Source organism: Anabas testudineus, chromosome 13 (genome assembly GCF_900324465.2).
Source record: "Anabas testudineus chromosome 13, fAnaTes1.2, whole genome shotgun sequence".
In the NCBI taxonomy this organism is placed as follows: Eukaryota; Metazoa; Chordata; class Actinopteri; order Anabantiformes; family Anabantidae; genus Anabas; species Anabas testudineus.
The window spans coordinates 21,652,659-21,791,173 of record NC_046622.1 but is presented as its reverse complement, the minus strand read 5'-3'; the positions used below and the strand labels follow the sequence as shown (position 1 = coordinate 21,791,173).

The 138,515-nt window shown below is 41.6% G+C and overlaps 7 protein-coding genes and 1 long non-coding RNA gene across 12 annotated transcripts; 5 read left to right on the top strand and 3 right to left on the bottom strand.

Annotated features, from left to right (window-relative positions):
• Positions 1 to 46,302: 46,302 nt before the first annotated feature.
• On the bottom strand, positions 46,303 to 57,673 carry hic1 (hypermethylated in cancer 1). Of its 3 annotated transcripts, none has more exons than XM_026369404.1 (2): positions 57,367 to 57,673; positions 46,303 to 51,234 (listed from the first exon to the last, which is right to left on the bottom strand). In XM_026369404.1, exon 2 carries the CDS (start codon positions 51,215 to 51,217, stop codon positions 49,040 to 49,042), a length of 2,178 nt encoding a protein of 725 aa, XP_026225189.1. In that variant the 5' UTR covers positions 51,218 to 51,234; positions 57,367 to 57,673; the 3' UTR covers positions 46,303 to 49,039. The 3 variants fall into 3 exon arrangements, with proteins under 3 accessions (XP_026225189.1, XP_026225173.1, XP_026225182.1); XM_026369388.1 differs by lacking the exon at positions 57,367 to 57,673 and adding an exon at positions 55,656 to 55,800; XM_026369397.1 differs by lacking the exon at positions 57,367 to 57,673 and adding an exon at positions 55,656 to 55,784 and having other exon boundaries at positions 46,303 to 51,250.
• A 43-nt stretch (positions 57,674 to 57,716) lies between these two features.
• On the top strand, positions 57,717 to 65,632 carry LOC113168380. The gene is made up of 4 exons (XR_003299395.1): positions 57,717 to 57,778; positions 60,977 to 61,080; positions 61,883 to 61,977; positions 65,433 to 65,632. It is a non-coding gene; the product is annotated as an uncharacterized LOC113168380 (long non-coding RNA).
• Positions 65,633 to 66,701: 1,069 nt separating this feature from the next.
• On the bottom strand, positions 66,702 to 74,478 carry tsr1 (TSR1 ribosome maturation factor). Its single transcript, XM_026340736.1, has 15 exons — positions 74,335 to 74,478; positions 73,357 to 73,460; positions 73,044 to 73,272; positions 72,565 to 72,699; positions 71,990 to 72,444; positions 71,521 to 71,665; positions 71,130 to 71,332; positions 69,392 to 69,600; positions 68,935 to 69,094; positions 68,735 to 68,845; positions 68,510 to 68,642; positions 67,996 to 68,112; positions 67,679 to 67,819; positions 67,515 to 67,589; positions 66,702 to 67,413 (listed from the first exon to the last, which is right to left on the bottom strand). The coding sequence occupies exons 1-15, from the start codon at positions 74,459 to 74,461 to the stop codon at positions 67,235 to 67,237; spliced, it is 2,523 nt and encodes an 840-aa protein (XP_026196521.1). The 5' UTR covers positions 74,462 to 74,478; the 3' UTR covers positions 66,702 to 67,234.
• Positions 74,479 to 78,335: 3,857 nt separating this feature from the next.
• On the top strand, positions 78,336 to 94,264 carry taok1a (TAO kinase 1a). The gene is made up of 23 exons (XM_026367558.1): positions 78,336 to 78,829; positions 81,204 to 81,458; positions 82,583 to 82,654; positions 82,766 to 82,867; positions 82,962 to 83,007; positions 83,260 to 83,356; positions 83,464 to 83,577; positions 83,668 to 83,759; positions 83,943 to 84,036; positions 84,146 to 84,227; positions 84,371 to 84,538; positions 84,695 to 84,895; positions 85,014 to 85,142; positions 85,378 to 85,614; positions 85,712 to 85,840; positions 85,986 to 86,189; positions 86,310 to 86,549; positions 86,753 to 86,965; positions 87,123 to 87,305; positions 87,641 to 91,624; positions 92,764 to 92,900; positions 93,390 to 93,434; positions 93,523 to 94,264. Exons 2-20 carry the CDS (start codon positions 81,327 to 81,329, stop codon positions 88,148 to 88,150), a joined length of 3,045 nt encoding a protein of 1,014 aa, XP_026223343.1. The 5' UTR covers positions 78,336 to 78,829; positions 81,204 to 81,326; the 3' UTR covers positions 88,151 to 91,624; positions 92,764 to 92,900; positions 93,390 to 93,434; positions 93,523 to 94,264.
• A 771-nt stretch (positions 94,265 to 95,035) lies between these two features.
• paf1 (PAF1 homolog, Paf1/RNA polymerase II complex component) lies at positions 95,036 to 100,234 on the top strand. The gene is made up of 14 exons (XM_026377927.1): positions 95,036 to 95,186; positions 95,981 to 96,013; positions 96,497 to 96,589; positions 96,669 to 96,790; positions 96,900 to 96,966; positions 97,051 to 97,152; positions 97,233 to 97,338; positions 97,532 to 97,600; positions 97,716 to 97,819; positions 97,903 to 98,019; positions 98,146 to 98,274; positions 98,913 to 99,018; positions 99,276 to 99,360; positions 99,481 to 100,234. Exons 1-14 carry the CDS (start codon positions 95,140 to 95,142, stop codon positions 99,909 to 99,911), a joined length of 1,611 nt encoding a protein of 536 aa, XP_026233712.1. The 5' UTR covers positions 95,036 to 95,139; the 3' UTR covers positions 99,912 to 100,234.
• A 126-nt stretch (positions 100,235 to 100,360) lies between these two features.
• Positions 100,361 to 102,649, bottom strand: gmfg (glia maturation factor, gamma). Its single transcript, XM_026377939.1, has 7 exons — positions 102,543 to 102,649; positions 102,045 to 102,141; positions 101,879 to 101,928; positions 101,744 to 101,793; positions 100,962 to 101,044; positions 100,699 to 100,772; positions 100,361 to 100,550 (listed from the first exon to the last, which is right to left on the bottom strand). The coding sequence occupies exons 1-7, from the start codon at positions 102,543 to 102,545 to the stop codon at positions 100,479 to 100,481; spliced, it is 429 nt and encodes a 142-aa protein (XP_026233724.1). The 5' UTR covers positions 102,546 to 102,649; the 3' UTR covers positions 100,361 to 100,478.
• A 1,362-nt stretch (positions 102,650 to 104,011) lies between these two features.
• Positions 104,012 to 114,896, top strand: LOC113166679 (protein Smaug homolog 2). 2 transcript variants are annotated; one of them, XM_026366794.1, is made up of 13 exons: positions 104,012 to 104,166; positions 105,515 to 106,049; positions 106,189 to 106,659; positions 106,767 to 107,009; positions 107,143 to 107,252; positions 107,571 to 107,657; positions 108,026 to 108,299; positions 108,469 to 108,554; positions 108,819 to 108,934; positions 109,146 to 109,344; positions 110,096 to 110,222; positions 111,411 to 111,494; positions 113,012 to 114,896. In XM_026366794.1, the coding sequence occupies exons 2-13, from the start codon at positions 105,854 to 105,856 to the stop codon at positions 113,038 to 113,040; spliced, it is 2,022 nt and encodes a 673-aa protein (XP_026222579.1). In that variant the 5' UTR covers positions 104,012 to 104,166; positions 105,515 to 105,853; the 3' UTR covers positions 113,041 to 114,896. The 2 variants fall into 2 exon arrangements, with proteins under 2 accessions (XP_026222579.1, XP_026222571.1); XM_026366786.1 differs by having other exon boundaries at positions 104,012 to 104,339.
• Positions 114,897 to 116,011: 1,115 nt separating this feature from the next.
• Positions 116,012 to 120,450, top strand: socs9 (suppressor of cytokine signaling 9). 2 transcript variants are annotated; one of them, XM_026366804.1, is made up of 2 exons: positions 116,012 to 116,155; positions 117,328 to 120,450. In XM_026366804.1, the coding sequence occupies exon 2, from the start codon at positions 117,488 to 117,490 to the stop codon at positions 119,120 to 119,122; it is 1,635 nt and encodes a 544-aa protein (XP_026222589.1). In that variant the 5' UTR covers positions 116,012 to 116,155; positions 117,328 to 117,487; the 3' UTR covers positions 119,123 to 120,450. The 2 variants fall into 2 exon arrangements, with proteins under 2 accessions (XP_026222589.1, XP_026222595.1); XM_026366810.1 differs by lacking the exon at positions 116,012 to 116,155 and adding an exon at positions 116,172 to 117,078.
• Positions 120,451 to 138,515: the final 18,065 nt, after the last annotated feature.

The window sequence follows — 138,515 nt, the reverse complement described above, 5'->3', positions numbered from 1 at the left end:
GCTTGCATGCAAGTGCGCATGTATGTGTATACTGGGGGATATATGAGGTACAGTTTACATGGAGATAAGAGCAGCCAAACTGGCCTCAGGAGTATTGCATGGATCTCAGCAGGGGAAGCGAGAGGAAATGGGTCCAGAGGCCAGACTCAGCTGTGTATATATTCTGCGGGGATCTGAAAGTGGCCGTGTACCCATCCTCCCCTTCCTCCCACCACTGACTCCCTCGTTCCCTCCCTCTTTCGCTGTGTTGGCCGGCACTGCTCCGTGCGTCTCAGGGCAGATTTCTCCCACAGTGGGGAGTGCTGGGTTGTGTGGCGGCCTGTTTATACTGGAGCGTGGACTTCCTAGTGGCAGCCTGCACCTATCTAAACATCCCCCCGGCCGCTGCTCTTTGTTCCCGGCCTCGCACAGCAGCCCCCCCACCACCACCACCACACAGACAACTCCTCCACCTTCACCCACTCCATCCCCACCCGGCTCACTCTGCTCTTTCTCCCACCCTCCTTCTGCTTTATCACTCCTTCACTGTGGGTCACCCCTAGTCACTGTCCATCTTTCCCATTTCTCTCTGACCCTCTCTTTCCCTTCCTCATTTCTCCTACATTGTCTTGCTTCTTCTCCCTCCCTCCATCTTTCTTGTCTAGTTCTTTCCTCTATTGCTGCTTGTTCTCATGATTCAGTTTCTCTTGCACTTTCACCCTTGAGTTTTTCTTGCTGTTTAAGAGCACAAATACAGGACAGATTGGGTAAAAAAGGAATTTTTCAATGCACACTTCCTGTATTATTGAAGACTTCATGTTATGTTTTTACCCATTTTTCTTTGGTTGCTAGTTTGTTTATCATTTTTATTTCTAGTAAGTGTTACTTTTATTCCTAATTGACTGTTTTGTTCTTACTCCTAATAAATGCAGAGTAATAAAAACATGACTTGACTGAACTGAACAGGTAGTTAACACATACAGTAATGTGTCACAACACGGCTGCACTGTACAGATACTGTACTGACCTTAAATCTGTAGCAATACACAATATGAAATTCTGATGATTGCACAGTAGAAGATAATGAATCAAGAATGTCACGATTCATCCTAAAAAGGACATGAATGTCTGCTCCAAATCTCATGGCAATCCAGCCAGTATTTGCAAATGATAATCAGGATCACAATTCTGGTTTGGATTCATCTTCTGTGGACTACGAATGTTTTTCCAAAGTTTCTAATATTTGTTGAGATAAGTAACCAAGGCTACATTTGCATTTACACAGTGAAACAATCCACATCTCTTCTTTTTGCCTCCATGTGATTCAATAGGAGCTGTTTCATATTCGATCTCGGGCAACGCAGCTGCTGTCAGGACAGTCCAATGAGAATTGTTATGTGTTTTTAAACGTATCACTTCTGTGCGCATGCGCATATTGGCTGTCATTATCAGCCAGTGTCAGGACCTCACAGTCTGGTAAAAATAAACACAGAGGAGAGCAACAACAGTGAGACAGTAGTGGATGAAGAGATGAGGAAGTTTGAGATTTGATTCTGGACATTTATGGAGAAACGTCTGTTTAAGCCAAACTGGAAGGATCAGTAGTATCATGTAGTTTTAGGAAACTGCGTGATTTGACTGTCTCACAAATGTTTTCTCACATTTCCGTTAAACATGTGCACGCAGGGAGTTGGACATATCACTATGTAACTTACATGAATGTAAACCATCAACATTAAAAGTTCAAATCTGACTACAGGATCAGAATTGAGCATTAAGGCGTGTAATGTGAATGTAGCCTAACATTTCCAGGCCCAGAGCCTAAAAATAGTGCTTTTATTTTGTGACATTGTCTGTTGTGTTGATATATCATGATATCAAGAAAACCACAGCTCTGCAGTTTCTTTGCACCATGCTAGTGTTATTCCATAATGTAGCATCAGTTGCTTACAAGTTTGTCTCTGTGATCCACACACCCACGCAGACAAATGCACATGTCATACATATAAGGCACCTCCCCTGTGTTTGTTTATTTGTATGATTATCAGCTCCTGTCCAAAAGAGCAGCAGCAGGATATCTGGTGTAGCACAATAGCAGGGTCCGTTCCCTGGGGAGCACAGCACATGCCTTGAGGCAAGCTGAGAAAGCTGCATCATAGGGTGTTTATGTGTGCAGACAACTGGTTCCATTTCCACCCTCCGCTCCATCTTCTGCACTGGGGAGTCCTTATCTTAGTCATGGTCTTACACTGTTAAAGAATGAGCTCTCTCAGGGGATCCCGTCAGCCCATTTTGGGCTGTTTGGTTGATGCGAGCAGTGGTGATTGAATGATTTGTTCTGGCTCACTCAGTCCGAGGTGAAGTATGTTGAACGCAATGACTGTGAAGTCTCCAGGGACAGGCGTGCATGTTCATGTTCTCTCCGGGTGAAGAATGCGTGTGTATAGTGTGGGTGAAGTCGGGAGTGTGAAGTATGGAGGTCCAGCGAAAGCAGGGCCAGAGAAAGCTCCAGTGAAAGTGCACCCTTGCTGACAGATGAATTGCTCTAATTAGAAATCCATAACATCCTGCCACATGGCTGCCTTATCCCCAGCACACTTCCTGCTCTGGGCCAGGCTGACGACAGCCAGCCCTGCTCCTTCCGTCACTCCAAGTGAGGGAGCGAATCGGCGGACGAGTCTGGGTGTCTCCTCTAGCACATGCCCCAGGCACAAGTCTTATCTGTCAGTCCCCCCTTTTCTTGGATTATAAGTGAACATGTGTTAGTGTGTGTGTGTGTGTGTGTGTGTGTGTGTGTGTGTGTGTGTGTGTGTGTGTGTGTGTGTGTGTATGTGTGTGTGTGTTTTATGCATTGTATGCATGTGTGTGTGTCATCCCAGCCCTTTGTGTCTCGGGTCTCGCTCAGCTGGCTGACTCTCTGTCTCTATCACTTCCTCTGTTTCTGCCACTCTCAATCACACTGCTGCTTCATCCGTCTGCCTCCACTGTCTCCCCCTCCGTGCCTCTCCTCCTCATCCTCCTCCTCCTCCTCCCAGGTGTCTGGATGAGGGGCATGAGTTGAGGGAATCCAGAGGCCAGTCCTGGGAATACAGATGATAACAGAGTTTGCAGGCCTGGTTTGTCTGCGACGAGGGTTCTTTCTCTGGCAAGGAGCAGCAGTGCCAGCTCACTGGATACACAACAGACCAGGAGGCAATCTGCTGTGCACATTAAGCAAGATATAACAAAGATCCATGACCCATCATAAACATTATGCAAAGCTTAATGGCCCTGCTGAACACTCTGCACTTTCTCTGGTCCATTATGAGATGAATTGCTCAGGAGTAAGTCTAATGGTCGTGTAGCTGTTAATCTCTCAGATGATGAGTTTTCACAGCAAGTGTTTCTCATAAAAGCGTTTTAATAGGTAAGCTCTTACAGGTAACTGCTAGGGCTAAGAAAACAACAATATAAGGTGTTTTAATGGGGTGTCTAACTGCTGCAATCTGCCAAAACAGCTTCATTGCACACTGGGGAAATTTTTACACGTGTCTACAACACCTTAAGGGGCGTGCAACGTTACCCTTCCACTTCAAATGCAATGTTTCATAAGTGCTGTATGAAAATGTCTTTTCATGTGCAGCTCCTGAGTCTTGACACCTTGACAGTGGGTTGTATGGCCAAAACCGCTGGTGTCATCATTAACTCTCAAGCTGCGTTGGGCAGCGTTCCCTTTTTACCTTTACGTGCAGCTACCAGAAAGTTACTATGATACCATTACTTGTGCACAAGAAACCTGTTGAAATTGGTCAGATAAAATGTAAAACTGTGTGTTTCCAATACATTTTTACACATTTAAGAGGACAGGTACATGAAACAGTTAATGAAGCACTAGCAAACTCTGACACATCAGGATTATTGTACTGTACATTCCTGTTTTCCAACATTATGCAGAATTATACTTGTGCGAAGATGCATGTAAATGCCTATATGTGCAGAAGGAGGGGCTGTAGGGGCTCGACCCCTGATTGTCACCACCACACCCAACATCTGAAATACTGTGAGCCATTCCAAATTGATTGGCAGGGGGACACGTCGGGTTAATAACCACAGTAAATATACCTGAACAATAATCGTGCACACTTGCTTACATGCTAACAAAGAGGCATGTTGCTGCTTTAGGATGAGCTCGAACCCGAGACAGTTTGGTTACACACTGCACATCCCTGACATCAGCCTTTATTGCATATTTTTTCAGGGGATGTTTTCTGGTTGAGCAAGTGGCAGCTCGACATAAATGCTTTGTCAATAGTGAATGAGGCTGAATCACAGCCTACAGTACTGCAAAGCTGGATATGTTTCAGAAATCTGTTTTGCTTTTTCACATCTCTTTTAACATCTTTTCTTATCAACATGCCAACTTTTCTGCTGCAGCAAACATTAAAACCTATCTGGCATTTCTAATGCTCTTCGCACACAAAAACAAGTGGCTGGAAATGTACCTAATTACATCAGCGTACTTGCTCGCTTTAGATGCTAAGGAGCAGGCTCCGGTGTTGGGTTTACATTGTTTTCAAGCTCATCAAATTGTTCGGTTGCCTCCTGTACCTTGTGGTTACAGACTCTGTCATCTTGGTGAAAAAAAAGTTTCCAAAGGATGGAAGTAATCACTGAGAAAGGTATTGTGTTTGTTGGCATTTACTGTGCCCTCTGAGGGGAAGATTAGACCAAAACCAGAGCAAGAAAATTCCCCCCACCTGCTTTCAATATACTCATTATCCTTCACTTTACACTGGCACTTTCTGTATTGCAGGGTACAGGCAGGAATGGGTCGATTTAAAATAAAATGTCATGACACACAAACAGTGGAGCTAAGAATCTTTTACAGCTCCATTACTTTTTTTTTTTCTGTTGATCGAACTGATGGAATTTCAAAAGACACAAACACATACTCACTAATGTAAACTACAGCAGCACCAGACGTGCACATTCACAGAGATGTTCAGGCTCACACACACACGAAAGGCCACAGTGTACAACATGCTGTGGTCTAAACAGACTGGATTGCTACTATTGTTTTCATCTCTTTTTTTTATTTTCCAGTGACCCCCGCTTACACACAATCATACTCACAAACATAGGCCAGCACATACATGCAAGCACATGAGCTTACTGACAAACACCACCCTGGTGCGTACGCCCACACGCATGCACAAAAACACACATACCAGCGTACATATAGTTCTGGCCTCATGTATAAGGTATGCGGTGTGTGTGTGTGTGTGTGTGTGTGTGTGTGTGTGTGTGTCAAGAAAAGTAACAAGAGGGGCGAAACAGGCAATGGAGAAGGGAAAAGTGGGACAAGAGAGAGTCAGAAAAGAGGGAGAGAGAGTTGAGCCACAGAACAACGCTGCTGCGAGCAGCTGTGGCACTCCCAGATTTCCCCCTGATTGCTTTCAGCTGGTACTTGAACCCTGGGCCTTTTGGGTTTTGGAGGCCAGCCCAGACCCCACAATCCCCCCAGCGCCCCATCCAGCTGCCTGACCCCTCCCTGACCCCGCACCGAGGATAGGAAAATACGAGCCGTGCCAAGCCAGAGAGACTCTTTTATTTTGCCTGCTGGCATACTGCCGGTGACCAGGGCTTACATAATGGGAAACATAGCAAGACCCAGGAGAAAGCAGCCCCCACCCCCCTTTCTTTTTCCTTACCAATCGATCCTCCCCTTTCTCCCCCATCTCCTTTCTCCTCTTCTTCATTTCTTTTCCCACTCTGCTCCCCTCTCACCCCCACTTTCTCCATCCTCTTCCTTCCCCTGTGCACTCTTCCTCCCCTCCTGTTTGTGATATATCTTTTTGGGCCCACTCGCCCGGGCACATTTATTACAGACAGCCTCGACACAATCCTGAAGCGGAGCCACCAGCAACACAACGGCATGGCGCACACACGCACAGACACACTCAAACACAGGCCGCACACGCACACACACACACGGGTGGGCGTGTGTTTGCATACTCTGAAGCATTTACAGCTTGTGTTGTGCGTCCTTGTGCAGATAACTTTAATGGAAGAGTTTAGATGTGGTTATAAAATGTGACTTCCACATAAGGACACAGCAAATAGCAATATATTATTGCATATAATAGCATTTCTATGTTTTTACCACTTGTTTTATGTCTTCAGTGTGGTTATGAGATGTCTTGAGGTTTGTGTTTTGCTGTATTTTAGCTCACTAAAGCAAATTCTTACCAACCAAGCTGAAATGGCAATTAAGCACTGAATCATGAATGAGTCCATTTTCTTTAAGTAGAGAAGAAACATGATGCTATGATTGGCACTAGTGTATTGTTTCTAATTCAAAATAAGCATCCTGTGTAAAAAAGATGTCAAATAGCTATAGATGAATACCTGTTGATGTTTTCCTTCACCTTTGCATTAATGTTGTTTGCATAATTTGGCATCACATCCCCTGTCTGTACTCATTTACGGGATTTCATTTTATGGCCGTCAAGAATGGGAATTGATTTTGGAAATACAAAGCAGCACCAGTAAAAACAAGTACTTGCTATATTAGCGCTTCGTTTTCTGTCTGAACCTCATATGGAGAAGCAAGGCAACGTGTCAAACCTCTGAACTGCCAAACATCCATTTCACTCATCTGAGCCCCTCGGTTTGATAAAGTCCACTGGGAGCCAATTTGGAGGTGATCACAAACCAATTAGTTGTATTGTGTTTTTTTGGATGACATCACCAGACCACAGTGCTTCGGTTTTGTGAAGTCTAGACCGGCTCACCACAGACACCACAGAAATAGGTGGCCTGTGTCTGCTTTCTATAACCCCAAAACAAAAGCATAGCAACTGTTAGGTCTATTTTTTTTATCATTCACGTTTGATTGGGAGCTGTTATTGTACAACTAGCTGAAACTATGCAACAGTAAATGCACGTGATTGACGCAGACACACTAACTTTAGTTTCTAAATGTAAAAGGCTTTAAAACTCTTTTGCATTTATGTTAGCTTGACTAAAAACATGTTTGTTTTTTTCTATGTGGTCCCATACGTTTCAATGTTAGTGTGACTCACAACAACTTGCACACAGTCTTTCTAAATGCACGACACACCAAGCTGACACTTTGCAGTGTGTCCCGTCAGTGAGAGAGAGCACTGTGATTGGCAGTTCAGCTTAGCGAATCACTGCATAAGAACAGAAATGGACTGGAGTGCCTTTACACTTTCTCAGATGATGAACTGTCTGTAGTGAGCCAGAGTGGTGTGAAAATAGAAATCAAATGCTGCAAAGTGCTGCTTTGTTTAAAGTTTGTAGATACATTTCATTACTACCATTACTTAGTCTATTTGCTGTTCTAGGTCTTCTTCTGTTTTCCTTTTGTTGAATGACGATTACAAATGATCCCCACCTGCTGGTATAGAAAGTTAGTTCATAGCGCCTCTTATTAGACAGTCAGTCTAGGCGACCTCAAGTTTCTTGATGTCAGCTTGGTGTGTCATCGCCCTAACCTCTATATGATCGGCTGATTCCTTGTGTTCATGTGAAAACGTTTTCAGCAACTATAAAATAGACCTGGTAATTTAGGATCAATCTCTCACTTCTAATAAACCACATGTATGCTTTAAGGTGAGGTTCAGTAACTGTCAGTCCACAGGCAGTACCTTCTTATTAACCTCTTTTCTCCATCATCTCCCTCTCACTGTTCATCTTTTTCTTTCCTTGTGTCTACAACAAATCCTCATTCCTGGGAAGGTCTCAATAGAGCGGAATAAGATTAAGTCATGGACGGGTGTTGAGGGAAAACGCTGACCTCTTCTCCTCCCTTTTGGTCTGTCTTTCATTTTTCAGTCTCTCTTTCTTGGCTCTTTTCTCCCCTCAGTGCTTCGTTACTCTCACTCTCCCGTGTACCCCCAGTCTCCAGGATTGTAATAATAGTAATAATGATAATAATAGTGATGGGCCTTGTGACGGTGATGTAAAGAAACATAATATTAGAATAACAAACACACTCTCTAACCAATGGCCATCATTTGACCTCTGGATGTGAGTGTATACATACATGTGTGCACACACAGATAGGGAAAGACAGTGAGGGAGAGGGAGTTTGCTGGCATGCTGTATATACGGTCACTTCCTCTCCAGTTTAAACAGAGCAGGCTGTGCTGGCAACCTCCGCTCCCCACTCCAAATGGTTTGCATCATGTATAAATCCCCCCCCACCCCTCCCTCAGTTGCGCTTTTTCTTTCTCTCTCTCTTCCTTTCTCTATAAATCATCAAAATCTCAAACTTTATGTGTTTGAAAAAAAAAAAAAAAACGACAACCCTTTGCTTTCTCCCTGTAGAAGGGCATAAGAAAAAGCTATAAAATGGTTCTGGATCTCTTTCCACTTCAAACACCCCCCTCCTTCTCTTCCTCTTGCTCCTCTTACCTCGCTCCATCGCTCCAGCTTTGAGCTGGCCTCTCGTCACCCCTCTGTCCTGGTCGTGGAGCTCTCCTATCTAGCTAGGTGGACTAACCAGAACCTAAAGTGGCTCCAGAAAACACCACATAAGTGAGGGTGGTGGCATCTAGAGGTAGATTGTTTAGTATAACGCCCGGTTTAAATCTTGTAAGTCCACTAACTCACTAAAAGCTTGTGTAGGCCATCAATGGCCCAGTTTTTGAACTCTGATATTACCTGACAGATGAAAAATTCAACTAGTCATCAGCAGTCAGCTGAAAATGAGGTGCCCTTTGCAGGCTGAAGTCATAAGCTGTCAGCAAACAGTATACAAACATATGTAAGGCGGCCCTACCAACTTTAAACAAGTGAAGTTTGCATGTCCTGATGAACGACTTTTAACAACTGTGAGTATGTAAGCTGAAAGTAGTAGAGTTAGACCTGAACTACCCAGTACCCAGAGGCTCTGTATGTGAGAATGCAGTTGGACCAGACATTACATAGACTTCACCCAGCCAGCTCTAACCCATCTAACATCTGACTGAGCCCGTGTGTGAATAGACCGGGCAAATGTCCAGGCTGGTACTGCTTTGATGTACTAAAAAAAAAAAAAAAACACTGAGATTTGCGCAGTGTACTTTTTGTGTCATGTTGTGCCTACTGCATGCTCTGCAGGCACCACCCACTGCGTAAATCAAATGGAATATTTCCAGCAAGTGAGAACATATCTCACACAGACAATCTTCTGTTGTGTCTACATGTGTTAAAAAGGGAACTCCGGACAATGCCCGCACATAATTCTCCAGAGTTCAAATGAGAAAACGTCTTTAGTTATACCGCCACATCAGCCGTCAGCTGCAGTTGTCCACGAGCGTCTCCTCTGGATCTGAGCTTTTCAGTCCCAGCTCAATCCACACTTACAGTATCTGTCATTGTGGCATCAGGTTCAGCAAGTTACTCCAGATATTTCAATCCTCAGAAATTCCCAAGCCAGAGTACATATGTAATCTCTCTAGCATATTCTGACTCCTCCCTGGGGCCACCTACCAGTTGGACATCCCCAGAAAACCTCCAGTGGAGAGCACTCAGGAAGAATCCCGATGAGATGCCTGAACCTCATGTACAGCTCCTTTAGACACAAAGGAGCAGTGGCCATACACTGTGCTTCCTCGAGATGTCCCAACTTCATACCTCCATATCTCCAAGGCTCCAGGACCAGCCACCCAATGGGGGAAACTCATTTTGTGTATGTGTGACCTTATTGTTGTTTTTTTGTTTGCTTGTTTTATTTTTCAGTTACTCAGTGTTTATGATCAGATGTGAGGTTTGGAATATAGACCAAATACCAACCAAACTAAATATCACTAAATTGAAAGCCTTTCTTTGCAGCTCCCCTCTTCACCTAAATAGGCCGGAACAATGTCCGCACCACTGCTGTTGCTGCACTGGTCCATCTGTCAACCTCATGCTTCGTTTTACCCTCATGCATTAATTCACAATAGTGTAGTTAAATCTGAAGAAAATAGTTGTGCATTCAAGTTGCAGTTATGAGTGTATCACACCAGTAAGACACAGTTCATAATAATTCAACTGTTTTATAGAATAAAATGCAAGCTTGTCTGTTACTTCAGAGGCACGTAAAACAGGAACACAGAAAAACACGGCTGATGTTGGCAGGAGGTTGCATCCAACTTTGTCACTGGACTGCTAACAGTTAACTTTGTCCTTTTTTTGTTTTTTTTACTCCGAGTGATTTTGTTTTTCTTAACATTACGCAAGCAGTCTGGATGCCTAATCTTAACTATATCTTAAAGAGAATTCTAATGTCTGGCTGAAAAGTGCCGTCAACAGCGGTCTGCACCTCGATGCACATGCACTCTCAGAAGCAGGAGTTAGATGAGATTTTTAATGTAAGAAGTGAGTATCATAACCAGAGTTAGGGCAGCCAGAATTTGTGGTTGACTGCGTGTGGTTTTGTGCGCCAAAAGGATAAAATGTTCCTTAGTGAAACAAATCAACTTCTACTTATCTATTCATTTAGCATTCAGATGGTTGATGTGTGACTTTGCTTTGATTTCTTTCTTTGTGTGTTTACATTAAGTCTGTAGATATGACCGGTACTTTGTTGTGTGCTCGACTGTGTGCGCCTACGTTACATGCATACCTGCGCACGTGTGTGTGCTTGAGTAGGCACCGGTGAAGTCATTAAGCTTGGCTGTCCTTGCACAGACCCCTCGCTCTCTTTTAGTCATCAAGGAGATCTCTCCAAAGGCCTGAGGAGCCTCTATAAATCAGCAAAGATATTTTGAGTATCTGCCGGCTGGCACACATACACACACATGAATGCGCATAACAAACTGATATATTCGCAATGACAAAGCACCCTAACACAGGGAGAGTTGACTACATGGGTGGGCACACAGTACTGTCAGCTCCATTCGTGGAGCTGATAAAACAGGCTCTCAGCGCTGGAGGTGAAGGGAAAGAGAGGCAATGTGGGGACAACCACTATTAAGGTAATACACACACACACACACACACATGCACACACGCCTTGGGCTTTGGCTCACTGCACTGTCTGAGCCGATCATATTTCAACATCTCACCTCTAGATAAGGCTGTTTATCAAAGGCCTTAAGTTCTTCTGTTCAGCCCGGGTTTACACTCAAACTTCACTTTCTGCAGCTCCTCACATGGCTCCGATCCATTAAAGATGGCATCCTTCCGCAAATAAAAGAAATAATCTATTCATTTGGAATCCATTCACACCAATAAATTAAGAGGGGAATTACCATTATGAGTCGTGGTGGTAGCGAGAAGAGGAAGACGCAGCACTTATTTCCATTTCAAACAAGCTGCATTTCCCTGCAGCAGTAACTTCACTGACTGAACATGTTCCTCATTCTTTGATTAACAAGTGATGAACACTTTGGTCCCCTAAGCTATTAGGGACCAAAGAAACCGCAAACCAAAGGTTAAAGCCAGGTGTGGGAGCAAAAGGGGGTACCACGTTTATGTGTAACTGTGCAACTGTGTAGGCTGCTGTAGTGAATAGAAACTGAAGCAAGAAAAGTGAAATGTAGGTAAAGGTCAGTAAGTGAGAGTAACATACAAGTGTTTTTTATATCAACTAAACACAGATGTAAACTTTCCTCAGATGTGATCACAGAGGGAGGGGGACTCTATGAATTACAAATGTCACGTGATCAGTGAAGACGGCCAAAGGCATAAATGAGTTTTATTGCCCTTTGTCTACTTGTACTAAATGTCTCTACAGCAAAGGGAAACCAGTAAATCTAATCATGCTGCTGCATTTCTTAATTGTTCCACCTCTATTTGGTTGTGATGTTGATTTCATTGTAATCAATCAAATGAGTCAAGGAAATGAATTTAAGACTTGGACAGTAGCAAGCCAGTATCCCTCCCTTCATAAATATTCATGCAAACGCAATTTCTAATCAGATTGTTCTAAACATCTGGCAGTAAAAATGCAAGACAATGGAGCGGGGGCAGCTCAGTGCTGTTGTAATGGGAAACAAAAATGTTTAATTCAGACACTGTAACATACAGCAGCAATGTCGAACAGCAGCAGCAGTATTTTAAAAATGACATGTAATACACAATTAGACAGCAAATGCAAATAACTGAATATATAACATGTAATTGCATGTTTTGTAAATGTAAGGATGATATGTTGTTAATTCACATAAACGGTTGATTTTATTTAATATTACCAGGCAACGTACAACGTCTAGTTTTAGTAATGATGGTGTTATTGAATGTTGGCTCTCATATAATTTGGTTGAGGTTAGGGAAACATTATGGTCTGGCTTCACACACAATGTGTTTATTTACCTAAACCAACTTTAACTAATTCAAATTCTTCCCTAACCTTAATCAAAATGCTTCTTGCCTAAACCTGGCATGGCACTTCAGCACTATATATTTAAGCTAATTGGGATAATAACACACATTACAGATGCTAGCTACAGTGTTAATCAGACTCCCCCATCAGTCATGTGACCCTTACTTTATTACTCCCAATCCTCTTCCTTAGCCCAACGGTTTTGTGCTCCACCTATTGAAGGTTTTGATGATAATTCAAGAAATAAAACATTTGCACTTAAAGAACAGTTTGTAACGTTTTTGTTTTTGTTTTTTTTTAATAGAGCGTAATCTCTTAATTAACTCTCTTTATTTCACCATGTTGTCAGGAATAGCAGAAGTGATGGTGAATGGTGCTAGTGTGGATTTCAAGCTGCCAGAGTTAAGTTACGTTTGACGACATTCAATTCCACTTTTTTTCTACCCAGTCTACATGCAGGTGTTCAAAAAGACACTAGTAGACCATCAACCTAGCACCTTGGACTTTGACTGCTGAATGTCTGTGGTGGTACTTGGTGGCATGAGATGCACTTAAGTGCTTGATTAAATTGTGGTCAGCGGTTTGTGAGGGCCAGTCAGTGGCATCCTGCAGCAGCAGGGATACCTGTGGCTATATGCAGGTCTGTGTGATCTCCAAGGATACGCTCCCCGGACCAGCAAAACACAAAGCTTGAGAAGACTCTGTCAGGAAAGATGAGGAGAGACCATGTCTGTGAGCACCACATTTAAAACAATTTTTTGGTGGTTGTCTTATTTATTTAGTTTTTTCAGAGATATTTAACTGTTCTTGAGTGAGTTCTTATGCTTGACTAGTATGTTTTGGAGCATTCTTGTTTATTTTTGTTGTTTGACAATGACTATCTGAAGAGCTGGTCAGATTTGGAGCCTCATGCTTGTGCTAAATTAAGTTCCATATTGTAGCTTCAATCAAACAACATATCAGGCCATATTAAACACTACTCAGTGATACACGGTCTGTGTTTTCCCTGTTGCTCTACCATAACATGTAACATATGTTATACTGTATGCCCTCTAGTGAAAACAATCCTTTGTATTACGGCAAACATAATTATAACGCATAACGTGTTGATTCTCTTTGTAATCCTTTACCACAGTTTTCCTGTTTGCTCTTCTCTTGCTTTCATGTGCTGTCATTCATGCTTTTCCTCATTCTTCATGACAGTTGTGGTTAACAGGATGGCGCAGTCTGCTATATTTAGATGAGTGACTTTTGCTCACACAGAGAAACTGGTGGCATGTGGGAGCACATCCAAAACAAACTGTGACTAAAATAACTGTATTTTGAATAAGAACATGAAAAATGACACACACAACATGCGCTAACAGACACACACCTCTGCCTTCTTGGCAGCTGAGTCATAATGCACTGTGTGCTAAGGTCAGTGCCTGTTTTGTGTATCGTCTGTGTTACGGCTGTGGTGACATGATTCCTGTGACAATTGTGCTGTTGCAGCTTTTGACAGTGCTGCTCTAATTAGACGTATTAAACTGCAGTTTGTGTTCACTTTGCTCGTGACTGCTTACTTATAATTAAAGGCAATATATCCTGAAACCACATAAATAACATTACTGCATGGTAGATAAAAATAATAGTAGCATGTGTCATTATTTCACCGTGACACGCTAAAGTGGTTTTCATGGATGTGGAGACCACAGCCGTAACTGGGTCAAGGGGTTAATTGTGGGTGTGTGTGTGTGTGTGTGTGTATGTGTGTTCAGACACAAACATACACAACTACTCATCCGAGGCGTTTCAGAGCAAAAGGCCATCAACAGCATCAGTACTTGTACATAAACTTGGTGACTTGGCCAGGGTTAAAAGGCTTTCTGTCCTCACAAAGTCAACCCCTTCAGGTAATAGAAAGCAGCTGACCTCAAACCTTAGAGAAAGGCAGGTTATAGCCTTGTGCACTATCTAATGCCCCTTTGTTTTTATAGCAATCTGAGTGGCTGGTGGTTACATGTGGCCTCAATACACCCACACAATCAGATGAAAGGAATCTCACCTTCCATTTCTAAGCAAGTGCCGTGAACCCTGGAGCTCATTAAATAAGACATAGGCTGTCCTCAGTCATTTTAAGATGATACATCATGTACAGTCACTGGCATTTTAGAAGCAACATCCTTGGCAGATGTTTGACTTGTGATATAAATATACTTACGAAACACAGTGTAAGATTCTGTGTAAGCCGATTTACTTTATTGCCCAACTTCAGCATCTACCACTTAAGAGGAACTGTTATCATTTCATCACTTCCTCGCTCTTTCTATCTCTTATATTTCACTTGGTGGTTACTGATGCAGCTTGTACAACTTGAAGTGAATGTTCTACAGCTGATTTATCAGTCAAACCGAGCATGGTTTTCAGTTTGATCTCATCTTTGATCTCATGTGCTGAAAGGTTTGCCAAAATGTCAGTGCTTTTACGAGTTGCCATGTTGCCATGACAGTAGCAAAAACAAAAATTTAGAAACATTTAGAAGTTGTTCGGTAGATAAGCCAAGGTGTTAGGCAAATGGGGAATCAGGGGATCACCAAAGTTCATAAGAAAACTGTACTGTTGTTGAGAAAATTTCACTCAATAAATAAACCTAAATCAAAATAAGACAATAAATAACTGCTGGTTGATCAGCCGAGAATATTTCATCTGGGGACATTCCTTTGTGCCAGTTTGTTTGATAAATGTTGAGATATTGCACTGGACAGGTTAACATTTTCACCCACTAGTTGACCAACTGCCCAACCAACAGACATCCATTGAACCAGAACGTTAATGTGGCCAGCTACATGACAAGACGTCCTCGTGAACGTACCTGTGTTGTGTCCCACTAGGCCGAAGCTGCAGCTTCTTGCAGCCTTCATCTGGCCCCTCTGTGGCTACAGGTGCTTCACATTAGGGCTCGTAAAACTCAGCGAAAGGGAAAAATTACTGCCACAATTTGTTGGAAAGGGAGGGGGGGATAGCATTAGGGAGAGGAGGGGGGTACTGGCATAGAAGTGTATGTGGATGCAGTATTGACATAAATGACTGTGTTGTGTCTGCTGAATGCTTCAGCATTCCAGTCCTGTGCCAGGAAAGGCCATATTGTTTTTGAATTGAACTCAAGTATCACTTTCTGAGAAATGATTTATTGGTGTGTTTGTGTGTGTGTCACACGCCAGCTGGCACGCTCCTTGGCTGATGGTGTGTATGCCATACATACTAGGAGGAAGGTTCTAAGGTCACAGGGACGCGGGGTCGCTGGGAGTGCACTGTGGAGAGAGGAAACAGGCCTAATCTCAGATAGGCTGGCAGCTTCCTGTTCTGAGTGGAGGGTACACAGAGGACACTGTCTTAGCTCTGGATACCCAGCTAGTAAATTTGCTATGTAATTCAATCAGGACTAGTCCAGTCATTCACACCCTCTAATAATAGTGAAAGACCAGACCGAGCTCAAATTCAGCTTGGTTCACACTTGATTCTTTCTTGACCTCGCAACATGTCGCTCTTTCTCATATGTAGTTTCTTTTAGCAAATTGGTATTAGAATGAACACAACACTGTTTACAGTGTTTTAAAGACCTGTCAGAAGTAGAGATCATGTAGGACGGCTGCAACCATGCACAAATAGTTAAGAAAATAAAGATCATGTAAAGGTAACAGACTAAATTTTGTTTTTTTTTTACCCATTTTCAATTTACTCAACACATTTGGGAAGTGTTTTACACTACACTAGATCCCTGTATGGCAAATGAGCTGCTGATTATTCTCAATAAAGTATATATAGTAACAGTCAAAAGAGTGAATTACGAGGGAATGAGTTACACCTGTATCTCATTTTTAAAGGTCAGGTTAAATTTTTCATATTACTCTATATCTGAAAAATATTGCAATATATATATTAGCACATAACTGACAGTGATGTTATCTGGCATATCTGAAATGTCTTCACCTACAGTGTTCACGTCGCTTAACACAGGTTTTGTAACTACATTGTTTTTGCATAGCAGGTGGTTCAAATTGATAACATTAGATAAATCATTAGTTGATAAAATCATGTGTAATCATGTTGTGCGTAACTGAGGACATGCAGGACATGGACCTCGGTTCAAGGCTAAGGGGTCACGGCTGAGATCAGGGCCATAGGTGAAGTCCGGTGAGACAGCCTGTCACAGGATGTGGCAATATCAACTGAACTGTTTTAACTAAACAGGGAGGAGGATGATTCAACAGAAAGAGAAGAGAGGAAGACTAGTCAGAGAGACAACCACACTGTTACAGTCCAGAGGGACAGCACAGAATGTAGGTTTAAATCATGACCTGGAGGTATGTGGGGTTGACTGCTTCGTCATTCTGTAGGCAATAATGAGGGGGTGCTGAGGAGAATTTATAGATGTTGGAGCTGGACAATACAAAATCTCTTGCAGAGTCCCACAGAGTGAATTATACCCAATCACCAATCACATAAGATAGTTTTGCAGTTACATTCAGCAACAGCCTTTCTCTGATTATACATTCAGCTAAGTTAAGGGAGTAGGTGGCAGCTAAGGGTGAGTGCATTGATACCAATCTAACAGAAAAAATCTAATTAGCCACCTTTATGCCAGAGCCATAACATACTAGAAGGTACTGTAAAACCTTTAGTACAACCAGAACTCACCAAATGTTAAACTTAAATAATTCAAATTTGCATTACAAATGAGTCCTAGTTATTCATCAATAATTTAATAGTTTCAAAAAAATAATAAAAGTAAGTGAAAGCAATGTCGCAATAAAGTGTTTCAGTGTTTCCTGAAACCTAATTTCAACAAACAATGACATTATCTGTCTGATATGACGTGTATATATGTCATACTTCAGTGTTGCTTATGTTGTCTGTGGAAGTTGTTCATATACAATTACAGCAAGTTTTTTACTCAGCATTCCTTACAAAGTGTTTCTAAATGTTGAACCCATGAATTCAATAACAAAATAGGAATGTCTATTTTAGCTAATGAACTGATAATGAATGAGTGACTGACACATTAAAGTTCTTGTAACTGTAATACAAAGAAACTTTGATGTATAGTTGTGTGAAGCCTGAATGTACAAAGAGATATGAAGGCATAGCTACACTGACAGATATGAAATTGCTAAATATCTATTTTGACAAATCATCTCATCATATCAGCCAAACCCACTGACCATGTCATCTTCGATGGCATGTTTGTTATCAGTAAGGGAGCCGTGACTACTCAAAGTGTCACAGCTGTTGATTCCTCGCACCTCTGTTTTGCCTCTATCAGCATGGATATGTCACGTGAGAAGTCCTATCTAGCTAACCATAATAGCCATTATCAGATCACAGAGCCATAACCTTTTGACAATCATTTTTTCCTCTCACCATCAAATTCATATGTGGTTGACATTTATCTGCAGTTAATCACCTAGTTGCAAAGAAAATAAAGTGGCAGTTTCCAGGAGTTTTCTTTGTTGATTTGCTACTCAGAATTTACGTTTTAGTGCCAAATGATATCATTCAACGCTAAAGTGTGTTATTACTGAATGATGTTTTACAAAAACCACTCTTGCTTTTGAGCACTGTCTGCAAGGAACAGTAAGTGTCTGTGTTTCCTCCAAACTTGCAACTTAAACAGATCTGAGCACAGAGGTGAACCGGCAGTCAGATTACAGCTAAATCAGTTTTTTTTTTTTCAGGGCAGTGCTTGTACCCAGTTCATGGTAGAGAAGTCCTAATGTCTAATAACACATCTTTACTTGTCTTTTTATTGGCCAGTACAGCTGGTTTAGAGCTTTGGCAGTATAGCGTGTAGTTCAAGTTCTCTGCAGATGATTACTGGGCCTGCATAAAAGCTTGTTGAACCGGGAAATGGGTACCGAATTACCATTATGCAATCTGGGTGGATTACCGTAGCACTACGTTCATATAAAACAGAACTGATCTAACATGAGAGCTTCACGGCCATTGTTTAGGTTCACCTCCATGTCTGACTACATCCAATACTCAGCAGTGACAGAACAGCAGAGCCTCAATCACTGAAAAAACACTGCAGCATTAAAAAGCCCAGGGGCAAACAAGTGGGGAAAAATCTCTTTACACTGAGTAACAAGTTTTACAGGCTGGTGCGTGTACGAGCACTCACTGCCACAGACGTTGCAGAGTGCTACAGCAGGGCAGCACTTTGGGTCATGTAATTACAGCATTAGCACATAATGAGAGTCATTTGTACTAATCACAGGGGCCATATTGACTTTGGGAAGAACCTAAAGAAGCAAGAGGTCCCACTGGGAGAGGGTGGTGAATAGAGACCTGCAGGTGCAGCATTACAAAAAAAAAAAACATTTTTACTTCAGCATACCTATGACAAACATGTTCCTTCTGCCACTCGTGTCTTTAATCTATTTTCTCTGTTTCTATTTCAGACAATGTTCACATTAAGCTGGTTCCATCTTAAAACAATATTCACAGCAGTGTTTGTTAAGATCTTCACCCACATTGAAATTTTGTATATTGTTGCTAATACAATTGGGATGTAAGCCTGTGCAAAAAAAGTACCAACTACGGACTTTTTGGTCAGATATTAATTATTTCCTTGAGATGAGGTTACTGAGTGAACCCAGGTTTCTCAGGCAATCAGGAAACATGCACTTAAAAAAACGGGTTACTGGAAATCTGCGTATACATTTTGGAAACATGGCTCTTACAGATCTTAACTTTGCAGACAGAAGACACTGCTTCCTATTTATTTATTTATTTATTTATTCCTTTATTGGCTGAAAGCGCTGTTTGAGAAAGACAGTCTTCCTTTAACAAAGCAAATTGTCTGAATTAAAGAAAGGCAAATAATAAAGGGACATCTTATTTGGACATCTATGGGGCACTTTGTGTGGGTTTAGGTTTTAGTCATTTTGGAAGCACTACTCTACTACTAGTAGCAGATAAGTTAGTGTCTCCAGTCTTTGATCTGCACATGCACTCCTATATACACTCTTCTCCAAAAGTAATGGAACGATGAGGCCAGTTCCTATATTTTTGCTGTAGACTGAAAACATTTGGGTTTGACATCAGAAGATGAATATAAGACAAAAGATCAACATTTCAGCTTTTATTTCCAGATGTGTACGTCTGGATCAGATATATAACTTAAAAGATAGCACCCCTACCCATTATTCATGCAACAGTATTGTGACTGACAGGTGAGTTTTGTTGCCCAGGTGTACCCTATTACACCGATTATTCAAACTATACATAGGACTGAATGTCTACGCTCTGTTTCATATTTGGGTTTTACCCGTTCAGACTGCATTTATAGTTAAAACCAGAAAGCTGTCTATAAGAAAAACAAGTAATTGTGAAACTGCGAGAAGATGGAAAATCAATCAGAGCCATTGCACAAACATTGGCCATAGCCAGTGCAACCATCTGGAATGTCCTGGAGAAGAAAGAAATCACTGGTGTACTAAGTAACAGACGTTGAACTAAGACAAAGAAAGACAACAGCAGTTGATGACAGAAACATACACAACAGAGCTGTAAATAAAGACCCTAAAATAACTGTAAATAAACAGGAGTGAAGGTTTCACTATCTCCTATTGGCAGAAGACTTCATGAACAAAAGTACAGACGACACCAGAAGATGCAAATCACCCATTAGCAAGAAGAACAAGAAGTCCAGGCTGGAGTTTGGCAAAAAGTACAGAAATGAGCCACAAAAATTCTAGGATAAGTTTTATGGACTAATGAGACAAAGATTAACCTCTACAGGCTCAAAAGTCTTCATTGATGATGTAACACACGATGGCAGCAGCAACATTAACATAGAAGTCTACAGAAACGTTTTGTTTGCAACTTAAAAAAGATGCAGCCAAACTTGCTTCATCATGCAAGCAAGAGAATAACCCAAAACAACAAGGGAGTTCATCAGGGGCAAGACGTGGAAGGTTTTAGACTGGACAAGTCAGTCTACAGAGCATGAATTTCACCTGCTAAAGAGCAGACTTAAGGGAGTAACCACCCAAAACAAACAACAACTAAAAGAGGCTGCAGTGAAAGCCTGGAAATGCATCACAGAAGAAGAATGTAAAAGTGTGGTGATGTCAGTGGGTCAAAGGCTTTATGTAGTTACTGCATTCAAGGGATTTACAACTAAGGATTAAGTCTTATTCACTCTAGTCTATTTTTGGTCTACATGTTCCAATACTTTTGCTCACGTGAAAAATGGGTGGGTTCAAGCAAATGCTGCTGTCCTCTAAGTTGTGTGTCAGATCCAGACCTAAACAAACAAACAAATAAAAGCTGAAATGTTGATCTTTTGTCTCAAATTCATCTTTTTAAAACCCAAAATGTGTTCAGTCTAAAGCAAAAAATAAAGGATCTTGCCTCACTGTTCCAATACTTTTGGAGTGTATACGTATACATGGCAGAGAAATCAATTTTGAAGGAAACACCTGTCTGTAGAATTCAGGGGTCTCTAATCTCCTATTAGATTATAGTAACCAGGTTTCCCTTTTATATGTCAGTTAAGAAATCAGCTTAGTCGAGAAAGCCAACTGTACCCTGGTTACTTGAGAGCGTGTAAACGCACTGATTGTGTTCAGTGTGTGAGCGGGAGAGCACCGCAGCCAGAATGAAGCGTGAATGGGCGGAAACGACCGCTCATTTATCCCCATTGTTTGTCTCTGCCAACTACTTCTCCTTTGTTTTTGTGCAGCATAAAGTAAAATTCACCTTGACTAGTTGGGTTTAATTCTATTTCCTCAAAGTGCACACTTTAGTAGAGTGAATCATTGTGTTATGTCCTTTTCTTCCTAAGGACAATATGTTTGAGTTGAGAAATAAACTTTCACATTTTTCATTAATCTATTCAGATTCCATAATAACCATAAGTAGGCACATGGTGCCATTTCTTTATAATATTAAAATCTCAGTGTCCACAATATTCATAAAGTGAGCTCATATTGATATTATTCAAGTAGTAGCTATATTTTACATGTAACTGTATCACTGTTGTGATAACTTGACTCACAAAATCGTCTCCTCCCTCCGGCCATCTGCGGCTCCATGTTGTTCTTTTTTACCATTGTGTTCCTTTCGTTGCAGAATCACAAAATGCACAGCCACATTTTTCTCTTTCCATTAACGCTGACGACATAACCACCTTGTCTGAATTAACTTCATTGGAACTGACACTGTACAAACCAGAGCAGCGGCTCCGTGTTGATGTTCAGTGTGAGCTGCTCACTGCAGCCAATTCACTGACCCGCACTCCACAGTGTGAGCTGAGAAGCCAGAGATTGTGGGTAGGAGGGTCGATTAAGATATGTAGTGTGAACAAATTGCACAGTGTCTGCCTGGCTTTAGAGATCCTCCACACCTGTCATTGTTTTCTAAAATCTTAAATTTCCTTTTTCACATTCAACTATGGAGCCAGCATTATTGAGAAGAATGGAGAGTGTTTCTTGTTTGACACGCTGCATCCTCACACTCCTCACTTATTTTTCTTATCCCTTCTCATGCACTTATTCCATCTCTTTCCTTTTTACCCCAGGCTTGAGCCAGAGGAGTAGCTTGGAGTGGGTGGGCAGCAGCAGGGCTGAAGTGTTTCCTGTAGGGCCTGTGGACAGGAGGAATCACTGCTGGCCCTCGGCCTTCACGGGTGGAAAGTATGTGTCGTAGGCTGTGCTCCCATCTCCCACCTCCCAGCCTGGGAACGGAAGCTGGGAGCCGCCAGGGAAAACAAGCAGACAATCAGGTAGGGCTTGAGCCGAGAGAGAGAAAGAGAGGATAGGGCAGGCGGAGCAGCAAGATACGTCAAGTCCTAAAAGACTCAACTGAAGCTCTAGGAAAAGCATACAGATGTAATGGGCTTTGGGATGGAGGTTTTGTTTATATGTTTGTGGAGCATTTCCTCATCCATCAAAGAAAAGTGAAAGGATGTGTGTGTTTTCAGAACGGCCAGCACACAGAGCGTGCACGTGTGTGTGTGTGTGTGTGTGTGTGTGTGTGTGTGTGTGTCTCTGCTAGTCGCACGCGCATCACTGAAATGTAATCCATTATTAAAGTTCAGAGAGCGTTTGCACACACCGTGTGGGTTAGTGTGAATGTGAGAGGAAGCCACGTACTGTGTATGTGCACGCATGTGCTGCGCTTGCTTGTGTTCGGTTAGAGACAGTGGCCAGCAGGGGACAGGGTGGGTTCAGGGCAGGGGAGAGGGGATGCCTAAAGGGAGAAGGGTTGTGGTCTTCAGTTTCTAGTAGGGGGGTCCTGTCGGCCTGCACGTAACACAGTGTGTGTGTGTCTGAGTGGGGGCATGGACTTTCTCTAGCCCCCTTTTCTCTCTCTCTCTCTCCCTCTTTAACAACAAGTGAATGAAAGAACTGTGCAGCTCCGTGTAAATCAGCAGGGGAATGAATGAGGGAAATTTCCCTTCAAATTATATTTTTGAGTGGCTTTTGAAGTGAATGAGAGGCAGGAACGGTCAAGAGTGGAACTGTTTTTATTGGCCAGTTCCTGAACACATTGAAGTTATTGTAATAAAAGGTCGGGTCAATCATTTATAGCGTATGAAAAGTACAAAAAGGAAGGCTTCAGTCTTGTCTTTGGTTGACCTACATTCACATTTGGTTTTGTATCACAGTTTTTTAAATGTAGGATCTATTACAATAGTCGTTAAGTTTATACTGAATTACTGTTATTAAGATCTATTGTGTGTATCATTGCTTGCTACGTCACGTCGTGGAATTGTGGATGGTTCATTTTTGACAACTTTCTTTTTGAGCTTGAAAACAGCAGTTTCATTTTTCCTGATTTGTTTAATTGTTACCAAATTTGTAATGACCTGTGGGCTGAGCTTTGAAATATGTGATGTCTCTGAAATCAGTTTATTATCTAGGAAATTATACACAGACGTTGCAGAGATTCTCCCAGATTAAGACCAGGCCCTGATCTGTATCTGTGACTTTGTTTTTGAGGACAATCAACTATTCTTTAGAGGGCACAGGCGGAACATTTTTCGCTTGGAGGGCGCTTAACATACATTAGATGAATGTCTTAAGGTCAAACGCCAGCCCCGAGGGCGCAGCAGCATATATACTCCACGCTAATGAGTTTATAAGACCTGTCAGCTTTAATAACTCCCCGCTCTGAGCGCCCACACTGAGCAGTATACACACACTATATGGAAACGGCACATGTAAACCCTAGATGTTGCATTTGAATTGTACAGAAAGAGACAAATGCTGTCCTACCTTCTCCTCTGCAACAGGAACTCACTGCCATTTCATTACTGAGGTGGCCCAGAGAGGTAGAACATGCTCCAGGGCTTTTTATGGTCACACTTGCCAATAAATCTCTCATTTACTTCCTCCCAGCGGTGATACTGTTTTGTATTGAATTCTGTTCATGTTCCATGTCTTGTGATCTCGGCCAGAAATCGGAGTTTTTAATGAAGGGCTTCTAAGGTAATCAGTGTTTTATGAGCCAAAATGGTGTTATTGTAAGTGGTGATAACTGATATACGCAGACACACACACACACACAGCCTCGTTTTTCCCACCTGGGTTCACTTGCTCTACACCTGCTCTTGTGAGCAATCATAATCAAATCAGCGGTCATGACTGGTTTACATCATTGGTGCACTTTGAAGAGCACAGTTCTCAGAGCAAATGGTGGTGAGGTCACTGGATCTGGTGCAATGCTCCGAGTCATGTTACAGTGTTTGCTAACCGTTCTCCACAGGATCGGGTCATTTCCCCCCTTTTTTTTCCCCCTCCTCTTCTTATAAACTGTGTGGAAACAAGTGAATTACATAAAGAAATAAACAAATTTTACTGTGGTACAGGATCACACAGTGTGTTATGTTGTATTTATTAGTATTTCATTTACTTGCTTCGCTTATGTTATATAATGTCAATGATTTATATTTACGGTGTATTAAAGCTGGATACTGTATTTGTTTGCGAGCACTCTCTCCACCGTGCGTCTGCATGCTTGCCTTTCTGTCTGAATTTGGTACGTGCTCCATTGACTGTCCCAGGTCACAGTGGGACTCCAGTGATTGAAGCCAAGTTGAGAGAGGGGCAAGAGGGGACAGACGGAGAGCACAGGAGGGTGTGGACGTGACATCCCCAGCTGGTCTGTGACATCACTCCAGCAGGGGACAGGAAGTAGGGGAGTTGGGAGGGTAGGGTATAGCTGGTGACATCAGGGATCTGTCTGGGTCTCTTCCAGCTGGGTAAACTAGACAGAGGGAGACCCCCCGCGATCCCACCCCGATCCAGCCACTTCCATATTTGTCTCCAGTCCACCACCATCCTTTCTTCAGGCCTCTCCTGTCTGTCATTCATGTTCACAGACATGACCTACCTTCTCAACATACAATGCCATGTGTTTCCTCATGCAGTCTCCCCTTTATCTCATGCTCGCTTTTAAGTGTGCGTGTGTGTGTTTATGTTTGTGTGTGTGTGTCTGCTCCTCATCCGCTCACTCTGAATGTGACCCCCCGCTGACTAGACGCACACATACACATGTGCCCTTTTTCTTCCCAAGGCCAGTGTCAGATCAAGTGCACCTGGTTGGGGCCACACAGCCACCACAGGGCCCCCAGAGAAATTGTGAATTTCTCATCATTTTTACATTTAGAGAAGCAAAATTGTGCTCAAAATTTTTTAAAATAAATCTAACTAGTTCACTATATTAGCTTTTGGAGGAAGTTACCAACAAAGAAACTCATGAAGCAAGAACTTGTTGCTGTTTATAAACTGTTACTTACTGAACTTGGTTGGGATGTAATAAAGTGGCAAGAAAAACTAAGGGCAACAGTGTCTTACTAACTGGTTGAACAACGTCCATTGGCAATTTTGGACCATTCTTCCTCAAAGAGCTGCTTAGATATCTTCTTAAGACGTCTGGTGTAAATGTCTCTCTTGAGGTCATTTCACAGCATCTCTGTTGGGTTGAGGTCTGGACTCTTTTTGGACCTCTGAAGGGATTCTGTTGTAGATTCACACATTGTTCTTCATCACCAGCTTCTTTAGAGCTTCAGCCGATGGACAACGACAATCTCCTGTTAGATACTTTGATAAACTTGGGAATACATTTTCCCCTCTATGATTGCTGTCCGGGTCAGCTAATCCGCCACAAATGATGATGCTTCACTGTAATTCACCACTGCGATAATTATTCATGTGGGTTTGCAGTTATCTGTCCGCCTGGCTTTTAGACTTTACTGTTCTGATGTTTCGGTCTCCAGTCACAATTAACTTGAAAACCAGTGAGTTTCCACTTTAGCACTACTTGAGAAACTAATTTGCATACTTGACAAGTGCCTCCTTCTCCATTCAATTCTACCTTTATTTCTTATCTCTGTGAAGGCCTACACACTTTGAAAATAAAATGGGACTTCCTTCAAAATCTTTGAAGTCAGTCAAACAAATATTGAATTTAGATCCAAAGTCATGGCAAATTTTCATCATTGTACCTAGGTGGCATCAACAAGCTGTTTCTCTTTCTTTGGAAGAGGTGTATGAAACTTGGTCTTATGAAGAGCTCAAACATGAAGACCTCAATCTTAGTCATCGCACACTCACAAAGGCATGATGCAGTCCTTTAAGTTCATTTCTGTTGCTCCGTGCAGAGAGGGAGCTCGAGTGTGAGAAAACAGGCTGCCAGTCACAGTGAGTGGTTGGCCGTTGGTTTGCACATCTCTGCCTTGAATGTGAAACACATGTCAATGTGTGGGTGGGAGTCAGGAGAATAGAGGAGAGGGTATCCATGTCTCAATATGAAAACGCCCTGTCTGTCCATCTGCAAGAACATTTAGTAAGACTTGTACACCAGCAGACCTTTTTTCCATCCTCTCTCTCTTCCTTCATCACTCCAACTTTGTGCTCTCCTTATCTTTGATCTCCAAGCTCAGATTCTTTTCTATGCAAATTTAGTTTGCTGGAAACTGAAGGAAAAAAAACATGTGTTTCAGGGCAGTTGTGAATGTTTGTGCCTGTGTAAGGTTTTACTTTTCACCACGCTTTCGGTGTTTGCTTAGGTGTGTAAATGTTTGCACTGTGAACTCTACTATCTGTTATGTGGTATAAGATTCCTCCAGTGTGTGTGTGTGTGTGTGTGTGAACTACATTTGTTCCACCATGAGTGTTTGTTCGAGAGATGTGTTATAGTGGGGCTGAATGTGCAAGAGTGCATGGCAGCCCCCTGCCTGCCCCCCTTAGTGTTCTGGTGTGTGTCTCAGGGCTCTGCAGTGGGTTTATGATGTCTGGCAGAGAGTGTGGAGAGTGCAGATGGCAGGAACGAAAAAGAAAAGGAGGGCGGGAGGGAGGGAGAGGTGTGTGGTTGCATTAATATGGTCTGCAATTCTCGTTAGTGCTAATCAGGGGCTTCCTGTACTGAGAGGAGCATGAGTTCACCTCGCAAGTACCCCAGCACCACACACATTTACACACAAAGGCATGTATGCACACTTTCAGGAAACATAATACACACCAGTAGGGTGCTCACACACACATTCACCTGCACTCTCCACAGTCCTGGTGGACCCCTCCCATATCTCACTTCCTACTCACTCTCCCTGAATACTGTAGGTCCATCGATGCGTCTCTGTTTCGGCCCCCTCACTCTGACCATCTATCCCTCTCTGTTTGTTTGGCTCCTCTTGCTCTGAAACTGGCCATAAAATGAGTTGGAAGGAATTGCAACTGAAAGTGGATTTTTTTTTTTCCACTCCTTGGGTGATTTTCCATATGCTTAGAGTCACGTGAGACCGCAGCAAAAAGTTCACACTCCCTCAGAAAGGCCTTTGTCCCAACTTGAACTCTGAGGGGGTCATGAACTTCAGTTGGACTGCAGAGGAACTGGCACTCAGGGTGGAGATGCACAAAGATCGGCTAGTTGGCATAAAGGTAGCGCAGATGACATCCTGGAATGTGGAACACAATGACGCACTCATGAACAGTGAATCACTTGCTGACATTGGCATATTGCAGTGCAAAAAAATCACCTAAGTCTGACAGAAATCAAGAAATCTGCATGTGCACAGAGTATGTAATACCATCTGTGACCGTTTAGCAGCTCGGAGCTTGTGTGGCCATGATGGCATGTGGAATCTTTGGGCAATATGTTGACCACAGAAACAATAGAAATAAGATTCCACAATGAAAATGTCATAAGTACCCTCACCCCTTTTCCTCTCTCTTCTCCAGTCATTTCTTCTACTTTCTCCCAACTTTAAAAGAGCCCCAGGGTAAGATAAATTAATGTATTTAAGATGTGGAAATCAGATATTGAAATCTTTGCCCTCACCATCCTCCCCCTGCTTCCCCTGCTTCTCCCTAAACCCCCAGTCTCCCTTACACCCCTGCTCCCTGCACTGCTGATCTCTTTAATAGAGTTTAATAGTGCACGGGGAGACAGTGTGATAGATAGACTGAGAGAAACTGAAGAGATTTGGTTCAAACCTTTTTTCACTGTGCACATTTTGTGTCAAATCTTTTTTTTTTTTTTTTTTTTTTTTTACTGTGCCCTGGGCTTTGCAATTGATAGCCTCCCTCTACTCCTTCTTTCCTCTATTCCCTCCACACCTTCCCACCCCACTGAACCCTGGCCAGCCACAGCTGCCTGACCAGATGTGAAGGAGAGAGAAAGGGAGGAGAAGGAGAGATGGAGGACAGGGTGAGACCACCTCCTGCAGGGAACAAGGCCCGAAATGTGGAGTGGAAAAGAGAAATGGAGAAAGGGAAAATCACAAATGAACTATATATATTATGGAAGATGCAGCAGCATAGCTGGGAATCTAACGTGAGAACATCATTTATAAAAACAAACATAAGTTACTTCTCTTTAGACAGTACCTGGTTCAGTCATTAGAGACCACCTACACACAACACACTGGGCCACACTGTGGTCAATCAGATACAGCCAATCTCATTATTCCTGCCGCTTCATGCTTCTTTTCACACTTCTAATCGTTACTGGAGACCAAAATAAGTATGACAAACTTCAAAAAAGTGTCCAGATCAGAATAGTCGTAGCTCGGTCAGCAGGTTAGTGGACCCCATATGTATCCAGACTCCTCCATGGGCAGAGCTGATTTATGTAGCAGCTCAGCTCTCTAAGCCCACAGTCCGCACTCACACTGTACTCCTGGGGGCTGTCTGATTAGAGATGGGGGAGCGAAACCATGCACTCACACACTCCACCATTTGGTTCTCATTACACACATGTACAAGCACACCCAGAACACACACTCACACATGCATATGCGAGCACGCATACACAAAGATGCAGATGCAGGCTTGTGCAATCTCCAACATGCAGTGCCATTCCTAATTTACCTATGTATTGTGAAACTGGGCATTGGCAGCTGCAGCGCTGGGTAAATGGAGCAAGGCCACGGTGTAAAATGAAGCAGAGGAGAGGCAAAAAAATATATTTGACGCTAAGAAGAATCGCAACACATTCTCGTACATTATTTATGATGCATATTTGAAAAGAGTCCTTTTATGACAGCACGGATATAGTTCTCTTCCTTCTTCTTGGTTCCACATGATCAAATTCACTCTGAACTTATTTTTTACAGCACTGTTCTGTCCAATGAAAGCAATAAATGAAATGGCCTCTCTCCTTATGAAAAATCTAACTCCGTGTGAACAAATTTAGGTCTTACACGCCGCGCCTCGGATGGGTTGTTAGTCTGGAAGGTGCCATGAAGCTGGTGTTGTCAGCACAGAGGCCAAATTAGTGCATTTTCAAAAGCAAACCCAGTACAGGATGCCACCCCATGCTGTTTAACACAAGTGTTAATATGAGCGGACTGTAAACACTCGGCTGTAATCACAGACCACAGCATGTGGTCGCTTTGACCACAATGAGAGGAGGAGATGCACATGTTAGAGGTAGAAATGAGTGAGCCTGAGGGGGCACACCGCTAACTTACAAGACAGAATGTTGATTTTAACAGCTGACCGGCAAATGACAGCACAGACGGGGTCTATGTGATCCACTGGAATCTATGTTGTGTTCTGCTTCATCTGTCATTTGCAGCATGTCATTAAAAACACCCCTACCCTTTAGTGTACACACATACACTACCTCCTCCAGGACGACCTGTGAATGCACTCAGTCCTGAATCTGGTTGTGAAGTCAACCTCCCGAGGGTTCTCACTTCACTGCCACCGTCTCAGACAGACCTCCCAGACTCATCAGTTCTTCGCTGAGACCCCGACACCTTACCCGGACTGACATCACACCCCAGCAATGGACGGAAACACGTTACACACGTAGCTTCACCACGCTGTGCCCCTCACAAGGTCAAGGATATGACACTGGAGTTTTAATGGGTAAACCAGATGCATGCATAGACAAACACGCCCATACGTTGCACGCATACATTATGCACATAGAGTAAGGATAATGTACTGCAGCCACAGTCCACCCTCTTCTTCACAGACAGGAGAACATCATTTTCCAAAAATTGAATAAAGTTCTAATAATAATAATAGTAACAATAAATAATTTAACGTAATCTAGTTAAAGAAGCCCTCATATAGTATATTTTACGTAGTCAAGTTTTTCGGACTGGCAAAAACTGTGTCATATCGAGCAGATCACCACTGATGTGACATCAATCTTACGGAGAAGTGCTGTCAACACCTCCCATGAAGTCAGACTGACAGAGGAGCCTGGCAGCATTGCAAACATACTAGCTTCTAAACATTTAACCAAACTGAAACTTCAACTATTTCTGTTTGTTTGGAAAGTTTTACAGCAGTGTTATTTATTGTAATATGATAATGACTAAAGCCTGAAGGACTGCTCAGAAAGAGACAACGCACGGTAGCAGAAGGAGGGATCGGGAGAGCTCCGTGGAACGAGTGGATTGATTTAGAATCTAATGCTAAAGTATTTAAGAAATTAAGTTTTGTCACATAAATGTATATTATATGTATATATAATTGTATCTTTGTCTATTTGTACCTGTATTTATGTCATTTTTTTGCATCCATGCAGACAACAACCACAGCCAGCAGCATTATTTTTTCAGGTGGTTCCTCCATACGTACGTCCCATTCCCTTAAACACAATACGTCAGAACGCCTCGAAGGGATTTCATCAAATTTGGCATAAAAACATCCACTTGGGCACAAGAATGAACTGATTCGATTTTGCTGGTCAAAGGTCAAAGTCATGTCACATCTGTATGATTCTCATCTACACAATGTCCCAGGAACACCTGGAAGGAATTTCTTTCCATCTGGCACACATGTCCACTTGAACCCATGGATGAAGAGATTAGGAGACGATTCTGGACAGACAGGCGTGTAAACTACAATTTGACAGGTTGGCAGAGGTATACAGCCGCTAAACTCTAGTTATGTCATATAAAATGTTATAAAATGGGGGGGGGGGGTGTTGGTGAACCTGGGAGAACTCTAGTGGGTGACAAACACTACATGTACTTCTTCAAATTCTGACAGTCACAAACCATTTGAATAATAAACATTACATGGAGAAGGTTTGAAGAAGCAGGTTGAGTTTGAATGGATCTGCCAGAGCTGGTACGTTTCAGCCTGAAATGCGCAGACTTTTGTTCAGTGATTCGAGAACAGCCGAGGTCTGTGTGCGTTACTGTGACAAAGAATGTGTGTTTACTATGTAACAAAGCACCTGTTTTGGGAGCTGCCATCCTTTCCGTCGCAGTCCCTGGTGATCATGTTCAAGTGTAAATAGAACAATGAGTTGGACAGAAGAGGATGAGAGGATTCTGTAGGGGACGTAGTGGAGACACATCGCACTCGCTCTCCAAGGGGGTGTCGCTGTCTGAAAGGAAGTATAGGTCAACACCGGCCGTGTGTGTGTGTGTGTGTGTCTGTGTCTGTGCATGCGCACGAGCTTATGTGTGTGTGTGTGTGCAGTCTGCCTGTGTGTCCAGGTCCGCACCAGCAGGTCAGGGCTGTACAGCCAACAGGAAATGACCCCTGAGCATGCACATGAAGATTTAACCCCATGTGTACCGTGTCATCTTCTCATCTGTGGATGATAGTTGTCATGCATCTTATTACGTTTAGAGGTTTCAGCTTAGCAGGAAACAAGTGCTTGTAACTAAGTAAGTAGTGAAGTACTTTTTCTAATAGGTATACTGGTTGTATCTGTCTGTAGAGGGTGACTGTACCAGGAGGAATCTCTTCAGATCAATTCTGCTGCTCTGATAGCGTTATGATGTAATTCTTGGAAATGGATGAAGTAACAATCTGTATACGTGAGCATCCAGATACACCTAAGAATATTTGGAATACTTCAGCAGAGGTGATCTAAATATAGCAGCCCCTTGACGTTCCCTCGCCCCCTCCTAACACTTCTGCCTTCCAGTCCGAAACAATGGACCCTCCCCCCCCCCCCCCATCCTCCCCCACCCAATGCGCGCACACACACTCACACACACTTACACACACACTTACACACACACACACACTTACACACACACACACACGCTTTTTGTGCCATTATTGAATGTCTGCCTCTCCCTGTTTAGGTGTACGTATGTGTGTGTGCTCTGAGTCCATCTGGCCTCTGGAGCCCCATAAGGAAGAACAGAATGTTTAACTCACTTTGCAATGTCGTTTCCGTGGCGATAGGGACACTCTGCCTCGGCGGACAGGAAGTAACTCTTGGGGGGCGAAGCAATTCTCAGACAGCAGGCTCCGTCTGATGTTACGGGGGCAAAAACACACTATAAGAACCGAGCGTGGGCCTTTTTTGGACCGGATATCTCTGCCTGTCAGCAAACACGTTTACATCGGTCTCGGCCAACTCTGATTGACCCATTTACTCATCGGGTTACATAAGCAGCACTCTGAAAATCAAAAGGCACTACGCGTCAGCTTGATGTGCCTATCTGTGTGTCATCCTGCTGCCACGCTGTAAGGGCATGGTTGCCTACAGTAGCACACACAGGAGTTGACGGGGTGAGCCGAGGTTCATCCTGTTTTGGTGTGCAACTGCAACCTTGAAGCATGTCATTTTCCTGGAGTCTCTGGGTAAAAACAGACGGCCGTTATCATTAGTGTTTGTGAGGAAGCCTCGCTGGCAGCTCATTAGGTCGTCCTCTCTTCCCTTCTTTCTCCACGCCTCCCAGCTGACACTACTACCACTTAACAGTACAGCCCCCCCCCCCTCAGTTTCGTCTTTAATGATTACTTAGGCATCTTAACGAAACACACTTTATTTCCAAATGATTCTCGTGTGTGTTCAGCAAATATGAAGCTAGAGTCAGCAGCTTGTTATATTACCACAGCAAGAAGACTGAGAAACAGCCAGCCACATGTACCAACATTTGCCTACCAACCTATGTTAAGCTCACTAATTAAAAGACGATGTCTTGCTTGTTTAATGCACACGAAAATGAACTGTGTGTAAATGACAGTTCCCTGTTTTACAGCGAGTTGATGCGTATCTCTTGGCCATGATCAGTAACTTGTTAGTCTCCGCTGATTGCCTGACATCAGATCCTTGCCAACAAATATTTCAGCATGACCCCACGAATTGATGTATTCACACTCTGGTGCTTTTCCAGCTCGAACAAACAGGCTGTATCGGTGAGCTTCACAGTAGGCACTGGTAGATGGATGTTCTTACTTTTGGACAGAGCTGGGCCAGCTTGTGCCAGGTACACTTGGTACAGTGCAGGGTTGATGCCAGTGTTAATCTTTTAATCTAACTCTCAGAAAGTGAATAAGCATGCAGCATTTCCCTCAATGTTTAACTACTGCTTTTAAGGCTGTCAGGCTTTTTGCTCCATGATAATTGTACTTTTCAGCCAAAGTAGTTTAGACTTAAAGAGTTCTTCTCTAGGATTTAAAAAATGTTTGGACAGCACTCGTTTGGAAAGACTTCCCTCACAACAAGCCACTGTTTGTTAAGGATGCCCTCTTCTGTAACCATCCAGCTCTTCCGTCTCTCGTTCCCTCTCGTGTGCATGTGTCCAAGGCATGTGTGTCAGTGTCCATCTCTCCATGGCAGCATTCCAGTGAAACTGAGCCAGTGAGAGGTCTGTGTCTCACATCCCTCTTCAATCAAACACAAACACACACGTCCGGCCAGCCTGGCCCACGCTATCTTTCCCTGCCTCCTAGTGCCAGATGCACACACCCTGCTCTCCCTCTGCTGCTCTCTCCTCCTCCTCTTCCAACATTCTTCCTCTGCCTCCTCTCCCTCCTCTTGCTTGCTTTTCCTTCCCTCCCTCTCCTCCCCCTCCCCAGTTCAGCACCCCTGTGCATCACATTGTCTCCCGGCTCTTCATCTTTCTCCACTTCCTGTGTCCTGCTCCTTGTGCCCCCTACACCCCCCTCCTCCTTCCTACCCCGCTTCTCTGGGCTCCTCTCTCTCCTCGCGACGTGACTTTTAGCACAGACAGCGGGGCCGCTGCCAGTAAACTGGGGGCAGAGCTGGCTGAAGATGTGCACTCACTCGCCTTGGTGTCCATGTTCGAGTGTGACTGTGACGTGCTGCTAACAAATGGACACCTCAAACAGAGATGAATCCTATTTGCTGCCTTTGCCCTCAACATCCCATGGAAAAAAAAAGACATATTTGCTACCAACACTGCTAATTACTGTCCTTTAGAATATAAAGATAGGTTATGCATTATGTTAACTTAGCATAAAGACTGGGAATAAAAATCCGAAGGCAACAAAATCAGCCCACCAGCACCTCTAACGCTGACTAATTAACGTGGTATGCCTTGTTTGTTTAGCTGAAGTACTGTATATAAATGGAAATTTCCAGCCAAGAAATACTCCGATACTTACCCCCCCGTAAAACCTCAAATTGTTGTTTTTACACTTGGTTTTTGTACAGATTAAACAAATGAGACATAACATGTTAATTAGTGAACTCTGAATGTGCTGGAAGGCAGATTTGCTTTTCTCTACTCTTTACTTTACAAAGTCAAGCTAGTTGTTTTCTGTTTCCCCTCTTTGCTCTGACCAGCTGCTGGCTGGAGCCGAGAGTGGCACTGCGCACCTCATTTCACAGCCATGAAGCAAAAAGAATCTTCACCACAGCTATTGAATGGACATAAAGATTGCAGAAAATCTAATGCGACACCAATAGATAGCAACATATAAAACAACACTAACACACTATAACAGTAAGGGGAATAGCGGATATCTTCTGCAACAGTGTTTAATCCCTGGTGTTGAGCTGCTGAAACACGTAGGACTGTTTCTATAAATTTACTGTATGCAGTGAAGCTGTCCTCGTGCTTGGAGTGTCATAGCACCTCATGATCCTAATTTGAGCATCACTGGACGACTGCATGCATCCATTATTTCATGATGTGCATTTACTGGATTTGTCTTACATAGAATCCAGCTGCTTCTTCATTTTCTCCACTTAATACCACTGATAATATTTATAGCTGATAAGGGACTTTGCTCATGACTCAGCTGAGAAACACTTTTTTTTTTAAGTGATCGTGGGAATGAAAAAAGAGCCCGATCCGCCTGACGAGAGAAGGAAAGGAGAACGGGAGACGAGCAACAGCTGGTACAGGAAGTGAGCGCGCTGCCAACGGAGGGCATGAGAGCAACCAACGGAGCGTTCCCACAGCACACAGCACACACACACTTAACATAGTGTCCAGATTACCGTGTGTGTGTGTGTGTGTGTGTTTTTCAAGTGTTATCAGGAGGTTGAAGATGGAGACATAAGACTTCAGACCATCCCTCTCTCTGTGTTTACACTGAGTCTAAACAGCAGACCAGCCACTGAGGCTAATGGGGTTCTAATCTACAGCTGGATGACACACACATGTCTTCTTCTGAGCTTGGGAAAACAGGCATGTATCCTCGCTGTGCCACAAGTACGTTTACAGTGCGACTTGCATGGAAAGCAGTGCTGCAACTGACATCTGCACGTAGAGGATCAGATGTACACAGACAGACAGAGACGGAGAGATGACACCATCCTACAAGCATACAAGAAAACAGCACCTTTGTTTTCTTCTCACCTTTACTATTCTTGTATCAACACTTTTTCACGGTGCACAAATACACACACATACAAGTGAAAGTGATGAAGCACTTTGTAATTTATTCCCCCTGTCAAGCTGAACAGAGTACTGACGGACTGCTTTTAAGTGTGTAACTCCAGCGCTGAGAGGGTAATACACACCGTGTTCTCAACAGTTCAGTGACTTTCTCTGTTCTGACAAAATGAAACACACACACTTTTTTTGTGCCCAGGCTGAGTGTTTTGCACATCAGCAAACACAATCGCATCAAAGTTTGAGCAACAGATCCGGTAGTCTCACCTTCACACTTGCATGTCACACACAGAACACATATAGCAGCCAAGACTTTCACATGAAGTCACCGTTCATTAAATGAAAGGTCACCCAACATCTATATGCCGAACACCCAGACACCATATTGAATGTGTCTCCTACAGTAACACACACTTATTAGATCACTTTCTGAACTCCACTTCCCCCTCCAGGCCTGCAGCATAAAGGCTCCCTCTACCTTTCCCCTGATAGATAAAGATCTCATTATTACATCTAATGTTTGGGCTGCCTGTATTTATAGGTGTGTGTGTGTGTGTGTGTGTGTGTGTGTGTATCACCCAGTCAGGCTGGCCATCAGCCTCTCTCCCCCAAGGCCAGGCAACTTTGTCTGGGCTTGTTTGGCCGCTGCACTCGACAGTGCTGAATGTGCAAAATTCATGATGTAAAGTCCCTGTTTGGTTTACATGTGTGCTTCTCCCTGTTGCTTCCAGCATCTGTGAATGACTAATTTATGAACTTCTTATACCAGTTTCTCTTATCACCATGTGGGCTGGTTACTGGAAAATTGAGCTCATAGATAATGTCAGCTCATGATATCGTGATCCGCAAAAGGCTACACGGTTTTCACACTGTATGTATGTTTCTTTAATGTTTTTACTCGCTCGGTTTTGGCTCGTACAGTGTGTGTGGCGGCTAAAAGGGTAAATGCATTGTGCGAGCTCAGAGAAACAGGATGGGTGGGTTTGTCAGGACAGGTGCCCACATGTTAGTCAATCTGCAGGCAGGAAATTGCACTGGCATAGACGCACAAACGCACACGTTGCCCACAACATACACCCAATTTGTCACCCGGGCCCTCTCGGCAGCTGATGCAATACTTCCTTCTCGTACTTCTCTTGGCCTTGCTCTATTTCACACATTGTCTTACAGCTGATTTCATCTCTGTGACACAACCAAAGCCTCCGCCACCATCGCTATCTACCAAAGCACACGTTTAAGCTCAGAATTTCACTCCTCTGATGTCTAACCTATTGACTTCCAGATAAGGTAGGCTTGACTCACCCCAAGGTTACAAACCATCACATTTTATATTCCTGTGGCTTTTATTCCTGTATCACTTAAGATAAAGTTGAGGCTTTCAACCTCAAGTCACCTTGAAGTGAGACTATGTACATGTTGTGGCTACTGTCATCATAGGCATTGACCGGATGATGACACACTAATTCCTTCCCAAAGATTCTAATGACTCATTTGTTTTTGACTGAAATGTTGTGTTACAGTAGCACAGTATCGAGAAGTCGTAACTCTGACTGAGTAGCATTTATAAAGCGGCAGCGTCTTTCAAAGGTTTCTAAAGTTGGAATGCTAACAGATCCACTAGTTGTTAAAAGACAGGGCAAAGCTGTAGAAGTGAGGCCGACTGAGGGTAAGGATACGTTTAGTTGGTAATGAATTCAATAAGGTGACTCACTGTCAGTGAATGAACCACATATAAACCTAAAGCTTAGAGCTTAGAGCTGGCCAGAAGGTCCTCAGTTCAATCCTGGCAGGATAAAATCAGGGTGGAACAAGTGAAAAACTCCCTCCTGCAACATCACTGTGGTGCCCTTGAGCAAGGCCCATAAGCCCTTTGTGTTTTAATGGAGCTGTTCAGCAGCCGTTAGTTAAACTGTGGTTGAACTGGGCAGCTTCCAGGTGTGATATGTGTGCAACAGTGTAAATGTGATCAGGGCGTTCCTCAGGAAACCTTTCCTGAATCAATACATTTGTGTTTGTGTTTGTAATTGCATCAGACTGAATTGTTCTGGAAGGGGCTGCTGCTCCATATGAATTAAGATGATAAGAGTTTTTCATCCTGGTCTGCGGTGTGCCTTTTGTCACGGGAACTTTTCTGTCCTCATCTTTCTGAGAGATGATGTTCACAAGTGGTAGTTTAACAGAAGAACTGAAACATGCGACATGCAGGATTGTGTGTTGTGTTGTTGTACAGTGCTGGTTCCTGTGAATAATTAGACCTTAGCATTCTTCATAAATCCAAACACCGTTTTTATGATTGTCTTCACACCAGGAACTCGTCAACAACAGCAGGTGAACTAAGTCGTGGGTATCAGGGCAAAGTAATAACTTTGACTCATTACTTAACTATACACATATTTGGCCATGCAGCTCAGCTGCATTATATCTCAGCGGTTTTCAACTTGTCAAGAGCAGAACCAGCCATAACACCAGAGGATCACCAGGGAGTAGGGTTGGGAAACGAATTCACAGAAAGGAAGAGAGGGAGAGAGTACCATATGTGGGTGAGAAACATGTTCTCATACAAGCTGTTTTTCTTTTGTTTCAGCTGCGCGGCCCCACCTTAAATGAGGACAGGGAGCAAGGGAGCGTGCTGGACAGAGGAGGAGAGGGGAGAGGTAGATGGGAATTCATTGAAGAATTGGGCATAATGTGTTCTGGGCAGTCCCCGACCCAGCTGTTTTCCATTCAGTGGGAGTCCAAGCAGTGAAATGTAGCTGGGGTGGGATAGACAGGCAAAGAGAGAAGTGGAGAAGGGGAGGAGAAGGAGGGAGACAGTAAAACACGAAACACGACATGTAAAGGTCATAATCATGGCCACGTACTCTGACTTGTGTGCGTCTCCCTTTTCTGTGTCTATACCATATATAACAATGAACTAGTTGCACTCCTTACAGCACAAAACTGTTGTTTGAGTTGAATCTTGAATCTGTGTTTGCTTTTATTGAGAACTTGCTGTTCTTTGTATATATTTGACAGCTCCCAGTGAAAAGGATGCACACCACTTTCATGCGAACTTGTGTTTTGTCCCATTAACCTCTGGCACCCTTTTATCTCACTAATACATGAAACACATTATCAAAATATACAGTCCTGTGTACATGGCCACATGCATCTAAGAGTCAAACTGGAAACTTTGGATACAGAATAAAGAAATAATAACTATTCTATTAATCATATTTTAAAAAAAAACAAATTAAAAAAAGACATGCAGGCTGAGCTGAAATCACTTCCCACAATTCCCACATGTATTAATCCATATTAGTTCAAAAAGTGAATTACACTTCTCACTGTCAGATTGATTTTTGCTACACAGCCATACTTCAATGTCTTGTTACAAGCCAAAAGCACAATACAAACCTTGTAAAAGCAAGTATAGATCAAGTACAGAAAATGTAGATTATCATACACTATCAATGCCGGATCTGCTGAAGGAGCGAAGTGATAAAGTTAGGAAATATGGAGGAGGATGTCATTCTAAAACAATAATAGTGTAAAATCCAGTTGTACATGCTTATTTTATTGTCTGCCGCTGAACACCGTTGCTTTGGTTTCCTTTCTTGACTGAGGTGTGGCTGACAGAACAGAGGAAGTGTCTTAATGCGACTTTTTTAGCTATGACTGAAAAACTGACTTGAGAGAGGAAAAACACAGATACTAGACAAGCAGGAAACTGAGATGCCTCATCCTATCTCACCTCATTCGTTTCAGTGGTCACTGCTAAATACGTCCAAGTGCAACAAATAAATGTACAAAAACAAAAACAAAGCAAACGCAGCAACGGATGCTAATGGTGGTGGCCTTTTGACGGCTCTCAAGCAACTTAACAAAACGTGAATTGTCACTTTATTTGAACTGTGATGTCGTGCTATTTAAAGCTGCTGCAGAAAACTCTGCAGATCTTTCTATGCTTCCTAAAGTTCAAGAGAAGTTCAAGTGTACAAAATGGGCACACACACTGAATTATGCTGGAATGGGCTATTGTGGTCCAGCTGGCAGGGCGGGCGTCTACGAACCCCGGGACTGGCTGTTTAAGTCCTGGTTCCTTCTGGACACATGTTCCTGGACAAGATACTGAACCCTGAAACCTTGGCACATGAAGTGCAGCTGCTCCCCAAAGGGATTAATAAAGTATCATTTCTTATTCCTGTTTCACCCAAACATGTGACGACACAGTCTCTAATCACTTCACATCGTGCTGACAGCACGAGTCCCTGCAGTGTTTCTGTGTGTGCACGCAGCAGAGTCTGCCAGTCTGAGTTTAAATGACTCAGCAGTCGACACCTTTGCCCTTCTCATGTCCCATTTAATCCACGTGTGAAAGAACGGGTTGCGCTTACATCCAGCCCCCTGGAAAGCCACTGGTTATCAATCTCATCTGTTTGTGTTTTACCTGATCAGTCCTGCACAGGATGAAAACGGTCTGCAGCCTCTCCCAGCATACTTTGCACACGAGCAGCATCCTGAACTGTCCATACCTGAGCTAACACAAATAACATATAAACTCAAAGTCACTTCGTTTCTGCAGCCATTTTAACCTGACTTGCATGTATCTGCACAAACACAGGACACAGGACATGAATGCTGAGAGAGAGGATAGTGAAGCCCTGGCCCCCAGGCTGTGGCAGCCCTTTGACATTACCAGGCTGAATCAGGGCACTCAGTGCCCGACACCAGACACCTCAGACCTTTGCCATTTAAAATGTGATGCCAGAGGGCCAAAGGGGCAGAGTGGAGGGAGGCCTGCTGCCCCACGTGTGCTGGTTTTACCAGAGGCACTGTGGTGTCAAACAACTGCTCCTAAATTGAAGACATTAATCCAAAGCTGTCACACCTCGAGTCTTAATTTCTTCATTTAGACATCGTGCACTGGCTATGAAAACAGTGCTTGGAGCACAGCTACTTCTCTACCAGGAAAAGATCAGACAAAGAGTAAAATTACTGCAGTGAACATCACAGTTGAAATGTTGGTATTCTGCTTCAGCGTTGGCCCACTGGTCTTTTTGGACTCCTTCACACATGAAGTTTTCTTGTCCAGAAAGGCATTATAAATTATTTTGATCTCATACATTTTTAAAATGCATTCATTTATAACTCAAACTGGACAAATCAGTCTGTACGTTTCAGACAATCAAAATGTCATAAAATGCCTCCCGGAGATCTACACCACTCGTTGTCTTTGTCCAGTGTGCAACATCCTGCACATTACCTGTTTCAACTGCTGCCCTCAGGAAGGAGATATACTGTAAGTCCATCCGTGCAAGAACCACCAGACTTGCCAACAGTTTCTTCCCACAGGCAGTAAGGCTGCTCAGAAACCATCCACCACTCTACCCCTGCCCCTGCCCCTGCCCCCATCCATCATCACATACCACACTCCACCATTACAGTAATTGTGAATCTGGACCTTGCACTGCTGCAGCACATTCATACATTCATACACCTCTGTTCTGTTCTGTGTTCCCCCCATACACTAACTCATAATAATTTACCGTAGACATTGCATTGCTGCATTTCTGGCTGTGCGCCTTTGTCTTTTAATGTCTATGATGCACTTTATTACTCCATTCAGACTGTAAAGATTGATGCTTTGTATATAAATCTCATTGTTATTCATACTGAGATTTATAACAATGACAATAAATAAAAGTAAAAGTAAAAAGTTAATTAATTGAGCGTTCGTACACTCATACGTTCATTTCTTGTGGAGTACTTGTCTTTTTTGCACTTTTTAGAACATGCATTTAATACTTACTTAAACTATTCTACTTGTAGTGAAGTACCTTTCTCAGGGAAACACTTTTACTTGAATATTGAGTGTGTACTTCTACCACCTCTCTGCATAGACGGAAAACACTGACTGACTTGTAAGTTCTGGAAAAAGCAAGCCTAGGACTTTGAGGAACAATACTTTTTGGCACATTTACATTATATGATTGCCACAACTATGAAAATAATATCCACATTGTATGAAACCATATTTTTCCTTCAACACAGAAAAACTGTGCCGTCGTTCCAGCTTAGTAAAGTTAACGGGACGAACGCAGATGTGATGAACGTCTTGCTGCTCCCTTTGTTTCCACCTACTGTGCATGAAGCGGATGGTGCCTTTCATTGCACCAGGTGAATAGGATCTCTCAGGAAGCACCTTTTAGTTCATGAGAGTTGATGATTTACAGCACCTGGGAGAAGAAATGCTAATTTGTTTAATGTCAAGAGGTAATTTGTGTGAAGCTGCTTGATTCATATCAAACATCTGGAAGGCACTTCTTATTTCTTCTGCGCTGGTGATAATAAGGTGATTTTCACACCAGGGAAAAGGATGTGAGTGTGAGTGCCTGCCTGGCTGGTTTTGCTCCTGCTGACAGAGTAATGGATCTGTTCATTGTTGCATGTGGACTGTGTGTGATGTATGAGATTCATTTGAAATTCTCTGTCTTAAATGAGGCACCCCCGTCTCCGTGAACGGGGAGAATATGGACTCGAAGGCGAATGTATTACAGGAAAATGAACAGAAGTTGCTTGTTTTTGCGGTCATGATTGCTGTGAAATGGTCTTGATCGTGGTCTTTTGTCTCGTATTTTTCTGTCGATATGAAACCCATGTCATGCGCAATAAATGTGTCAAACGTGTAAATGATTGCAGCGCTGGTCTAATACTTAAAAGTTTTAGTGTGGAAGATTTGGAAATGAGCTAAATCTAGAAACTGAAGTGAGGAAAATGTTAATTTAATCACAACTGGTTTAAGTGTTATGTAAAAGTAAGCTATATTTATCTACTGCTATCTGTAACCATTTGAATTTGACTTGGACATGCAGAAGAAATGATAAATAATGTGACACATTTCCTCATGAATCCATTATGCAATTCACTTTATTGCCAAGTTGATTCTGAATATAGTAACAAACAAAAGAACATGACATTTTTTCACATTGGCTTTTAAAAAAATAAAAGCCTTATCAACATGATTGTATCAAGACACCATCATTAAATGAAATTATTATAAAAACCCACAATTGAAATTTACACAAAAATTAACTATAAAACATTTAGACATGCAATAAATACATTCATTTCACTAAAGCAAAGTAAGATCAATATTGACATTGAAATGCAGAATCTGCAAAAATACTGTATGGTTTAATGTATTGCTTTTAATAGGTTTTTTTTTGTTGTTGTTTGTTTTTTCATGTAATAAACTGTTGTAAAACCCTAAAATGAAACACTGGACGTTACTAATCCTGCACTGAAAAATCTTATTTCCATTGTAAATTTGTGAGGCGTGTGTTCTGTCGTGTATTTTTTCCAACTATGTGCAGCTTCTATTGTCTGCGTGGCAGTCGGTCGGTGTTACTGCTGAACTTTCTCCCTAAACCACAACCAGTTAAGTACAACCACCTCAAAACATCGCAGCCATCTTCATTAGATCATAATTCATCATTTCCCACACGTAACCCCTTTCCAAAACCAAAATAGATGTGTGTGCGTGTGTGTGTGTGTGTGCGTGTGTGTGTGTGTGTGTGTGTGTGTGTGTGTGAAGACCCTGAGGCTCAGTAACATTCTGGCGCAGGTTTTTGGTGCGTATTGGCTGAAAAGGCGTCAGTGGAATCGCCTTTTCTTTCATAATGGCTTTTTATACAAGAAGCGACACTCCAAACGGAGTGGGGCAACTTAATTAAATCTGACCTAATCTAAAGCAACAGTCTGCCATCCAGCTGTGTGTGTGTGTGTGTGTGTGTATGTGTGTGTGTGTGATACACAGATGTCCAAAATCCCCCTGACCAACTTTCACTCCTCCAAATTCCTGCTTGTTTTGTCCTTGCCCTTTGTTTGTCTTTGAATTAAAACTTCTGGAGCAGAAGTTGTACGCTGTAAATGTGTGCGAAAAGAAGAGAGAGAGGAAGAATAAAAAAACAAGACTCGAGTGAAACACATGCAGGAGGAGCGCCCTTTTCTATTCAACTGCAGAGACCCTACCATGTGCTGGGTCATGTGCTGATAATTGCCACGTCTGGAAAGAGGATGCTACCTCAGAGGGCATGCTGACGTGAACATTAACGTTAAATATATATTATAACAATGACCTGCAGCAATAAACTGTTTACAAAAGCAGGGAAATGAAGCAGTGGAAATCAGGTGTGAACAGGTTGTACGTGTTTTATTTACTATGTGACTATCAAGCTCAAGCAATGTTTTCTCTCTGTTTCTGGTTCTTTTCCTTTCCACCCTCCTCCCTTACTCGTTCTCTCCATCTCAGCTCATGACTTGGCTGGTGCAGCCGAGTCCCGGCTCAATTGTGCAATTTCATACATGTTTACTTTACTGACATCTTTCTGAGCATATTTTCCCCTGAACATTTCCCCTCGCATTATTCTGCATTTCCTCTACAACGATATGCTGTCTTTAATCTCCCCTTTGTAAGCCGTTTCTTGGCTTGAGGATCAGAATACAATAACTATGTCAGATTTTTTTTTTTTTTTTCATCATCTGCTGTATTTTAACACATGCCACAAAGTTCATTTTGGAAATTGATCAGGGCTTAAAGAAAAAGAAAGTAGCTCTTCACATAAACATTTAGACAACTGTCTTCTACAGCATGAAAAACAGCTGGAAGTAAGTGGATCATGGGAGAGGAGGGAGGCAGCGGGCGCTGCGGGTCAGTGGTTTGTGTTGAGTGTAAGGAGAGGGAAGGGACAGAGCGAGGTGGGGGTGGGAGGGCTCGTCTTTGAGGTAACGAAGGCAGCGAACGAGTGAGGGCCAAAGCACTGCGCTGGCGGGAGGAAGAGGAGGAAAGCGAAGGACGCAAAGTGCCAGAGGAAAGGCAATTGCAGGACTTCTAGGGGATCATAAGAGTAATAAAATATCACAATACAATGATTTTTCCAGAAAAGTCCAGTTTGGGGAAATAAATCTAAAGCAGCTGCTTGTAATAAAGACTCCTGAAAGTGTCAAATCACTCGCTTGTACTTCGCCCTGCTACACTGTGGGAAAGCCGTTCAGACATGTAGATGGACAGGTGCACTATGGACACATCGGAAGACCTTCACACGCACACACATATACTTATAGATTGCATAATCAATGAAGGCTTGTTATACTTAAGGCACCTTTGTGTGAGACAGTGTGTGGTTTTAAGGCCACAAAATAAAGGCTTGATTAGTGATGATATTTGGCTCTAGCTTGAACTGAAACATAAGTCATCGTGATAAGTAAGCATGCACACTGCACATTAAAGGCATGTCTGCACCGTGCTCTCGAGATTCACCCCGAAAATAACAAGACATAACTGGTCAGAAGCTTAGTGCAACCCACGGAAACTACAAAAACTGTCGTTTTGTTTTGAGCATCTGCAACGTCTGCTAAGTGCTTCAGTCCTTTTGGCACACATCGGGAAACACCATAAATGTCAAACAGCGTTATGATTTCAGATCAGCGCTGTTCAGCCTGTCGGAGCTGCATAGGTGACATTGGCCTGCCGCCGCTGGTAGAAAGCTTAAAGGCATGCTTAACATTTTTGAAACATTAAGCCGAACCCCTTTTTGGTCTACACGGGGCCACTGGAAGTCATCCAGACTGTTTTTATTTCTATATATGTTTTTACTTTTATATATTGTTTATTCTATATGCGAGAATTAAAAGAAATGAAAGTTCCTAAAAACGGTATCAAAATTAAAAGATCAACTGTGTGTCATGATTGGTGGTTTGTCTTACTCCACATATACATTTGCATTCACTCATTATATTAATTAATACAACTAATAAATTCCTAATTTTATGACAAAACATCTTCATCTTAACGACTCTGGTGGCAACGAGAGATTTTCTGGGTTGATTGTTTGGTATAAATAACATTAACAAAGGCATATGGTATAAAACCCCATGGGGCGAGTGGCTTCACCAGTAAATTGAAACAAGATGCTTCTAATTTTACTAATTGAATCAACCACAGAGCAAAAGAAATACTGCCAGTTTTTTAATTATGATTTACATTAGCCTTTGCCTGGCTCTTCATACATCTCCTATTTTATAAAGAATGCGTACAATGTGGATATGATATTGGGCAAAAATTGTAATAAATTCCCGTGACCAAAACTATGTCAGAAGATTTAATCCACAACATCCTCAAACTGTAACAAAATGTCTGAATGGCTTCCTCACCGTGCAGCCCTTGAAAGGCCCCAATGTCGTATCACTGTGTTATTGAACAGACGTTTATTCCCAAAGAGCAAAAAGGGGAAGGAAAAGAGAAGATACAGTCTGGTTGTTTTCTGAATGGAGAAGTTTTAGAAGTACGAACAGGCTTTCATACTGAGACAATGGCTCGTGTCCACCCTGCTGCGCTCTCCCTGCTCCTCTCCCTCCCCATTCTCCGTCTCTCTCTATCTGCCTCTGAGCAGAAACACACGGCACATCCTGCTTAGCACAACACATCAGCCAAAAGTTCACTTCCTGCTCCTCAGCTCTTCTCCTTCACCCCAACCCTATTCCCAGGACATGCATTAACAGCCCTTCGTGCGCTCAAGTAGCACAGGGACACACAAACGGACAAGCGAACCATTCCCCCTTTCTTTAGATACACAGATTTGCCCCTCCTCTGTCTGCCGTATGCATTAATGCAATTAAGCCAATTTCAAACAGCACACATTCTAGCGAAGTGGTCAAGCATTATCTCGCTCTTTCCCCCTGCACAGATTTGAAGTGACAGTGGAAACACTTTGTGTTATTTTAACTGTGTAAGGCAGGGTAAAGGAGGGGACAGATTTCATTTAAACTCGTGAATGAGAGGGAGTGAGGGGACTAAAATTCCCACGACTGACATCCGCCTGTGCCTAGGTTTTTAAAATGCGTACACATTTGTGAACCGTGCTCCTACTACCAATATTCCATTACCCTAATCTTCCGTTTTTTTGTTACAGAGCTTAACAACAGTGGCCCCAAACGTTTCAGCCTAAAAGCGAGAAGCATAAACCAAAACAAGCTGGCTTCCTGTGTGTTTGTGTGCATGTATGACCTCAGTCTGACTCTCGTCCAGAGAGTTCAATAACCACGGGAGAAAGGGGTCAAACTATATGACCAAACAAGATGACAAGGACTGATAGCACACATCATGTCTTGCAGGCAAATCACTAGACTTGTCACTTCGAGTGTGGTTCAGAAAATTTGTAATACTACAAAAATGACTCGTAACAATGGAATTGGTCAGACCGACACAAGCCTCTTTGAGAGCGACACAATAGAAAATGTACACCACATAGTAAAAATAAAAACCAGGAAAAAAAAAAATCATATCACGTTATCTCTCCACCAACAAATTATAACAACAAATATATAAACACAGAAATAACCACAGGTTTAACACAGGACAACAGCCCTGTTAATAAGAAAAAAAAAAAAGAGTGTGTGTGTGTGTGTGTGTGTGTGTGTGTGTGTGTGTGTGTGTGTGTGTGTGTGTGTGTGTGTGTGTGTGTGTGTGTTGTTCAAAGGTTTACTAAAGCTTAGCATCCCCATGCTGGGTTCAGTCCTGAGGTAAGCACCAGTTTCACGTGCGCCGCTTTCAGTTCAAATCAAAAAGACGTAAGGAAGAGGGCGTGAGAGGAAACAACATGTTTGATATGATCATATGCTACAGAAAAGAAGCCCTTAAATTATTTTTACATTAGAAAAACAATCCCATAAGTCAGGCACATTGTCTATGTTTTTTTTTTTTTAAGCCTTTAAGATTCACTACGTGTATCACAGTGTATTTATGGCTTTTAGTCTTCACATTCACCCACTGAGGTTGGCATTGGCACTATAGTGGTCAGACATGTCTAATATGAATGAAAGACCAGTTAAAGTGGAAGAAGGAAAAAGAGAACACAAGGGAAAGACCAGCATGTTCTTTGGAATAAACATTTAAAGACAAGAATGCGCCTTCAACCCACAACCTTTAAGTGCTCTTTTGTTTTTTAGCTGGAGGAACCGCTGGTCAGCCAACACAGAAATATGTCATTCTTTGTTTCCGCATTTGATACCAGCGGGAAAAAGGGAGGCAAGGCCGCGAGACATTTGCTACACTGGGATGTGATCTTAATAAGTGGATCAGTCGAGTAAGATGGCAGGCATGAAATGGGACATCGCGCTGGCAAAAGAGTGCGAACTGTCCAGGAGAAAGTGAGATTTCACAGGGATTACTGAAGCACAGCAGCTGGGGTGTGCTGTTCACCCGCTGGCTTACAGAGAAAGACCCGCAAACTCCTGCTTGTGTTCATATCACTGACAGATTAGCAGCTCGATAAGTGTGTGTGTGTTTGTGTGGAGGGGGGGGGGGGGGCGCGTATGTGTGTGGCGTATCGTGCGCTTTTAAGGCAAAGGGCTGAGTACAGCACTCACTTTGGCCTGTCAACAGTAGCAGGGCTCTGAGACAACAGGCTAGATGGGAGGGAGGTTAAATGAGAGGTCAGACAGTGGAGTGGAGCGGCGTCCAACACGGCATCTGCCGCCACATGATTAATCATCAGGCTGCTGTGAATGGAGCAATCGCTCCTGACAGTAAATGACAGATTTCTGTGTCATTAGGTCTGACCTGGTCCCTGCCTCTCTTTCAGGTTGTAGCCATAAATGTAAATATTACACGCAAAGTCAGAGGCAACACCCGTGCTTCATCTACACCATGAGATGAAGCTACACTCATCATGAACAAGGATTAGTGTGTCATCAGTTGGGTATGTGCAATCATGTCCCAGTTATGAGATCACAGGGCTGTGCTTGCTGCATCTCAATAACAACTGAAAGCTAAAGGGTGACAAATGCAGAGGAAGTTTTAGCTCAAGAAGGGTTACACGCTGAGCGTTGGCCGGACTAAGCTACCATTACTGTCACTTAGTAGGATCCATAATCCACGACAAATATGCGTGGGAGTGGGTTATTTAGAAAAGCAACCCAGCAGAGACTTTACCGAAATGATGAAGCAATTGCTCTTATCGCTTAGTCATTCCCTTGGAAACTTAAGAAGTGGGAACATGATGGGAAGGATTTGGAGGGTGAGATACATAAATTGTCCAGTACCCCAAAAACGTAAAATAAAAAAAAAAAAAAAAAAGAAAATACATCTCTTCCCATTACTTTAAAGTCCAGAAGAGTTTTTCATTTGGTAAAAGTTCCACTCAGGCCTGGACACAAACCCTGAATCTTGTCCTTATGTGCTTTAACATTTTTTTTTTTTTTTTGTACACAGGTGATACTCAATAGTACACAGGTTTAGGGTCAGATTGCAACACTTCCTTGCAACAGTTTCTCTTTGGGTTTCACCATAATACAAAAATAAATACAACAATTTTTGGTTTTCAATTCGTCACTTTGGCTCAATGGCTGGAATTTGTTTAGAACCGTTTCTTTGCATACACTGTACATAAATACTGCACTTCTTAGAGCGAGTGTCTCTTGGTCACGGGATAGCACAGACCTCCTTTGTGAAGGAGGATTTTAGGATACATTAGATGTATAGGAAGGCACTTAGAGTTCACACATTTCTGTGTGCATTAGCAGACCATTTCCTTTTGGTCTGAGTCTGAGGTGCAGAGGAAATACTGAGTTGAGGTGAATGGCTTTAGAATACTGCAAGTTGTGTGTGCACACAGACCTATTTATGATGCCATTTGTACAGCTCATATGTCTTAGCTGGGTGAGTAGCGGTCAATGGTGCGGCCGTCAGAAAGGGCCTGTGGAGGAGGCGGCAGGGTTTGGCCCAGGACATCCATCTTGTCATGGGAGATGCCCAGGTGGTCCGAGGCCAGTTTGGACAGTGGGTACAGGCTCTCTATGACCTTGGCATCAGCTACCAGTTGCTGCTGGGCCTGGATGAGAAGGTCATTGGCCTTCTCCTGCTTTAGCCCAAGATGCTCTGCTGTGTATTTAGTCAGAGGATAGATGCCCTCTGCAAAGTCCAGCTTCAGTTTCCCATCTGTGGTCAGGCCCCCTGCAGTCCCTCCACTGCTGTGCATCTTCATGTGGCTGATGAGGTTGCGCTGCTGGGCAAATTTTCCCCCACACACCTGACATTCATAGGGCTTTTCTCCGGAATGGATGCGCATGTGCTCGGTGAGGCGATACTGGCGGGTGAAGCGCATGCCACACGAGTCACAGGCAAAGGGTTTAAGGCCCAGGTGGCTACGCATGTGGCGCGTCATGGTACCACGCTGCGTGAACTTCTTGCCACAGATGCTGCAGGGGTAAGGTCGTGTCAGCCAGTGGGTCTTCTCATGTTGGCGCAAAGTGGCTGGATCTTTGTAGGACTTCTCACAGGTAGAGCAGCGATAGGGTCGGATCATCTCCCCGATGCCTCCTGCGCCCAGCCCGTGGCTCGACTTGGTCTCCAGATGGGACAGGCTGTTCAAGCTGTTGCTGTTCAGGCTCCCATAACCATTTGTATTGCTGCTGATGTTTTTGCTGTTGCTGTTATTGCCGTTTCCCATCTCCCCGCCAGAGTTTCCGTACAGCTCCTCTTCCGTGTGTGTCTCAACATGTGCATTCAGCTGCTCTGAGCTCGGGAAGCCTTTATCACAGGGAATGCAAACATACAGATTGTCCCCAAAGCTCTCTGGCTCGTATGGCATGTGGAACCTCCCCATTGCTCCAGGAGGGGACGGGCGGCCTTCACTGCTGCCTGTCTCCTCTGTGCCTGACCCACTCTTTTCATCTCCTCCTTCACTCTCCTCCCCAGCCTTGTGATGGTTGTGATGCTGGTCTCCATTTTCACCCCCCTCCTCCTCCTCCTCATCCTCATCTTCATCTTCAGCTGTGTATGACATGGGCTCGTGTTTCACCCAGCGATAGATGTTGCCTGCATCTCCACCATCTGTAGGGGTGTCTGGGCTGGTGGGGCACGGGTAGCGATCTGTGCCCTGGGAGCCTGAGCGATGCAGGTGGGGGAGGTGGGGGCCAAGAGGCTGGTTGAGGTGTGGGAAAGGTGGAGGAGTTAGGGAGCTCCCTTGATCGGTTGACTCCATTTTTTCTGAGGGGAAGGACCTTCCATTGGTCCCTTGCATGGGACTTGTGCGGCCGCTCAGCGTCTCGTCCCGCTCCTCATCATTGTGAGTGTTTGCCAAGTGGGACTGGGAAGGTGTGAGCTGAGAATGGGAGTTGGGGCTTTTCTTGGAGAGATCAAGACCATAGTTTGGGGAGCAGTTCCTCTCAGGGTGGGCTGAGCGACCAAGCTGGGCAGGCAGACCCGATGCCAGGGACGGAAACACCTGGGAGCCCTGGGTGGAGGTGGGAGCATAGAGCTCCCCAGCATGGATGGCTATTCGATGGGGAACTAGCTCCTCTAGTGGTGCCCGGGGTGCAAGGTTATTAATAATTCCTCCTGGAGGGCAGGGTTGAATGACAGGGGTAGAAACCCTATATCTGCCCATACTATTGGGCCCCATCTTTGGGTAGGGCAGAAATGCGGGACCTGTGCGGGGAGGATATTTGCCATTTCTTTTCAGCTTCTTTTTGCACAAAGCCACTAAGTCAAGCAGTTGAAGGTAGCTGGCTGCTGCCAAGACGGCAGCTAGATTTGGTTCAGTGGGAGAGGTGGGGTCTCCATCGCTAAGGCGGCCGGTGTAGATGTAGTCCAGAATGACCCTGAAGACCCCTGGACTGACCATCTCATGGTCGAGGTTGATGAGATTGTCATGGACCACCAAAGACTTCAAGTAGAGGCTGCTGGCAGCCAGAATGTTCTTGTGAGCTCTAAAGAGGGCGTTCTGAACCACAATGATAACATCACACAGAAAGCCCTTGGTGCGCTGGCTGTTGAGCTGCAGGAGGAGATCCCTAGCATGACTTGGAACTTCCATGGCATCCAGCATCGTCTTCAATCTGCCACCTGCAACAACAGATATCTGTAAAAAGTCATGCAGCAGTCAGCATTTCAAGCCTCAAAAACACAATCATTGTGCAACTGTCTACACCACAGTAATTACTGTTTGTGCATTTTCTAAACTGAATCTGTGAAAAGTTACGATTTGTACGTCAGACTATATCAGAATTTATTTGAGAGGTTTGAGTGCCAGAATGATTGTTTGCCAAATCAAACAATAAAACATTCTAAAGAATAATAGTCTTTGCTACCATTTAAATGGATATATACGTCTGAGCAATAATATAGACAAATTCATTAAAACACATCATTTAAGTTATCAGCATTTTAGTCAAAAGGATATTTTCAGTTTTATCAGTGACTGGTTTCATAAATATCTACATAATAATGTTCAATTCATAGATTCTATTCAGTGGAACATATGCAGAATTTCTGTGTGGGAAGTGCACACGAAGGTCACTCAGTAAAAGTGAACTTTTGCTTAAGGTGAGCGGCTGCGATGGTTTTCTCATTATCAGCAATTCAAGTCTACGCATTCACTTCCTCTGCAGCGAGCAAAAAGAGAGAAAGAGGTAAAGTCAGAGAACCACAGATAGATATTTTATAACTGCTGGCTTCCTGATAAAGTCTTCCAAAAGTGGTGTGCAGATTTTTAAACAAAGCATGGGATGAATGTTTCACAAGCATGATGAACAGCAGGTATAAACCTGTGGGGGGAAGGACCAATCCAAAAAAAGATAGGTCTTTCGGCTCCCCTTTCTGCCCAGTCATATAAGGAACGCTGAGCGCGCGGCATGTAAATCAACATTAGATGGTTCAATATTTTACGTTCAAATGATGCTCCAGAGTTCTAATGCAAGCACACACGCACGCACGTACACAGACACACACTCAAACATCAACACTAATTGTTCCATCAAGCCTAAAATAAACTATATCAGCTGCATACATAAAACACCATGTATTGTTCAATCAGTGGCATCTGAGGATAGTTTACTTATGAGATTAAACGTCTCAAACTGTCCCTGAGGGTTTAGTCTCACTGATGGGAAACAAGCAACTAAATAAATATCATGTCATCCGTCTGATCACAGTCTTCCTGACACTAGCTCATTCACTTCTTGTTTATTTCATGCAGTGTACACGCTCAGCACGAGAATGGAGAAGTAGGAATTAAAAAAAAAAAGACCTAGCGAACGCAGTATTCCAGAGAATCCTGAGCTAAATCTCATAGACCTATTGTTCTCCAAGAGTCTGCTGCTAAAAACGACATATTTCCCAAACGCTGGGTCCCTCCGTGGCACAGTTTTAGTGGTGTATTTCTGTAAATGCATGTTCAGCGTCAGGCCTGTAAGAGGGAAATATCATGATTGATGAAATGGAAAATGAAAAGTCAGTACGTTCAGTCATCAGTAGAAAGAAAAATATATCTGTTGAATACAGTATTATTTTTATTTTATTTTGAAAGGTCCTGTCCTCAGGTATGATTTACGTGCTAATTATTACTTACAGTATTATCTGGTCATAAATATCTAAAATAAAAAAAATAAAAAAAAGCCTATGAATAAAAAAGGCAGGTATGGGAGGTTTACGCTGCGTTTACACTCCATCATGTCCCCAGTTGTCATCTAAAGTGTTTCCACTTCTGGTTTCTGTCTGGCTTTGATTACTCAACGGTCATATTTTACTATAAATTTCACCGTCGGTCAGATCAAACATGTTTAGAAACGAGTGCGATATGAGGAATAGGCCAAGTATTTTCCATAACTCGCTGAACTTTTGCAGAGCTGTTGCATTAATGGGTGTTCGGCTTACTGTGGCTGGTTACTGTGGGGCGCAGGGTGACACGTTGTGTGCTCACACACACACACACAATCAGTGTTCAGTCTCATCCATATGTGATCTACAGTTTAGTATTATAGACAGTTTCAGAATACTATGCCTTCTTCAAATCCAGATTTTTGACAGACATTATTTTAATTTCAGACCCTTTAAGACATTTAAATTTCCATTTAATACATCCTTACACATTTTATAAAATCTTCTCTGATGGGCTAGTAGAAGAAAAAGCCACAAAGCAATATTTCTATGCACCTGCAACGTGCTGCATGTACAACAAATTCAATTTGGTAACAACTTGTGGTAACAACTGTCAAGCAAGCTGTGAGTTTTCCGCCAAGACAATAAGAATCCCTTTCCCGTCGCGGTTATCAAAGTGAGTATTTTAGGGGTCGAGTTTGTTAGAGTGACAACACCATGGTGTCCTATAAGGTGCTGGGGTTGGAGGGCACATGTAATGTGACTGCACCCTGTTCAGACACCAGCTATGATTGCAGCTATATTTCCTCAGAGAGCACATCTCAAAGCAAGCCTGCTACATGTAATCTCCTCCTGAACGTATTCAAACTCTGCACTCCTAAATTAGGAATCCCTCTGAGATGCACAGGGGACCCCCCCCCCCCCCTCCCCTCCTCTCCTCCTCCCCCTCAACATGCTCAGGAAACTTTGATGGTGCTGATGGCATTCGGTTCTTTGCATTAGATTAATATTCAGCGTCTCTCTGTTGTGTCTGTTTTGTCATGTTTGTGGTTTGGGGTGAAGTGGGAGACTAAACGTCCCACCTCGACATTCAGCCTCAGTCACATAAACACTCCAGACATCTGCTTAAAACCTTGTGTTGACGTTTTATTTTCTTTTATTTCAGTTTGCTGCCCATATTCATTTAGCCTTGTTTATTTTAGAACCCATTTGACCATTTTCAGATATGGCTTATGTTCAATTTATAAGGCAGCACTGCAGCACAGACTCAGTGTAAATTAGCAGGAAGACACTTACTGTACTCTTATATTACTTTTATCCAACGAATTAATTGTATTTGTCATTTTTTGTGACTCTTGAGAGGCAAACACAGGCTTCACGTGCAGGAAATAACAGACTGCGAGTTTACATTGAAGACAGAAAAAAAAACTGCAGGATGAAGCGCAGATCGAGCAGATGAACATGCACTAGGTGAACAAGTTGGGTTTTACTCAGGTCAGCAAACATCATGGCGAGTTGAAGAGTTAGTTTCCTGTTTGAATTGCTGAACTTGCGCATCTAAATGTCATCGCACAGGCATAAAACAGCAGCGGAGAAACGCAGAGCTTCTCCATCTTAAATTATGGTTTCATTCAAATCATATTAATATATTAAAATACTGAACACGCATTGTTTTCATTTTTACATGCACATAAACAGGACGCAATCTGGTAAAGCGCTGCAATTCGAGCAGGATTTAAATTCAGTGATAATATATTTAATTCGCATGGGTTCTTTCTCTTCTCCTGACCACGGATGACTAGAAACTTACTAGAAAATCCAACTCATTTGATCATATATGAATTTTGCAGCTGGCGAACTTGACGCGTTCTGCAAGCTGTGTGCAGACTTGGTGCGTCGCCGAAAGGACGCGTCCTCTCCGCGTCTCCGGTCCGTCCTGCTCGGTTTCACCGCGCCCGTCGCTTGTTTTGGAGTAAACCGACTGACGAGCGGCTCCGGGGCGCACAGCCTCGGCTCTCAGCCCCCTGCTCTTAGAGATGGATCAGACAGCTGTTTTCTTCTAGCTGCGTCTCCAGACCTGTCAGCAGCTCGGAGAAGCATCTCTCTCAAGCAGCTTTTTAAAATCATGCAGCTTTTTTTTTTTTTTTTTTTTAATAAAGTAACACACACTAAAAATCTCAAGTCCCTAAATATTCCCATAATATTCTTCACAGACTCTTTGTGCACAGCAGTAACATTAAGACAGGCCTGTTTTATAGCCTAACGTCCATGAGGGACTCTATGATTTTTGCTGTTAACTTCCTGCTTCTATTTATTATAGGGAAATTATCACAGAATAAGCTGAAGTGTCCGTTTAACAGTTCCATTGAAGGTTTACATTAAATATGGGTTTTAAAAAGATAGAAGTCAACATTTAAAAAATTAAACAGCCTAAAACAATCATTTAAAGTCGACGGGGAGATGTAGGAAAATAAATCTTGTTTAAATCAAATCGCAGGATTTTTTTTTAGCCTGGCTGATTTTTTTAAAAACACGATATGAATTCATCCAAGTAAGTGATGGAGGAGAGGTCCCAAAAATGAACACATGGTTCTGTGCATGCTTAAATGTTCGGAAATAAATAACAGCAGGTTTGCTGCTTTAACCCTGCTCCCAACAAACAGTGAGGGGGGGGGGAAAGATCCGCAGAGCATCTCTGGTCGACATCTAAATCCTAGTCGCTGCTGGAATTAAAAACGAAACACCAGGCTGCACGATCTAAAACACTAATAATTTCCACGATTCAGTAAAAACAAAGTGACAGCGCGCAGTTTGACGGATAAAAACCTGAGCGTGCCTCTGTTCGTGTTCCTGTCCGGGTGCCTGAGCGCGGCGTGTCGGCTCCTTACCTGCATGCCCGAAGTCTTCTGCCATCCGATCTAAGTCTCCCTTAATGATCATCTCGGCAGACTCTAGGAGTCATATCTGACGTTTCAGCTTTGAACTGCCAGCCTCCAAAAAACCATGCCAGTTTTCCGAACGCGTCTGCCAGCTCTTTTTTTTTTTTTACGATTATTAATTGATATGAATTTCTTGTCGCTCCTTCGGTCCGTCCTCCCACCCACTTTCCTCCCTCCCTCTCGTTTTTTTTTTTCTGAGTCTCTCTGCCCCTCCTCTGCCCTCTTTCTCATCTCTTCTTATAAAAAAAAAAATACGTGCTTTGACCAGCACCAGTTTCCTCCTGTTTTTTTTTTTTTTCTACTAATTTCCTTAGCTATTTTGGAGTCGGGGCAATAACGCGCACAGGGATGATAATGGAGCCTCTATGCGCCTTAAGTGTTTTAGCGCCCCGTGTGATGTCAGTCTATAATAAAACTAAAAGGTAAAATCGGGGGCAGGAACTTCAAGTGACCCCGACTTGAACTTCTCAGCACATCGTCTTAAAGAGACAGGAGACTATTGTATACATAGGTATATACTGCTCCATATTTATGATCACTTCATGTGTGCAGTGGAGTTTCAGAGGAGGTGTTGGAATTAAACTGCCCCCTGAACGCAACCGTATTTCATTTTATTGCTATGGGCAAAATTAAATTCATAATTTCTGTCTGCTTCTTTTTTGTTTTTTTTTTTTTTGGTTTTTTTAAAAAAAAGCAACTCACAATTGAGTGTTTGTTTGTTTTGTTTTTTGATTCATGAAGTAATAAGAATAAAGGTGTTGAATGACGGTGTCGTTCACCTTCCCTGCAGACCACCTCACCCCCCACACCCCCCCCCGACAAGACGTGGAGCCTTACAGGAGGCCCCCTGGCTTCACTTAAAGAGAACAATTAGCTAAGTGGAAACTAAAAGGAGACTTGATAAACCACTTTAAACACTTTAAACACTTTCAAACGCCCCTCTTCCCTCCACTCACCCCCCTCTCTCCCTCCCTGCCTCTCCCTATCTCCCTCTCTCTCTCTCCCAGGAGGTAAAACACCTGCTGGGGAGTTAAAAGTCCTCCTCCATCACCTGGACGAGGTGAAACATTACTGACTGTAAATTTAAGTTGCTGTGAAAACAAAGGCCTTTTTCTGGCTACATTAAAATAATGCAGCAGCCTGGTAAAAAAAAAAAAAAATAACATAGTTCTTCCCCTGAACTCATTTAAGCCCCAATGTCCCATTATTCCTATGATCAGCTGAAAACTGAGTCAAACACTGAGTGCGCGATGGAGACAAGACTGTCAAACTGCTGCTTTCCCCTTTTCAGTATTAAAATACACGTTTAATGTTTAGTTATATTAATTGTGAGCTTATTTCTGCCTGTCAGCCGAACCTTTACTGTGTTAAGCTGAAACTCGTCTGGCCTAATTGAAATGTTAGGACGTCAAGATTGAAATTAGAAAAATCAATCGGTCTCACACAGGGGAAGGTGCTGCACGTCAGACTGAGGCTTTACAGGCCCAGTGTGATTCAGATGCTCCATCATTACAACGGCTCAAAACGAAAGGGCATAGGAAGCGTGTTTATAGCTGCAAATACGCATCACTAGTTCACTACAAGCGCTGTTTTCAGACAGCGTGTGACCACACGCCACCGTGGATCACATCCCTGCCTCTCCGCCGTATCGTAATCTTACCTCGGACTCATGTCTGGTGCTCTGGCCGTATGTCTGCTCTCCTTTTCGGCATTCCCTCATTAAGTTCCGCAGTCTTCACCCCAGGTCCAGCTCTCTATCTCTTGCTCTCTCTTAAAACGTCTCTTCCGCGTAATTTTGCAGCCCGCTCTCTGTGTGTGTGTGTGTCTGTCTCTCTCTCTCTCTCTCTCTCTCCTTCTTTCCCGGTTTTCCCTTCTTTCGCCCTCTTCCATATACTGAACTTCTCACGTGTTGACAAGATTATCTGACACTTCAGCCTGCGTTGGGGTCCGGTCGGACCAAAAACCTGCCGGCGGAGACTTTACGCGCACAGCGACACCCAATGGCGGCGAGTCCCAGTGGCCTGAGCAGAGAGGAGGACGCGCTGCTCGCTAGTCTGGGGGCATTTTGAAAGGTGAGAGAGCTGTGACCCCTTGTATGTGAAGACAGTGTGGAAAAAACACGCGGTAACCCACAAATAAGTGATATTGATTATGTGTCGAAATACCCCATCAGTGATGTATTAACAACTAAACTATACTTGAATATTTTAGTCACTTGAGGTGCAGCTGATCTTAGTTATTTTATCAGTGCATGAAGCAACAGGTTACTCAGATCATTATTTAAGTAAAAGTCAAATATCACAGTGTAGAATTACTTTCTATACTGTTGTACTGTGTTCAAAATGTGAATTAGTTAAAATCACCCTCTGTGCAGAATTCAATGAATATGATATACTGAATTATTAATAACCTGCATTATCATGATCATCATTTTAATGGTAAACAAATGGTCAAGTGCTCATATGTTTTGAATCTAGTAATTGTTATTTTAATTATTTTCAGATCCTCCTAGTAGTTTGTACATTTTACACCAGGGATCAATAAAGTCTCAGGATTATAGTGTTTTATATGGAGGCTGCATTTTAACTCTTTAACAAAGCAAGTACAATGACAAGTTGTCAAATAAATGTTGTGTAAGTAAATGTACCTTTAAGAAGCAAAGTAGAAATACCTCATATTGTACTTGCGCACAGTACTTGAAGCTTTAAATTCAGTTTTCTACCAATGTATTTTAGGCTGATTAGTATGTTTGTAAGATCTTAATCTGAAAACAGAACGACTAAAGCTGCCAGTAAATACTGTGAAATACAAAGTACAACGTTGGTCTTGTCTGACATTTGAAGTAGTGTAAAATGCTAGAATGTAAACGATGAGTACTGCAGTACAGTACCACAGCTCCAGAGAAATGCTGAGCCTGTGTGTTGATGCTAACCAGCTTGAGTGTCTCTGAATGAGTACTTTTTCATTCTGTCGGTTCAGATCAGGAGCTGTGACCTTCCTGTAAACATTGATTCTAACTCATATTTAATCTGTGTTGGAACAGATTATCTCCGTTTCGGGCCTTGCCATAGTCGTGTAGAGGAGGTTTGATGGACCTCAGGCTGAAATGTTACCAGTCAGCTCATGAGCAGACAGTCAGCGTGATGCAGCGAAACGCTAACCGCACTGCTGCTGCTTGTTTTGAGCACAACAGCAGCTGACAATCCCATAAAGTATGCAGGGTCTCATCCAAGTTCAAGGTGCCGGTGTTTCACTGAAGTGATCCGAGCCACCCCCAGAGAGAACCGGCGGAGTGGAGGAAGGTATTGTCTCTCACTTCCATGTTCTCTTGATGAACTGATGATAACCTCGCTGACAGGGGCAGGTAGAGCGCTGCGTGTGCTTTATCAAGGATGTGACAGCATGTTTCGATTCATAGTCCAAAATAGTTATTTTCCTTCGAAGGAAACAGTGATGTCACATATGCTGCTTTTCTTTTGATTGCGTTAATTTTTGTAGTTTACACAACTTTAAAAATAGCCCGGTCAACTATAAGTACAGTCACAGGACACAAAGGGTGTGTTCTGCTACAGATTAATCAGTCAAATATTCCAGTTTTACTAAAGTCCTGATATTAGGATTCTGTAGGTGAGAACTTTTACCTCATCAAGGCCTGCACTGTGCACAAGTATCATTTTGAAGTATCTCTACTCTACTTTTTGAGGTAATTCGTACTACAATTTCACCACATTAAAGGTAAATATTGTACTTTTACTTCATGACATTTACTTAAAAGTACCTCAGTTACTTTTTTGAATCTTTTCATATCTAATTAATAATACAAATACAAGCAGCACATACAGTAAAGCAATGACCATCAAAGAACCATATGTAGCATATGTGTATTTATTATCATTTTTATTATCATTAATATGATAATAATTACATTTAAATTTAGCCAATTGCATAAAGAGTACATTTTGCTTTTGTTTTTAATTTTTTTATTTTGAGACAATACATGTTTGTCATTTTTGCAAATTTGAATGCAGGACTTTTACTTTTACTTTTACTTGTAACAGAGTATTCCTACACTGCTACTCTGGTCTGACTACTTCTTATTACAGATTAAACGTGCAACAGTGTACTACTCACTCAAAGTACCTTTTACTGTTTACTCGAACCAGACTCTGACTTCGTGGGGCTTAAAGCCCAGTGTGTGAATAGTTTACAAAAGCATCATAATCAATAAATAACCAATTGTCATGCCACGCTGAATCTCAGTGATAACATGTAAGAAGGGGTTGCAGCCAAGCATGACAGCTCGTTTTGCTTATAAGGACCAGACCAATTGATTTGCTGACTGATGCAAAGTAAATAAAAGAGGTTTGATAAGGTGATAACAGTGTCCATGTGATCTACACTATATTTGAGAAAAACTAATGTTGCTTAATTTCTGTTCCTTTGTATGTCTCTGGCTATAGCTGTTGTCTTCCCAGACAGACTTTATCTCACTAATCAATCAGCCTCCAGAGGCCCGCGCCTGGACATTTAACTTCAGCCTGTCAAAACACAGTTTAGCATACCGTAATCTGGAGCGCAGCAAACCTGAAACACTGAACTTTTAATGAACTGAAAAAAGCCTCCAAATTGCCGCTGGAAGCAATGATTCAACTGTAAAGCTGTGAGAGCCGGGGCCCAAAATGCAGGCCATCCCAAAGCTGCTTCCCCAAAGACCAACCCTCGGTGAGGACATGGAGCTCGAGATAAGGCAGGCTGAACAGCTAGATCCCTTAACAGTCTGCTGTCACCCTCTAAATCACACACCTTTCCCACCATTCCTCCAAGCGAGAGCATTGGCGGTTTAAGCGTGTGACATATATCTTGCAAAAGCCTGGCTGACACGGAAACACAGCGAAGGGGTTGACTATTCTGAATGACTGCAGTCGACTTTTTCAGACATCTGCGAGCAGATACGGGGTCAACGTGTCTCTGCGGCCCAGCCCGCCTCGTTTCAATTTAGGCTTTGAGTGACAAATACTGCAATCCCTTTATTATTGCTCCATTTCTGTCTGCCAGCAGAGACTCGGAGCAGAACTGGACACTAGACAGGACAGTCGAAAAGTAATCCTGACACCTTGAAACAGACCATCTGAGTGTAATGTTCCACACTCTTCTTAACTACTCACACAAGGACATTTGCTCTCCCAACTTTCTTTCATTCCCATCAATCATCTTTCTCTCTCTCTCTCTCTCTCTCTCTCTCTCTTCTTTCTTTCTTTCCTTCCTTCCAGTGGACATGGCCACACATATCTCCAGATGCTTGCTGTGACCGCCCTACCATACCAGACACACCCCCCTCCAGCTTCGGATTCCCTTCACCACCAAAAATTGAACGGTAGGCTCAACATTTACACACAGACCTCTCTTAATTCATTCTAATGAGCAGTTCAACGACAGCTTTAGAGCATAGGCGTGCAAGGCATGTCATTTGAATGAGCAGAGCTGTTGTGTGCGTTTGGTCGCTATTCTAGTTCACCCATCTGCTGGTGATGGACAATTATCATGCCATGATTATCATGCCATGATTATCATGCCATGATTAGAGCCAGATCTGCGTCATCTATGAATACAGAATAGTTTCTGGTTTTGAGAATACTCATAGCCATGTTTTATCCCCCAAAACCTAATGCATTACAGTAAAACATTAAAAAATGACTATGTAGCAACATGTTGAAGCTCTGCAACAGGTCAAATCTTGGCTTATATTTTAGGCTGTAGTCAGTTTCAGAAAGTCTACAGGAAGCTGGCACATCAGTCTCACACCGGGGCTCATTTAGTATTTATTCTGGAGCGTGGGATCATATCACACAAGCTTCCTCAGCTGGAGGAGTTAAGATTCTAGACGTTTAAATTTCACCTTCTCCGGGCACAAAGTCAGAAAAAAACAGAAAATCTGAAAAATGTAATTTAATCAGAAGCCACAAAAGAGACAAAATGCATTTTTTAAATTAGCAAACAGTCGCTAATTTGCACATCCAGCAATTAGCATACGTTTAAATGTGTAAATGTCTGTTTAGCTCTGTTTTAGTGTCTTGGTTCTAAATGTGCATCTATGTTCATCAGAGAGTTGCTAACCCTGTTTTTTTTTTTTTATTTGTTTGTTTGTTTGTTTGTTTGTTTTACGTGGCCTGCTGCAGCTGAAAACAATACTGGGGAGCGAACAACAAAGCTGGTGGCTTGAAAATCAAAACGGAGAGTTGAAAGATCGAGAGAGCTGAGGTGAACTGCAGAAGTGGGTAATTATTATCTGCAAAATCATCACTGCAAGAATTATCTCAGCCACCATCAATACAAAAATCTGTATTATTGCTGCTTTAAGTTTCTGGCAGCTGAAGGAAACTTCAATTCCTGTGTCAACATGAGCTGACACAACAAAATGTTGATCTCTGGGAACATTTGACTGACTCTGAATCCAAGCGTGCATGTCAGCCTTATTTACCAGCATGGCCTTGTTAGCTCAGTCGTGCACCAGAGTGTGGGTATCAGTAACTGGTTAAATGTGTGTGTGAGGGTGGGTGGGGTGGTTGTCTGTGCTGCACGTGGCTGTCCGATGCCTGGGCTCTGCTCCCTGGTCTCTCCTAATTAGCCTCACACGGCGCAGTCGTTCCCTTCCCCTCCTCTCCCTTCTCTAGCCTTCCAAACGCACTCCACACAAGGGGAAGAGCGAACCTTTTGTTTTCTGTGTCGGACCTGTGCCCCGTTCCAACCCTCCTCCTTTTCTCTCCTTCTCCTCTCCGCTGACTAAATCTCTTTTCCGGCTTGATACTGCTGAAAACCATATGGTGTGTGTGTGACATCATCAGGGCAGGAAGCAGAGAGAGGGGAATGGTAGAGCTGGGGAAAGATTGGCTTGCCAGGTCTCTGTGCAGTGATGTCAGCAGAAAAGCACTCTGGGAGGCCACTTGGGGGGTGAGACCAGAGCAGGTTGGAATTTTTTTTTTTTTTGTAAGAGTTCACTCCCACCTGTATAATCAGGGGTTGAAGGACAATGTACACCTAGAGGAGAACTGGTCAGCTCAGTGACTGCTGGCCTAGTTTACATGTGGACGGATGCGCCTACATCTCTGCTCTGAAAATGACAAATCTCCATCCTGTTGATTTCAGTAAGAGTTTGAGTTTGGGCCCTCTTCAGATGTACTGGTCTCATACTGTGATTCTAAAAACTTCTGCAGATCATCTGTCTACCTCTTCCTTTAAGTCACTGGCAGTCTCAATCTGCTCACCAGGCTTTATGTCTGTCAACCACCCTCCCTCCTCCTTTTGTTCTCTGGGTGAACTCTCCGGCTTTGTTGTGAGATCCTGGTCTCCATACCATCACTACTGAGCCATCCAAGTCTCTATCAGCACACAAAGAGATGCACATAAACACTCAGTTACCCACTCACACAGTCAGCATCTCTCCCCTTCCCACACACAAACACACATGCGTTAAAATACCCTTTGCCTCTGATTAATGGCAGAGATTGGGGAGTGTGCCAGACGAGAGGAGAGGAGAGGAGAGGAGAGGAGAGGAGAGGAGAGGAGAGGAGAGGAGAGGAGAGGAGAGGAGAGGAGAGGAGAGGAGAGGAGAGGAGAGGAGAGGAGACGTTTCTGCAGCTGTGGTTTTGGAGTCAGTCTCTACACCCCTTTACTGCCCCCTCTCTCCATCTCCTCGTTGGCTCCCCCAGGGACACACGCCTTGGCCAGGCCCCAGGAACCAGGGAGTCAGGGGGAGAAAAGGGGGGGGAACAAGAGAGGGAAGGAAGGCTATCACAAAAGAAAGAGAAAAACAGAGCTGACCTAATACAAAAGTATTGTCAGGCAGCACCTACATAAACAGGAGAGCACATGAGATGTTCCTCAAGGGGTTTTTAATGGGCAAAATGGTACAAAGCATCACATATCCAGTGTTCAAGTCTCTTTTACTACTCGATACTGGTGCTGTCACATGGAGAGACAGTACACAGTTTTGAAAAAGTTCATTTACTCACTTGCTCTTTATACACACTCCAGCTATAGCATTCTACAGAAGTATGATTTTGCATGATTTCATTGTGTATTAAGAGTATTGTGTTGTACATTTTATATGCAAAGGACCACATGCAACTTTCTGACCCTTGCACAAACTCAGTCATTTACACTTTCTGGTTCTTCACAGGGGAGCTGTTTTGTAAGAGTAGTACCTCTACCTTTAGTCTACATGCCCACATGTGCCATCTATACAGGGGGGGGAAAGTCATAACTATTCAGATGTATCGATGTAAACGCGTCATTGTGGCCTCAAACAGGAAAGGAAAGTAGAAACTGCTATACTTCAGCAGTCATAACTTATGCCACCTGTGGGCAGCGAAGCAGTTTTTTTTTCTATGGCTGCTGTTTTCTTGTATAACAAATGGAGCGTCACTGTTTCACACTAACCATATGTTTTTCACCATCAGACAAGCAAGTGTTAGCCGTCTGCACAGATAGCTGCTCGTCGGCTGACAATTGTTCACCTCCTCACCAGCAGCGGGGTAAAAGCACGTTCACTTTGATTATTAATCACAGCAAAAACGCTGATTGATCCTGTTTCTGTGGCGCCATGTGAGCGGGTGTATTACTGAAACGGTTTCAACCACAGTGGCTTTGTAGCACGACGGAGGCAACGAGGAGACGCTGCTCCAGACCCAGACTGGCCTGTTGATGACAGCATCATCCACTGCAATTGCTGCAGTGAGAATAGAAACAGAGCTGATGTCAAATGTGTGTGGGATTGTTTTGTTGTTGTTGTTGTTGTTGTCTGTGTGGTACCTACATCATGACACAAGGAAAGATTGAGATCCACCCCTGCTGCTGTGGTGATCCTCTCAACACTGTAGCTGTACCGAGTATTAAATGAGGAAAGAAAGTGAACTAAATGAAAGTAAACAGTTTTCTCTATTGTTGCTGAGACCAGCTATAGGTACGTGTATTTCACAATTGTGAGAAAAAGAGAAAACGGTGGAGTTAATGGGCAAGTGGGTGGATGAACTTTAGAGGAACACGCGCCAGATGATGTTGTGAAAAGCACTAAAGCTGGCACATAATGAATTCAGTAGTAATTAATGCGCCACTGTGAAATTTCCTACTAAAAGGGAGGACGGAGTGTTTTTTCATGGCTGGAGTTTTATGCATTATCCTATACTGTAGCTTTATTGGTAACCTGGCACAAGTAGGACGTGTCCGCTTGAACCCGAAGTGTGATCAGCTCACCCCCAGTGGCCTGCAGCCCTGGGTTAGTGTGTATTTGAGGCATATTCTCTTTCTTCTCTTCCCCAGTATTCTCAGTGTTTTATGGGCTGTGTGCTGCGGTGCAGTGACCTCCCTCTCACCCCGGTGCCACCCAGCCAGTGCAGGATTCAGGCTCGCATGGCCCCTGCCAAAACCCCATAGCGCCACATCTGCAATCCATAAACGCCAGCCACTCTCGCTCTCCTACTCCCTCGCCCACACCATCTCAGACACTCTCTCTCTCTCTCACCCACTAACTTTTTCGTATAATTTCCAAATTCTATTCATCCTCTTTATGCATTCCTGTGACTGCTTCCTCCCACCATTTCTGCTTTTATTCATGCTGAACATCAACTGGCTCTTCCCTTATCTCTCACTCCCCTCGTTGCCCCTTTTTCTCTCCTTCCGCTTCTTTATCCACATCCAACGGAAAAATCTCTCACCCATTATATCTTTCAGTGGGAGCCAACTAAGTGTGGTGGCAGTGAACTAGGAACCACAAGACATTCCTGATCCAAACAGCACTAAGTCACCAGTGTTCATGTCCTCTGACGGGGTGGCCGGTGCCAAACACACACTTCACTTATGGGCTGGATTCAGCCTCACCACGTCGCAGTTGGTCCCCAAACAGCTAAATGTTTATCTGTTTCAAATTGATAGTGTCAGGGAAAAAAATGTGGCGTACACGTCTAAATTCAGTTCCATTTTTGTACATGTGTTACTTTGAGAGCATTCTCCATCATGGGGGTATTGAATTCCCCCTCCCCTCACCATGAACTCCCAGCCAGCAGAGCACACAACACTCCTCCCCTCAGCCTTAACAAGATGTGTTCAACACATCACTGTAACTGTGCCCGCGCCTAAATGCGTGTAAAAAAAAAAAAAAAAAGTAGGAAAAAAATTGAGTGTTGCCACAAAACTGTCCAGAGCTCCCAGCTTGCCCCCCATGGGTAATAAAGACATTTGTCTTTCCTGACTGTATTATCTTTTTTCTTCAACTTTTTCCCCTGTAATCAAATAAAAATGCAGCGAGTGAACTTTTGCTCCCCTCCGTTTCTTGGATCATGTTCTCCTCTCCATCCCAAAGTCTTCACCTTCTGGTTTCCCAGACATATTGGCATGCCTCAGTGGTGCAGTCCCTACAGAGCCCACAGATGAATCATGTTGCTGCAAGCATGCAAGCGCTCAGTTTGATGATAAATATTGTAATACATAAATCAGTGTTTTCCTAAGTGAGAAAGCATGGGGCAGGGAGGGAAACTGCGGAGCATTTTCAGCTTCAGTTTGAAAACAACAGAGAGGTCATGATCTGTGTGCGTGTTTGTGCTGACTAGGGCTAAACAAGGGAATCAGACCAGGGCAAGACCACCATGAATAGGGTAGGAGCAGGATGTGTGTATGTGTGTGGATACTGCCAGTAGGCATCAAAGCACTACCAGTACTTCTACTTTTAGCCGTTTGTACAATTTTAGACACACCACTTGAAAATCCTCTCAGGAAATCACGTGCTACAGGGAAACGGGAAGCTTTTATTTGCCCTGTCACTGATGTACTGTTGCTGTAGCTCAACATGACTTGAGTTTTGTGCAGTTGTTTCACACCGTCTTGAATTCATCCTGAGATTGATGATGATTAACTGAATCTCGCAGCTTCTTTTCAATGAAGTCCACTCAGTCACTTTCAGCGTAAAAGATTATGTAAATAAATGAATGTGACAGCTGCCATTGGTCAAAATCTAAAAGGCCGTAAGTCATTTATTGAGATTATAGAGAAGGAGTTTTGCCAAGAAGTACAACTTGGGAGTTCATTTTCCATGATTAAAGTTCCTCTAATATCACAAACATTATCTACATAATGATTTCTTTTGCCAAATTAGTAGATTTTAATGTGGCTGCAGGCTTTCAGCCACATCTGCGTGACTTCAAAGAGTTGCCAGTGCGATAGGCTTGAAACATGCCTGAGCAAATACTGTTGCTGATCTGCCAACTCGGGATGTTTGTTTAAATCATAAAATATGCTGTGCACAGTTATTTGTTTAGTGGTAGTCACTCAAATATTTTTGACCCAAAGAAAGGTGAGAGTTGCTCAAGAGCTTCGTGAATGCTTATTCTTTACTGCCATCTAGTGGACAATGAGATGGTTCCACATAAACGACTATTTAACTGGAGAAAGGACACTTTGGACCAAAATAGTTTTAATTACTACACTTTTTGAATATGTCACACTGATTTCTGTCAGAACACTGTCCCGTTCTCCTTCCACTACTCCATGTCCAAGTCATCCATGTCCACCGTTTCCTCTCTCTTGACCCAGGGTAGAGGCAGGGGCACGTAGGGGTCGTACGTCCAGCGAGGATACACCCTCTTGTACAAATTCATCAGGACTGTGTCTTGAGAGCGCAGCTGATTGTCAAATACACACTTCATGTGACCGTGTGTTCCTGAAAAAATAAAATAAGATACAATTCAAACATGGTGGTTCAGAGGAGACAGCTACAGACGATTCTTGAAGAAGCAGAGTTTGGTTTTTAAATGTTCTCACCCAAAGCCTCTTTGATGTGGCCTCTCCGACCCCACTTTGTTCGCAGCTCCACTGGTTTGAACCACATGATGTCATCTGTCATAACAAACGAACCATGAATTAAAGCCACCGAGAAATCAAACTTCAATAATCACAGTAAGAAATGTATGAGAGCATCCTCTCACCTCTATTAAAGAACATGTAGCGGACAACTGCGGAGCGACGGTTGATTTTGAACGGGTGTCCGCTCAGTACAATCCTCTTCAGCACAACGCGCTGAGGGTCACAGCTGAGCAGGCTGCCTGTGGCCACCAGGTCCTGGATGCCTAGAAAAACACAGACAAGAACACAAGCTCACATTTCAGCACAGAGTTAGTCTGAGTGGATAATTAAATAAAACAGACAGTAGAGGTGGCCAAAAGTTTACCGTCAAAGCAGCCAGACCATTAATGAAATCTATTTCCCTTCAAGCAGGAAAAATAAAGGGCTTTTTTTATCTCACCGTCACTTCTTTGTTTGAAGAGCAGGACTCCTGCAGGGGAGAAGGTGATGGGAGCATACACCGACACCACGGTGGGGGCATCTGGCCTGAGGAAGCGCTCCATCTTATGCTTGTCAGCTAAAGAAGAGCAGAGGCGAGTTCAACACTGAATAATTCATGTGCTACTATACGTGTACTACTCTACACCCAGCAGCTAAATCTAGTTTACGCTGCTTGCTTCTATTTTTGAAAAGAAGTAACAGCAAATCCCTAAAGTGCTCAGATGACAACAACTGCTTCTGCAGCTTGTTCCACAAGCACAAAATCAAGCTAGACACCAAACAGACTGTCGTCTCAGACCCCTCGAATAACAGGGTTTAATTTTGTACAGTGCAGAAAATTGGGCAATAGTGCAAATTCCTGTGTTTACAAAGTTTAACTATGTTCAAACGCACAGTGCAAATCTACTTCGCACCATCCGTTCTGTTGAAGTGAACCGTGATTTACATCTCAGACAGATGAGCAGGCGTTCTACCTGAGGTGTGCTGAGAGAAGATGGGAGATGCTCTGAACCTCCTATATCCACAGTGGAACACCAGCTCCTCTTTAGATTTGATCGGCTCTGTGTTGCTGGGATGTCTCCTCACTAAGAGGTGCATCACTGACATCTGTGCAGAAAACAAGATGGCAGGAAAGTCAATAACGGACAGTTCTGAATTCAGCCACAAATGCTTTATGATGTCAAAACCATGGATCACACCTTTTGTTCATGGGGTAAGAGGGACACCAACACCAGAGGTCGGCCTGACTGGACGCTCTCCATCACAGAAAAAGGTACGTCAATGATGTGGAGTGTAACATACCAGCCCACCTGGAAAAAGAAGAGTAGTGAAGTCAGAGGTGCCACAAAAACTAAGATGTAACCGAAGTGCATTTACAGATGGAGTGGCTCTTTCTCACCATGGCTCCCTCCTCGTCGGCTGCAGCCTCAGCCAGTGTGCGGCGGCGTGTGCGCTCGTAGCTCTGGAACTGGAAGATTCGTGAGTAGTTGATGGGTAAATTCTCCATGGGGTCCCAGGGCGAGGAGCGGAAACTTTTTAAGCCCCTGTAGCGCTGGAACCTGGGAGGAGAGGACGCCACAATCAAACAAGTTCAAAAATGGAAACGGCCATTTGTTTTCCACCTAACCTCAAACAAGGCCCCCTGGATAAGCACCAGGCTGTGAAGCATTTTTTATGTAATTGTCAAACCACATTATTGAAGCTTCTGTAATGATCACGACTCTCTCTCTCTCTCACACACACACACACACACACACACACACACACACTTAAACAAAAAGCATTTTTCTTTTTTGGCTTATGCACCGTGTGAGCGCCTAACAGTTCTCATCCTGCATAAAAGAAGCAGAGCTGACCTGATCCTAGCCGCTGTGTCGAGCGGTGTGTCCACCTCGTCTGGAAACATCTCGTTGGCTCGAGCCTCGCGGTAGCGTTTCAGGCCTTCTTCTTCTGCAGCCTCGTCCATTTGCTCGTCATAGCGCTGATCTGCTCCGGCTCGCTCTGTGGAACGCACCTCTTCCTCCTCCTCCTCCTCCTGTTCCTCTTCGCAGCCTGATCCTGGGTCCTGAACAGATCATTACCACATATTTTGTAAATTCTCATGTGATCACTCCATCTTGAAATTCTGTTTGTATGTTTATAAAAGCTACATGATGTGGTGGAAGCCACTACTGTACACCCTGTACATCCCTTTAACTATGCCTGTACTGCTAGTCACTTCCCCTGTTGATGGGTTATTGTCCAATTTCACCATTGAGTCTTTCAGCAGACACATGAATGAGCAGGTGTCTCTATTTTCCTCTTGCTACTCTGCGTACGCACAACAAGAGCAGGTCATGAGAAGACTTGCAGGCATACTACAATAGTAAGAGTTGCCAGAATTCAAAATATGGGAATCCCTGGTTTGCATGTATTTACATTTAGAGCAGCTTCCAGTGTGTCTACCAACAACTGCCTACAGACATCCACTCTCACAATATGTAGAAATTCAACTTCCATGGGCAACAAATTGTATTTGTATAAGGAAATGAATCATCAAAGAAGACATGCTCAGTCAACTGGCAAATTACAGGAGGAGCCAGACACATGAGGGGAAGACTCACTCAAGAGCGTGGGGTTGATTCACCTTTCCAACATCCCTGCTGTAATAATAATAATCATTATCATTTGAAGTGCCCTTTCCCCCATTGTTACCCTCTCCCAAGTATGTATTCCTGTGCGTTAACCTCGACATCAAACACCTGCTAATAACAATTACAAAATCGTAGTGAGCGCGTTGCATAAGGAGAGTTTCCCGACTTCTTTTCATGCAGAGCTGGAAATAAATAAATGGTCGACTCCTCCCTTCGACCAGACAGGAAATTCTGTTCACAGCACAGGAAGACAGGAGGCTTCTCTCAGGGCTCCTGCTCCAAACACTATTGTTGTGGTGAGCAGCCTGGCATTGCAGGCCAGACACAGACACTGAGAAAACAAACAGTGCCTCTCGGCAGCGCGGTGCACTGATCGTGGGTCACGTATGCACAGCACCAGCCCCGGAACCGCTGACACTCCGACTTCATAGCTTCTCCGCACATTACTGCCCTCAACATCCTCCACAAGATCGTGCCGACTGCAGTCACGCTGCTGCTATGACAACCACAAACAGCTGTACAAACTAACCTTGACCCCGCGTTCAGGCGGAACTTCTGCTCAAACTATTAACTCATAAATCTTTAAAAAAAAGAATAATAATTTACACTAAGTTCCCTTATTGTGTGATTATCATTTTTGCGTGATTATTATTATTGTGTGATTATCATGATTGCACATTTTGAAAAGCCTGGGATATGCCAATGTGCACTGGATGTTTGCCCCTTTGGGTTTTGCCCACATTTTAACATTTATGGAGTAAAAAATGACAGGGTTATGTTTTTGTTTTTTGAGAAAACATGTTTACCTCATGATGAACCATCTCGTATCACTCTGTGCAGCCAAACTGTGTAGATCAGAGCTCAAGATGCCAAAAATAATCCTCACCTTTCTAAATTGGCTCCAGTTCCTACCGCCATCTTTATTAAAGTGAAAATACACAAAAATACTTCAAACGTGTACCTGAGAGCTATTCTCTTCATCCTCTCCATCCATGGCCTCATCCAACATGTCGTCGTCGTCGTCGTCGTCATCGTCCTCCTCATCACTGTACTGTTCATCCATCTCTCTGTTCTCCTCGTCTTCATCGTCCTCTACTATCCAGGTTGCCTGGTAGTCTGATGTTCCTTTTGGGACCTTCATGACACGCTTCTTCTTCCTGGCCTCTGAACGGCACAGAGAAACATCAAAGAGGTATTTTAGAATACTGTGTTCTTATGACAGATTTCCTTTTTTAAAAGCATTACGCTGCACATAAACCTTATGTCTTATTCAGCCCTAGTTCCCAGAATTCCTCACCTCACCAATGGAATATTCTCAAAATGTTATTGCATGCTAAATTCTTTTTCTGCACCTTCAGCCTCCTGCAGCTCGGATTCTGTTGGCCAAGTCTGCTCTCCGTCCATGGCATCCACCTCAGCCTCTGTCTGCAGACTCTCCCGGCAGGACGGGTCTGCTTTCATGAGCACCCGAATCGGGGGCTCTTCTTCTCCTCCATCCTGTGAGAAATGACACAGATGGGTACATTTAGATTAAATTCACTGAACAAAAACTCCAAAACCAAGTGTTAAAAGTCTACTTGTCTATTCAAGTCTATTCCTGTGTTTTTGCATGTCCTAGTCCACTTACTTAAATGTCTGTGACATTGTAACAAGGTGAGTTTTACAGTCACTTAAATAAATACAAAATAAAATAAATAAATCACAAATATTAATTATATATTTGAGGAATCTTTTTATTTTTAGGAAATATAGTTGAATTTGTCAGATAGCTGATCAATAAAATATGAACAATGCAACACACACTGGTAAGAAGTCACTTACCATCATGTCAACATCTGCCGCCTTGCAAGGCTTTGCTGGTCTGGGTGTTGTTAGGTTGAGGGGAAGAGGGTCTGATGGAGCATCAATCTGACTGAGCTGAAAGTCTCCATGTCCACTGATGTGCACAAGTCTGTCAGCCCGTAAAGGACGGCCACGCACATACCCAGAGACGCAGAGAGTGCCGAGGCCCGTGGGTCCAACGCCCGTCCCCTCAGCAGGGCTGTTGGGTGTAAAAGTGACACGCTGGGCCAAAAGATGGGGGCGTCTGGATCGGAAACCAAGCTTTCTCTGTCTCTGCGTGCCCAAGTGTCTCAGAAGCAGAGTGGCGTCCTGCTCCGTATCCAAAGGGAAGAGACGGGCATCAGGAAATCGGACCTCCACGATCTTTGACAGAGCTCTCCTGGACTCAACCCTCTTCTTAACAGGAAGGTCAGACACACCCTGACACACCAAGGCTACATGATGTGGATATGAAACAGAGATATATGGACTTACGAAAGGTAGATAAATCAATCAAAATCTGATATTAAGTATAAAATACAGTGCAACAGCAGGATGTGAAAATTTATACCCACCATGACTGGGGAGACCTTGAGCAAAGAGGCAGGAGAGACAGTGTTCTCCATAGCTGTCCCAACCCTCAGTAGAGTCCAGTACAAATACTAGGCTATCTGCAATCTTTGTCACATCCAGCAGGGAGTGCATGTCAGCTGCCCAAAGAACAGGAACAGGTGAGACAAGCGTCAAAGAAGCAAACCCTCAGACACTGATACAGATACAGATAAGGGTGTAACTGAAGGTATGCATCTCTTTAAAACTGCTCTATATCAATAGTGACATTCCACTGTTAAACTGCCTTATTTCACTGTCACTGTCTTATTTCTCAAAGTTTATTTCCTGAGTCTGTGGATATTACATTTTGTTTATTATATATTAATATCATGCTTGATCTGTGTATACACAGGTGTGTTTTTGTCCTGTAAACTTTTCATTTGATTCAGTTTGATTTTTGTTGTTTGAAGTAACAACTGTTTCATGACACACAACTTTTTACCTGTGTTTTGGCTTAGAAAGGTGAACCTTTGTTTAAAACGGGGCAGGATCAGCCCAAAGCTGTCACTGATGCCACTGATGCACCGCTCCTCATGTACAACACCCCCAGCACCCTCCTCACGGAGCAGTTTGGTAACAGCACCAGCATCAACTGCAGCATGGAGTGACACTACGGCAACCAAATGAGGGGGGCCGTCCCTGGTTCCTAGACGTCGCTTTTCTGTCAGGACCTAAAACGACATGAGACATGAAACATCTGCAGCATCAGTCAGGAATTCAAGGAAACGTGGTGTTCATTTGAAGTCACAAGTTACCATGTCTTTCTTATTCCTGCGCAGCTGGCTGGCTTTGTGCCTTCTGTCCATCTTCCTTTGCTCCTTCCTCTGTTTTTTGGTAAGGCCCATCACAGATACTCTCCCTGTTAGACAAATTCAACACAAGGACTTAGGACACTTTATGGTGCAAGATCACAAATTAAGTGGAAAGTATATATGTGTATATAGGTGTATAACAATGTTGCTAAACATACCTTATAGTACCATGTAGGACACATATGTCAGTAGCAGGTTATGGTATAATTCAATATTCCTGTAGGCTATTGAACTTATGAGTTTTGTCTATACGTCCAACCCCCAATCCTAAACATCTGTATACCGTGTTTTTTAGAATATAATGTCTGTCTTAGCTACTAACCTAGAACAATTGAAAAGTGGGTATCAGTTCAGATTCTGTGGAAAGTAGTTTGTCCTATTTGTTTCTGTCTGACAGCTCATTTGATATCCCTGTACATTAGATCTGTACTGTGGAGATCGATTTCCTGTGTCAATACATCTGAAATAGTCCTTTTAACACTAACTTCACAACCGTTTGTGATTTAACACACATTAAATTTTAATTTAAAATTAACAGTTGCAGTAGTGTAGGGGATAGCATTTACAGTCAGCTATGTAATTTTAATTTATTATGTGAGTGTCAAAAAGCGTGTATGTTAAGTTGGGAGGTGAAAAATATTCTGATTGTCTGATTGTTTAACGTAATATGACAACTTGTTTGGATGAGGCTGCAACCTAATAGGTTGGACCAACGTTACAGTCACCAGGACTTTCTTAGTAGGAAAATGTGTTGAAGGACTTAATTTACTTGTAACCCAGTTTCTTCTAAACTGATTTCACCTCTGAATTGTCCAGAAAACTCAACACGTGTGTTTGCAGACCCGTGACTACAGCAACAAGCTAACACAACACACGTAGCATCAGCTGTTAACTGACTCTTTCTAACTGAACATTGCGTACCTTTGTTTTCTCTTTCAATTTCGCCTTTCGTCCGATGCTTGCCATGTTTGTGTCCTTTATTTTTCTGTTTATATATGCCGGCTCTGTGGCCCTGTTGTTTTTCCCCATTCGCAGCCATTTTCACCATGTGGGAAAGTCAGGCAATTAACTTCCGGACTCGCAGCAGCGTCATCACAGAGGCGTGTCTTCAGGGGTTCTTCAAAATAAAAGCCTCTGTCAGCATGTGAGCAAATTTTTGCAAACACGCTGTAATATTTCGATGGACCGCCTTTAGCTTTGATTACGGCACACATTCGTCGTGGCATCGTTTTGATATGCTTCTGCAATGTCACGACATATATTTATTAATTTTATTACTTATGTCTTGTTTTGATGATGGGAGAGTTGGACCGCTGCACAGCACATCTTCTCCAACATATCCCAAAGATTCTGAATGAGGTTAGGGTCTAGTCTCTGTGGTGTCTAATCCATCTCTTAAAATGATCTTTCATTCTCCCTGAACCGCGGTTTCACAATTTGACCTCAATGAATCCTGGCATTCTTATTTCGGAAAATTCCTGTGACATCCGGGAAGAAAAAATCCATTGATGGAATAACCTGGTCATTCAGTATGTCCAGGTAGTCAGCTGGCTTTAATAACCTTGCTGAACCTAGACCTGACCAACTGCAGCAACCCCAGATCATAGCACTTCCCCCACAGGCTTGTACGATCCGCCTCTCTTCTTACCCTGATGCACCCATCGCTCTAGAACAGGGTACATCTAGACTCATCAGACCACAAGACCTTGTTACATTGAACAGTTCTTAACCCAGTTTTAGTAGTTTCATCAACCTCCTTAGAGGTTTTCTTTGCTTGATTCATGCCAATAGTTTGACCCTTCGGAAACATATTTTGCACAACCACAGGATGTGTCTTCAGACGTGGTTGTCTGAGAAATGAGAAGCTACTCACTGCATCAGTTAGGGTTAAATAACTTGTTGGTAGCTGAAACATATTCATCTATGCAGTAATTATCCAATGGGAGACTCTTACCTATTTGCTTAGTTAAATCAAGGTAGTTGTGTAGTGTATGTTGACATTACTGAATATTGCATTGGCTATATGAATACATTTACTGGAGGAAGAACATAACATAATATATATTTTATATATTACATATAAAACATATATATTACATTGAAGTCATTTAAATGCATTTATTAGGTACTTGTCCTTTACTTAAGTAACTTAATGTTAGGTAACTTTATACTTTATCTTCCCCACATTTCTGAGATCAATGTACTTTTAACCTTACATAATTTGTTTAATTGCAATCGTGAGTACTTTATTGCAAATGAATGCCCCTGATCAGCCCTAAAGTTACTTTGCTTAGATTGAACAACTTACATGATTTCACCAAGTGCCATGCAATAACAAGAATGATTAAAGATGAACAAGCAAAACCTCAAAATCAATTGGGTAAGAAAAATGTGCAAGTGGGTGAAGATGTGTGAAAACACCTGTGGGCACACACTGGGGATAGGGCTTACATAAAAGAGTTTACATGCAAGTATCCTCCTCCTGTACCTGTACAAGCTACAATATGTAAATACTGATGATATTTGCTACTTCTAATCCATTTATAAACAACAAATAATAGATAACAACAATAACATGTTTCTGTATTCTTACAATATATTTTTTCCTACTGCACATATCTACATCATTTTACTTAAGTAATTTTTTCATTACTTTTACTCGGCCTACTTAAAACACCTTCACTCCACCTTTACTGGCTAAGACTGCTCTGGCCTATCCCACCATAAGCTTAAACTGAAAATGTTTTACAGAAACAAATGTTGTGTCCTTAAAGAAGGTATAAAATCAAAGAAATCAACAATCATGAGGAGAGGAAGAAGAGGAAGAAGCGATTTAAAAGGGAGAAGAATAATGTGTAATTACATTGCAGATAGATGAGTAACATCTCATTAAACAACATTTCTTCTATATTTAGTTTATATGATTTCATCACTGACATCATCCTTTCCATCCGCAAACTGTAGTTATACATTTTGCAATAGCATCCACTGTTTGTTTTGCAGTTAAATCCTTATATGGCTAACTTTTTCTACTTCCTCTTACTGTATGCCTTTTGGTCAAAGCTATTATGGGCTAAAATCTTCTGGGTTTGCTTTTGCCATCAATAAGATCTCTATTCTTTGGGGAGAAGCTTCACTTTGTGCAACATAATGCAACACCAATAACATGTGACATCTCAGCAAAAAGCACTTTAGCAGATCCAAGAGCCCTCTAATTAGAGACAATGTGAGTAAAACTTGCCATTTATTTTACAGAATGCATTGGCAAACAAAAGCTGACTATGCTGAAAGGCAATATTGTTTTCTGTTCTTCAATGTAAAAGATACACATCTAGATATGCAGTCCACACTGGAAGTTCAGCTTTTATGGTGCAGATTATTATAACATAATATGATAAAAATACAGCTCAGTATATTGTTATCATTCACTTCCAGTAAAATAATAAATAAAAAAAAAACATCTAAAATTGCAAAAGAGGTTCGTATCTGTGTTTTTGTGTGTATATAAATCTATTTATGTTTTAGTGCAAGGATGACAGTGTTGCTTTGTTTGAACTGTAATATAGCAGTATAGCAGTAAGTATGTTTTTTGGACCTAATTTGCTAGAAGAAAATCTGATATTGATGATACCCACAGAATGAAACAAAACTTTTCAAATGTTTTGGTTGGCTTCTTTGCCCCTGCCACTATCAAACAAATAAAAATTTAAATAATAGCCCACAAAAGAATGTAACTTGCATACGTAGCTAAAAATGTAATAAGGAAATGCAATCTAGCCTATCTTGCTGTTTTTATAGGCCTATTAGGCTGCTTCTTCCAAAAATATGTGAGCTGGCCATAACACAAGTGAATGCAAAGTTTTGTAAGAGTTTCATATTGAATTTCCTATACATTATAGGTCTAGGGTATGGCAGGCCGTTTTAAAAATAATAAATAATCTTGATCACATTTAAGCTATCTATCTGTTTTTGACTAGTTGACATTATAATGCAAATAGGCAAAAATATAAATCAAGTTATCTGCAATTGCATTGTGACCAGTAATAATGACATTTTAAAATATGTACACTTCCATTTTTACTAGTCACATGAAATGACAATAATGCCTTAGCGCCGATTTATCATTTTTTGGACTGGAAGAGTTCACATAATCAATATATGCAATTTATGACTAGACAAAACTATAACTGAACATATCCGTAACTACATTTTACTAGTCACTATTTCAAAATTCTAATTCTAGATATCATTAATGGCATCTTGACTAGTCATAATTCCAATTAAAGACATCTTCAATTTGGCACATTTAAAAGATATCTTATTTACCTTGTTTGATGTCTCAAACTAAGATAATCCTAGACACAATTCAATTGTAGATAGCTTTAATTATTTCTTTCTTTAATGTCACTTTGGATATCTAAAATTATGTCATTTTTATTATAAAAAAAAAGGTTCTGACTAGTCAAAATACAACTGAAGATATTAAAGAAATGTAATTTTCACTAGTCATAATATAACTAAAGATATCTGGAATCCTTTTATATGGGATAGATAACACTGATTTGTAGATCAAAACCTTGCTGAAAACTCTCACAAACCTTCCTCTGCACTTAAATCTATTTCTGCACTTCAAACCTTAAAGAAAAACAATTCTTAAACTTATTCTCCTTGTATCTGAAGCATTGAGCACAGTTCTTCTCCCTTGGTTTACATATTTTTGCGTGCTTTGCGCCTCACTTTTAAGTCGCTCTGGACAAATAACTAAAAGTTCCAGTTGTGATCGTTCAGTCGTGAAGACAGTGCAGACCTGTTTGATGGGAGCTCTGTCCACCTTGGATGTGTTCAGTGTGGGTGACTGTTGCGATGCTCAGTCTCCGCCTCTGGATGTTTTTGGGTCAAGGAGAGTTGACTGCAACAGTCAGGGCGGAACTGCTGGATGCAGCGTGTAGACGGAGCGCTCACAGTCAGGCTCACTCACAGCGGAGCTCAACAACAACCAAGTAGTTACTCTGACTGCGTGATTGACTCAGACTTCGCTTTGTTCTCACCACATTGCGGATAGCACCGTGGTTTGTTTATGGGCGTTTTGGAGGTGTTTGAACTTCCCTCACATTCTCCCCGACGTATTTTCACGAAGGGAGGCGGCGGCGGAGCGCTCGGCAGCCATCTTTGGACCTGCCTGGGAGTGGGATTCGACTGTTCTGGCACCCCAGTTACTTCAAGGGTGGGGATTTTAACCCACAGTAATTCACCCATATGTACGTTGTAATCGACTGACAGCGTTAAGAACCGCGAGGATTTAGCGTACAATACTGCAAAACCGGGGACGAGGCAGGAAGAACAGCTTTATAACCCTAAACTGTTTTGAATTACACGACATTCTCCTAAGCGCTGGAACCTGGCCTGTCAGAAGACGGTGAGTTTCAGCTAACTGGCTAAGCTAACTTAGCAAACATCCCGTAGGTTAGCCTGCTAATTTAGCAATTTCTGCAAAGTGACTCTTAAAGTTTGGTTTAATTCTACAAAATTCCTGTAGTCATTTAACTCTCCGCGGGGTAGATAGGCTGTTTATATTGCTTATATAGTTTTAGAGTATGACACGTAACTTAGCCTAGCTAGCTAACGTTAAGTTTGCTGTGTAGCTGACATTACAGTGAACCTGTGTGCACGCTTCTGAATGTTGCTTTACAATACGTTACATTTCACACTTTACGAGGTTGATTTGTTTGTGTCACAGCTGAAACAGCTGTTGGAAAGTGATAACTTTCAGCAAATCCCACTAAGTGCTCTTTCTCCAGTTTCACTTCATGTTGCAAGTCCGGCGAGGTGTTACCCAGCCACAGGTCATTTAACTGCGATAAAACGCAGCAGGTAGAAATTACAGTGTGGGCTTTGCTGTAAGGTGGGTCTTGGTATTTTTAATGTGTGTTTTAAATTGTCAGAGCAAACTACATTCACAAGTACAGTTACCAGTTCCTATATATAAGTATAGGACCTGGTAACTCTGGTTAAGCCAATTAGCCATCTTACTCAATTAACTTACTGTAATCCATGCCTGTACCACACACAAACATAAGATAAAAGCTGATTAGAATCAGTTTTATTTTTCCAAAAACTTTCCCAAAACTCTTTTCTAAAACGCTTTGTAGTAAAGACAGGTGGTGAACAATATGCAGTTTTGAGTGTTGTGGATGGATTGGAGGTGCTCAGTGGGAAACAATTTATCTGATCTACATTACTTCTAACATATAGGTTGACATAATAACTAAACTGATTTGTGTACCGATTTCTAAAAAGTGATGGCAGTTGCATTTTCAGGGCCCATTCCTACTCTCTATAGCAATGTGAACAGGAAATGCTGAGAAATGCAGCCCAATGAGGACACGCATTGAGAATTCCAGCCCTCCAGCATTGTTGTCCTGTCCTGCTGCATTCTTGTGCATATGTGTGTTAGGTGGAACGCAAGGATGTTTTATGAAGGTATGAGTTATGATCAGTCCCTTTTTTGCTCACGTGTCCACACTTTAAAATGCCAGCATGACATACAACAACAAAGCTCATTCATGAGCCACAATGTAGTAAAGAACAATGGCAATAAAGAGGCACAGTCTCACATGGTAATGAGGCTTTATTCCAGAGTTGTGGCTGCATCTGTGTGAAATAGTGAGTTGTTCAGTGTTGTTGTGAGACAAAAGATGTCTGCTTGAACTGGGGGCTATTTCTCACAGGCTGGGAAAGAAGTCTTGTGACTCTAGCGTCAGCTCTGCATCTGTTTGCAGCTGATCATCTGAGCTGCATGGACTCAGTAAACTTTCCTCAGTGATCTTTTACTGTCTACATCTGTACTACAACAGTAAAGCTCTGTAACAGACCATTTATTAGGCAGAAAATAATTAAAAGTTTAAGCCTGGTAGAGGAGCTGTAGGCCTGTTCTATATTATGTTAATTTCTGTGAATTTAAAGAGTGGAATATGATTACTGTGAATCTTAAAACCAGAAATATCACCGATCAGAAGAGGTAGGAACACTGTAGACAATTTGGAATGGTTGTTTTTGTATGTGATTTTTTTTTTTTGTGTGTGAACTGACCCTTTTTATAAATCATAGCCAGGTTATATGGGCAATGTTTGGTATGTGTGTTAACCAGGTGCTTACAGGTTTAACAAGTCGTCTTGTCACTGGAATTCTTTGTTTCAGTTCATAGTGAAGCACCAGTTGTTGCCTCAGTTTCTTTGTTCGAGCTGGAGATCGTCAGTTGTAAGATGTCTTTTTGTGTGCCCGCCTCACATCTGCCTGTCTACATACCAAGTCACTGACGGTGTGAGTGGAGGTTGTCAGGACACAGCCCACTGATTTCCTTGCTGTGTTGCTGTTACTATGGAAACTGAAGACTTATCTCTTGCTACCCCAGGATTTCCGACTGGCTATTCTCCACATTTGCACCTGACATCATGGTTCAGTTCAAGTTTTGCGTAGCTCTCTTTCGCTGCTTGCTGTCACACATATGGAGATTCAGAGAGCAGTGATTTTTACAGACAAGTTTAACTTTCACTTTACCTCTCAGCGTTGTGTACAGCTTCATTAATGTTATTACATCACAATGTGTTTAAGAGTGTATTGGAAAAACAACCAACATCCAAATGTAATGACCTTTGGAGCATAGTACTTCTCTGCTCTTTATTTAGTACTCAAGCCTTGTATTTTTACTTTAGACACAGAATATATTAAGTGTTATTACTGTGCTGTTATATTTTCTCTGTGTATTAATTTTGTTTTCCTTGTACTTTTAGCTCTGAACACATGAGGCCACTGTCTTGCAGATGAGCCATCGGTGGGGGCTTTCAAGTCGCTGTCGCAGATCCAGATAGTTGCTGGCGGCAGCGGCATTGCCCCCCCCCCCCAAACTCCCCATTATGCCCAACAGCAGTCGGGCGGGAAGCCTGAAGGACCCCGAAATTGCTGAGCTCTTCTTCAGGGAGGATCCAGAAAAGCTCTTCACAGACCTGCGTGAGATTGGACATGGCAGCTTTGGTGCTGTATATTTTGTAAGTGTTTTACATTGTAACACTATGGTGTGAGCCTAAAGCCATGTTCAGTTTGGCATTTAAACATGTGTATTCAGCCACATCACTCTTTCAGTGACACCGTTGTGGTGGCATATAGAGACACACAGCCTCTGTTAAAGCATAAGGCTGACTATATTCTATATGTTCATTACTTTAAAAAAATTGAATAAAAAAGCCTGACTACAGTATTAAATTAACTTTATCCTCTTAGTACTTTCTGACACTCCTTCAGCTTGTTTTTAACACCAAGCTTGCCCCATAGTTTTTCAGACCTGGATGTAAATTTTAAAAAATAGTCTAGACAAGACTAATATGTATACTCATTTTAATGTTTAAATGTTAATGTTCTTAAACAGCATGACACTGTAGTTTATTCATTATTCATAAGGGGCCTATTTCAGGCACTCTAGTGTTATTTAAAGCAGCCGGACATTACAACTGTCCAATGCACTTTTTGGGCAACATTGGGGTTCTCTGGCCAAGAGGAACATGCTACTATATGAGTTCTTATTAGTAGGATTAACTCAGTTTTTAGATTTTTATATTTTATAAATTGGCAAAATTAGAAATAACGATAGCTGTGGAAAACCTGTCATTTAGTACTATGAATTACTAATAAAAGGTTCAGTATTAATGGGTTTCAGCCTGCCAATAACTGTATGTATAGAACAGGCTTAGATGACTGGGCCTTTGTAGTCTTGACATTCCTTGACTTCATGACATTAATGAATCATTTTGTTTTATATCAGTGTTTGGCAACTGGAGGCCATTGTTCTATTAATAAATTGCATTTGATCCTTTCAAACATTTCTGCATATTTGAGAAGGATTCTAAAGTTCAATTGTTGGAGACTAACACCATCTTAGTGTGCCAGTCTAAAAGTATGACTCACTGAAAACGATTGAGCAAGAAAACTTTACAATGCAAATCACATACTGGTGATTTTGGTGTTTTATTTTTGTTTTAGTAGCTTGGAAAATGTAATATTTCTTGTGCGACTTGGTGCTTTTGTACAATGTATTAAAATGCTGTGATGAGCTACATAGTCTCTGTAATGTGGACATTATGCCAAAACACTTAAAAGCTTGCTTGTGTTTATTTAGGCACGGGATGTGCGGACAAATGAGGTGGTGGCCATTAAGAAAATGTCCTATAGTGGAAAGCAGTCCAGTGAGGTATGATAGATTCCATTAACATCATATTAACAGGCAATTGTTACTAAGTTTATTTGTAAACATTGTTTTGCTTGTTGTTATAATCCCCTGTTTTTTTATGGTTTGTCACAGAAATGGCAAGACATAATCAAGGAGGTGAAATTCCTGCAGAGGATACAACACCCAAACAGTATAGAGTACAAAGGATGTTACCTGCGAGAGCACACTGCCTGGGTAAGTTTCTCGATGATGAATAACAGTAACGGATAACAAGGGAAAACCAAATTCAATATAATAATAAAAATGTTAAAATGTTATTTTATTGCAGTTGGTAATGGAGTACTGCCTAGGCTCTGCTTCAGATTTGTTAGAAGGTGAGTTGAAAACTTTTGAACTGATAATCGCTGAATGAACACCAGCAAGGCTACAAGTGGTCTACAGTCAGTAGGGTTTCTTAGGCATGACCTCCTTAAACTTACCCTGCCTTTGCCTTGTCTGTTGCAGCTCACTTTTAAGTGGCTTTGGATAAAAGTGTAACGTGTAATGTAAACGTAGCCTCTTTTTAAACTTTATCCTTGTTGCTTTTTCTTGATTTTCATTGTTGTTTTTGACTGTGTCTATTCTAGTTCACAAGAAACCTCTGCAAGAAGTTGAAATAGCTGCAATTACCCATGGTGCTCTTCAAGGGTTGGCTTATCTTCACTCCCACAACATGATTCACCGGTGAGTGTGTCGAGAGTTCACAAGCATGCTGGCCACCAAGTGCTTATGCCCCAGGCTTTCTGTTTTCTATGTGGAGCTGTAATCATTCCCTATTATGTGTTTGACAGAGATATAAAGGCAGGAAACATCTTACTGACAGAGCCAGGGCAGGTAAAACTAGCAGATTTTGGTTCTGCCTCTATTGCCTGTCCTGCCAACTCCTTTGTTGGGACTCCATATTGGTATGCTATCAAACATTTATATTCCTCTGCAGAGCACTTAATTAAAATTGTTTATTTTATTTATTTATTTATTGCTTTATTTGTTCTCAGGATGGCCCCAGAAGTAATCTTAGCTATGGATGAGGGTCAATATGATGGAAAGGTGGACATTTGGTCCTTGGGAATAACATGTATTGAATTAGGTATGACCAATTTTTATATGACCTGATTTACAACATTTTATTGCATTTATGACCATCCAATGGCCAGAACTACTTTTGCTTATTTAGTGTGTCAGTAACTTAATATTGTGTTGTATTAATGTTGTGTTCTTCTTGCTCACATTTTTTCCAACTTCTTGGTGTAACCTGCTACTTGGTTTGTAGCTGAGAGGAAGCCTCCACTATTCAACATGAATGCTATGAGTGCCTTATACCACATAGCACAAAATGAGAGCCCCATGCTGCAGTCTAGTGAGTGGTGAGTTTAGAATTAAGTTAAAGTATCAGCTGGTCTAGTGTGTCTGAAACAGAGTCCATAAAATGATTGCAACTCTGATCTTTTGCCTTTTTCCTTCCCTTACTTTTAGGACGGATTATTTCAGAAACTTTGTAGATTCTTGCCTTCAGAAATTGCCTCAGGATAGGCCCAATTCTGAGGAGCTCTTGAAGGTAGGAATAAAAAACAAAAACAACAACAACAACAACAAAAAAAGCTAGATCAGACTGATTCTGTTTTAAGGCATTTAAAATCTTTTAGCTACATTAGAGTTAAGAATTTTAATCCAAAAGGGCTTCTTTGTGTCTTTCTCCAGCATGCATTTGTACAGCGTGGTCGTCCAGAATCAGTTTTATTAGACCTGATAAGTCGGACTAAGGATGCAGTGCGGGAGCTGGACAATTTGCAGTATCGTAAAATGAAGAAGATCCTGTTTCAGGAAGCCCACAATGGCCCCACAACTGAACCACAAGATGAAGAGGAGGTCTGTCACGTGACATTTTTAACTGTTTTCCCACTTTCTCTTTCTCCATGTCTGTTAACTCCTTTTAAGGGAGCCTGTATTTGTTAGTATTGTCATAACATGCTGTTAGATAGCAGTGCTGTAACCTTGTTACTGTCTGCTGTGTGTTCTTTTTAGGATCCAGAACACAGTGTGGGTAGGACAGGTACAGTGAACAGCGTTGGGAGCAACCAGTCTATCCCCAGTATGTCAATCAGTGCCAGTTCCCAGAGCAGCTCTGTCAACAGTCTAACAGATGCCGGTGATGACAAGAGTGAGGTGGACATGGAGGGAGACCACACAGTTATGTCCAACAGCTCTGTCATACACCTTAAACCAGTGAGTTCAGGTCAACGGTCTGCTCCGGAGTCATGTCTCATATGTGGTTCACTGTTTAGAATTGGTCACAGTAATTATGATGTTAATGTAATGCTCTGCATTTTTGCTTCTCTTTCAGGAGGAACAGACATATAATCAAGAGTTAGAACCTCACACCCGGCCAACTGAACCACAGTCACCGCCTGCACAAACCCCACGGCCAAAACGAAACCGTGAACACTTTGCCACTATACGCACAGCCTCAGTGGTAATAATACAGTTACTGTATTTGCAGATCATACATACGATTGCTAAAGTAACTGCTTTACAACTGTATAACTGCTTCTATACCTTATGGGAATTTTCCCCAACCATGGGTAGTTAAAATCTTTTGAGATATTGACCTTGTCATCAGTTTGACATGTATTGTGTTCAGCCGAAAACTTCAACTTTCTTTCCAACCAGTTGTAATGTAAAGAGAATCTGTGTTTTTTGTCTGCCAGCTCACGCGCCAAATTAAGGAACATGAGCAGGATTCGGAGCTAAGGGAGCAGATACTAGGCTACAAGCGCATGAGACGGCAGCACCAGAAACAGTTGATGGCTCTGGAAAACAAGCTGAAGGCTGAGATGGATGAACATAGACTCCGTCTGGACAAAGAACTGGAGAACCAGAGGAATAGCTTTGCCCAGGAGATGGAGAAACTGATCAAGAAACACCAGGCATCCATGGAGAAAGATGTACGTTTTCAAACTATTTTTGCATTCACCTTCTACTGTGCATTGACTATTGTTTTGCACAGACAATAATTAATAATTATGTCAAATTCTCTATCAGGCAAAAACATTTAGCAGTGATGAAAAGAAGTTCCAGCAGCATATTCAGAGTCAGCAGAAGAAAGAGCTCAACAGCTTCCTAGAATCCCAAAAACGGGAATACAAACTCCGTAAGGAACAACTCAAAGAGGTAGTGAGATTTATTTGAATACTTGATCTAAACTGTATCTATTTCTCATAAGTGTGCCTTTTAGCCTCACATTGTTAGCAAACAGACATTGATCAGTATTATAAAGCCAGTCAAACTAGTGACCTGCAATCTTTATTCCACATAGGAGCTGAATGAAAACCAGTCAACACCCAAGAAAGAAAAGCAGGAGTGGTTGTCCAAACAGAAAGAGAACTTCCAACACTTTCAAGCAGAGGAGGAGGCCAATTTACAGCGCAGACAGAGGCAGTATCTGGAGCTGGAGTGCCGCAGGTTCAAACGGAGGATCTTGATTGCTCGTCACAATATTGAACAGGACCTAGTGCGAGAGGTCAGTTCTCTGTCCTTAATGGTCCACATAATGCCAGATATGGATGAATTACAAGAAACAAAAACTGGTCCTTTTTTATTTTTTTCTGTATAACAAGCTTATATTTTTGTTGTATTTTAGGAGTTAAACAAGCGTCAGACCCAGAAGGACTTGGAACATGCAATGCTTCTCCGGCACCATGAGTCCATGCAAGAGTTGGAGTTCCGCCAGCTTAATACCATTCAAAGGACAAGGGTTGAGCTGATCCGTCTGCAGCACCAGACAGAGCTCACCAATCAGCAGGAGTACAACAAGAGGAGGGAGAGAGAACTCCGACGCAAGCACGTTATGGAGGTTCGCCAGCAACCCAAGAGCCTTAAGGTTAGAATAAGCTTATGGGTCACCTTCCTGCAAAATTTGCCATTTTTATGTCCAAATAATTCACCAAAGTGAAACAATCGGAACAAAATTCATAAATATAATTAAATCGTCTGGGAGTGTTCCTTGCTTGGTCTGAGAATAATAACATGGATGACAATAGTCATTATTATGCTGTTTCATTTTTGCTTTTCTCTACATCCTAGTCCAAAGAGCTACAGATCAAGAAGCAGTTCCAGGACACATGTAAGATTCAGACTAGGCAGTACAAAGCACTGAGGAATCATCTGCTGGAAACCACCCCAAAGTTGGAGCACAAGGCTGTCCTTAAACGGCTGAAGCAGGAGCAGCACCGCAAACTGGCAATCTTAGCAGAGCAGTACGACCACTCCATCAATGAGATGCTCTCAACACAAGCGGTTAGTGTGACACTGACAACAACTTGGAATCTAATGTTGAAATGCAATAAATTAACTAGAAGTAAGAGTAAATACTATATTTACCATCTCTAGTAGACGTGTCAAAATCATAAATATTATGTATGGGTCCTGATTTTGATTGTTTCTCTGTCCTTAGCTTCGTCTGGATGAGACTCAAGAGGCACAGTACAAAGCGCTACGAATACAGCTACAGCAGGAGCTGGAGCTGCTTAATGCCTACCAGAGCAAGATCAAGATGCAGACAGATGCCCAACATGACCGTGAGAAGAAGGACCTGGAGCAGAGAGTGTCACTCCGAAGGGCCCTGCTCGAACAGAAGGTTGCTCTCTATGCATTATTCTTGTGCAAAGATTAAACTTGTCTAACTAACTAAGATCTTGGTCACAATTTGAGTTGTAGAAGTACTTCAAATTCAAAAAGCTCAGCACACACAGTCAGGTTTTCAGTTATAGTTAATTACATATGATCCTGCTGAAGAAGGCCAGCAGAGATCTATTGATAAAATTAAAGAAGTAATTTAAATTTTCTTGTTTTCAGTTTCTATTTGCTAAATATGCACACACCATGAATGGATATCAGTAGAACACAGTAAAGTGTAATGTATTGTTTGTGTTGTTATTTACTTTTGTTTGTTTTTTTGCAAACTTTCTCTAGATTGAGGAGGAGATGATGTCATTGCAGAATGAACGCTTGGAACGAATTCGAAACTTGCTGGAACGTCAGGCCCGAGAAGTTGAGGCTTTTGATTCAGAGAGTATGCGTCTGGGCTTTAGCAACATGGTGCTAGCAAATATCTCCCCAGAGGGCCTCAGCAATAGCTTTCCTGGGGCTCCAGGAAACTGGAGTCACCATCAGCAGCAACACCCACCTGGGAGCTCCCAAGGGTCACACAGGGGCAGTGGCGGTTCAGGCACTGGGTCCAGCCATCACCTCTATCACTCCAGTCTTGGAGGGGTGCCTATGCATCAGTGCTGGGGTCAGGGTATGCAGGGAGGCATGGGTTCACAACCATGGGGCCACCCATCGCGCAGCAGTGGAAGTGTACAGAACAGCCCCCAAGCAATGGGGAGGACACCCTCAGGAGGGCGCAGTGAGCAGGCCATGAGTAGGAGTACCAGTGTCACCTCTCAAATATCTAACGGGTCACACCTCTCCTACACATAGATCCCCAGGGTTTGAGCGTGGAGACGTATAATCCAGCAAAAACAGCAGGACAGAGTATTGTCTGAGCTTTACTGCGTCTCTCTGCAACACTTCCCCTCACATTCTCTCATGTACAGATGTGGATGTGTGATGAAATAAATATTGCTCAGGTCAAAAGGGCTGGAAGAAGAGCAGCCCGTCCTCACGGCAGTTTATCGGCACACATACAGATCCTTAAATTTGTGTTACATAAGTGATTTCATATAATACTCCCATTGTTTTATTTACAGCTCTCTCCTATGGAATTTGTAGAATATATGTTTTGTGCTATTCACAGCCATTGCTCTCATTTTGCACATGAAACACTGTTGAAGTTTCTTTGACATGTGTTAACTATGTCCTTGAGAAGGATGGTGTCAAACAATCATGGTAAACTGATTTTATTTTTTACCGTTTCCTCCTTTAGTGCAGAAGGTCAAATTCAGTTAAACACTGACCAATTGTGACAGTGGTTAAAAACGCAGCAGGCCCAAGTGAATTTTTCTTTTTCTTTTTTTTTTTTTTTCGTTCTTTGCTGTTGTGATACCAGCCTGCTGTAATGGTCATTGTGATAAAGTATATGCCTCCTTTTATTTAATATTTTTATTTCACCTGATATTTTCTTCAGCTAAAAAAGAAACTAAACAAATTCAGAGCCAAATAAAGTAATCTTAACTGTTTCAGGCTTATATGACAACACTACTACAGTGCCTTTTAACCTTTGATCACACAATTCAGCCTCAGATGTTTAAGTTTAATATTTTAAATGTTATCACTTTCTAATCAGTGCCAGTATTTAGTTGAGTCTATCTTAACATAATGCCTGTTTTTATTTCCCAAGAGGTTCCAGATATTTTCCCAGATTATTAGATTTACTTTTATGCAGTAAAGTTGCCTAAGTCTCAAAAATGTTGAGAAATAGAAACTGACTTATGCATATCAGTAACTATAGCTTTAGGTCTTCAGAGTGGTGGTACGTCAGGGGTGAACTTAGAAACCCCTGTGTTACAGAGAATGTCATTGTACACATTCACAGGAGAAAACAAAATGATCTGCCTTCAAAAACAGTCCTAGTTTAGATCTGTTGATTTCTTTTTTTTATTAGTGCCTTTTAAAACTACTGCCTTTTTCAAAGCACTTTATACAACTAAATGTGTGGAAAATTAATATTTGACCTGGTGGATTAGTGTTTTGTCGGTACATATGAACATAGTTAAGGTGAGGTAACAAACTATTGAGCTATTCCCAAGTAGAGACAAAGCTAAGCAACATACACTGTGCACGACAGCATTTTCCCCTTTTTCTGCAGAAATCCTGCATAACTGTCATGACCATGACAGCAGGCTTGGCACTACTAAGAAAACTACACCAGTTAAAACTTTTGGGGCCCAGTTGGTTAACACTAAAAATTTAAAAGGTGCTAAGTCATAACTTCAAATCCACAAACAAGTGACTGGATCAAGCACATGCCAACGTTGATGACTTTGTAGCATACATATGTGAATTGAATCAACGCACACTCTTTAAAAATGGCAAAATACAAAATAAATGTGGCAAAAAGCACTTAGGTAGTCTATTAATGGCTCTAGTTCTCTTTTAATACCTGTTTCTTCTGCTCACTCCCTTCTCTTGGGTTTGTGGCTGACGGAATATCACTGGGGACAAATAGTCTCTCTGTTCAAGGGAGGATTTCCATACAGAGATTGTACAAACATGTAGATGAAAAAGCATATATATATATATATATATATGTATATATGCGCTCCCTTGAATCACATAGCTGGAGTTAAATGTTCATATGTATATTTTTTATTCAAGAAGACAATTAAAAACTAAACTCACATGATAAGAACATTTCTGAAACTAACTTTATTTAACTGACAGACCTACATCGATAACAGCAAACCTTTCACCCTCAGAGTTAAAGTGATGTCTAAACATAGCTCAAATTTCTTCTTGGTTGTTTGTGTACAGACAAAATGCCTCAAATGCATGTGTTTGCTGTCATTGCCTTTAAATGCCACTTATTTAGTCAGCATCTCTTCGAGTACCTTCCCTGCAGAGTTTATGGTCCCCCTCTGCATGTGTTTGTTGCCACTGCACTCTGGTTCAGAGCCACATTTGCAGTTGCTGGCTCTTTATGAATGTCAGACTGTGATATATTCTTGTCATGTTTGAGGACACAAAAATGCTGGGATCTTTTTCTTAAACAGATGGGATTTAAATTTTCCATGTGTGTATTTGTATAGATCTCCTACCTAAAAGGGTATGCATAATATCAAGTTACATATGGTTTGCTCCCAAAACCCTTATTTGTTTTTTGCCAAGTTACTAATTCCAGCCACTTTAACACACTAGTTTGTATTCATGGTTTCTTTTCTGATTTATTGATATTTGGTTAAGAAAAGGGGAATGTATTTATTATTATTGGCATCTTCCTTAAGTCAAAAGCCAAGGTCACGAGTTAGAATATTCGGCCAATGAATCCTCACGTACATGCCAACCTTAAGTTTCTAAGCACACTTTTATGTTGGGTTTTTTTGTTTTGTTTTGTTTTTTGTCATTTTTGCAGGTGAGGGAGTGTGGATATTGTCAGTCATAAGGCCTCCCCACTAAAGTGGATTTGTATTTTTTACCTTTTTTTTTTTTCTTAAACTATGATGTCAAATTTTGTCCTACTGACTGAAAGCATTTGGGTTATTGAATGAGAACCTGCAACAGAAAATGGTGATTGTTTCCACAGTCAGACACTGTGCCATACCTGAGTGGCCGAGCCCAGACACCGCTGTATACTCACTTCTGTGGTCTTTACCTAACATTGGTCTGGCGGCAAGAAATATATGAATCCTAAAAACAAGTTTGTTCTGGTCTGGTGCCCATAATTAAAAGGCTTGAAATGAAGACATGGTGACAGGCACATTAAGAAAAGAGATTGCATTTCTTTGAAGATGTCAGTATTCTTCTTCTTTGGCACATTACCACTACAACGCATAATAATCTGTATTAAATGTATAGATGGTGGAACTTGTTATTGAATGTCAGAGAGATTATGAAGATACTACATAAGAGATGGTAAAGTACTAAAAGTGGATTTAAATTGTGTAAAAAGGTTGATAAAGCAGATAAAATAGGATCAAATTTACTATTTTGTTTGTATTATATTTACCATTGTGTTGGCAGAGGGATATTGAACAGAAATCAGCTGTAATAAAGTAATTTTAGTATAACCTGCTGTGTGTGTGTGTGTGTGTGTGTGTTTTAATGAATGCTGCAGCAGGTTCTTACATTAAGGCCGGACAGGGCTTGTAACGGGCCCTGTGGAGGACCGGGGACCACAGCTTGGGAGTTCCAAGAAGCGGAAGTACATGCGTCGTGATATGTGACGAGCATTGTAAACAAAAAGTGAATGTTGAGCTGCCCTGATAAGGAATGCGCTCTCAACAATCTTTGACTTGAGTAAGTAGTTAGACAGTTTTAAAACATTAATAAATATTAATTTAGCTCTGCTTAAATATTACAGCTGCGCTTTGCCCTCGTTAATAAAATGCGTATCTGCCTACTGTTAACTGTAAAAGTTGCTCCAGCGGCTCTGCAGCAGCAGTTAACTGTGTCTCATCTTACTGTGTTTTACATTCCCGACGTGTCAATTGTGTTAATATAAATAATGTTAAAATCAAAATGCAGTTAGGGTTAGTTGTTGAGTGGTTAACGTCACCGACCCAACGATCTGATCTTATGACGAGGTAACGTTAGTTAGCTAAGGGAGATAGCATTAGCTACTTGAAGCTCACATATAGCTGCCAAGTTAGCCATAATTATTATCACTTAGCGTTTTCTCTACATCGAGGACATTTAACAACAGCGGTGTCATATCATGGATTATTTACAGTAACTAGTGCACACGGATTAGAGGAACTTTAGCTGTTGATGCTATTGGCCAGCTGACATAAACAGTGGTTATTTAGCAAAGGTTAGCTCAAATGTATGGAAGCAACAGTAATGTTAAAGTAAACATAACTAAAATTATTTGTAACAGGATAACAAAAAGTCAAACAGATACAGGTTAGCCACTGAGGAAGTAGCCTCTGTGATTTATGTTGTTGGTAATTGTCGCTCATAGAAGCAAACTAACATATAACGTTAAACTAACACAATCTCTAAGACAAAGTTTAGCTGTCGCTATTTGCTACCAACGTTGCTATTGCTGCAATATACCCTAGTTTTAGCTTATGTTATTTTATACCGAACTTCACGGTGGTGTAACTTGGTGTGTTTTTTTGTAAGTAATGATTAAATTATACAGGTATTAGCTACCTATAGCAGGACTTATGATGTAACTGTGATTGTAGATGTTAATAGGAAATATACAGATCTCTTCAATGGTTAGGTCATCAAACACAGTTCATACCCTTTGTGCAACATAATATGTTTTGCTGTGTTTCCTGTGTAATGCATGAAAGTCTATAAAACGACTCATGCACAGCTGTGTTCAAAATCGACCAAAGGATAGCAGAGAGGTTCAGCACACTGACAGCACTACAGCAGACACAATACATGTATATGTTATTTATGTTGTATGTCTGTTGTCATCATAGAGCTCCAGGATGTTGTGTGAAGTCCTGCTGTCATCGCTATGGTTCCTGTTTGTTATCTTCTGGGTCGAGACAATAAGTGTGTGGTTGTTTCTGTCCATGTTCTACCAGGACCGGGCTTTTTACCACTGGGGAGATGGGTAAGAGATGCGTTACTGTGATGAATCAGCTGTTCATAATAGTTTATTCATCATCAGATCAATAAACAAAAAGTACTCACTCTATACAGAAAAGTAGAATAGTGGTTACTTCTAATATCTGCAAGGCCTGGCTCAGGTAGTGGCATCTGCTTTTAGCTTTTGCAGCCAGGCAGAGCTGCCACTGAGCTTCCTGTCACTCTCTAATATGTGGAAGTTGTTTCTAGGGCTGTTGCAGTTATTTCTAGGGCAGTAGAGCAAAACAAGATAGGGTGGAATTATATGCATTGAAAGTTAAAGCTGTGTCTCCATTTTCTTGATAAGGCCCAAATTTAGACTTAAAGAGTCCTCAAACCTCGTCCTGAACCAGTGGATGGAAAAACACTTGAGACCTAATGGGCGATGTCCATTATGGGATTGGTGCTGTGCATGCTCAGTTAATGGGTGAGTGAACATAATCTTTTAACGGAGCCATTCTTTTGATTTTTACAGAACGTTTGCAGATGATCCTGGACAGATGATATACATGTTGAGCAGGTAGGAACTTGTCTTTACCCTGAATAATTGAGTTAATTTGCATTGTAATATGAATGTGCAGGGTCTAATTTTTCGTCTCTGTCCACAGAGTTGATACCCATATGCAGACCGAGGTGCAGACCTGAGACAGAAAAAAATGAAGAAGTGCATTGAAATGATGGAGGGTTGTTGCACTTATGTGGCTTTAGAAAATTTTAAGAAAAAGCAGTAGCTTATTTTCTTTGCACTGACTGCCTTGCATACTATCATGCGCAGTACTTGCCAATACAGTTAAATATAAGCCACTTAAATAATAGGCGATGGAGAAATTCAGCATGAGTGAAGGTGCAACTGAGACGTAGAGGAATGTCCTCTGATTTATGTGCATCACTCCCGCCTATGTAACCTTTATAATTTCACTTTGAGATTTTGGAGAAGCAGAATGAATGTAACTAAATGCTTGGTTCACAAAAGATGATTCCAGTATATCAGCCTCTTATTTTTGTAAAACTCTATTTTGAAACTTGCACTATGCAGCTACAGTTGTTGCTGTCTGCAGCTATTTTTGTGTTTTAAATAGCAGAAAATCCTTTGGAAGTTAGGAAAATGAATGTTATTAACAATTACCAGATGTTTTGTTGTATGTTTGGTGCCACTAACTTTAACAAGAGCAAATTTTGACTGTTGATGGTGGTGGGGCCATGTACTTGGGCTAAGATGCAAGTCGAAATCCGGCATGTAGATAATGATGATTTTATAATTTGATTAAGAATTGAATGTTTTTCACATTAGGAATTATCACATGCTGTAAATAAAATAGAACTACTTCAAGTTTGTCCACTTACTGATAATTTTGAAGAGGTCACGGTCATTTCTTAAGGCCTTTATAGGCAGATGGATTTTGCTCAGCTGTCATGTATTTCTCCCCAGCATAAGACCACTTGTTATTAGAGCATTGAAATTCCATAATGAAACAGATAACAGTGATAACAGAACATTCAACATAGCAACTGTTAAAGCATCGTCTGCTGACGAAGATCACAAGAACTGAAAGCCCCTGGAGGTAGATGGTGTGTGTGTGTGTGGGTCTTTGTGTCTGTGTCCCTCTGTGTTGTCTGCATGTGTGTGTGTGTGTTTGAAAATAATATTGGGGAGTTTAGTCTGCATTAAGAGTCTTGTCTCTAAACAATGTGTCAATGTTATATCAATTACATTTTTGTATTTCCATCCAGTCTCTAATCTATCAAATAAAATGTGCTTTTGAACAAAACTAACAGATAGCTTTGGTCTGTTTTGGGTTTGTTTTTTTTCTTTTCTTTTGTTTTGTATCAAGATGCTACATGTGGAGTATTTTTAAGCAGCTTATTTACATGTATGCAGAATCTGCTTCACTGAACCCAAACAGTGTAAATAAAGATCAGTGTGTTTATAAAGCACCTGTGGACAGTGTTGACAGCCAGTGACTAATGTCTGTCAGACCAGTAGGGGGCGCTCCAAAGGAAGCAGCGTCTTTCAACCTCTGAGCGTGAATACACCTCCGGGTCACCGTCCGTCGTACCGGGACAAAATAAATATGCATTGTGGTCGAAGTTAGATTGAGCAACGGTGTGTACTTTCGTTTTGTACTTTCGTTTTGCAGAAGGTGTTGTTTTGTCATCAGGGTTGTCTGTGTGGATTGTTAGTGCAAACAAAGAACTGTGCTTTCGTTTGTGCGTAGTTTATAAACATGGCTCCAACGATCCAGACACAAGCTCAACGAGAAGACGGACACAGGTAATAGTAAAAAAAAAAAAAAACGCTCCTACGACTTTGTAAACTTAGCTCTTCGTCTACATTTTGGCACTTTATGTTGTCAATGCAGTGTTAAAGCTACTATAGCTTGTTAATGTTTATTCAGTTTCCCTCCCTTGTAGATTAAGTTTCCAGTGTACAGTGCTAGCTAGCTAGCAGCTAGCCTGCCTGTTGGGTAGCGTGACTTATGGTTAGCTAAACAAACCAGCAAGCTTCACGTCAGGTTAGGCTGTAAGTGAATTTAGCGCCAACAACGCTACGAGAATACATTTTGTCTTTCCAACTTGTCCCAGTAACTAACTTCAAGTAACTATAGAGTAAAATAAAATAGCTGCATTTGTTTAAGTTAGTCCTGTTAGCATGTCCAGTTGAACTGGGACGTAAGTGAGCTAGCGTTAATTTAATGGAACAAGCATCTCGAAGTTGTTGCCATCTAAATGTTAAGCTTGACTACACAGAAAATGATTTACATTTCACTAGTGCCTTTAGCATAGTATGACAAGTTACGGCATGTAGTTTATGAGCAGTCTTCATGTTCATAATTTAAAGTGAATGCTGTTAGTGTTAGCGAAACTTAGTAACTGTGGATTCATCCTCCTTCACTTCACGACTCTATTTGAAAACATTTAGAACAACAATATGATGAATTCTGAGGTTTGACATTTGATATTAGGGTATTTCTGAAGTTTCAATGAAATGTTTTGACACAATCTGACAGTAGTTTTAAAGACAAGTATGAGCTAACAAATCTGGCAAATGGCTGTTTTCTCTTGCAGTAGGCCGTCGTCTCACAGAACTGTCCCAGAGAGGTGAGTGGTCAACACTGTCTTTTACCTGCTTTCATGTTTTGACTATGACTTAAATCTGAAAATTCACATCTGTAATAATTGGGAACTAACACAAGTTTAATGCCGTCTCATCTAGTCGTTGTTTTTTGTATTTTATATAATGGAGCTAATTGATGGGGCATTGACTGCAGTGCAGCAGTCTGTAGCTCACACTGCTGGAGCTGTAGAAGACTGTTTGACACAGTCGTCTTCATCGAATCCAGTTCTTTCAGACTTGACTTCTCCCAACAACCGAGTTTCAGCTCTTTCCATAGATATTCAAGTGGAATATGTGTTTGTTTCGAGACAAAACTAACACTCTAAACTGAGAGAGATCTCATTGTGCTGTATTCCTTGCACCAGGCTACCTTTATAATCTTGTGATGTATTTGTTTCAGTGAGGTGTAAGAGAACAAGCACAAATGACTTTCTAACCACATGTGCATTTGTCCTCTACCTTTGCAGGTCAGGAGTGGTTTGCCGTGTAAAGTACTGCAACAGCCTGCCTGACATCCCCTTTGACCCCAAATTCATCACCTATCCGTTTGATCAGCACAGGTAAATTAGCAGCTCCAGCATCCATCCAACACTCACTGCTGAAACTGGGCACAGCCTGACCTTTGTTTTTCTATTGTAGGTTTGTACAGTATAAAGCCACGTCTCTAGAGAAGCAGCACAAGCATGAGCTCCTAACTGAGCCAGACCTTGGTGTCACCATTGATCTCATCAACCCAGACACGTACCGCATAGACCCCAACAGTAAGTCTGCAGTGGGGATCACACACCATGGTCATTTTGTTGTTGTTGTTTTACCTACACTGCATTGTCAAATGTGTGTGTGGACTGAACCGGTCTTTTAAATTATCAGTACTGTTGGACCCAGCTGATGAAAAACTTTTGGAGGAAGACATCCAGGCTCCATCCAGTTCAAAGAGGTGAGGCTGCCACTCAGGTACGTTTGTATTCTTCCATATAAGCGGTAGGCATTTTTGTTTAATTATTTTGTTTTTCTCTCTAAGGTCACAGCAGCATGCCAAAGTGGTGCCATGGATGAGAAAGACAGAATATATTTCTACAGAGTTTAACAGATATGGCGTTTCCAATGAGAAAGTGGAAGTCAAGTAAGTCAGCAAAAGGTGTTCACCCTGAAATTTCCTGTTAGCGGGAAATGTATATTTACAAATGCATGTTTTCCTTGTAGAATCGGAGTGTCTGTCAAACAACAGTTTACAGAAGAAGAGATCTACAAGGACAGAGACAGTCAGATTTCTGCTATTGAGAAGACCTTTGAGGATGCACAGAAACCAGTGAGTGAGCTTATTACTAGGCTGCTTAAATCCTTGTTAGTTAACTGCTGCTCTGTGCAGCAGGGCACTGTTTGTAAAGACCAGCTGCCAGTTGCCAATCCGCCCATTAACCCAAATTACAGTAGTCATCTTGGTCAATGTGTGTGGTTAGCTAAGTGAAAAATGAATTATGGTTTATGTTGTTTCTCTTCAGATATCACAGCACTACAGTAAACCCAGAGTTACTCCAGTGGAGATACTGCCTGTCTTCCCTGACTTCAAGGTGAGTTAGCTACTTAACAGAAATAAGTTTAACTTTTGGTGTCTCTGGGGGATTTCAAGTTACACAGTGACAAATGTAACGGTAAAACAATGTACACACATTCTCTTTCCCCCAGATGTGGATCAACCCATGTGCACAGGTCATCTTTGACTCTGATCCTGCACCTAAAGACATATCAGGGCCAGCAGGAGTGGAAATGATGTCTCAGGCCATGATCAGGTGTCTGCATAATCTCAGTTGTATGAATCAATAGTGCCATCTTTGTGTAAATATTAATCTTTATTTCTTACCCTTCAATGCAGAGGTATGATGGATGAAGAAGGAAATCAGTTTGTGGCCTACTTCCTGCCCAATGAAGATACACTTCGCAAGCGTAAGAGAGACGTGGAGGAGGGCATGGATTATATGCCTGATGATTTGTAAGTAAAAAAAAAAAAAACATTTGTGGATTTTCCTTTTTGCCTTTTAGAAATCACCTTGTTACTGTTTTGTGCTTGTTTTAAGTTGTATACCAGAAAGTACTAATGTGTTATTTCCTCTCTCAGGTATGATTACAAGATAGCCAGGGAGTATAACTGGAATGTGAAGAACAAAGCAAGCAAGGGTTACGAAGAAAACTACTTCTTTATCTTCAGAGATGGAGATGGTGTTTACTACAACGAGCTCGAGACAAGGTAAGAAGAGACGTGATTGTTGTTGCACGTCAGCATGAAGAAGATACAGGAATAATTAAACTTGGATTTTTTGAATCTATGAAACACATGATCCCAAAACAGTAAACAGAAACTTCACGCTACATACACAAAACCTTTGAGTTGTCTTGCAATGGTGGTCCTTAGGCAAAACCTTCCTACGCTTATTTTGGATGGATAAAAGGATCTTATATTTGCCCAAAACCAAAATCGGCTGTCGGATGACAAATGGAGCCAACCAATACTAGAAAGATAGAAAATGCAACACTTTTGTGTTTGGTATTTATTCAGGATTTTTGCATAGGGCATCGTCTCTGTGGCAGTGCTGTCCTTTGCTTGGCAACAGAGAAAAAGCCCTTTGTTATGCATAAATCCACTCCTATGTCATCACATCCACTGATGGTAGAAGGTTTTCACAGCTACAGGGGTTACAGTCATAAACTCACATCACATTCTCTTGGATGAAGGTGAAAGCTCACATCGTGTGAATGGGTGATTTTGATCAGTTTTACATAATAATAATATAAGTAAATAAGAGTACATGTAGGACTTTGGAAATTGGGGTTTTCATGGGGAACTGTTTGGTTTTGTCCTCTGACGGCCTTTCTTCTGCCCTACAGGGTGCGTCTGAGCAAGAGGAGAGCAAAGGCTGGAGCCCAGTCGACCACAAACGCTGTGCTGGTGTGCAAGCACAGAGATATGAACGAGAAAGAGCTTGAAGCTCAGGTGAGCGTGCCCATCACTTTCACTTTTGTGTATCACACCTTACACCTGCACATTTTATATTTTTAGGCTTGGAAACTGTAATGGTGCTTAAGAAATGAAAATCTGTGCAAATATTTTATTAGTTAAAGAATAGCTTGGAGTTATGATTAATAATATCAATTATTTATTGAATTCTTTATTGAGGGTATTTCGCAATTATGTTTCATTAGATTACATAGTAATGATAACAATTATCATCCCTTCATTGTGATTCTTAGGAAGCACGTAAAGCTCAGCTTGAGAACCACGAGCCAGAAGATGAAGAGGAAGACATGGACATGGATAAAGACATGCAGGACTCTGGTTAGTTTTCCTTCATCATCTGCTACTTCTTTTTTAACTAAATTAAGCTACATGCTGTAATGATGCCACTGCATCTGTTAAGCGCTCACCATCTGCTCTGTATGATATTGTTTTATCCAGGTGATGAGAAGGAGAAGGACAGCGACAGTGAGGCAGAGAACTCCGGCAGCGAATCTGAGCGGGAGGATGAAGACCGGGAACAAAGGGGAGAAGAGGATGATGACGATGAGGACAGAGGGAAGAGAAGGAGGAAAGCAAGTGGCAGTGGAAGCGAGAGCGGCGAGGAGAGGACCAGAGAAATGCGAGATGAGGAAGAGATCTTCGGAAGCGACGACGACAGCGACGACAACGAGCCCAAGAACTCAGCCAGGAGCAGCGGGGAGGAGGGCAGCGGAAGTGAGGACGAAGGAGGAAACAGGGGGGGCAGCAGGAGCCGCAGTGCCTCCCCCGCACACAGCGACCGCAGCAGTGACCATTCAGAAGGCCAAGCTCAGAGTGGAAGCGGAAGTGAGAGAGGCTCAGACTCAAGTGATGCCAGTGACAGCGAATGAGGTCTGTGATCCAAACAGCATGGTGACGTCTGCCCGTCTCGTCTGTATTCGGTTTTACCCTGTCACTCACCCTAACATTAGCTCAGTGTGGAGCAGCAGCCACAAATACGATGATCACAAATATCAAATGGAATTTATGTGTGAGATAGTTGTTGCATTTGGACTGGAAATTGGCGCACACACCCACTAGCTTTTTGTCCACCATTACTGGTTTGTCAGATATTCAGTACAGGATCATGTAAAAATGTCTTTGTTGTTTTGACATGTCATTGTGTTACCGCTATGAAACTGCTAATAAATTGCAGTTGACATTTTGTAAGAAACTGATCGCAGGTTGTTTTTACTTAAGAGGTTCCTCAAATGTAGTCATGTCATTACTGCAGCAGCTTAACTTTACCTCTAATATAATTATGGTTTCAAGGCAAAAGTGAGAAATTAAAACACAATTGTAAACAGCAAAACATTTAATGGCAACACATACCAGTTAAAAATTAAAGTTGAAGGGCATGTTTTACACACGCGCGCACACACACACACACACACAAAAGTCATATGGGTGATGCATATTCAGCGGAAAAATGACAAGTGGCTCTTCAGCCACTCTTCTGTCAAGTCTTCAGCGTTTCTTGTTTCAAACACCTCATAGAGAGAGAGAGGGAAACACAACCACAAAGCATTAGTATGATTGTATAATCAACATATTAATGTAAAAATAATCGTTTTGTATTGTCTTATATTTATTATAATATATTGACGTATACTGTGGGTTACATTATGATGTAATTACCTTTGTGAGCTCTGCAGCTTGGACCAGTCGGTTCTTGCTGCCTGCATACATCATCTGTTGCTCTGGCTTACATCCTGTTAAAACGAATTAAGAGGATGTGAGCGGGGGACACCATAATGAGACCAAACCTTAATCAATTGACCATCAATTGATGTCAAATTTATCATCACTACATCAAAAATGGGTACCTGTTAATTTGGTAGTCTGGTTAGTTAAATAACACTGAAGCACATGGAGAGAGGTTAGTATTAATGATAACTTACCCACTGGACTGGAGAAGATGAAACACAGAGGGTAAGACACCCGACCATCACCATGCACGTACTTGTAGCTGTAGACAATGAATGTGCGCCGTTGTCAAGGAACGTACAACATGGTGTCGCACTGTATGAGCTTTTTCAAATTCTGACTGGTAAATTGGAGAAATGTGCTACAGTGCAGTAAAAAGAAAAATCCTCCTCCTCCTGATTTCTCTTGTTCTTGTGTGGCTCACTCAACTGTTTCAGATCTTCAAACACAAAACAAAAGCAACCTGATCCAACACAAAATGCAAAGTTCAAATCATTACTGTATTTTTTGAAGTAAAAAGTTGATCCAATACCTAAAATTAAAGTTTTAGTTCAGCTCTGGACTTTGGTCCCTCTAAAACTGTCATTTTATTTCTTTTGAGACCTACACTTCAACTTTAGACTCGTGTCCGTAGAATTTCTCCCAGAAGGTCTGAGTGTGAAAACAGTGTGTTTCACTAAATCCAGAGCCTTAGTCGTAGCTTTGTGCCCCTTCTCACACTGATCACTGCACTTAGACGCAGTCTTTTGGATGTGGTAGGTAAAGGGGGGCAGATATTTTTCCCCACAGGCCTAATTTGCATTACTTCAAATTTGTACTTCGACAAATACAACTTGTGAACCATTGTATGCTTGTATTCAGCGTTTGCTCAGGTCCCCTTTGTTTTATGTTAGTTTGATGATCTGAAACGGTTTAGTGAGAGATGCACATAGAAGAGAAGGTATCAGGATGTTCACATGAAATTCAGTGAGGATATCTGGGTTGCCGCTCCGGAAGTTCATTCCTCAAGTCGTCCAGAGAGATGTCCTGAAAGACAAAGCTGAGTCTAAGTGACGGTGAGCTCTGACTGTAGTCATCCACAGAAGAAGAATATCAACAGTTATATACTTGCCTCATATTCCTCCTCGAGGATGACGAGCTGTTTCTCCATGTCTATTTTCACTAAGAGATAAAAGAGGTTTGGTTTTCATATCGTTGCATTACATATTCCATTTGTATGGAATTTGAACTGATATTGTCTGTTGCAAGTAACATTTGCCACTGCGCGAGGTACTTACTTAGTATGGCAGCATTGTTGGTCTCTTTTCGAAATCTAAACTTCTTTAGTTTGTCTTTCAGACTTTCATCGACTTCACACACAACCAGAGAGCTTGACTGCAAAAAAGAAAAAAAAAAAAAAAAGTGAAATAAATTGTTCAGATTGTGTCAGCGTAAGAAATATTAAAAACGTCTCCTGTGCTTCAGACAAAGTAGATGGATCCAGAGGTCAGAAATAGAAACAAAGTGGATACGAGTCGTCTGCCTGAGCTGTCGCTGCACAGTTGCATTTTGACATATTGAGGACAGGAAATGTTTTTACTGCAACATTCGAGAATGAGGTTTCCTGGGTGTGAGAGCACGAGGGATGGTGGACTTGTGTCGCAATGTTAAAACACTTGACTTAAAATAATATATATATATTTATATACGCAAAGGTGTTCAAATGACAGACTCCAATCCAGTACATTTCAACAGAACAGCAAAATCTTTCAAGCAATTGCATCAGTTTCACCTACCATTCTCCAAGGCTGCTCCTCTGCCTTTCTCACTTCAGGGTGACACCTCTTTGCTGAGGTCTACGACCGACTGACAGCTACTCTGTCAAAAGATCCTCCTTAGATGGTAAAGGGAGGGCAGACGCACAGCGTCAACGTGCATCAGGGCTGCTTCCCCTTTTCAGCAGCACAACATGACTCCAGCGTGAAGCTCAGCCATGTGTTGACTGATTAAACAGCCTGACTGTGTTTGAAGGTATATTTATAAAAAGCATCATGACTGAAGAAACTCAAGTGTTAAAGTTGAATAGAACGTAGTGGCTGGTGCTGAAATCAATTTCGCAATCAGTTATCTGTGCAGCATGTTTTTTTTTGTGTGTGTGTTGATTAGGTTTACTTTCACTTCCTCTTTATCTTTCTGTGAGGCTGTGATGAAACAGAAACTTGGCAAAGGGAGAAAACAAATCTTTTCAACTAACAAAACCGCAGCAGAATGAAACTACTTTTTATCTAAGTATTTAGGAAAATGCACTCTTCTTAAAAAAAAGGCTCCTATTACTGTTTCACATTATTGTTACATTACACCGGGATTACATGGGAATCTCATGTAACAGGTGTTTGAGGCTTAAACCATGCTTTTGTTGCACAACCCTCTACTTGCATGATTCAAACTGAACTTGTCTCCTGTAAAGTCACATCCCACACACTACATGATGATTGTTCACAGAAGAACACCACAGTGGTTCATCTAGCGGATGCATTACATAACATTATGCTGGCAGCATGTAGGGCTACAGTGCCTTGCTTAAGGACACATGGACAGGGGGAGCCAGAGGTTGAACAACCCTCATTATTAATTGATGATCATCAGTACCACCTAAGCATATTATAACTTAAACAGTGCAAACTAACATAAGGCCCAAACTGCTGCCATACAACATCCTGTGTTTAGGAGCAGCTCAAATCTGTCTTCTTCATTCATTATTTCCTCTGCAGCTCATCATTTCAGTCAGCTCCTGAAATGATGAGCTGAATTCTTTTTCTAAGATAAATCAATATTATCATTATGTAATAAATTAATCATGCAGTTAAGTAATTCTTAAGTGGGCGAGAGTGTTCAACAATCAGTATAATTAATTGTAGAGATGGTTTAATTCCCATGTCCTCCAGCAGCCCTGACCGATCTGTGTGTGTAGAGAGAAAATCATAAATCTTATTTTGGATGATGGAAAAACCTGGCAATCTGAGGAGATCATCGCCTGGGGAGTTTTTGTTGTTATTCTTTAGACTAATTTATCAATCTAATATTCAAACAGGAACTTATTCTGGCTGTCGTGCTTCTTCTTTCCCCTCACATGACCATACCCCAGGACCACTTTTCTTAAACACAACAAAAGATGTTTACATCTCAGGGTCGGAGCCTTTTTATTGACTGGGGGGGCGGAACAAAACATTACGTAGCACCACACGTAAGACGCTGTGCTCACGTCTTACGTCAACTCAAAATCGAAGTAGATTTCTCCAGGCGTACACTCTTTATTTTTGTGTATTGCAATAAACATTTTTGTACGCACATCATTCACCATGGTATGTTTAAAACCGCGGGAGCCTGCCGCTGTAAAGGAATACTCCTGAGGAATACCACGTATGGGATCGAAATCTACGCTTCTTTCAGCTAAGCTAACGTTATTGCATCTGTTAGCAAAACTTGCTAGCTAAGTAGCTAGCGCTTGCACTTAGCTATCCCTACCCTACCCGTCGAGCTAGCTATGCATTAGCACGTTAGCCTAGCTCGCTAACCAGTCACAACTGACAAAGGTAAACAACAATCCTTTTGAGTCCATTTATTGGAAATCGATTCTATTGTAACTTTCTCTAGTGAAATAACTAGGTGCGGTTGTCGATTAAAGCTGTATTATAACGCCCGTGGTTGTGCCGTTAGGACTGAACTACGAAGCGGAGAAATGGGGCAGCAACAGCGTCAACGAAAAACAATACAAAACCCCAATCCCTCATCACTGACTTACGTTAGGCCGGCCAAGCTAACAGTGGCTAACAGCTATACATTGCTGTGCTGCCGGGTGTAATGTTAGCATGTTTCAAGTTAATAAACCTTGCAGAGATAATCACAGCAACAGCCTGCAGACTAGATCTCACAGGAGACGCCGAGGATTGTACTTTAATCCAAACGACAGTTCATAATGCTGTCATTAGCTGTGTCGACAGTTGGTTCTTTGGTTGGCATGTAACGTTACATATGGAGTATCACTAATTGTGTAGCGGAGAAACGGTGCATTATAATTAGCTGTTGTAGCTTAAATGCAGGGAACCGAAAACAGATCTTGCTGTTTGGAGCAGCCTCTGTAAGTGTGACGTGTTAAGCATTACTCTCAGCCTTATCGACCTGCACTCCTATCTCGTGGATAAGATGTTTGGCACGCCTTTTGCGAATAGCTTATCATTGGAACATAATAAGAGCCCCGTACCATTGGCGTCTCTAAAGTTTAGTAAACGCTTACCCCAGATAATACACTTCCATTAGCATACCTTGGACATTTGGAATCTGTCATTTGGTTGTGAATCTGTAAAAGAAAAGAGGAATAATAATTCATTTAGAGTTTTGTAACTACTACACTGATATCATTATCACTGCTATTCTTTGCATATAATAATAAACTCAAGTGCCACTTCAGTTTTTCACTCTCCAATGCAGCTGATCTGAGTCTTCTTGCATCTTTGGCTTAGAAAACTTTATTTAGCTAAATAGTAATTGTCTTAATAGCACATAAAGACTATGTTTTGATGCTGTGTGATAAATGTGGGATGAATCTATCTCTCTGAGCACTCATCTTCACATTTAACAATGTGATTGATGTCTGATTGAATGCAATACAATTAGAATGTAATAGATCCTGAATAAATATTTGCTTGGTTAAGATTTGAATTTGAAGTCATGCAAGATTGTTCTCTCTGTGTGTTTGTTGATTTAATAGGGCACTGATGATGTGATCCTGAACGGGCCAGAGCGAATGAAAAAAAGCGTTTCCTGTTTGTGTCATTACCATCTAAAAGTTGACACACACACTTTCGGCCTCACTTCATAGGACAACTTCCCAATAATCCAGACGGCATCCCTGTCTGCAGATTTGTCTGCATCTGAACCATGTGAGGGCCCCTCGGTATAGTCTGAGGGGATCCCAGGACTGTTGCAAATACGACCCCGCTGTGCGGGGTGGGACTGATCCTGTCTGTGTCTGAGAGAGCAGTGTTTCTATTAGCCCTCTACCCATCACCCACACACACTCCTGGTCTCCTTATTGAGGAGATAAGCCATGATGTTCCGAGACCAGGTAGGTATCCTCACAGATTGGTTCAAAGGCTGGAATGAGTGTGAACAGACGGTGGCACTGTTGTCCCTCCTGAAGAGGGTTACCCGCACCCAGGCACGGTTCTTACACATCTGCCTTGAACACTGGCTGGCAGACTGCACAGAGATTCACATTCTTGAAGCAGAGGCCAACAATGCAGGTAGCTGAGAGTTTTATGTGCATTAATTATAATTACACTGTAAGTTCTGTCTTTCTGAAATAATAATAGGAAAACTTGTATTAAATCAGTAATAAAAGATTAATCACTGGTAAAATTGACTTTTGCCCTTTGTCATTAGCAATTGTCAGCCAGTGGAATCAGGAGCCAAAGGAGAAGGTGGTGTCATTGCTGCTGTCCCATCTGCCTCTGCTGCAGCCACGCAACAGCGAGGCCAAGTGTGAGTACATGAAGCTGCTGCAGAAGGTGTTGAGTCACACTATTGAGAGTAGCCTGTTTGTGGAAGAGAGCAGACAGCTGCTGTCTTATGCTCTCATCCACCCTGCCACCACACTGGAAGACCGCAACTCTCTGGCCATGTGGCTGAATCACCTAGAGGATCATCTGTCCGGCGGTTACGCACCCCGAGCCCCATCCAGCCCTTATCACCCACGCCAGGGTTCAGATGAATGGCCCAGTTCTGCTGAATCTCTAGACCCTGGCCATGCTTGGCACGAGAAGTCCCCCTCTTCCAGCACGTCTCCAGCAGGCCAGAACGGACACATGTCTTTCCCGGGCAGAATGTCCTCTCCCATCAACAGCAATAACACAGGTAATATTTCTTAATCGGGGGGCGGCAGTTAACATTGCTTAACATTTTTTCCTAAGAATGCAATTGTTTCCCATTGTTCCTTATGCCTGGGTGGTTTATTTTGCCAGGTCTGGGTGGGCAGATGCAGCCAAGCCCAATGAAGAAGTCCATGTCCGTTATTCCTTCCAGTCCCCAGGCCTGTGGATCTGAGTGGGTTATCCAGGATGATGCAGGGGGCAGGCAGAACTTCATTCCAACAGACCACGCTCCCCTTTCACCCCAGAGCAGTGTAGCCTCGTCGGGCAGTGAACAGACAGAAGAACAGGGCTCCACTCGCAACACTTTTCAAGAGGATGGTAGTGGCATGAAAGGTCAGAGTTGCACCTAAATGCGCCACGGCCACTTGTGACATTTGGCTGTACTTAAAAAAACATCCAACCAACAGCTGTGGTGATGAATGAATGTAACATGACTTTTTTGTCCCTCGTTGTGGGTTTGTTCTAGATGTTCCCGCATGGTTGAAGAGCCTGCGGCTTCATAAATATGCATCGCTTTTTTCCCAGATGACCTATGAGGAGATGATGATTCTCACAGAGCAGCACCTGGAGACACAGGTTTTTAAGCCTCTTTTTGCTTACACTGGGGATGGGCTTTGATTACTCCACCCTCCTTATCAATTGTGAACATTACTGTCCGGAAACCTGGGGATACATCAACTCTAAATGAGGCATGAAATTAAGCAAGCACCCTACAGTTATATCGAGCCAGTCGCACATACAAATGGTGCGATTTTGCCTCTGCCCCTTGGCTTTAATGAAACAGATGGTGATTAGGTTTGTTATTTAGTAACTGTATAAATTGCCCAGTGTTCCCACAAGAAATGACTGCCTGCTTCTCCTGCCTTCTTGTTATTTTCTGTCTCTCCCTTTTAGAACGTCACTAAAGGAGCACGGCATAAGATTGCCTTGAGTATCCAGAAACTGCGAGAGAGGCAGAGTGTGCTTAAATCTTTAGAAAAGGTATGGTGTTCTTCTCATGCTAAAAAAATGGGGCAACTGTTTTATTTTGGTAAATTTTCAGTTATACCAAAGAAAAACGCAGTGAGTGTTATTAATGCTGATCATGTGACACTTGATTTAGTTCAAGTAGGGAATCCCCATTCTGCCTGTTGGCACAGAAACACACTCAGAGCGAGACTGTTACTGATAACAGTTGATAACAGTGTCTTGCTATAAAGACATTTCAGTTTGCTTTGCTGAAACTTAAATCCAAATTTACAACTTAAATATCTGAGGCTTTCTGCTGACAGCATCACTCTTAAACTCAAAGCATACCTCCCTGAATATCTTAAACAGCATGTGACACTGATGTTGCTGTGTCCTGTCAGGATATTTTGGAAGGAGGAAACCTTCGTAACGCCCTTCAGGAGCTCCAACAGATCATCATCACACCCATTAAGCCCTACAGCCCTCCCAGTACAGCGCAGCCTGCCTCGGACACCACTGCCTCTCCCTCGGAAGCCGCAAAAACAGGAGCAGATAAAGAGTCGGTCTCAGAGGGCTTCCAGTCTCACAACCCGCCTCCCTGTGATGGAGACTCCTCTGCTACGCCTGTGTCAGATGGCGATATTGCTGGACAGTTCACCCGTGTCATGGGCAAAGGTAGGAATACAATGGAGATAATGTAGTTTTTGATTAGCAGATCCTAAAAACATATAACCTCCTAACTTAATACACAATCTATATCTAAATACACAAATTAGCGAATAACACCCCGATCAAAAATAAACTTAACACATGAACTTATATAAAGCCTGCTTTTTTATTTTAGTGTGCACCCAGCTGCTTGTGTCGAGGCCAGATGAGGAGAATATCAGCTGTTACCTTCAGCTCATTGAGAAGTGTCTGATACATGAGGTGAGATCCAACAGATGACATTTGCACATAATTATAATTTTACAGAACAAAAAATATTTCTTTAATCAAAATACCCATTTCTGGGAATTGCTATTAATAGACAATCACCTGTAGTTTTTTCTCTTGAGATGAACAAATCACTTTTGCTTTATAAAAAAAAAGAAAACCCAAATTCTGCATTATTTTTCTTAAAAATAAAACGACTAATGCTCTTTGAAAATCTGCTGCCTTTTGTCTTCTGCTGTCTCTTTCTCTCTCTGTCAGGCTTTCACAGAAACTCACAAGAAAAGACTGGTCTCCTGGAAGCAGCAGGTCCTCAAACTGCTCCGCCTGTTCCCTCGGAAAGCTATGCTGGACATGCCTGTGTACCGACAGAAAGGGTGAGACTCTGCTGGCCCTCTTTTACCTTTGATCTGTTACTTTAGCAGTAGAGGTGTCACACCAGCTCAGTGTAACCCTCTCACTGCATTGTCTGCTACTTTGATTCTCTGTCTGTCCCTTCCCTCAGTCAGATAATTTGATCACTTCTTGTGAAATGCAGTTCTTTTAACTCTTAGCAATTTCTAATATATGTTTCTTATTTTGTTCCAGCTGGACCTATGGGTCCAACTCCCTCCCCACAGCAGGCTCTGTGAGTGGGGGTGTAGGACGGCGGGGCCAGAGGCAATTCCAGATGGCACCGCGTGGACTCCCAGCCGGACGCATAAATCTTCTGAGTCCTGGTGGGATTGGAGGAGCATCTCCACGCCACACACTCACTAATCCTGCGCTGGCTGGCCAGGGTAGACAAGTTAGTATTACTGTCACTACCCAGACATTTTACTGCTGAACTACATAGTTAATATTTATCAAACATGGGATTTTTTTAAAGTTCAAGAGATTTTTGTGCTATAGGTAGTTATGTAGAACAACTTAACCACAAAAAAACTAAACTGTATATCTTGTCAAGGGGTGCTGAAGCTGATGTCGAGGTACACCCTGGAAGTCACCAGTCTATACATATATAGAGACATACAGCTATTCACACTCACCCAGTTAATCTAACTGCATGCCTTTGATTGTGGGATGAAAACCGAAGTAAACTCCACACAAAAAAGCCCACAGCTGACGCTGAGGATGCAAAGTGGGGGGGGGGCCTCCAGCTGTGATGCAGCAGTACTTACAGCTCCTCCACTGTGCTACCCATAATTGAACCTCTAAAGTCTTTTCACTATATTATTATTATAATCATTTCAGTTTATGTTGTCAGTTTTCATCAGTATTTCTATTCTCCATACCTGAAAAAAGCGACATACACGATAGTATGCCAGAGGAATCCTAATGCACTCTAATAAGCATGTGTTCTGAAAGGAAAACAAGTGAAAAAACAGGAGGCATTGGCATTTTAATCAGCACACATCAGACAGTACAAGGGGTCAGGCATCAAACTGACTCATTATCATAGCTTGAAGAGGTTTTGTTTAAAGAGTTTGCTGAAAGATAAGCCAGCCTCACAAAAAGAGTGGCATTTGTGTAATGGGAACTTATGTTTTCCTCTACAGAACCTGTGGTTTGCCAACCCTGGGGGCAGTAACAGCATGCCAAGTCAGAGTCGCAGCTCTGTGCAGCGGACCCACTCACTCCCTGTCCACACTTCCCCGCAAACCATGCTTATGTTCCAGCAGCAAGGTATAGTGTTAGACTGAGCTTTTATTTATTTATTTATTTAAATCACTGTCCTCATTTCCATTTGGGGATACTGTATCATTTTCTGCAGCACCATGTTTATGTACGTGTTTATTTTTGTGGCATTAAACTGGAATGGATTAGACTATACTTGAAAGTGGCAAATTTGATTCTGATAGTGAGTTTAATGAGCTCTGCCTGCAATTCGTTCTTTTGTTTTGTTTTTGTTTTTTGTTTTTTGTTTGTTTTAAAGGCCATTTGGTCAGATGCCAGCATATAGAGCTGCTCTCCCTCTGTGCCAAGGACAAAATAACAAGACATCTTAACGGCATGCTGCAGTAAACAATCTGTCACCTCATGCAGCATACATAAACTCTTGGTTGCCTTGTCTTTTGTGCTGGATGCCACAAACAAGCATTACAAATCCATCTGGAACGACTTTGTTCTGTTTTAATAGAATTGAAGCAGTGTAACAAAGTTTTGTGTTGAAGCCAAAAATTCATCTTTTTAACAGACTAATCGTGTTTTGTTTAAGAGTACAGGCCTACCTCTAATGTCATGTCCCTGGTCATTGCCACGTTTTATCATTTAGGAGTACTGTGCAGTTAGTTTTACCTTCTTTGTTGCTTTTTTGACACTTGATATGTACTTCTTAGTGCAAACACTCACAACTGGTTAATATTTAATGGATCCAGTTTAGGTTTGTTTAGATTTGTAGATATCGCCCACCCTCACTTTTGAAATGACTCACATTCTCCCCTTCTTGTACTGGTCTTCTGAATCATGTCTGCATCAACCTGAAGCAAATTGTAGTTTACACCTGACATCGGAAACCTCCTTGTGATCATGTTTTTGTTTGTCAGCAAGTGAAATGTAAAGTGTGACTCTGGGTGGACAAATGAAAAGACAGTGGTGGTACCAAACAGATTAACATCAGTAGTGATGTTATACTGTAGTGTGGGCTAAGCCCTCTAAGGATGAAATCCTAGAACCGCCCCAGTGAGAGGGTCTTGCCCATGTAAATATACAGTACATTCCAACTACATTCAAATCAGTTTCATGTCACATAGTGCAAATTACTTTCCCTCTAGTTTTGTTTGCTTCGAGCGTGAAGACAATGGGCTTTATGGCGGCTCTCACAATATTACAGACCTTAATTTTCCTGTGGACTGTTTTCATTCATTCCCTCAGAATGCCAAGTTCCAGGTGCTGACCTGGAGATCAACCCCACGCTGGAGTCACTGTGCCTCAGTATGACAGAGCATGCCTTAGGGGGTAAGTGTGCTAAGCAGACTGGTACTAAACAGGCCGCTAGCAGGCAAACCTCACACAACTTCTCGCCACAACAACCACAATGATTTTTACGTTCCATCTAGGCCATGAGATAAAGAAAAGCACTGATTTGTTCACCCACAGCTTCCCCTATGCAAACGTCTATTGATATTTCTGCTTCATACTTCATCAGTGATATTTGTGTATTGATATCTGATATTATCTGAGTTATACAATATCACTTGTGTAGTCATGGTTCTGCTTGTGCAGAGTGAAAGGTACAGACATACTGCACATGTGTACTCTAATGGAAAAAGATAGCACCATTGTATCAAACAAGTGTAAGGGTTAGTAACTCAGTATTAGTTTTCCAGAGTATTCTGGGACTGTGTAGAAAGGTGCGAGAGCTGCATGAATTTCTGAGTTAGATGGAATTTAGGGAGACAAAGGTTATTGATGCCTTTTTTGTGTCTGTGTACATAGCCTGAAAGAATTTTAACAGTGAATTCAGTTGGTTTTTTTTCCCTGGAAGTCTGAGAGGATATGATAAAATAGGATATAGAAATCTCCAGCATATAAATAGCGACAGTAACTGTCACAGTAGGGAACCACTCACTCACTTGACTTTTTCTGAAGAAAGTAACCTTCAGTGCGTTTACATGCGCTCAAATAACCAGGTTACTGAGATAAACCAGGTTTCTTGGGTAATCTGGGAACGAGTTTACATGCACTGAAGAAACCAGTTTACTGGAAATCCAAGTATACATGCAGCAACAAAAATCTGCCCTGGGCTGATTTTGGAAGCATGGTTCACTGATTCTAACTGTATAAAGAGAGAAAAGATGCTTTCTGACTTTCTTTCTTTCTTTTTTGATATGTGTGTTTGGGTAGGATACTGACAGAGCTGTGAGAGAGACACACAGACAGCCCAAACTATCTGAATTAAAGAAATACACGGTGAAAAGTGACTTATTTAGACGTCTATGGAGAACTTTGTGTTGGTTGTAGTTTCAGTTGGATTTCAGGCAGACTTTTCGAACAGCAGAGAAATCAGAGTTCTCTGAGAAATCTACCTGTGGAAATCAGGTTCTCTAATCCCCCACCACAGGTTTCCCATTTAGACGACAGTTGAGAAATTGGCTTGCTTAACAAAGCCGATCGTAGTCTGTGAACAGTCGATCAGCTGTGGCTGTTGTCTGCTGCATTCAGGGACAGTAAAGAATATTTTTCATCCATATTTTGAAGCCCCCCCAAAAAACTAAAACAACAAAAAACTAAGATATGAACCTAACCATGGTTAAAAAATAGACGTCTGAACAGATGTAAAACGCATATAAGGCATGTAGTGGATCTAAAAATGCCCCCACTTATCAGAAGGCATCAACAGTTTTTTCAAACCAAGGAAAAGGAGTAAAGGAAGGAAACTGTGAACCTCCCATTTAAAGTTGAATGTGTGTGGTACAGAATATGTTGTCATTGTAAATGTCTTGAAACATTTTTCTTCCTAATCTCCTCCTCAGATGGGACAGACCGGACGTCAACAATATGAAAAGAAGAAAGGAAAAATACACTTCAGTTGAGGCCTGTTCAGTTCCTCATCACCCAGCACAAAGATATACATATGCTTAAAAAACACACACACAAAAAAAAACAAACAGGCAAAGCAGTCACTACAAAATGACAAAAAACTGTGTATATGTTCTCTAATATTTTTGTACTTTATTATATACAACTAAGTTTATTAAAAATGGAATACAGATGATTATTATATTGCAGGACAGAGAAAAAAAAGGTTAACTGTGCAAACCGTTCCATGTCACCTGCAGGACTGTGACATGAAGTTCAGAGGCTCAGTTTGCCGTGGTCTGAGAAAAAAACGGTGGATTGGTGCTGTCTTAAAGAGGTTCTGCCCTCTGAGTTACTCTTCTTTTTCTTCCTGCCTTGGAGCAGGACTTTGTATCTAGAACACATGACAGCCGCAGCCCCTGCGCCACACTATATGTAGAATCAAAAATTTTCCAGCCAAAAGTAAGGCACTTCTATTAAGTTATCTCTGCTATTAGGCACTAAACAGTAATTGGCCCGACAGATACTGCTCACTGAGATTCCACAGGTGCTGACGAACAGACACCGGTACTCTTCCTAGCCACCCTAATTGCTCTATAACTAGTGCTAGTGAGGGCTTGTGTTGGCTGAAACTTAGACCTCTTTCCTTGGTTCTTCTCTCTCCTCTCAGGAGAACATTTTTGTGGCAAAGGCAGTAAAAGGAAGGACTAAAAGAATTAAGGAATAGCTTGTTACCCATCCGTGGGCATACCCTTTGTCTTGGTTGTTTCCCTAAACAAAGAGTCAAAATAGAAATGACTGTCCTCCTCTAAACTTCTATAAAGCCAAAGAGAGGGGTTGTGTGATTGTTAATTTGAGAAGAATATTTGTAGTGAAATGCAACAGAATGGTGTAATTCTTTTTAAGAAGAAAAGCAGTTTGAAAAATTTATGCCAGCTGCAATTTGTCTCTGTTATTTTATGCCCTACTACGTAAATGATGATGAATCTCATTTTGTGCCGAGGAAACCCCAGAGGGGCGAATAAGGGCTGGTGAGGTTTGTACTGTGCGAGAAGCTGATACAAGGAGGGTAGAGTGTTTTCAATTTACACTCTAATGCCGGGTGAGAAAACTAAATGAAACCCAATTTCAACCCTGTGGCCCCCTTTTTATGATTGGCTGTGAAAAATTGAATCTTGATCTTGTAATAAATGCTCTGGAGCGCAGCGCCTCACCGTCTCGGTGCCCTCTTCCTCAGATGGCCAACGTGATGATTTGATGAATCATACTTTCCAAGGTGCTTGATGATGTCCATATTTTCTGTTTGTGTCTCGATGTGTTTCAGTCAGAACCCGAGCATTATCATGTGGTATCAGTGTTGAATCAAAAACTGTCTAATACTGCCTCTGCCTTTGAATGTGGCAGAGCGGAGGTGCATGTATGTGTAATATGGTCTTAACTTTTGGATCACTTTTGGTTGCATCATAAGGCAGGGATAACCATTCACATTTTATTTCAGCAGAGCCATAGGAGGTATGTCTAGTAAAGATGGTTATTTACAGATATCTTTTCCAATTGTAGTTTTTTACTCTCCCTTGATATTGATAACTTATGCTTATTTTCTATAATCGCATGTTTTGCCACACTAATACAGCACTGTTGTAGATAGAGGACATGATGGTTGATGGTGCTCAGAGTCGCCATCAACTAAAGAGCAGAAACCTTGCAACTAATGTTGTATGTTTATATCGCCTAAATGTCACTGTTTACATCTCTCTGGGATAACGCCCAATTCATGTTGTGTGATGTCATGAATATCCCATTGTCTCACTATGTAACACATTAAAGAACTGAAGCCTTCTCGAACATGAGCTGGCTGGGTAGAGCCTGAATGTGTTCTACCCATTAATCCATGGACTCCATATGAGTCTCAGTAGATTTTTCAAGTGATAGCCGTGTGAGGCATGTGACGCCTCGATTTTCTGGTCATGTGCTGACTACAGAGGATAGCTTTCCTGGCCTCGCAGTTGACCTGTTTGCTCTCACGTCGTGGTAAACTGTCTGTGTGGTGTCTGAAATGCACAGCTCCAGCATCTTCAATACGTTAATGGTCTTGAGTAGTATTCTAGTCATGGATTTCTTCAGAGCAGGCTCTTGGATAGATCTGACTTACTAAAAGCATCACACTCATTCCCACAAAGGATTTAAGTGAGTTAGCAATTCTCACAACTTTAAGACTCGGCTATCTTATTTTTAACTACTCTATACTGTATATGTATTGTGTTATGTTACAAAGGGCTCAGATTATCCTTTTCATGGCCCCTGAAGCTTTAGATATCCCACATATTACTGCATAGACACAGAGGTACAATGCAGCAGATTGCTGCTAGTGTCTGTACAATGGAGATGCAGCAGGGGATGACAATGCTTATCTGAGCCAAAAATGATGTGATTATGAGTAAACTGAACACTACTAATAGGCCAAGGAATATGTTTACTCCATGTTTACATTCCAGTGATGCATGAAATGAGTTGGGGAAATGCACTTCATAAGTTCAGCCTGGTGTATTTTCACATACCGAGCATCCACTAGGAGGTACAGAGCCTGTGTCGTTTGGAGACTTCTACCAAGTGGTCCTTAGATCATGTTAATGTCCCTGCCAGGCTTAGTTATTGAATTAATGCAGCCAGCTGTAGGCTACATTTCTTATATTTGTCTTGTACAATTTATATTTAATTCTGACGAGTCCCTGGATATTTTCTAATATTTTATGAACTTTTTGCATCCCATGCTTTCACTCTACTTTTTTACTGTCACTCATATGTGTGAATGGTCTGAAGTGCAGCATCCGTCGGATCATTGACAGTCCAAATAAAGAGGTTCAGTTCTTTTGCAACTTAACTTGTGGTTCATGTGTATTTGCCTGCTCTCACTCATCCTTACACATGCTGACATTCTGACGAGACCGGAGAAACGACGCCGATGACTTTGTACTTCCGGGTTGCAGCAGTTTATTTAGAAAGCTAAAATGAGCTAGCCGCCTTTTAGTTAACGTCATTAGTTTATCAACGAATAAACACAAGATCTTTCGTCTGGAACCCTGGGGACAACTACCTGGGTATGCTCACAGTTTATGTTGTGATTGTTAAAGACTAATGTACGTTGCGTTAAGTGCACCTTAACCTTTCCTCGTACAGTAAAGAGTAGTGTTACCCAAGTTAGCACAGAACTAGCAGTTAGCCTCTTGACCGTAAACAGCTGCTTGCTAAAGATGTTAGCTAGCTAATGTTAATGGCATCTATTGATGTTTAACTGTAAACTGATAATTGAGTTGTCGGTTTGATTTAAGGATTTGACATCTTGTCCGTGTTTAAGTTTAGCGTTTGGTAACTGAAGGTGTAGGGAGAAAAGTACAAATATTTGGACTCGACCTTCCGCTTTCTCAGCATTGAGCTAACCTGACGTTATGTGACCTGACAGAAGTCCATCCCGTTTACCGAGCGTCCATGATCTTTATTAAGACTCAGGGAGGATGTTGGTTAATTAGACACAACAACCAGATAAACGTTAAAGGAAAGAAAACTTAACCTCATTAGCGACGCAGTTTGTTCTTCGTCAACTTTTTTGTTGTTCAGTTAAAACCGCTAGCTAACTAATAACTGATTAGAGACTAGTGTTAAAAGTTAATGACCATTTAACTTAACGTTAACGTGTTAATGTTGTGAATGCACATGTTTACTGTTGTAAGAATAATAACATACCTACTAATAAATGAGTGCGGTGACTATGATAACTAGTTCAATGTTAACTGTAATTAGCCTAGTTTTTGGTAAACAGAACCTCCCTCGGTTGATCAGAGCTAAACAACGATGTATTATTATTATTTGAATATATAATGGATTTAAAACTTAACAGTGCTGCTCAAAGTCCAGAAAAGCTAACATGGAGGATCAGACCGTGTGAGCCAGGCCCTGCTGCAAACTGTCTGAATAGTAGAAGACATTCAATCCAACACGACCATTAACAAGCTTTGTTTTCTTTGTGTGTGTTTTATTGTTTTACATGATGTTTGGGGATCTGGGCTTAAAGATTAATGTAGTTATTGAGAAAATGATTAGTAGAAAAAATGATAGTGAACGTTATTGTCAGTTTAGATAGAACTTGAAGCTGGTTTGTTGTATTTATCCACAAATCCAATATGTATAGTCAGAAATTGGAGGATGTGTTACTCATAATGGCTTTAAAAAGACAATTTCAGGCTCTAAAGCAAACTCTGGTTCTGTTTTGCAGGTTGCTTACAGTCTCTCTAGCTGCATTGGGAGGGGGATGATGTCTCATACAAAGGATGTGGATGGAAAATTTCCTGCTGAAAGCTAATTGCAATTACAAGTCATTCTTTGGCAACTGTCTGGAGTGGCGCATCAGTTTCAGTTTCACCACATAATCCATCATGTCACTACCAAAGGAGTCAGGGAACCGAGGGAAAGATCGAGAGAGGGGGGCCCGTCCCAAAGTGAGACAGAGCCGATCAGAGGAGAGACGAGACGCAGGTGGTGGCAGGAAAGGTGGAAAAGAGAAGAAAAAAGGCCTTGCCTCCCATGAACCAGCAGCTGAGCGGCCTGTCAGTGATGGCTTTGAATATGGTGAACTATTGAGTGACCTAGAGAGCAGGGACCAATCTTCCTCTTCTCTGAAGGAGAGTTGGAGGTGGCAGGGTTTGGAAGTCGCAGCCTCATTACTTGGACAGGAACGGGTAACAACCAAACCAGGACTGGGAACAGCTGGCTCAGTCAGCGACTTATCTGCACCAAGCGAAGGTGATTGCAGAGGATCGAGCAGCAGTCGCACTCTTCGACAGAAAATCCAAGATGCAATGGGGCAGTGTTTCCCAATCAAGACACACAGTGCTGCAGCACCACCTTCACCTCCACAGGCTCTGTCATCATCAACTGCGTGTGCCTCCTCAAAGCGAAAGATCCTACTCAGTGAGTTAATGTTGGATGACTGCCCTTTCCCCGTAGGATCCGAGCTGGCTCAGAAGTGGTATCTCATTAAGCAACACACGGCCCCCATTACTCAGCCTCCTACGCTTGATTCTGCAGTGGTGTGCAGTCCCCCAAAATCAGCCATGGCTACAGTAGTGGAGGATGTAGATGATAGGTTGCGAGAGCGCAGGCGCATCAGCATTGAACAGGGTGTCGAGCCACCACCCAATGCAGAGATCCACACATTTGAGGTGACAGCCCAAATTAACCCTCTCTACAAACATGGCCCCAAGCTGGCTCACGGTATGAATGAGTTAGCTGGTACTGACAGGGCCTCCGTCCATCAGCAACAGCAGCTTCTTCTCCAAAGGCAGCAACAACACCAGCTCCTGCTACAGAGCTGTTTGGACACTTTAGATGAGGTGGTGGCCTCGGCCTCAGCGTCGGCCTCTGTCCACACCTGTGACACCATCTCTGACCCTTTGGTTGATCCAGAGGCTACAGCAACCAACATGCCCTCTAGAACAACACTTCCTCAGACTGAACATCAAAAATCTCACGATGGCTACCGCATTCACACTCAGATTGATTACATTCACTGCTTAGTTCCAGACCTGCTGCAGATCACCAACCTCCCCTGTTACTGGGGTGTCATGGACCGTTACGAGGCAGAAACGCTGCTGGAGGGAAAACCAGAAGGCACCTTCCTCCTGCGTGATTCTGCCCAGGAAGACTACCTCTTTTCCGTCAGCTTCCGTCGTTATGGCCGCTCGCTACATGCGCGCATCGAACAGTGGAACCACAATTTTAGCTTTGACGTACACGACCCGAGCGTCTTCCACGCTCCCACAGTTACAGGGTTGCTGGAGCACTACAAGGACCCCAACTCCTGCATGTTCTTCGAGCCGCTGCTCTCCAACCCTATACACCGCACACAGCCCTTCAGCCTGCAGCACATCTGCAGAGCAGTCATAAGCAGCTGTACCACCTATGATGGCATTAACATGCTTCCCATTCCAAATGCATTGAAAAAACACCTGAAAGAATACCACTATAAGCAGAGAGTACGCGTACGGCGAATGGATACATGGTGGGAGTGAAGAACGATTAAAAATAACTGACTAAAAGAAAGTACTAGATACATTTTTAATTAATGCAAGATTCCTCTAACTGAACTGAACAAGTCTTGTTCTTCACGCTATATTAACCTACACCGCACTACTTATTTATTTTATTCCTGCTGTACCTGTCTTAACAATTGTACTAAACATACACTGATGAGACAATATGTAATCTCACTGACCTTGCACTCCCACGTTCTTTATGCTCAAATTAAACTTATTTAGACCTGTGATGTTCAGAGAACCACCTTGGCATGTCATGTGTTTTCTAGTGTGACTAAATCAGCTTAATTATCTGACAATAGGAGAAAGTTTCATAGTGTGACTTGAGATGATTATAATAGAGTTGTTCATCAGTCACGTACTGAGAAGGTGGAACACATACTGGCATACTGGTTCCTTTCTTGTTACTGAAGTGTGGAAGTGCAGCACGTCTGCAGTATTAATCATTGTTTCCCACATTGGGCCCATGGCTGACTGTAAGGGGTGAGAGACAAGTGCATGTGCTACCTGAGCTTATTAGCAAGGAGACTGGTTGCTCCGGAATAGACATTTTCACATGTTGAAGATTATGTTCTCACATTAGTTTTTAGTGTCATGGTCCAGATGCAAAGATTGAATCATGCCCATGTTCCGCTTCATTCAGCTGCGTTGTCTTCACCTTGCATCCTATAACCACCCATAGTGTCTACTATCAGGTTAAATTGCATGCAGTCAGTGCCAACAGTCTTTATTATTTTTAAAGTGAAAGATCAAATCTGGCCTCCATGAACCTGTCGGGTCTTATCAGAATGGAAATGATGTAGCCTAGACATTCATGGATTTCAGATTTACTCCTCCTTTGTCCACGGGTTTGGTTGGTTTGCTATAGAAAAAACAAAACAAGAACATTGCATGTAATTGTGGTGCAAAGTCCCAGATCCTTAAAGAAACAAAGTCTTGTTACACTTCCTGCTGTGTGTATTTCAAAGAGGCAGTGTGCCTGCACACTAATCCTCCATTACCACAGAGAAAAGGCACTATGAATGATGGGAACATGATTCTTAACAGTAGGAATGATGAGTAACAGATATGGTAGAAGTACACAAAGTCGGTACTCAAATAATGGTGCAAGTACACAAACAATACTCCACATCAAATAGTACCACTTTATATTTTGTACTCAAGTAAAAGTACTCTACAAAGAATGCCATGTATTTTTAACACTGCTGAAGAGGATGACAGTAAAGTACAGACCAATTTGTTCACCAGTGTTTAAGAATAATCACAGAACATTTCTAATAATTAAAGAGTAAAGATAAAGATCTCTACTGACTTGTGTGTCCATTTCATGAACTGGCAGGTGGTTAATCTAAATAAATGCATCATTATTCATTCATTTATTTTCAATTAAGACTCTGTAGTATGTCTTCAAAAAAGGAAGAGTGCAATATTTCCCTCTGACTTGTAGTGGAGTAAAAGTAATGTGAACTGCAAATACTTTATTAAAGTACATGCACCTCAAAATTGCACTTAGCTACTATAATTGAGTAAATGTACTTAATTAGTTACCACCCCTGGCGAGAAGGATTGTATTTGGAGTTTGTAGAGCGTTAACATGAAGTCAGTTACAGAGATAAAGCACTGGAAAGCTTTGCTAGGTCGAACCAGCTGTACGATTCAACCTTAAAGGCACGGAGGAGAAGTGAAGCTTAAAATGCAGCATAGGAGCCTAAATCAAGAGGAACACGCAGTGGAACAGTTCTATCGGAGTACAGGGTACATGGTGTGATATGTCTGTGGTTAATACTTTGGTAAACATTGGTAAATTTAGATAAATATAGAAAAATAAGTGTACTTATTCCTGTTTCAGTCTTTCCAGTAAACTGCAACTTGTATCAGATACATTCAAAAGAGTCTATGCATTTCTTTAATTAAAAAGTGACAATGAATAATTGAAAAAAGGGTTTGATCAAGAATGGCAGACAATGATATTCTAAAAGAATCCCCGTATCACAAACAGAATAAAAAGCATTTCATGCCACACAGACTTTCAGTTACCTTATTATCTAGGACTTATTCAAATGTTAATTGGAGAATTTACCTTTTATGCAGAGGAGTCATTTTCTGCTGTGTGTGAATAGCATTCTGTATTACTGAAAACACTCGTGACAAAGCACAAAGCTAATCGTCATACGTGCTAAGTAATAATCACAAAAGACAACCATCCCAGTGTTAATGGCAGAGCATGGAGAATGGATGCCATGTAGTCTTCTGAACTGCTGTGTATTCTGCTCGAGAGGGGTGATTTGATGAGCGGGATGCAAATCTTCCTTGACAAGCACTCATCCACTAATGAAGCTGCTTTACAGTGATTTTAACAGCAGTTCCAAGGCAGCATTTAAGTCTGCATTCACAATACAAACTGAGGATCTTTGACCTTTGTATGCTTAATTAAGCTGCCATAAAAACCAAGTTATGAAATAAGATTTTCTCTTATGGTAGACATTTGATCTGTCGAGCATACACAAGTGTGGGCTATACTATCAACCCTGTGCACAAGCAATTTCAGGCACGAGATGGCTCAAGGCTTTTGTCACCATAATGCAATGCTCTGTCATATTGTTTCCTTGACATATTAATATGTTTCAGGATCATATTTTAAGGTTAGTTTATTAAGTTTATTAAACAGATGCCATAATTTCTTATAGTTCTGTAAGAAAAGAACTAAAATTAATAAAGTTACTGTGTCTGTCATACTGTCATTTACTTAGTTGCCAATAATTGCTAGTGTACATGCAAACAGCAACAAGAATATAAGGTGCTTACTGGAACCAGTGATGCCATAGAAGAATCGCTTTAATTTCTACAAAGAACCTTTTAGAAAGTGGTTCTACAAACGGTTCCTCATAGAACTGTTAATAAATAGGTTCAGTAAAGCACCTTTTTCAAAGGGTGTGTGGATCCAGCTGTTAGCATTAAAGAACCGTTTATTAGCATAGTCATTTAAAAAGCAGCTTGTCAGATTTCAGATAAAGCTAAAACTAATGAATGTGTAGCAGGTTCCTCTGGAAATGTCTCAGAATTTGTACGACTACATGGGACATGATGAGAAAGTTCAAATAAAATACCATTTCAGGAACCATGTAGTTAATTATTATGCACATTTTTCTCATGACAAAGCAGCATGTCCAGCAAACAGGAACTGCTGTATTAGGTGCAGCACAGCAGGTGGCTGTAAAGAGCTTTGCTGCGTTTCACGCTGGCTGCTCTCAGGCCTGCGTGTTCTCTGTGTGTGGCGTGTTCAGACGGTGGGACTGAGTGTGGCTGCTGCAACTGGCAGCGCCGTGGCACTCATCATGCAGGTATTACAGGTCCCTAGGGAGGAAGGAGGACTTTTCTTTGCCTGGATCAGCGGGCCCAGAGGGACAGCATGCTCAAGCAAAGCAGAAAGCTGATTGGCTACACATACTTAGCGTTTGTGCCTGTTTGGACCTATTTTTCCCCCCCTCTCTTCCACTGAGGGAAGAGATTTTCCTCTGAGCCTGATCTCTGCAGTTGAGCATCAGGAGGGTGGAGAATGAGCTTGGAATGTTGAGAACACCTGGGGACAATTACTTCCCTAAATAATCTGCCTGTTATAATCTAACAAATGCCCTTATCCACACTGAGAAGAGGAACGCATTCCTGTGACTGAGGAAACGGTGCAGCTGAGGAGAGTTATTTTTGGTCAGGGAAAGAATCTAGGTGAATTCCGACCTTGAACATGAAGAGAAACAGTCTTGCCTATTTCGAGACGCACTTCTTTCAAACAGAGCACTTCATGTCAAAAGCAAATAAGCAACCCCCCCCCCCAGGAGGTTACATTGCCGCACTGTGACATGCTTACACTTGATGCTTGTTTCCCTGGAAGCAAGCCTTTGACAACATAATCTAGATCTGAAATCTGAAATGCACTCCTGCTCTCTCAGCCTCCTCTACTACAGAACAAAACACCAAGTTCTCTAATTTGGAGCTGCTTGTGTTCCTCCTGCCTCTGTTTGTCACTCTCCTCTGCTCTGACAGGTCGTTGATGGAATAATGCGGGGTGCTGGGCATGCTACAGCTAAGCCAATGGATACAACACAGATTGATGGGATAGCTGTGTAAATGACACAGCCATTAACCAAGAGGCGGGAAAATAAATTCCACGATATACCACGGACAAATGATGATGATGTTGGACTGTATATGAACCGTTCAAATGAACACATGCTGTAATTTGATGTCAAAATGTAGTTGTAATGTGCACCATAATGTGTTTGTACATACGGCCTGTAATGGAGCAGATAACACAGATATAATTATAGATAAGCATTGTTTGCTTTGAAAGCAGTGGTTAATTATAACAAGCCTCCACAATGGCTGCTAAAAAGGTCCATGTATCATAATGTTGATACATAAAATGGCATAACTCCTGCTCTCTGTGGCTAATTATTCTGTTGTACCGCGGTTACAGTGACCACTGTGTGTTCGAGTGAAAAGGGACTAATGAGAAACAAAGGTGCAGGCCTTGCCAGCCAGTTATTGTAAGAGTCATTCCTCAGAATGAGCAACCAGTATTCATTTTCCATCCTTTTTAACGTTTTGTGACAGGGTGGTCAAGTTTCATCTGCAGGGAAACGTCTTGCAGGAGCTCAGGCGCCTCAATTATCTGGACTCACACAAACCATCACATATCTTTGTTGTCACTTCGTTACACGTGGACAATTGTCTTGGAAATGAATTGCCCTTTGCTACCATACCTTACTATGAAACCATATTTGTTTGATAACGTGCCATTTTACTTCATTAAAGTGATTGGATTGTATTGGAAACGTTGTTGAGTTGTGTTGTGAGTCATATTATTGCAATAAGTCACAGGCGCTCTCCCTGTACGGTCACATCCCATGATGCTTACAGATCCATGGTTTAGACCATAGGTTGTACGGTGGTGATGACATTTTCAGAATGTATCAGTGTAACTTGGTGACTGTGTTGAACAGAAATATTTAAATGTGCATTTTTAATTTCTATTTGACAGTTGTTACTAGAAGAATTTTGCTATTGAATGTACTGTATATGCAGAGCTGTTTAACAGCACACATTTCGACTTGTTATAAAGGGAAACCCAGCAGTGTTACTAATAAGATCATTTGTTTCAGTAAACCATGCCAGTGTGACAGTTAATCAAAAGTGGTAAGTACATTTACAAGTAGTGTATTTAAGTATAGTAATTGTCCTTTACTGCATTTTATATTACTCCAATACAAACCAGCTAAAAATGTTATATTGAACTCCAATGCATTCATTTTAATATCATTAGTTAATAGTTTCTTTTTGCAGGATAGACTTTTATAAAAATCTTTATATATTAATGTAATGATATGTATCATTAATGGATGTCACATTATTGAAGAAAATTAAAGGATATTTCTACCTGCAGTGGAGTATTTTTACTGGAGTACAAAGCTCTGCAAATAACACCAGGGCCTGTAACATAAGCAAATAAAGAAAGTCATTAAAACGCATAGAATTAATTACAAAGTTATTATTTTATCTTAATAACGTCAACAACAAGATAAAACAAACAAAAACTGACCTGATAATAAAACTAGCATCAGGCAGCTGTTCCGGCGGCCATCTTTGTTTGGCAAAGTGGGTTAAAGGTGTTTTTGTTTGTACGCGGAAATATTTTAAAACTCAGTAGTAAAGACGGATGAGAGTTTGAGGTAATAAAAGATATTTTCAGAAGAGATGTAGCATTAGGTAGCTGTCAAATGTCCTGCTGGGGTTTTCAAATATCCGGTTGTGGAATTAGCTTTGCTAAAGGCACTGTGTCCTGAACTGCTAGCGTTAATAACCGGGGCAGAGGTACTAAATGTATAAAAACAGTGACAAGCAGGATGAACAAACTGCAGAAGCTACAGACGACACGCTAATAAATAATGTCCGTGTTTGTAAAGTCCAGACTAAAGCAACAAGCGTGGAGCAGCGTGGGACACAGGACGTCACGTCGAGTCATCTGGTCCCGGCTGGAGTTAGGCTGAGTTATAAAGGACTTCACTTCCAGAGAAAACAGCGGACAGACATGTGCTATGGAGACAACAGCAATGTCTCAGAGGACAAAAATGCATTCAGCGCAAGCAAGGCAGGTGCACCATAATGGAAAATGTAAATAATGAGACTCTAGAGAAGAAGAGTCCCATATGATGAGATGATCAGAAACCCAAACACAGAAGAAACAAGCACCTGACCCCCTGTGGAGGATTCCAGCCACAAAGTGAGTCATTATTTTAGCACTTTAAATGGCACTGATGTGCTCCACAAAACCTTAGCTTGGCTCTATGCTGTTTAAATACTCTTGTTATTTATAAAATATCCACTCTCTGTCTCTCTCTCTCTGTGTGTGTGTGTGTTGCACTTGCAGCTGTTTAACTTGGTTTGATGATCAGCATTATACAGGATTGTGCACACAGTTTGTCTGGTTTGTGGATTGTTGTTTGGAATTAGTTTTAGCTGTTGATGGTACGTCTGTCTTGAGCTGTCTGTGTCCACCAGCATGTTGTCTGAGCTTGCAGCATTTGTGCAATTAGCTTTTGTTTACCAGACATACTAATTTAAAAATATGACCAACAAATGTGTCAAATTATTCACTCTTATTGTACTCAAAGCCATGTTTCCATCCAAATATGCACAAAATGCGCCGTCTGCATGAGGTAATGCAATAAAAATCCCACTTTTCTCATTTGTATAATCTCTACACCACTGTTAATGGCAGCTGTGGTGACAGGCAGCAGACGTGACTGGCTTTAAAACAAGGTAAACGTCAGCAGTGCTATAAATTTAGATTACCTGTATTAACTGTCCGCCTCCTCACTGCCTGTTTAGTGTTAAGCATAGTTATTACCTCAAAGTAGACTTTATTCTGTTCGGTGCCTCATCAATACGAGTTGGTGGGAATGAGGGAGGATGTAGTGAAAACTTGCACATTGCAGTTTAACCATATTGAGGTTTAATAGCAGAGAGGTCCTGACAGGTTGAGCATGTCATGTTGGTTTCCATTTCACTGATTGAGTTATATTCTGGTATTGCACATCACTCAGTGGTAAGTTTTTACGCCCTTGTGTTCCAGTTAATATATTTCTGCAGCTTACTCAGTCAAATCTGCAGAAACAGTATAATGTCCAGACATGTTGAGTAAACTGATTTAAGGTTTAAGGTTCCAGGCAAACGTTGTTGATAGGCAGCAGATAGCCCCATTATAATACTAGAGTAAATAGAAATAGTTTTTCATCACTTCTTCTTCATTGAAATGATTCTGTTTGCAAACTGGAACAGCACAGTAAAACCGATTTGCCACCCAAAACAGATTTCATCTGTAAATTTGATTGCATGGATATGTGGACCAGAAGACGTCCTCTTAATTTCATTCACTGGAAGGTGTGACATAGACTCTCGTCTATGTCACACCGACTCTGGCTTATTTGATTGCTATTCTGGTGGAGGTTATGTGAGTTTTGTCTATTTCTCATCATTAAAATCTTCATTACAAATCTGTTAAAGATTAATGAAAGAAACCCACAAGGTAAAGTAGCATTGTAGCAAGTGAATATTTACTTTGCATTTTTTGTCTCTTCAAATCTGCATCATAGATGTTGGTGTGAGAGAAGAGGATGCAGAGGATAGGGTTAAATGGAGGCAGATGATTTGCTGTGGCGACCCCTGAAGGGAACAGTCGAATGGAAAAGAAGAAATCTGTATCATATATGGAAATTATATTGTGAACATAAATTGAACAAAAACTGTCTCTGACGCCAAAATGCTGTTACACAAATATAATCGAAAGACCATGCACCAGTAAAAGTTAGACTTGACTTGATACCTGATGGGGGTCATGCGAAATATTTGACAGTGTGCAGATTATTTTTCATTTAAAATACAATAAAGGGAAGTAGTTTTATTTTGAGTTATTATTACGAAGTTGCTTTTTGTGCTGCAGTGATGGAATAACAGTGTAAAAGAATGAACACTGTCAGCATTGCAGTAGGGAATTAAGGAAACTGAACAAACAGAATACAACTTTATGTAGTTTAATGGTCTGTTTAGAGTTTTAAACAATCCCTCTATTTGTTAAAGTTCAAGTATTTTGAAGTTAAGAAAGGTTTCTGAAACATGGATGACCTACATTCTGTATTGTCCCTGAACGCCTTAATAGTGCTAGTGGTCATGGTGCACGGTAGGTCTGCTAATGACAACAGGAGAGAAAATAAGCTGATATCTGTGAGATTTTCTATAATTTGAGGGTTTCAGAGAGGCACTATTAAAACGTGTAGACTTCTGGAACTTCTGAGAGACGTGAGATGTCTGCCTCTTTAACAAGTATCTTTATATAACATTTTGTTAGCTTTTTGCTTACTTTTATCATGTGTATGGTAACAAGTCCAGTGTATCAACGTGAAGTAAACTAGTAATATCTCACTTGATCTGTTCTCCTGCCTGCTGTCCACTCCACTGTTGTGGTGGAGCTGAGCTCTGCCCTCAGTCTCACAGACACAGACACAGATAGGGGAAGCTGCAGCACAAACACCATAACACTATTTTCAGACCCGTTAATCTCACTGATTACTCTTTTCAGGTGCAGAACAAATTCATGCTTTTTAGTCACTGGTGCACCTAAATAATTTTGTGCATTCATATGAGGTGTGGCTGTGGCTCAATAGGTAGAACAGTTGTCTGCCAACCATAGGATCAGCTGTATAGCAGCTCTGCCATCGATGTGTGAGTGTGTGTGTGAATGGGTGAAGGAGACGCAGTGTAAAGCGATTTGAGTACCAGTTAGGTAGAAAAGCGCTATATAAGTGCAGACCATTTACCATTTACCATATGCTGTTATTTACAGGGGCATGAACACCTGAAATGCTTCCAGTGCAGTCTGCACATGTGTGTGCAGACATTTGTTTTTAATCAGCCATCAGCAGCGCATACATCTGCCAATGCAGATTATTTAAAAATGCCAAAGATCGACCCTGTCAATTTGTCCATCACTACCTGTGACACACTGCCAGGCACGAACGGAGGACAGATTGGTGAACCCATCTTTACTTCTGAGAGACCCTGCAGATGCTCTTTTTTTTATATCCAATCATTTCACTGAAACTGTTGCCAGTTAATCTAATTAGTTCCAAAACATTCTTCCAGCTCTCCTTTGTAAGTACCACTTACTTTTCAAGTGTTTTTTGTTGCCTGTGTTCCAATTATTTTGTGACATGTTGCTGCCATCGATTGTAAAATTACCTTATTTTTTTCTTAAAGTGATACATTTTCTCGTTTTTAAAATCTGCGTTGATGAGGTTTGCAAAACATTGCATTCTGTTTTTAGATTTTACACAGTGCCCCAACATTTTAGGAATTTAGGCTGTAAATAAGTAATGTAGGGGCATTGCATATGATTTACTGTATATGCTTAACCAAGGCCATGCTGTGATTCATATCTTAGAAGTTTTGCATTTGGTGCAATATTTAAATGAGCTGGTGTGGAGACCACAGGATTCAGTTAATTTAATCAATTTGATTGTTTTTAGTCAGAGTCTGTCATGCATATATTACCAAATTGCGCATTTTTGATGATTCATTGATGCCGGTGAATATGGTAATAAAATCTAAATGAAGTTTAGAGTTGTGTTATTTAGAAGAGTTCTTAAGGTTTCTGTAAAAGTTATTTTTTTCCAATTTCATCTAACAAGAGTAAGAACAGTGATGTAGCTATTTAGTTTCTGTGCTTGCTTATTCAAAAAGCAATAACAAAACACACAATGTTTTTCTAACCTGCATTAAAAGTAGGTGATATTAAATTCATGTCTGAAGCACGTAATTGAGAGCAAGTGAGTTGGTATCATATTCTTTCTCGCGTCTCCAATTTTGAGTGTCAGAGCATGCTGAGTACAGTTTTAGAGCATCTACATAGGTTGTTTGGTTGTAGAGAAAGCAGATGTTTTACAGATGTTTTCCTTTAATTTAATTGGTTTCCTGTACCTATGACTCAAACAGTACAATAGGTTTCAGTGAAGACTTAGCCACTGCTGCATAATGAAAGGGAACTTTGGAGACGAAATACACAAATTAGTTTTTGGCCATGAGGTAAAGTCATAATAGTGACCTTTTAGTTAAAAGATTAACTGCAGTGAATACTGGGCATATGGAGGAAAAGGCAGTATTAAGTGTGGCCTGCTTGTTGCCAGAATATCGGATGAGGACATCCTAATTTTAAAATGACGAATTAGAAAAGCAGTTTTTGTTGATGAAACTGCATTTAACACAAAAATACCCCCAAAACAAATATTTTCAATAATGTGCACTGTAATAAGGAAAATGGGCTGTTGCAATTTTTAATTTAATACCAGTTTTCCATATTTGTATTGTGCCCTGCTTTGTTCAGAATTAGAAAATAGCTAATGAGTTATTTGTGGGGCACAATAGGAAGCTTTCAGTACAGCACGTTGTGGGTTCTTGGCATAAAAAAAATGTGGGACCTGCAGGACTATGAGGGCTGGAGACAAAGTTGTGCAGTGGCTATGTAGAGGAAGTGTTGAAAAGTAAAGCAACACAGATTGGATCACATTATGGCTTGACATGATTGTGTGTATCTGGCATACAGCCAGTCCAATCCATCAGCCAGTTTCTTGCTCCTGTGGTCAGGCACAACCAGTGGCAATAATGTTCTTGGCACAAAGCATGTATCGTGTTTTACCCATTAGGTGAACAAAACAAAGATCTCTGCTTTTTATTTTCACCTGTTGAGAAGACAAATGCTACAGTTTTATAAGTGCAGTAAAGAGACTATTTATTTTTTATGTATTTATTCTATTTGTTAAGGTTTAGGTCATAAAAAGTATTATTAAGATCTTAATACTGGTGCTATTAATCTAATAATCTGTATTTTCTGTAGTTCATAGCTCTTAGCATAAGGATGTTTTAATGTTTATGTACAATTTGGGAGGAATAAGTTCACCTTATTTTAAAAAAACAAGCAAACTTGTCTCTCAATATATAATCAGTCAATGTTTATTCCAAACAACGCTTTTATTGGACTAAATGTCACATATATGTCACATATACTGCAGCTTACAATTTTCCAGTTGAATCTTCCAGCAATATCTGATATACTTTACTACTCTAAGTAATTGAACTGTAAATGCTTTAAACATCTGTTATACAATAATGACTTTCTGTTTCATTCACATTCCTGGTAGTGGTTGGTAAGCATGCCTCCAAGTATTAATGGAAGTACATCACCACAGTAACTATGTTTTACCATTTTACTGCTATATCATACTACTACTGCAGACTGAGCAAGAGCACTCGCTGTGCCAACGAGCTGTATTTACCCGATGCTCAAACCAGTACTACCAGTGTAAAATGTAATTGATTGATAAGGCACTGAGTGAACATATATAGACACATACATCTATATGTACATAGACAAATAAATCTTTAAGTGGTAGCAGCACTAAGGGAGTGTGAAGATAATCAGCTTAGTCATCTTGGCTTTTCAACTGCACTTGGTAAGTGAGGTGCTGTGTGTGAATTTGCACCAGGAATTGCATGGACTCTGCTTAGTTGCAAGTGTTTAGGTCACCCATACATGCATGTGTACACACCCTCAGTTGTATGAATAGAAGCTTATGCATCTGAATTGCAAACACATATTGATTTACACATCATGTTAGGGCGCTAGGTACTGTACTGATGAATTAACTACTCCCACAAATCTTATATCAGTTTGTCACTTGGTCATTTATAAGTCCAGTCTAGTTGTAGCTCACCTGACACTGATATAGACAGAAAGAAGCCAGTGATTGACAGTTCTATGTTGTCTGAACAGTTCACAGCCTTGTCAATGTCTAACAGAGACAGTATGTATCTCTGAGGTGTTGTGATAGGTGTGATAGGGCTGGATTTATGTTTAATGTATTGCTTTGTTAAATGTAATATGCAGCCAAATGGGGGGCAAGATGTTATCATTGCCATTTCTTTTTTGCATTTTCAGGTATCTTTTTAAAAAAGCAACACAGTTGAACCAAGGATTTTTCTTTATGACAGTCATCTGTACTCAAATGTTAGCATGGCATAGTCATGGTTTCAGGGTCAAATAACTAAGAAATATAATAAAATGTTCTAAACTATGATGTATAATTGCAAACTTGAGTAATGACGTGAGTGAGTTCATTTAAACTCATATCTTGATAGGAGTCAGTTGGAGAAATGAAAGTGAAGATGGTGTTGCCTCCTCGTTGGCATGCTGAGCAAAAATGTACCTATGAAAAACCATGCTGAAAGATATGATTTGAAGTACAAGCCGGTCTGCAAAATCCTGTACCTGCTGAGAGGACTGGAAATTAATTTGCATGTTCTACTCAACCATAGCAAGAGTGCTGCACACAGTATGTTGGGCATCCCGCCCCTGTGCCAGGAAATAAAGCACAGTCAGCACACTGGGTGTCTCACTAGTATCTGCATACAACTGCTCAGAAATGAGGAACCTGTTTTTCTCATGTTTGACAAGAAGACCAAGAAACTTACAGTACATGTATTTTGTGGAATTTCTGTGCTATTCCAGCAGATGAGATTGGACAGCATGAAGCATAGAGAACTAGGGAATAGTTGGCATTTGTGCTTGGAAAAATTACTTACTGTACATTTTTTGATTATCAAAACAGCTGATGTTGATGATGATGATCTTGTTAATCGACACCACTGGTTATTTAATGAATGCAAAAGCAAAACAACATCAGATACAAGATGGAGCACACTGGTGGCCTTATAGTTAGTGCACAGGCCACATAACCACAACGTCCCCAGCCAGCCTTGAACTGGGGACGTTTCCTTTCTGACTTTCTTCTGTCAAGATATCTAATAAAGGCTAAAATGCAAATGCAAATAATCTCAGATAAATGAAATAAATGAAGGCATCACTAATGAACACTGAAGAACAGGCCTTGTGCATGAGTTCAGAAAATACAGTTGTGCAGTGTGTTGGTGGATAAACTTAATGTAAAGAGAATTATTATTATTTATTTTTTTTGTTATACATTACAGTGGAACAGTGCACTGTACTGAACACAAGTCAAACACTGTATTGAAGATTGTTTATTCTATGGGATATTTTCATGTACACACCATGTTGTGATGTGCCCCTCTTTACTCATTTTACTTCACCATGTTGTCCTCTGTTTTTTGACAGTAGAAAGGAAGTTTCTCTGAGTTCACTTTATGATGATTATATTTATTTTGGAAAAAACATAAACATTATGCATTAGTGGAGGGGACCCTTAAAATCATATTGATTTAGTTCACATTACCCAGTCCTAACCACCTTCTCTGTTAACACTAGCAAAAGTCCATAGTTGCTCTGTGTTTCTCGAGCTTCTGTGTGTGACAGAGAGGGAGGGAAAGAAAGAAAGAGAGAGGCTTTGTTCGGTTTGGCATATCAAAGCAGAAAGCCAGTTATTGGCTGTATTAAACAGTCATGTGGAATTACATTGGATATTGGAGCCTGAGTTTATTCTTTGATCTTAATTCATGAGATAAGATTGACGATTGAAGATTTCTACAAAGTTTGATTGAATTTTTGTGTCTATGAAATGCGTGTGTTTAAATGCTACATTTAGGTAAACGTGGGAAATGTTGACCTTTTTGACTTTGCTTTGTGTCTGTCATTACATTTCTGTTTGAGCTCCAAACTACAGACAGTTCTGGGGGCAGGGTGTTTTCAGATAAACAGTAACATTTAATGGGAAAGTTGCAGTGTGACTAAACATTGGACTGCTTCAGGGCAGGGTTGGTGCTTCTCACTGGCCTCTTTTGTGTAGAATTTACATCTTGTAGACTCCCAAACACTGGTATTTAAAGGATAGATGGTGTATAGATGGTCTACTTGGTCTATAAATAGGACTATCATAAACTGTTGGTGTTTTAGGTACAATGACTTACTTTGCAATGGCCTAGGCCAGATGACCATTTTTTTCCTTGTTTGTACACATCTGTTATAGATCAAACATATTTCATAGTGAAGATTGTGTGAAATATGTGTGATTAGATGGTGAAGGCTGTAATCTACCTTTACCATTGATTCAGCAAATATTAGGTTTATTAGAAGAGAACTTGAATGTAACTAATTTTAAATGAATACTCATGTACATTTGCTGCATTGCTTTACTACCCCAGTGGTATGAAACATTTGCCACATTATGACATTTTTTACCACATCATAGTCCATTTCACATCAGTGTCTCTTGTTGATGAAGACTGGTAGGCTATTGCTGGATCCTAACATAATAACATGTAAGGTAAAACCCATTATGTATATCTTATTAATATATCTTATTAATATCTTTAGTGGAGCTGTGTAGACAATGTGACTTTTTAAATGAACACTGAAGGGTAAAAATAAATAAAATAAATAAATAAAAAAGGCTGAAACTTTACACTGTACTGGAGTCACAGTACTGCATGGCATCGATGTGATGACAGTTTGAAGAGTTACAAACTGATTACATCTATTGAAAAACTTTGCGATGCTTGAACCCAGTTTATCTGATGAGATTACATTTTAATGCAGCATTTTTTCTTTTTGTATCTGCAAGCTTTTGAAGTGCATCTGCCTTTGAAATCTGGCATTTATTAAACAATTTACATAATTCAGGAACAGAACATATATGAAGCCGCTGTATTAATTTGCTATGGTGCTGTAAAAATGCTCTGTATGATATATGAAATATAACTGCATTTGAAATTAAAGGAATAAGTACCTGAGGAGACTACGGTGTAATAACACATTGTGTTGTGACACACAGTGTGTTGCATCGGTCAGTGGATTTCCAATGATAATAGTAGTACATCATGGTGTAGGTTGTTAGTCAGGAAGCACTGACAGTCTCATTAAAATGGCACTTTAATTAATGATCTCATCTGGATATTACAAGTGTCCTGATGTTCATGGGCACCACCCCTGCACATCTACACAATGCCAACATGAGAGTACACCCTGATGGGTGTCTTCGGTTATGATCTAGAAATCAAGACAGTGTTTAATTCCTCAGGAAGGATAGGTTAAACTTAGAAGCTATTGCAAAGCCTAGTTCTTCCTACAGCACTACTGACAGAATGCCTGAGGGTCTGGTCACTTTCATTATAATAGACAGCAGAGAAAATTTGGTTTCTGCTGCAGTCACCAGGCAGCTGCAATCAGAAGCGTGGCTCTCTCTCGCTCTTTCGCAGTAATTAGAAATAGGGACAACGGAGGGAAGAGCTTGCGTTTAACCTTCAGATCCTTTTGTTTTAGTAGAAGTGAATTTTCATGGCCTATTTATGTAATCCTTCTGCACAAGTGATGTCTTGCTTTATGCAATTTCCTTTATGTGGTTAGTGTCCTCTTTGTAAACATGAAACTGTATTTGTTATCACAGTCTTACTATCATAATCTTTGTTATTTTTGGTGTTCTGACTATATCTACATCTTAAATATCTTTGATTCAGATTTATGTGGTTTCTAAAGTCTAGAATTTGCAGTTAGGTTTCAGGATAATGAGTTGTATGATGCTTGCTCCTTGTCCACACCACAACTAATTTTGTATGCCAACTGAGACGCTTGGCTCGCTGCCCTTCTCTGTGTGCACCAAGGGAATCCCAAATTCCTGTCGTAAAAGCACAGGAAGCAGTGACCTCTTTTGAAAGACTATGAATCATCCTGTTATCTCCATCTCTTCAGCAGCAGGGACTCTCATTCCAACGTATCACTGTCGACTCTGGGCTTGGTAAATGAAGTGGGAAGGCAGTAGTAATGACACTGCAATGGCATTCTCAGAATTGAATTGGGAAATCAAATTTGCATGGCCTCAGATATGCAAACAATATTATGCACCAAACTCAAAAGAAAGTTTATACGGGAGGCAGCCTAAGTCCTACAAAAGACAGGATGATAGAAAGATCTTTTCAGTAATGCTCTTCAACGGTGCAGTCCCAGATTGGGTTAATGAAGTGCAGACAGTCATTAGCATGCTCTATGTGTGGCTAGTCAAATTACCTCTTGGCCTTGCTGCTGTGTCTCAAAACAACCAGCCCTTCAAGTCAGCTGATTAAATGGAGCAAATCCCTGCATTGGCTGATTTTTCTCTTAATTGGTGGCGAGACCCCAAGCCAAGTTCAGACTTAAAATATCATTCTTGGGATTCCCATTTAATATGCACTACATTCAACCTCACTAGGGACCCTATTCTATCTAGAAACTCTTAGAGTTAAATGGTAAATTTGAAAGAGGTTGCAAATAAAAAGGTGAACTGTTTTCACGGTAGTAAAACGTCCCACTTAAATTCGTTTAAGTTAGCATATCCAATGAGATTCCAAGGTCATTTCTACTTCAGACAGACATAATTGATATGTCACTTCTGTCGATGTTTGTCATGGCTAGGACTGTGACTATATACAAGGATGACATCACACATTAGTGCTGCATCCCCTAGCATGAAATTATATTCCCACCACTTCAAGTGAGGCACTGTAACAATTCAGATTTGATAGGTTTAGTGTGGAATAGTTGCAACAGTGATGGGGGTGTATGGGGGTGTTGGTACCTAGATTGCGACTTTACTTCCCGGGAGAATGAATAATGATTTGGTTTTTTATGCTTGCCTTACAAAAGCACAGAATTAGAGACATCATAGCAAAAAATTCATGGTCAGAAATGTGTCACCGCCAAGCCATTTGCAGGTAGAAGTGATTAGATTCACGTGTGCGCCCAAGGGAAGGACGCTGTAAATCACAGGCAGTGTTCACATGTGGCATACTGCCAAATTGTATTCTACAGCTAAAAAATAGGTTTGAGCTGGCCTCCTGCCAACACACTAAGTAAATCTTGCTCGTGCCAAATTATAATGTTATCCAAGCTGGCTTCGATATGGCTGCTGCTGTGTAAAGATAGCTAATAATGGCTGTAGATGAATTAGAAAATTCTGGATTAAAAGGACGTTATGTACTGTATAATATACAGTATCACATCATATGTTCTAGCCTCTCATTTCTCCCCTGAAGAAGATGGGTTTGGTTGGATTTTGGACTGTTAATGACTGTGACATTTCTAAATGTCTTGTATAATAGGGCACATTGCCTGTCTTTCAAAGGGGAGATGGGGCACCTGGTGGTCCAGAGCTGGCCAGGGGCCCAAGAGATGGAGAAAAGGCTAACCTTTTAAAATAAAATGAGATTAGGTCATTCATCCTTGTCTCAGCATTGGACTATTTTGTGCAGAGGAGGGATGAAATCACAGCAATCTTAGGGCCTTTCACACAAAACTGCAACTCTAAAATTAGGTTTCATGATGCCCATCTCCAACAAATGGCAGATGTATAGTTTAGCAGAATATTGTAAACACACTGTAAAGATGCACAACCATTTCCCACAGTGTTGTGCTCATGCTTTTCTGGCATGGATTTAGTCCAGTCATCTCCTACAGTGCAAGGTCAACTCTTATCTCAGATGTTCTATTGATTCTGTGAAGTAATTGTATAAAGAATAATATCTAGAAGGCATTTCAGACTTTCCTTCAGACCTCTGTCAGATATGTAGTTTACAGTATTTTGCATCACATACTGCATAGTTAATATAGCTTTCTGGTGCGAAATGTGGAAAAGGTTGTTGGGAACAGTTCTGATTGCTCTGTATATGTGCAAAATTTCTTGATGTGATCATTCTTTTTCCATAATGTTATATTGCAACAACATAGTCTCACTCCACAAGGAGAAAAATCATTTGGCATTCCTTTATGCTCAGTTTTCTGTCTGTTGTAGTCCATCAGAATTGTAGTATTTAAATTCATGACGGCATGCTGCTAAGTTTAGTGTTCCTGATACTAATATAGAACTGGACTGCAAATTTTTCATTTCTTAAATCCTGGCATGAATTTAATTTCTACATGGTGTCACTTGGTGACTGTTGAAATAATTAGCAGCTGGCTAAATATCCCACAGGCTGTGAAATCAGGCATGAGCTAATTCAGTGTGAGAGTTAAAATAGTACCTTAAAAATAATGTCACCATGTAACACAGACACTTCTGATCCTTCACTGGTCAAAATTTGCAATCATTTTCTGTACATCAGCCCACTTGTTGCTCATTAATAAATTGGTTCTCATTATGCCTGTTATGGTTGCCTATTATTTATTTGTAGTTTAGTTGATACACAAAATTTCCATTTTGCTCACATCATCATTAATTACATTTTGACTCAGCCACACAATCTGACATGTGGGCAGTAATCCAGAGCTTGGTAACCAGGGTAAATAGTTGCTTGAGGAGAAACCAGTTATAGTGGGTGTGTTATATATTATTTTTGCAATAAACACATTTGAACTTTCTAGAATTGAAACCTTCAGTGTTATCTTTTTTTAATTTGTGAATACTTTGAAATAGTTCAAGCAACTATATTAGTTTTTTAAGATATTGATGTTGTTTGATTCCCATACTTTGTACTTTAAGAGAACCAAAACAGCTGCAGGGAGTCAGAGCCCTGGTCTACATGGGTGAGTCAGAGGCATCAGAGCCTCCAGTCTTAGACCCCATGTCATTCCCATTTAATATTTTCATTACAGTAATTACACAGCTTTATAAGACTTGTGTCATTGTTGTAGAAATTTAACTCTCTAGGCTGGATAGTGTAGTGGTACCATCATAACCATAATCATCCATGCAGTAATTATCCAATGGGAGGCTCTTACTTATTTGCTTAGTTAAATCCAGGTGGTGTCTTTTTTGGATGGGCAGTGTTTTTCAGTGGTACTTAAATAGGAAAACAATATTATAGCTAGGGCGTTATGATCACATCTGCTACATCTTTCTTATTGATCTCACTTTTACATCACAGCCCTATGGATACTATCCACAGCGGGTCCTTAGCTAGAAGATCCTAAAGTGTGTTTTGATTTGGGGCTAATCAATTCAGAAAGGAGGTGGTAAGATGCGGTGAAACCCTATAACATGATCTTCATAATTAGCAACTTTCTGTGCTTTAGTGGGAAATAGTCACACAGATTTTGGCCTTGACCCCCTTCTTGACTTGTGTAATTTTGTGAGTGTGTTAACCTGGCAGGGTGATTTATTTATTTGTCTTAGCGTGTCTTTGGACTACTGCTAATTATTCTACCAATTCCAGCTTAGCCAACATTTTTTTAACATTTAGTAATTGGGTTCCTTTAAGGAAAAAGATTTTTTTGATTAATAAGAGAATAAATGATGACTAATGATGAGATTTTAGCTGTTCAGCCACTGGCATCATAGCAACCCACTTTACTCTGCAGTAGTTAAACTTAGTTGTTAATGAGCAA

Coding starts and splice junctions, on each gene's coding strand:
- hic1 (XM_026369388.1), bottom strand. CDS start 55,707: ATGATCATTAAGGGAGACTTAGATCGGATGGCAGAAGACTTCGGGCAT. Junction 51,235..55,655: donor AGAAGACTTCGGGCATGCAG/GTAAGGAGCCGA, acceptor CTGTTGTTGCAG/GTGGCAGATTGAAGACGATG.
- tsr1 (XM_026340736.1), bottom strand. CDS start 74,461: ATGGTGAAAATGGCTGCGAATGGGGAAAAACAACAGGGCCACAGAGCC. Junction 73,273..73,356: donor GCAGGAATAAGAAAGACATG/GTAACTTGTGAC, acceptor ATGTCGTTTTAG/GTCCTGACAGAAAAGCGACG. Junction 68,643..68,734: donor TCTTACCCCATGAACAAAAG/GTGTGATCCATG, acceptor TTTTCTGCACAG/ATGTCAGTGATGCACCTCTT.
- taok1a (XM_026367558.1), top strand. CDS start 81,327: ATGCCCAACAGCAGTCGGGCGGGAAGCCTGAAGGACCCCGAAATTGCT. Junction 82,868..82,961: donor TGCGAGAGCACACTGCCTGG/GTAAGTTTCTCG, acceptor ATTTTATTGCAG/TTGGTAATGGAGTACTGCCT. Junction 83,578..83,667: donor TTTGTTGGGACTCCATATTG/GTATGCTATCAA, acceptor ATTTGTTCTCAG/GATGGCCCCAGAAGTAATCT.
- paf1 (XM_026377927.1), top strand. CDS start 95,140: ATGGCTCCAACGATCCAGACACAAGCTCAACGAGAAGACGGACACAG. Junction 96,014..96,496: donor CACAGAACTGTCCCAGAGAG/GTGAGTGGTCAA, acceptor CTACCTTTGCAG/GTCAGGAGTGGTTTGCCGTG. Junction 97,601..97,715: donor CTGTCTTCCCTGACTTCAAG/GTGAGTTAGCTA, acceptor TCTTTCCCCCAG/ATGTGGATCAACCCATGTGC.
- gmfg (XM_026377939.1), bottom strand. Junction 101,045..101,743: donor CTTCCGGAGCGGCAACCCAG/ATATCCTCACTG, acceptor ACAACGGCGCAC/ATTCATTGTCTACAGCTACA. Junction 100,773..100,961: donor CATCTTCTCCAGTCCAGTGG/GTAAGTTATCAT, acceptor TCGTTTTAACAG/GATGTAAGCCAGAGCAACAG.
- LOC113166679 (XM_026366794.1), top strand. CDS start 105,854: ATGATGTTCCGAGACCAGGTAGGTATCCTCACAGATTGGTTCAAAGGC. Junction 106,660..106,766: donor CATCAACAGCAATAACACAG/GTAATATTTCTT, acceptor TTATTTTGCCAG/GTCTGGGTGGGCAGATGCAG. Junction 111,495..113,011: donor GACAGAGCATGCCTTAGGGG/GTAAGTGTGCTA, acceptor TCTCCTCCTCAG/ATGGGACAGACCGGACGTCA.
- socs9 (XM_026366804.1), top strand. CDS start 117,488: ATGTCACTACCAAAGGAGTCAGGGAACCGAGGGAAAGATCGAGAGAGG.